This window comes from Aulostomus chinensis, chromosome 7 (assembly GCF_037954235.1).
Source record: "Aulostomus chinensis isolate RoL2024-O1b breed Wild chromosome 7, RoL_Achi_v1.0, whole genome shotgun sequence".
In the NCBI taxonomy this organism is placed as follows: Eukaryota; Metazoa; Chordata; class Actinopteri; order Syngnathiformes; family Aulostomidae; genus Aulostomus; species Aulostomus chinensis.
Genome location: NC_141326.1, coordinates 28387504 through 28513785, shown reverse-complemented (window position 1 = coordinate 28513785; position 126282 = coordinate 28387504). Strand labels below are relative to the sequence as shown.

General features: G+C 45.2%; 1 protein-coding gene across 3 annotated transcripts; it reads right to left on the bottom strand.

The window, feature by feature from the left end:
- Window positions 1–6124: 6124 nt before the first annotated feature.
- On the bottom strand, window positions 6125–115726 carry mgat4c (mgat4 family member C). 3 transcript variants are annotated; one of them, XM_086209708.1, is made up of 8 exons: window positions 106270–106951; window positions 101331–101436; window positions 99080–99146; window positions 71300–71369; window positions 60162–60248; window positions 14841–14992; window positions 13316–13463; window positions 6125–12756 (listed from the first exon to the last, which is right to left on the bottom strand). In XM_086209708.1, the coding sequence occupies exons 6-8, from the start codon at window positions 14967–14969 to the stop codon at window positions 11600–11602; spliced, it is 1434 nt and encodes a 477-aa protein (XP_086065834.1). In that variant the 5' UTR covers window positions 14970–14992; window positions 60162–60248; window positions 71300–71369; window positions 99080–99146; window positions 101331–101436; window positions 106270–106951; the 3' UTR covers window positions 6125–11599. The 3 variants fall into 3 exon arrangements, with proteins under 3 accessions (XP_086065834.1, XP_086065833.1, XP_086065835.1); XM_086209707.1 differs by lacking the exons at window positions 101331–101436; window positions 106270–106951 and adding an exon at window positions 115194–115726; XM_086209709.1 differs by lacking the exon at window positions 101331–101436.
- Between the last annotated feature and the right edge of the window lie 10556 nt (window positions 115727–126282).

The following is a 126282-nucleotide window of genomic DNA, read 5'->3' as shown; positions in this document are numbered from 1 at the left end:
ATCTACACCTTAGTTGTCTGGAGAGGAGTGAGATGAGTTTGATTCCCACCGACAGATGCTCCACTCTGTGGCATGCCCTGACATTATAAACAGGATGACGAGCATCGGTAATTGTCGCGAGGGGTGGAGGGGACAAGCAGCCGTGCGGTGGGCCTTCGACTGGCTGATTGTGTGTCTTTGCCTGCCTGTGATAATTAAAATGACTCCCCCCGCACCCCCCCACCCCACCCTGCCTGCTCCAGTCACAGTGGTGGCATCGTAAAGGCAGCAGCAGAGCTGTTATTGCTTGTCCTTCAGCTGAAAGGATGCCGTTGGCCAGAGAGTTGAGGGCTTTTGTTCTGAGAGGCTGAAAAATCTGGTGTCCAGCCTGGGCGGTTTTTAGCCATGCGCCCTGGGAAATGAGCTATCTAAGCAGTGCATGCAAGAAAACCCTGACATTAATCTTTAATTAAGGCCATTACAATATCAGGCAACATGCCCGGGAGTTACTGTGGAGGATAGATATAAACAGTGGGCAGTGGGGACTGGAGGGACAGACAACATATTATATCTTGTGGTGAGCTCATTTTGTCTTATAAAAGTCAAGACTCTGCTGATCTGCTTCGACGTCGCCTGGCTTTGCAGCCGTGTGGCGGATCATGGGACACACGGTGTAAGGTAAGCTTGGCCCAGTCTTTTTTTTGAGACATCCCTGAGGATGTGAAGGTAGTGGAACGTGCACTGCAGTTGCTTTGTTTTCCACGCCATCTTCCAGGTTGTTACTCTTGATGAGAGAACGTCCTCTGACAACTGAACACATCACGACTGCATTTGCGTCACACATGGGTTTTTTTTTTCCTCCCTTTTTTTGGGGGGGGGGGGGGGTGTAATTGGTTGAGGATGATTTTGTGGAAGGAGCCAAGTGAAAACCTGCTGGAATAACCAGCATGCCACTGATGCTTTTGTTGTGACAGCTGCTGTCTGTGTGATGTTCCACAAAAAGCCCCCAAGACACAACCTGTTTCATACTGGCTGAGGATTCACTTGGAAAAAAGAAAAAAAGAAAAAGAAAAGAAGACAAGTCTCCTTTGGAGCAAAATGGGACTTAGGTAATTGTTTTGATCACCGCTTTCCCTGTTCCCACTTGGACAACGGCATTACAAAGCTGGAAATGGAGGATTTGGGAAGACTGGGCTGTGGAAAAGCAGCGACACTTCTCCCTGGTTCACTGGCAACAATAAGACACAGGTGGGGAGGGCGTTGGAGAGGGTGCGGGTAGGTCACACCTTTGTGAGGGGAAGCATTTGGGAACGATTAAACCCTCATTGGCCGTAGGGACCATCCACTCTGAGGCAGGAGCTATCTCCAACAGCGCCCGCGGCACCATTCCTTTTATCTCCACTCCTCATGAAGACCCGGTAAATGGGAGTAGTTAAAGTGAAGCACATTCTGTGGGGCTGGCTCACTGTTAATGCTCAGCAGCATGACGGCATGAAAAGAAGGCTGTCACACAAGAGCAGTGCATCATCTGTGTAACAAGAGAGCGGCTTAATTAAACTTCTGACCTACATACTTCTACCTCGCCTCCTTTACCACGTGGGGAACCTCAAACGACTACAGGGGCGTCACCCACGAGGAATTTACTTACTCCAGGGTTCATACACACTTTTACTAATAATTTCTCCCCCAGGCCTCTGAGGAAAATATCCATGAACATTAATACCATGAAATTAAATGAGAATATAAACCAGCATGTATTCAGCTAAAATGAGTGGTAAGTGATATGTTTTGAAACAACACACACATGTATTTAAAGCCAATCCGTCTTAAGCAAAAGAGATTTTTCTGGGTCTTAACTGAGCCTCGTCGTGAATATTAGCAAATACAGGTATTTGTGAAGCATGTTACTGTGACACAACTCTTTGGCTCGGATTGTGAGATTGGCAGTGGAATCAGGCTCCTTCCAATAAATCGTCAAACTTGGGCAACTCAGGGTCACCCCAACTCCCAACCTGCATTTCCTGCACATGTGTGCAGACTCACCATGCAGAAACAAACCATGATTGAATGCTCAGTGTGCTTTCATCCACACCCGCCGCCATTTTCATCCCAAATTTGGCAGATGAGAATTCTTCCTTTCCCATCATAAAACTGGTTCAATACCCAGCGGCTCAGGCTGGCTCGGGCCTCTTGGTATCCACTGCTCATCAGCCCAAGAGCCTCAGAGGGCTGAAGAGCCCCTCCATCACCAGTAGACACACAATCACAGGTTCGTAACCAGGTTATTAAGAGTCATTCATCACCTGCACCTGTTTCGGGTTTTCCTGCCTTCAGCTTTGCTCCAACTTCAATACTTTAAATCCCCGTTCTTACCCATTTGTCTGTTTATTGCACTTTTCTGTTCCTAGTTTCTCAGCACCCCCCCATGCACACACACACACACACACACACACACACACACACACACACACACACACACACACACACACACACACACACACACACCCTTCCCCCTTTCTCCAGCTCACGTGTGCTGCCAACATCCCAAATCAAAATGTTCTAACCAAAAGCTGTGGCCAGGCTTTGATGCTGCGCTGGTGTGCGCTTGGAAACATACGTGCCAGCACCTTGAAAAACGACTCAAACGGACCGTGTCCATTGTTCCTTTGATTTCCTTCACACCGCTGCTGCTCCTTAATAAGCAGATAATGAATGGGAGGCCGGATTAAAATCCCGCCGCAGAGGCAGACTCCCCAAGGCTCACACTCAGGACAGATCAAAAGGCAAAATGAAGAAATCAACACAATCCATATCAGGCTCGTATCATGTGGGGTTTGCCCTCCTGTGTAGGTACATGCTGGCAGCACCATGGCAACCGCAGCAATTGATAGGCTGATGTCTCCCACTGTGCACAGTGCAGGTCTTGTTATGTTGGATATTGGATTTTTACTTGCTACCCTGGCCTCCTCACAGCATGCATTAGCTAAGGTCTCGCAGGTAGCCAGCCTTCATGTACGCTTACCTTCCATTTGGTTCTGGATGACTTTGAAGGACAGGAGATGAGGACGGGTGGCGACGGCTGTGACAAAAGGCTCCTGGAATGGTGTTGACACTGTGAGTGCCTGAAGGTGATCATATGAGTCCATTATCAGGAGAGAAAAAAAAGCCTGTATTCAACATGATATGGAGTCCTCAAAAGCTGTGACTTTGCTTATTATTCTAACACCGAATGTGTTTAATTTCCATTTTTATGTGAATATTTTAAGAATAAAAAAAAATTGTTCCCCTCACACAATAGCTTCCATGTCATGTGACCCCGGAATGCAAAATGGTGGAAGTCTCCATTCAAACTTCCTCTTCAGTACAAGAAAAGATGTATTCAGTAAGTAAGTAAGTATTAAACTTGCACATTGGACATGACATCTGCTTATTCCGGTGCGCGGGAGCCTTCAGTCCATGAAACACTGACCTTTAAAGGTCAAGTGGTGTGTGTTCTTGCTGTAGATCCCAGAGCTTCGCCAGGCTGTGAGTGTGACAGAACTTCATCTTCATCGGCTTTTTCACCGCGTTTCTGATGTTTAATCTTTTCCTTTAAAGTAACCGATGAGTTCAAATAAATGAATGTAAAAATACAGAGAAATAAAACGTACATTTTCTTTGAAATATGGCCAAGGAAAAGTACAAAGTCCTCTGAAGTGCAGATAAAGTACAGGTACTTTGGCAATGTATTTAGTAGTACTTAAATGCAAATACCATCCACCGCTGCATACAGTACAACGCAGGTGTGCGGCTGCTGCAGGAGAGTCTGTGGAACGTGACAGACACTGAGTGTTCAACCGTTAACGGCATCTAAGGAGCATAAATGATTGTTGATCAGAGAAAGAAGTGATCATTTCCTTCCCACCCAAATTAAATCAGTGTGACACGACTGCACTGCTCTCCCACTCCACAATGAATACTAGATACTAGAAAACATTGCTCAAAACTTACATTTATTTACTCAAAAACACAACCAGAATATACACTGCAAGAAAATGTATTAATCAACAATAAGACCAAGACGCGCATCAACATCGAAATCTGTGTAAACTACGCACCCTGTTGTTTGCCATTATTTTTTAACTCTAAATTTTCCAGCCCAATTTGGAAATTCTGCAGCCTGCAGATTTCAAAAAGGCACCGATAAAATAAGATGCAACAAAATGAAATGTTGATCAGCAAATCCCGGAGTCGCCACTCCTCGGCCTATTACGTTCGACAGTGTGGACCCTGGCTTGATTTTTACTGACACACATGTTTTTTGAGATACTACAGACAATACTGCATCGAGGGGGGGGGGGGGAACAAAATCTGAAATTTCGAGGATAAAACTGTAATATTATGAGAATCAAGTTTCTAGTGTAGAAGAAGTCACAATATTCCAAGAATAAAATACAAGCAGTGAGACAGGTGCGCAAATGGAAATATTCAATACATTCAGACTTACAGTATAAATTACAGTGTAATGTCTGCAAAACAAAGACTTTGGCATCGTTCTTGGAATTTTTTATTTTTATTTTTTTTAATCAGTTAAAAAAAAAAAAAAAAAAAAAGTCTGGTAAGTTTACTCTTGTAAGCCGGCTCATGACAACGGGATTTTCTTCTCGGAATCTCTATTTTCCGTTGTCCTCACCGTGGCCATAACACCCTGCCGGAGGTATCACCTCCCTGATTGCAGCATCATTTCCATCCGTAGATTCATTAATTTTTGACACTGAAAGGTGGCGTGATGTCTCACTCTCAAAGTGTGGGGCAGTGGAGGTTAAACACATACTTGTAGTCGTGGTAGCAGGGGGTGTCGTGCACCCCAGGACACAGGAAATGAAATACACAGTAACTTGCACTGATTAGACGGCATTATTGACAGCAGCGTTTCCTCCAGAATGCTGTTTATTCTGCTGTGTACGTCCCCAGGTGTCTGACAGTGGCCTTCGTACGGAGGAAAGCATGACCCTGCTTGACAAATACACACAGAATGCATGAAGCTTCAAACAGTACAGAAACCCCCCTCGAGCGTCATCCCAACACCTTCATTAAGTATGCTCTTAAAAAAGCAGAAAGCATATGAATATTGAAATGAATAATGTATGTTTTTTGCTTCTGGCTACCGCAAGATGTGAGTCAAACAGCCTTGCTCTTGCTGCAAGTTTCAGGGAACTGCAAATGTCAGTTATCTCGTTTCTTCATATCAGACGACGCCATGATTGTACCGTCTACTTTTATGCAGAAACCTTTTTTTTTCTCTTTCCCCTCCACACTGAAATAAAACATGTTCAGACAAAGACACAGAAACAACTGCTTGATTCAGGGCCGTGTAAATAGTGTTTTGTTTTCCTCAAGGCATTTAAAACCAATAATTCAAGCCCCGACACTGCAGACACATATTCAATATCGCGTGCTCTCTTGAGCTCTCTTGTACGCGGCTTTGTCGCCACAGTCAATGCACCACACCGTTTGCATTCATTCATTTAATCTAAGTTCATTTTAAATACAATATATGCAATACAACATTTGAAATGGTACGAGTAAAAAAATATATGTCATCTTACAATACAGTACCATTAAAGAGAACAATGGAAAGAAAAAAACGAACACAGAAACATCTTAACACACTCGCTCAACTTAACAATATACAGCTGCGACTGTAGTTTCTGTAGGCTTCTACATATAAAGTACAATTTCATTAGCAGAAGCTTTAACAATTTATAGATCCTGACGTATAAAGGAGTTGTTTATCCACTGAAAATGCTTCTGTTCATGCACTTTGTACATGCTCCACTGGGACACATTTCAAAGAACTCAGACCCAGGCGTCATATTCACAATCGTCACGTGCTCTGATCTCACCGACCCTTGAGCCGGTATAATTAAGACAGATGCCTGTTTGCACGCAATTTACAAATCCCTCCCTCTTTTCTTCAGATATTTGCTGACGAAGCCCTGGAGAAACAGACAGGTCAGATGGCTATTTATAATGACGACTGAAATATTTCAGCCACGGAAGGAGAGAACAGTTTTTCTTGAAGCGATACTTCACCGATAAAGTGAATTTTTAATTTCAAGTTTGTTGATCGCACAAAGATGCCCCCCCCCCCCCCCACCTCCCCACCGGCAATACTTCTATTTGACTTCAGAGTACAAGCTAGCTAGCTATATTTAGCTTGAAGCTAATGGAGACAGCTAGCTAACAGCTAGCAGCAGCAAAACTGCCCAAAATCGTTCATTCAGAAACTCGCAAGAGCGTCCGGTGTGATCCACTTCCTGTTATTCAGCTGTCTGCTCAGTAATTAACAAAATAAAACATCCAGTTTCATTACAGTGAACCAGTAGGTCCAACTTAAATGTGCTAGCTTGCCAAGCGCAGAGCCCCATAGCAGCACTGAAGCAGAGTTTTTAGAGTTTGTTTGTTTCAGCTCAAACCAAAGTGTTTGTGAACTGTTAATGATATGGCTGGATGAGGAAAAGATGTGAATCATACCAGACTGTGCATTTGAGAGACTGTAAAGGGACACTTTTGCTGTTGTTAGCCTTCAGTCTCAATTAGCTTCAAGCTAAAACTACGTGGCTGGCCCTCTCTGCATTCCGGAGTCACAAAGAAGTAATGTGGGAGAGGGAAAAACATCGTTTTGAGCTCAAGAAATGTAAATGTCAGTATTTGAAAGCCCAAATACACATTTTGTGTGAAATATTGCTCCATGTGGTGGCTGTAAAACTGATCATTGGCACACTGTTCACTCAACAACCCAGTACAGATTGTGGCTGCCAATTGCAAAGAATGCTGCGCACAGCAGTCTGCTGACATCTACTTGAGGAATTTATGCAGCTTTTGTTGTTATGCCCAATATGTAAATCTGTCTATAAATCTGCAGTGAGCAGCTAGTTTTGGCTTGCATCTTATTTCAAGCAGACAGCAATTTCTCCTCCAGAGATATCATCCCACAACGCCGTTACTCTACTTGGGCACAAGGCGTAACAATCCATTACACTTGTAAAACGGCTGTGGTGACATCATGTGGCAGTAGCTCGTAAGCAGGTAATACCAGGTTGAATCGGCACCATGGTGTGTCTCACAAAGAATAATACGCATTCAGCCCAGCGTCAATTGTGTTTCCAAGCATCATCCATTGAAGCAAGATCCCGTCCAAAGAGCTGATCCATGCAGGTCATGGAATCATTCTCAAAAATGAACAGTGACATTCCGAAAGGGAACGCTGAGGGGCAAAAAAAAAACAAAACCAAAACAAAACAGTGTGCCATAATGTGAGTGGTGTGTTCTCTCGTTCTCATTTCAGAAAGCACACGGGGGATTCGCTGAGGTGGTGAGTACAAGCTAATATAAGAAAGGCCTCGATCTGTGACACTGAACAAGACCTGGAGGGAAAACACGGAACAGGTGGCAACAGTGGAAACAAAGCAGAGCACAGAGCCGTCGCCGCATGCTTAATGACCATCAGCCTCCTGTTCTTAAAGAACCTCAGGTTTATGTAAACATTTACCTATTTATTGCATTGTTGAGGGATTTTTTTTTTTTTTTGGGACGCCAAACACGGCTGCTCGCAGACAGTTGACACACCAGAGTCTGAGTTACTTGGTGAATGATTATGAATTCTAATTCTTGCACGTGTTAGCAGCGGAACAACATGAAACAGGGAGAGGAGTTTGAAAATTATCTTCAAAAGGAAAGCAAGTATCCCTGTAGCGGCAGACTGCGGGAACCGAGAGCAAAGATCTCAGACAGGCAACCACGCAGGAGCAGAAACACTGGAGTTGTGAAAGTGCAACGTTGGGGGAAGAACGAATTGAGATCCTATAGCTCCAGGGGAGATGTTGTTTTGCTGGTGTAGAGAGTGAGGCAAACACAGACCAATTTACTAGGGGAAAATTGTGCTGTGGTAGAAAAAAAAGAAAAGAAAAAAGAGAGAGCTAAGAGCAGACCTGGCTCATTCTTCACTGTGCAATCTAATCTCAGCTATTGAAGGAAGATGGGTGAAAACAAACATTGTTCTCTTGTCAGCAGCCCTGACAGAACATACAGTGCCAGTAAAAGAGCTCAGCCGCCTCGCACACCTGCCTCATCTGCAGCCCAGATGACGATTTTAGAGGGAAAAGTTAGGTGTGGCGTGATGAATATTCAAGGCAACAGTGACCTCTGGTACCTTCCTGGTGGGCTTTCAAGGAGGAAAATAATTAAGGGCCAAATGGGGACAGGGAGAAATCCCAGAGCTACACTTTTGCAGGCTTATTATCAGTCATGAGAAATAGCTGAAGACACAATAGCTTAATTAGCTGACATTTTCAAGGAGAGCCTGTTTCAAACACATATGCTACCCCTGCTAACAACTTAGCCCCCACCCAGCTGTAAATAATTTGTGGTTAATAACATATCTTAGTGCTGCATGAAGGCAATTCTTGACATTCTGGAAGACAATTCTCCTCTCTTCTGAGAGAGTTTCTCCAATTGTGACTGGTGCACAACTGAGCTGTTTAAAGCCATACGTCACCAGGGGCGTATTTTATCTTCCAAGTTATTTTCCATCCTGCATTACTTTGTGACTCCAGAATGCAGCAAGAGCCAGCCACGCAGATTTCGCTTCTACCTCTAACAGGGTTAACAAGAAGGGACGAAAAGAGGAAATGTCTTCCAGGCCGTCCAGTTGTCCTCAAATAGCCCCAAGATACACAATCAACTGGAGAACTCAGAATTTTCAGACACGGTTCATCACAAAAAAAATAAGTGAATGACAGCAAAATGAAAGGAACACAACGCTGAAGAGCTTTTTTACTCGCTCCTCTTTAAGACCCTTCAACGTCCTTGCAGAGCTAAATCTTGAGTTGAAAGTCAAGAAGTGGCTGCGAACTTAAATAACACAACATAAACATCAATATGAAACTGTTCCAGACATGAATACGCTAGTATATCAAGATGTGGTAACTGAATGCAAATTTAATGTAAAACTAGACAGGGTCAGTTGCCCGCAACCGCCAGGCTGAATGTGGCGTGTTCATCCTACCGCCTTTATTCAACCGCCTCTCCCGGCTCCTTGATCCAACAAGGAAATGGCAACAAAAAAAGCGGCATTCAGAGTCACATTTCTGAAATGAAGCGCCAGATCTCGTTCACAATTAACCAAAAATATGAAGCAAATCCCTCAAGGGACGCAGTTATGGTTGCGTAGAAGTCACTCATCAGATATGGATGCCACAGAGAAGTTTGTAACGCCACTAAAAAGAAGAAAGAAAAAAAAAAGACGGGGATCCAGCATTTTGAAAATGTGCAGTTTCTCAGAATTCCGTGAAGTGTTGATGAAACCTTCCATACTTCACCTCACCAGGCCAACATTTTATTCAGGGAATCATTAACGGACCAGTGATTTAAGATCTAGTGGCACCTAGTGGCGAGGTTTCAGATTGCAGCCAAACACTCTCATCTGCCCCTCTACTTTCCAAGTATGACAAAATGCACAAATTCAGATTCTGTTTGTAGGGTTTTCCTGCCCCCCCCCCCTTTTTTTGTGAAACTTTTCTTGTCACAAATGTAAAAATAAAGTGCTCCGGGTGACTGGACAGAGCTCCAATAAATAAAACTCCCAATTTTATCGAACATGGAGGCAAGGAAAAGAATCATTGAACTGAGGACTGAGATGCAGGAGTGGCGTTACTGAAAGATTACATAAATACGACAGAGCAGTGTCATGTGGCAATACTTCCACACCCACGGTACTGTTTTAGACATGCTGGGGAGATGACGGACAGCCAAGAGGACTGCGGAATTCGGTTTGTCTGCTCTGGCTAACAGCAGACACACTGTGGAGCAACAGTGCTGCTGCCAGGATCACGGACGCACATTCATTCATTTGAAAGATTCTCAGATGGCACATGAAGCCAAAAAAAACCAAGTTTGGCTTCTGGGTTTAAAGGAAACTTCTGCTGCCTGAACCTGCTAACTTTCACTTTTTCCTCTTCGTTAACTTGAATGGGGATGAAATGATTTAGTCTTCACTTCCTGTATCCAGGTCACCCACGCTGAGGAGGAGGAGTCACTCCCTATGTAGATGCAACATGCTCATTCCGAGCAACAGGGAAACAAAAAAAAGGGCAATTCAGTTCCAACCAATAGATGTCCTAAATCCTCCACACTGGTCCTTTGAGGCTGGTGTCATATTGATTTTTCTTCTTTTAAATTTTAGTCAGTAAATCTCATGGAAAGAACAAAACCAACAGCTTGCACCTCCCTGTGCTGTCGAGCTGCTCAAACCGCAAGAAATTTTCTGCCGTGTGTCAATAAATATTCGGATTTCCAGTCAGTATTAATGGCTGAGGGACAGTGTTTCCAGACACGAGCAACTTTGGGCCTGATTTTCATGCAAATGAAAGCACAAATCACCGAGTTCAACAGTGTGGCTCATTCATGCGTTACGAGATTTAGACAACGGCGCACAAAGAATAAGCAGACACTGAATAGTGGATTCAGTTCATTGTTGGTTTGGCTCTTTCTACGTGATTTGTTGGCAAAAAACAACAACAAAAAAAACCAAAACAAGGCAATACGTCACCATCATACTTTCATCGGGAACCTCGAATCGTGTTTAACACAAATCATGACATACAGTACCGCTTCAAGTCAGTTCATGGTCGCACAGGTTCGTTATTCAGGTTATAGTCGCTAACTACAGTTAAAACCAAGGCTTATGAGACACTTAAAGTGACACTTCTCTCAAAAAGCACGTCTCAAGTCCTCACAAACGGCCGCAGAAAGAGCCGGCCACATTTGCTTAGCTTGACGCTCACGGCAACCGGTGGCTAATAATAGCCAAACTGTCAGATAAACGCATTTTACAAGTGCATCCTCTGATATAACCTGCACGTTCTTTTTTCCAGCCATATGCTCAGTAATACACACACGCACGCACGCGCACGCACGCACGCACGCACGCACGCACGCACGCACGCACACAAATTGCCCCAGAACTATAACGGTTCTGGCTTCTTCATGGAGGTGCCAGACGCAGTTGAACCCACTCACTTGTGCTCGTTCATTGTGGCGCTGAATCAAGAGGGTTGTAATTTGCAGTTGAGCGAGCAGATGATGAAGGACGACGGCTTGAGAGTTCGTATACTGATTTTTTTGGGGGGGGGGGGGGGGCGATTTCACTGTTGTTAGCTATCGGTGTCTGTTAGCTCCAAGCTAAATATACATGGCTGGTTCTTTCTGCATTCTGTAGTCACAAAGAAGTAATACAGGAGGGAAAAAAAAACCTCTTTATGAGCTCAAGACACCGATTTTGTGAATACTTGAAGAGTAAAATACACTTTTTGGTTCAAGGATCACTTTAAGATTGAACCCTTTCATGAATATTCTGAGGTCAGTTGAACAGTCCTGGAAAATGACTGGGAAGATGCTCCACGAAGGTGACAACTTGCAGGTATATAAAACTATAGATTGATTTAGCAATCAAAATGTCAATCAATAAATACATACAAAATGAATAAATAAACCTGGAAATACATACATTTGTAAATAATAATAATAATAATAAAAACTGTTGCCTCTGTGTATTACTAAGAGTCTTTGTGTGTAGTCCTCATTGGCTGGGGGGTGGCGTAGTCCATAGACTTATACTTCTTATAATGAGCCATTCTTTCTGACTGGCCGTCACCACGATGCGCACGCACTCAATGTCAAATGCGATTTTGTGGTCTACATCTTGGACCTCGATGTTGCCATTTTTAAACTCCCCCAATGTGATGTAGGAGGAGCACTGCTTCCCCTTCTTAGTTCCAACAAGTTTCTCCCCAACCTCCAGAGCTCCGTGATGAAGAATGTCATTCTGTCGGTCGTCAGAGCCGGTTGCAATCCTGATTTTACTAATTTTGGTAGATTTATTAAAGACTATGACAAAGAAGTCCCCAGTCGAAGGAGGCTTCCCCCAGAAGTACTCGTCCACAGTGCTGTAAGCCTTGGTGGCGTCATAGTTCTCAAAGACGTTGATGTTTGTGTAAAGGCTGGCAGGAGGGTTGTCAGGAATGTCTATGGAGTCCTCCTCAAAGTCGTCGTCTTTCAGTTTGTTCTCCGCTCCTTTGTAGGAGGAGTAGTAGCCCATGTGCTGGAACAGCGAGGGCTTGAAGCGGATCACATCCTTCTGGGCCAGCAGACCCCTGAAGTGGATGAGGAGCCAGTCGCAGGGCATTTCCTGGTAGAACATGAGGAGGAAGTGAGCCAGACGCGGCAGGTCTCTGGAGTGGTACAGCTTACCGATGTAGCCCAGCTTGGAGAACTCCAGCATCACCCAGTAGGAACCTTCTCGGGAGGTGATCACCTTCTTCAGCGCCGTCAGAAAGTTCCTGGAGCATCGCACGTCGTCTTCTAACATCATGTAGAAGTGAGAGAGGTTTGTGCAGAAGTTGAGGAGGAAAGCGTAGTCTACGTTCTGCTTGGAGCGGAAACGGACTCGGTCCTCGGGGTCATTGTAGTTCCTTTTCAACCCGTCCAGAGATGGATAGTACTCCTCTGGAGCCTGGATCACCAGGAGGCGCCCAGCTATGATGTGGTGGGAAAACTTCCTGGTGATTTCTTGTACCAGGTTCTCACACCAGACCAGGTCGAAGTCTGCCAGGTGGACCACAACCACAATCTCTTTCAGTTCCTCGTAACTGGACTGATCGAAGATGGATTTGATCGTCTCCATGAGGTAGTTCCCTCTTTTTCTCTTGACTGAAGACAGTCCAATGGTGAGATACTCTGTCGACAAAAATGAAGACATCATGAGTACAAGACCTTCATCTTAGGAATATGTTAAGGAGATGAAACGACAGGTTAGCAAGGACAAGGCCTTGTGTCCACCACAGCATCTTCCCACCAGGCTTCAAACGACAGCCGGTGGAGTGGTGAGCACTGTCGCCTCACGTTAGGAAAGTTCTGAGTTTGAATTTGGAGAATTTTGTGTGGACTTTTGGAAAACTACAAAAAAGACATGTAAAAACATAGCGATCCCACTGTCATGGCCTAAAGGACGTAATATGGCTTCAATTGGTGCATGGTTGCTCTTATTGATGGGATATTACTGACGGTGAAGGCCAGAAAACCAACCAACCACCACACCAGGAAACAGTTGTGTTGATTTGTACGGAGAAAAAGGCCTCTGTGGACTTGTTGCATTTCATGGCTATGCTATGAATCCTAACGTCACAGATTTTAAGTTTTAGTCTCAGCGCCTGTTTAAAATCAAGACTTAATGTTCCCACACTCGTGAAAAAAAAAGTGGGCGTAAATTCCTTTTCAAAGAAAAGCCTAAACTTACTCTTGCGATTCAGCGGGGTTCCAGCAAGATAACGATACGTGACATTAATGGTTCCGGAGAAATTACTGAGGTCTCTGAAGGTGTGAACGTATCGCTCGGAGCTCGGGGGGTGGGCCGACGTTTCCCTGAGCTGCCTTTTATCCTCTTCCTGCAATACATCACAAAAAACAGAGCATAAGTTCACACTGAGAGCATGTACAAGGTGTCATGTCTGTTGAAGAAAGGAGAGAGAAACCTGAGAATAATTAGAGTCGAGCGGGGGAAAAAAAACAGACATTTGCGCTTTCTAAATTGTCACGTGCAATATTTACACCACGGGCGTAGATGCAGCTGAGCGAACCTTCAGCGTTTGAAGACAAAAGGAATCTTAAAACTCTTCTCAGCAGTTTGCTTAGTCGAGCAAATGGACTCGAGGAGAGGACAGATAATGTACTCTGGAAACAAACTTTTGATGGCATCATGAATAAGAGATAAATCATCTGGATGATTTCAACTTGGGTCCATGTCATGAAAATTTGAGCGTGTTTAGTTTGAAAAAAGAGGCAATTAAGAACGAGATGACTTGGGCGGAGTGAACAAATATAAAAGTACGTTTGGTTTCATTCATTTTTTAGACATTGTGAAAGAACGCAGAGTGAGTACTGAGTACTGAGGCCTCACTTTGAGTACTGAGTGCTCACTTTGAGTACTGAGTGCTCACTTTGAGTACTGAGGCCTCACTTTGAGTACTGAGGCCTCACTTTGAGTACTGAGTGCTCACTTTGAGTACTGAGGCCTCACTTTGAGTACTGAGTGCTCACTTTGAGTACTGAGGCCTCACTTTGAGTACTGAGTGCTCACTTTGAGTACTGAGTGCTCACTTTGCGTTGAATCTGACTGGTCAAGTCTTGCCTGTCTTTGACTGATCGTCCATTCACACAGTTCATGTCCTGGACATTCCATATTCTCAAATGCCACACTGGCTTTCTTTTTCTTTTTTTTCCCACACCAGACATGAGCGCTGATGTTGGGATACGGGCGCCACCATGTTTGTTTACACCGCGCGCCATCGGGTGACGTGCCAGCACAGCAGCCTCTGGCCTCATGCAAATCACCCAAGAACTCCTCGGTCCTGGACTCCTTCCTCTCCACCGTCTCCGTCACTGTCGGACGGTGGACCTGTGTGGCCTCTAGCTAACTCACTAATGCTCAAGCTAATTTAGCTCCTGGCTGTTTTGCGTTTGTCTTTTGCTAAAGTAACTTTACCTTTGATACGAGTGTGGTGTTTCACGGATGAGGCGGAAACATTGCAGCAGACTTGGTTGCAGCTTATTGATGCAATAATGAGCAGTGGTGGTACGGTCAGAGGAAGCCCAGCTACACGCAGACCGGGCGTCTCACGCCCCTTAGCCCCGCCCATAACACTGTTCAAATCAGGCTGATTCCAACAAATCCTTGAATCTTTGACTCTTCAAGGTCACTGGGAAATGCTTGATATATCTGAGACAAAAACGTGGAATGCGGATACACATCAGGATTTACTCACCAGCACATAGCCATCTTCAATGTAGAGGTTGAGGAAGAGGAGGAAGGTGATGAGGAAGCCAAGGAAGGGAATCGTGGAGCGTTTCCTCAGACACCTCATCTTGTCCAGGTATTTCCACGCCAGTCTCATGCTGCACGCACTCTGGCTGAGATCTGCATCGGAACACGAGAGAGAAAACACCTTAAAATTAAGGCGGCTTTGTCTCTAACGTGACAGGTAAATAACCTGCCCAAGCAGGGGGAGGGGTCCTTGGACCGTGCAGCCGTGTATGACATGGCGTTTCCCTCTAGCATCATCATTAGCCTCATAAATATACTCCAGCACACTCTTGTGTTATTAGTGTCTTCATTCCCTTGACGCATTGGACCCACACACACAAAGACAGGTGGAAAATATGCACTGCATGTAATTGACCTGCAAAGTGTTCCTTACCAATGTGACTAAAATGGGTCACTGCTAATAAAAATGGCTTCATAAGTACCCACCATGTGGTAGGTTGTTCACTGCGCCCCCACCCCCACCCAACTAGTGTCATTAGCTGTTCAGTGCTAATGGACGCCTCGTGGTTGAGGGCCGGAATTTTGAATGCCGCCTTGTTCTATGAATGATGAACACAAACAACAAAATCGATGGGCTCTTTTCAGCTGGCTCACGCGTCTCTGGTCTGGAGGCTGGGCTTGTTTTAGAGAGCTGATCATCACGTGCATACTAAGAATGCTATTCCTCCATCTTTATGAATGGGGAGCCCATACGATCCATCTGTGAGTGCAGGTTCTGCGCTTGGGATTGAGCTCGACCACAAGGTTACGTGACCCTGGACCGACGGGTTGAGCAACGAGGCTCCAGGAGGAGAAAAAAAACAGTTCTCTTTCAATGTCAATTACAAAATGCTGCAAATACGTTATTGTGCTTTTATTGAAAAGGCTCTGACACTCTGCTTTGCAAACATTTATGAAGAAGTCAAATATCAGTCAGTGCAGCAAGCAAGAAACACCCTTCTCCTCCCCTCTCCTCTCTCCTCCCCTCTCCTCTCCTCCGATGTCCGTTTCTTGTTGATATCTCGGACAAATTCATCCAGACGACCTATTTTGAGGGTGGGAATAAAACGTGTGAATGGGTTTCGATGTAATGTTGGTCTTCTGCCTCAGTTATGCGCTCCCTGAATGCCTTCGAGTTATTGCAGGTATTTACTACAATCTGAAGCCCCACTTGGCCAATAAAAAAACAAGCCCTTCCGTCTACCAGATAAATACGACGTGAAGCTTTCAGCAACGGCACACACCAGTCAGTGTCACACCTGTGATGACTTGGCGAGGGAGGAAGGGAGGAAGCTCACGGACAGCAGCAGAAGTAACAAAGCTGGCAATCAGACATCAACATAGGCTTTTGTTCTGCTGCCCCAGAGGTAGTACAAACTACCTCTAAGCTCAGTTCAATGACCACACACGCATCGATCAGCAGCAGCTGGAGTTGCCTCGCCTCGCCTGAGATTCAGCTTGTCAATATCTCTTTGTGCACACTGGAAAACTGAATTTAACATATCCAAGCACTGAGCTCTGCTCTCTGGAAGCTTCAACCAACTACGTTCAGGGTTCTCCTCTGAACACAACACACCCAGAGGGGTTCACAATAGCGGATAATACTCTTTCTGCTGGGCAATTGTGGAATCGGAGAAGTCACAAGTTATTTAGCGGACGATGTCGGGTGACACTCTTCTCAAATAGAGCCACAAGAGCCCTCTGAAGCGATCACACTTGCTATCGCCCGCCCCCTGGAAATCAATGACCACCTGAGGTCAGGAAACCCCCGAGTGGACTGAGATTCTCTGAGTCAAGCAGTCAAGAAGTTTCCTCAGTTCAGTTTGGGCGCAGGATCATTTGAGTTTCTTCACCGCTCGAGGACAGAAGTCCACAAATGTTCACCTCAAGAAAAGAGCGCTGCTGCTGCTGTCGTGCTACCACTGTTTATGCGCATCCCTGTCTCCCTCTCGGCGTTCATATCAGTGTTCAAACCTTGGATTTGTGCTGATTTCATCTAGAGAAAGCCTTCAACCTGTGGACCCACTGTTGTGGACGGCGAGCGTGTGCTAAGTTAACCTTTGAACATGTCATGCCCGTGAGCGGTGAGGCCCAGCTAGCATGGTGAGAGGCCAGGTAAGCTCAGTGAGGGCTCATGGTTCATGGTCAGCAACAGCCCACATCACCGCATCCTCCCTGAATCCCCACTCGGCTTCCTTAGCTGGAATGTGACGAATGGGACACGCTCAGCTCGGGAGTGGCGCCATTCCCAGTTCCGACCTCAGAGTTCCGAGGAAAACGGAACGCGGCGTTACAGTCGACATGTCTGCTTTAAAGGTTTTCAATCATATTTTACAGTACCGAGAATCCCCTTTTATGCATTATTTGTACATTTTATGCGGACAAATGCTTCCACATCACAGAGGGGAGAGCTCTCCACCATCTTTGCGGCACTCCAATTGTCAGAACACATCTGGCATGGTCTCTGTTGTACGTGTGGCAGGTCTTCTGCAAATTACAGAGTTTTGATGAGCAAAACCTGCAGGCTTTTCTTCAGGAATCTGGCTTCTTTCCCCTCCGAGCTGGCGGCTGGTACCAGAGTTCTCCTGACACCAGGACTCAGGTATTTAATGCATCTCAGCACCAGCTTCCTCTCCTGGAACGGGGACTCGCAGCGCTTCTTTCTTTTTGCAAAAAAAAAATCTACAGAGCATTCAGAGCATCTCCTCCCACTCTGAGCCCGCACTGAATTATTGAAATTAGAGAGGCGCCTTGCTTTGTCTGGTATCACTGGAACACACACACACACACACACACACACACACACACACAGGTCTCCAATCTGAAAACTCTCACCTCCTCCAGAATGAAGCAGAAAAGTACACAAAGAGGCCATCCAGTCCAGTCACAGGTCCAGCGTCTCACATTGTACTGCATTTAGGAGGTATTTCTACCTGTGACATCGTCGTTTACTCTGATTACTATTGCTTATCCTATTCCTCAGTCTATTTTAAACTCATCACCGAGCAAGCGCTGTGAGAACAGACGGGTAGAATGAGTGGCTGTGACGACAAAAAGTGGGTAAGTTACCAGCACCAAACACACTGTCACACCCATGTCCAATGTACTCTATATTTTTGGAATATAGAATAGATGAAGGTGTATACGTATGGTGTGATGGCATAGTACTTCCAGACAGCATCCATTAGCTAAAGGGAGGTATGTGTGTGTTGCTGTGCTCGTTCTTGTGGCGTGCATCCAGAGTGGAACTGTGCAAAGTGAAATGGACTAAGTGTGTTTTAATGGACGTGTCATCCTGGCAGTCACACACTCTCTCAGATGTCCAGGACACAGCACACTTTCAGCAGGCTGGGGCTGTTAAATATCCATTATGCACTCTGTGTGTGTGTGTGTGTGTGTGTGTGTGTGTGTGTGTGTGTGTGTGTGTGTGTGTGTGTGTGTGAGTGAACTGGACCAAATAAACCACAGCACTGCCTCTCTGCTCACCCAGAACTGCACTTAACTCATATCAACTATCTGGTCCCAACTCTCTCGGAAGGCTGTGTTCTCGGTGCGAGGTTAAATCCTGTTAGACTGACACACAGGCAGTTTGGTGGTAGCACAACTGCCAAGTGTTCACGCTGTAAGAACCTCACAAATCCAATTACATTTTCATTCTCGTGGCTAAATGTTAAACGTGATCACAAATTTTTGAGCCTTGCAATTTTTAAATTCAATATACCGCATTAAAATATTTCACTGTTTTGGCTGTAGCATCCAGTCGCAGCTGGCTAGGAGACAGAACTCCTGGAGATTGTTGCTCCCAGAAGAGATGAGATAGAAAATACACCAGGAACTCTGCAAAAATCCTCAGGGGAAAGGATCACCTGGGTGTATCTCTCTGTGATTGGGGCCTTGGGGTTTGGAAATGGCTCTCAGCTGGAAATCTTCTGCCCATCAATCCTTGACGTCAGAACCTGCTGAGAGTTTTAACACTGCTTGTTTCATGGAGTGAAACAAGAGTGTCAGAGTTACACAACGGATTCTAATGCAACTGGCCAAAAGATGGAAAACCTCTGAGTGTAAATGTGTCCCATACATGAATCGATCCATCTTAATCGATGCCACAGATTATTGGTTTGATCTTATGCTGATTCGGCATGTTGTAGTCCCACAATGCTGTTTTTGTAGTAAAATGAAGTCAGGATTTACAGAAATATGCCCATCCCAATTCCTCAGAGCTCAGGAAGCAGCTCTTAAACCAATCCAGACTAAATATATATCTAATTTACGGGATGACAACACTGAAATGTCGTGTAACTGTTTGTTTGTTTGTGCCAGACAAAGAACGCTTTGCTGGCTTGGTTAATGTGAATGCTTTTGGTTGTCATGTCTCCCAGCCAGAAGCAGGAAAACCAACAGGCAGTTGAACAGGGTAAGATTTAAAATCCACACAGGACCGATCAATAAGCAGAAACCACCGAGGACACGTTGGGACACTTTTAACATCCAACATAATGGAAAACCATCCAAAACGGAAAAATACGCAGTGACAGGACGGTGACATTGATGATGCGTTGAAGTCTCTCAGCTCACTCACTCACACACACACACACACACACACACACCCTCATCTGGCCTCCTGCCTGTCCATGTGGCCAACAACACTGCAGAAATTGGGATTGTAAATGAGCACAGCCTTCCTTGCTTCATGTAAATGTTGACGCCGCTGTTTCGCCTTTTACCCCGTAAAGACGTCATCCGTGCTTCTCTCGCGATCCACACGCGCTCCTGGAACCGTCTCCATTTCTCCTTGCTGGAACCCAGACCCACTGAATGGTGACAGAGGCAGGCTAGAAAAACAAGGAGCTCCACAGTGATGAGAAGGTAATTACGTCTGCCCTGATGTGCAACCCAGTGCCAGGAATTCTATATCACCCATGAAAACAAAGCCCAAACAAAACAAAAGTCCTTTCATTCCCTTATTTGTAATAGCTTGATTACTGGCGAGTGAACGGAGGCCTCCTGCATGCCAATGAGGCCTCCTGCTCTCAAACGCTAGCGGGGAAAATCTCAAAGATTGAGGAGACCTGCACTGACACGCCACCGACATGAGTTGATTTCCACAGTACTTTCACATCCCTCCTTCCCAAGGTTGTTCCTTTCAAGTCATTCCTACAACAGTAAAACCACAATGTCAAGACGCCTCGGAGAATTCACACTTGCTAACCGTAACCCAGAGTCTCTAAAATCTGAATAGAGGGCTTTTCAAAAAACGTGTTTATCCACATATTGAATTAATTCATTTGAAAGCTGGCAGGGAACTGAGGGAGGCAAATGAATGAAGATGAGATTTGAAAATAAAATGCTGTCCTGTGGGAGTTTCAGGTGCACGCAGCGTCGAGCCCCACCATATGTTACTGGGAAATCAAAATAAGCTCGAATACTTTTCTTGCTGGATTGAATCAACTCTCGACTTTCCATTCAGCCGTTTTTAAAATGTGAGGCTGCATTTCTGTAATGGGAAAACCAAGATGGGAAACTCATTGTGAATAAGAAAAAGGGGAAAAGATTAATAAAATGGGCAGCAGAAAGCAATTCTCCCACATTTCATCTTGTTATCTGTTTTACATTATTTCCCCTGGGTATCCTGCACCTTGCAGATATACAGCGCCGCACAAATAATCAATTAAGCCTGCAGATTTGCAGGGATTCAGCAGCTGCTTTGTGTTAGGCCTTCAGCCACTTTCAATGGATTTTCTCTCTTGATAAAAAGCGGAGTAACTAAGGCTTTTGTTGATAACACAATTGTGGTGCAGAGAGGAATAATAAATCCCTTTATTATGAAATCGCTGTTTTGTTAATAATTCAAATTGGTCAAACAGTTTACCAATTGCTCCATTCTTACCGCCCGGCACACAAAGGAATCTGTCATCTACAAAGATTTAGCTAACCTTGTCAGACGTCCACGCCCCGCGCAGAAGCACAGGAATGATCCTAATTATCAGGATGCGACGGGGAATTGTCTGTGAGTGTGTTATCGACGTGCGGTGTAGTAAATTGGAGTCTGAACGCTGTTGCTGTGAGATTCACCATGTAATTCCTGTAAACCCTGTGTGGCACGACAGTCATTTCTGAGGTTGACGGCCTGTCATCTGCACAAAGGCAATCTTCCAAAGGGAGTCATTTTCTTATTTGAGGCAACAAACAACAACTTGCATTTCTCCTCTTTTTTTTCCAAGCCTGTAAAAGATGCCAAGAAGTTTCCAGATCATAAAATGGTCCTGAACCGTGGCGTGTTCCAATGATCCGGCAGTATAAAAGTCTGCAGGCCAGACGGCTGCACCAAGAGCCCCAACAGATGTAGACCCCCCCCCATCCCCATCCCCATCCCCCCTTCTCCACGCGGGGCCTGTCACCGCTGTCAGCAGCTTGAGCTCACTCACTCTAATCGGAGGAGGAGGTGTTGTGGAGGTGGCGGAAGAGGGAAGAGTGTGTGTGCTGAATGTGATGTGTTCCCAATGGACACACTGTCCAAGCCCAGCAACCCCCCTCCCTCCCTCCCCCCACCGCCACCACCAACTGCTCCCACCGCTGGGGCCCTCGAGGGAGAAACAAGCAGTCCAGTGACAGTGCCACTTCCAGCTGTTCTCCCATAAGAAAACGGTGAGGACGACATGCCGCCGAGCATAAAAACCTGAAATTGTCTCAGCTGGTCAGGCTCACGGATACGAGAATATTTCTAAAGCGCCGCCGCGGCTCCAGTGTCCTTGTCTTGTTGTCATAAGCTCTCATACAGGGACAGGACTGGCCTTTGTTCTCAGTCCAAAATGTGTTGGAGACATCAACAAGGCTTTTCAATTCATCACCATTAAGGCTTTTGGCACAGGAGGTGCAAGCTACTGGAGAAGGTTCTCAAGAAATATTGAGCTCGTGCCACCCGTTGATGCTCGCTTCAGAGTGATCAAGCATCAAACCGGTGCAAACGGATGCACTGTATGTGCTTAGGTGCTGCATCTCGGTCCGTACTTGAAACGTGATTGTAAAGAGATGTTTCAGACCCGCCTACAGGCCCCCCCCCCCCCTCCCCTGTTTGACTTGGCTGGAGAAAAGATGTCCTCATATCTTTTATAGCTGCGGGTGGACCGGTGCCACCTCCGCACAGTCGATTCTCACCTTCATCACTCAGGGAAGGAAGTGTCTGCCGTGAAAAACAAACTGAGACGCAATTAAAGAGCGTACTGTGCTGATGATGTGGCGATACGTTTGTTCATCTCCGAGAGCTGCTGAGAGGCCGTAGGACTCGGCGGTTAAGCGCTTCAATGAAACTGAGAGTCGAAATGTGAAAGAGATGGAAAGATGCGATTAGTCAGGCTGGGCTCATTCACGCTTCCTACTTCTACCTACAAAAAGCAATGCGTCATCATTTGAGCAACGAGTGAGATGTCAGGACGTTTGAATTTGTGTTTCTGGCAGCAAAGCGAGGTTTCGAGGGAGATGTTGGGATATTTGCAGCCACTCCTATTTATATGGCTTTTTTGTATTTTATGCCAAACCGTCATCTTTGCCTAACCAAGTGGCTCTCGTGTCTAAATCTGGGCATACGCTTTACAATTTTAGCCCCATTTCTGACCCAGTTTTTGAGCTACGTGACTCACTTCAAGTTGGCCAGCATTTCAGCCTCGTCAGGCATCGTCTGCTGTGCAGCGTGCAGGAGACCACGAGGAGCGACAGCAGCCCCCCCAGTCGGCGTGGGACTGACTTCCTGACGCCGGAGTTTCTTCACGCCCTCGCACAGCAGAAGCAGAGACTTGAGTGCATTTAGCTCGTCGAGCCACGTGGCAAAAGCGTCTGGAAACGCTGCAAAGACACGCCTTGACATCGAATGCAAGTTTCCTATTCTGTGCGTCTTCCATCTGAGATCAGGACAGATATTCAACAACTCCTACTTTCCTTACTTCCTTCCAAGGTGAAAACAACTTCCTTGGAGCTTTCAAATGAAGCCAGGATGATCCGCAGGCGACCGCGGCGCAGTGTCACCACAGGAATCCCGAGCTTTGGTCTTACATCCAAACAATCTACACACACAGCGAGTGAGTTCAAGAACGCTTCTGAAACGTAGTGTTCATATACACTTCATCATAACCACAATGTCGTTGCAACTATCTTAAAATATTTCCACTGATAATAAAATTAATATCTGCCACTTCATTTTCCACGGACGCTCAGTCAGCTGATCTGCTTTCAGAGTTTTGTCTGCATGTTTATGTTTAAGGTCAGAGGGAAAACAAAAAATTTCCTCTGTTCCAGCTTAATGAGGACAAGAGGCACAAGAAACTCTTCATCTGCACGTGACCTTCTAAGTGGTTGGCACTTTGACCCGGATTAGCGCTCCACCAGAGGTGCACTTGGAGGGAAGAGCAACAGCCGTCCTGCCTGCCACGACCAGCCCACATACACGCACACGCTCTCACCTGCTCGTCACGCGTGTGAGATACCAGGACGCAGAAAATATTACCTCCATCTGAGAGACTGGACAATTAGTATTTGAAAGCTGCGAAGAATTCCCCGAGGCAGAGAGATTCAGTTAGTCTTCAGTTGTAGCACCTTGGACTAATGGACTGAGGTGTCCCTGACTTCAGACCGGCCCTGTCCCTGACGTCATGCGTCTTAAACATATGCTGCTGCTCCTCGGAGGCCATTTTCTACACTGAAAGAGCAAACACACGAGAATTAGCAGACAACAGCCGCTGTCTTCATGTCAACTCAGTTAAAAAAAAAAAAGCATGGACAGTGGGTGCAGGCATGGGCGAGCATGAATAAAAAAAAACAAAACACACACACACACACACAAAAGAAAGAAGACCATGAAAGAAAAGACCGGAAAGAAGTCCTCTCTTCTTCTCTGTCTCCATTTGTGAGACAGGAACAAGGAAGGGAAGACTTGGCTCTGCCTTAAAAGCACTTTAAAAAGCCAAGGTCACCTCCTGGTCAAATCTGTGAAATGAGAAAATGTCTGAAGGGGCAAGAGGCCGGTGGCAGATAACATGAGAATGCACTATCTCCTCACTACACATGAGGTGCAGGGGAGGACAGGACACTGGCAGGCTTTTCAAAAGGCTCGGTGCTGAAATGAGGGCTGGAAACACAATAAGGTGGCCCAGTTTCACCCAGTATAGCGCGTACATTGAAGTGCTCTTACGGAATGAGCTTTTTGGTCGAGCACACAGCCGGAGAAATGAACCGCGCTTTGCATTTAACCATCAGCGTACGAAGCAGGTGAATCTAGCTGCAGTCTCCTGCCTCACTCTACTCACCAATCTCAAGCATCAGTAGGAAAAATTAATCTTCAAATGGAGGCGATCCAATACCATGAAGTCAACACATGCACAGAACGGTCGGCTCTCTCCCGCCGGTGAGGTGCCAACACTTGACGTTGTCTCTCGAATCTTCTTAAAAACTGGGTCAAAGCTGAGATAAACCGTGTTGCACGAAGGACTAAAAAATTCTCTTCTGGGTGGAGAATAATGGATGTGGTATTCAAATTATTAATAAGGGCTTTGTTAGAATATTTGGTGCATATTTATGAGTTTCATCTCGGTAAACCCGACCTTCTCTGCACCACAGCTGCTGCTGAACTGCAAACTTGTTATCCAGAGTCTTGCTCTGGAGTTCCTCCACTATCTAGAGGTCGTTGCTGCTTTAACTTGCTGCGCATTCGTAGCGATGCTGTCCCTCGGTGGTGGACCAGAGCTGAAGCGAGGAGCAACAGCAGCGTGGAAGAATCCGAGCTGGAGCGTACAGCACGTTTCAGGAGCGGATGCAGCAGAAGGAGGATGAACTCAGCGCTGCGATGAGAAGGACAAGGGGAACAAGCTAGCGAGACAGCGCACCGAACACATCCCACACCAAGTTGCGCTTTGTTGGACACACGACTACAAACTTCCATCCTTTGTGTTGGGATTACACTCGATTGTAGAGGAAGGAGACACAAATTATACATAAAACCTTCCCCAGTTAATTATTAAAGTTAACTTGTGGGGGGGGGGTGCGGATAAATCAAGATAAAGATACTTTGAAACTGATGCTTAAATGAGCAAACAGCTCAGTACAGAGAAGGAAATGCTTTCATGATTTCATTCAATCTTACAGGTCGTGAGCTGCATCCCGCTTTGGTTCTGAAGGCGAACATTCACCAGAGATGCAAACATGTCGATGGATCGCGCCAAGAAATCCATCATTTTTTAATAATTACACCTCCAAAGGAATCCTCACAATCATTCAGATCACACATTCTTTCCTTGAAGGCAAGAGGGTGAGCGGGAAGCCCAGATTGAGATGAAGAGCACGATACCTGAGTGGAGGAGCCCACGTTTCCTGCAGCAGCCTTGAACAGTGCAGCTCTTCTGGAGGCGTCTCTCTGCTGAGACATTGACTACCTATCCCACCGCTAGACTGATGGGAGAATATCCTATATCCCCGCATACTCAGGATTCTCCCAAGTCTCCGGCATGAATATTTGATGAGAGACATGTGGGACGGCCAATCACTAAAAGACATTTATCTCCAATACCCCTGACTGGGCAGCCCTCGCTGAGCCTCTCCTTCGGTAATCAAAAACAAACAGTTCATGGATGAAAAGGCCCTTTCAAGAAAATCCTTTATACCTCGGTATTGTATGTATTAGGGATTAGCTCGGCTGCTTGCTCAGCAGGCATCGGGATTCGAAATCTGATACAATCATGAGACAAATCTTATATTTTCCACCACCAAGGACAGTGTGGAATAAAAATCATTTGTTGTGTTTTATTTTGGCCTCTGAGCCGTGCCTCCCACGAGTCTCCAAGAGCACGTTAATTAGCTATTCTGTGCCTTAAATCTTAAGTCTGTTTATTCAACCCTAATGACCCTGTTGGTGCCACAGCCGCATCCCAGAGTGCTGTGCAGATTCCTGCAGTCGCGGCTCAGACCTTGAAATCGCCATCATCAGCCCATTACTTCATAACCTTGGTTATGCAAAAACGCGGTGGCATTTGTGACGATACAAATGAGCTCTGGGGTCCTAATAACAAACCCATTCAGGTTCCATAACCCCCTAACGATGATGGAGCCGCTCAATCTCTCCCCTGCACTTAAAGACCCTTCTATCCACCATCATGACATCACAAGCATCTACGGTTTGGATAATAAATCTTTGAATCAAAACTTAATCACAGCCGAAGGCCACGAGAGCCAGCACCTGTTAGATCGGGGTCATGCTCATTTTACAGGACGATTAAATAAAAATTAAGGGGCCAGTTTTACAATACTTGGCGGAGGGTTGAAGTATCCACCAAGGAAGAAGCCATTTCATTCAGATTAGTGACAGTGCCACCTAGTGGTGACAGGAGATAACACTTTGACTTTCTCAGCGAATTTAAAATTGGGTCAGAAATGCCTCAAGATCTCAGCGATGGGTTGTTTTGAAGACTGGCGTTTCGGCACAGCGAGGGTGACAATTTTGACGTTTTGCCTTACAACAGAAGACTTTTAGCACAGTGCACCGCACTGACAGACTGTCCAGACTTTTGCTGAAGAGTCCCAGCCAACGACGCCACCTGGTGGCCACAGGAAGGAACAACCCTAAATTGATTTACATCAAAATTACACCGAGCTGTCTGGACATGATGGACAGCAACATAATGTACATTGACTGTGTGCTTCATGCCACCACCTAGTGGCCACAAAGGGTACTAGCACCACAGTTCAGCCATACAAGCGCCAAATTAGCATCCGAGCATGAAAGTGCCCGAAAGTTCCTTGGAGGAGTTGGGAACTTGAGTTCTTTCTCTGCGACTCACATCCGGGCCGTTGTGTGATTTGTCACTTTCTGGTACGCAGCGGGAGAAATCCTTTTAATTTCACGTTTAACCTCCAAAAGGCCTGCGGTTGAACACTGACTGTAGGTGATGTATAATTACGATTATTTGAGTATGATGATAAGTTCATATCACACGTATCTGAGTTAAGTGTCTATCAATTTATTGCTTTGATCAAGTCGAACAAAATGAAGCAGCGAACCCACAGTAACACAATTACACTTTAATTAATGAGTATTTTAATGTTCAGTGACATTTATGCTCAGAGCTCAAGACTTACAAGTTGCCACATAGATGACATTGGCTAATGTCCCAGATCAGATTCCACCTTTTTAATCCTGCAGAAAATCAATTAGAATCAGGGTGAGGGCAAACGTACTCACCACCGTATCTGGAGGATTCAAGCACATCAAAACGACTCGTATTTCACGTGCTGCCTCGTAGTGGCTGTAGTTACTATGACCGGAACAAGGGAGGGAATGAGATAACGTCTGTATAAAGCCACAAAGTCTGCACCAGTCCAGAGTACAGGGCCTTCCCCCTGTATTTACTGCTGGCTCCTGCCCCAGACACATCTGACCACTTAGCCCAGTTAACGGTCCCCCCCCCCCCCCCCTTTTTTCTCCCTTCACTTGGATTTTTCTCTGTGTGATAACCAACTGAACTAAAAGAAAACACTTATGATCTCAACAGAATCAGACCACAGCAATCGATGCCCTTTTCTAACATGAACCACAAAGTTGATCTGACCATAAATAATAAAACACACACCAATGAGAGCGTCGAAACATCACGAAACACAAATTTCACTGTTACGGCGGGGAAGGGCGCAGAGAAATCCTACTGATGAGTGTAATTGGGCGTGTAAGATCAGAGTCGGCGGCTGCCGTAAAGCGCACAGACCAACAACTTAGACGGTACTCCCCAGAAAAACAAGTAAATAGGTTGTACATTCTCAAGGAAAAACAACCTACATTCTTCAGTAAGTGACAGATGCCGTCTAGGACCGTAGTAAGGAAAGTAGCAGATAAACGAATGGCGGGAAACATCCGTATCCGGAGGTGGAGGGAGCGGGGATGTAGAAGGTTAGCCTGTGCAGTGAGCGCACATTCAAGGCTCCCAAAGACATGAAAGCAGTTCTACGCTCGCCGGTGCTTTGAATGGATATTTGAATACTTTGCTGACGGGGAGCTCGAGTTTCAGGTCACCAAAATGTCCGCACTTGACTCGTATGAACCCAAACGACGAACAAACGTTAATCAAACCTGAATTCTCGTGTATCGAAGCGTCCACACGCGACGCTAAAAACGTGTCGTATCAGACGTGTGGCTTATTAGCTGCTTTTCTCTGCATGACTCGTTTGAGCTGCTGCATGTTCCGGTGCACATAAACACTGCGTGATAAATACCTGTACAGAAACACCTGCGAGCTTCTAACACCGGCCGCCTTTATAAGAGAGAGTGAAAATGATTCTCCAGTTTTTGAATGTGGAGCGGACAGGATTGTCTCTCTCTTCTTTTTTCATACAGTCACAATTACTCTCAAGGTGGATCTCCTGCTGCCAGTTTTGTGATGCTGACAAAGGATGCCCTTTGCCTTTGAAGTACTTCATCTTGCCTCAGGTAAGAGTCCATTACTTGGCGAAAAAAAAAGAAAAGAAAAAGAAAACTTTTTGTTTGCTTCCCAGCCTAAGGCAAGCTCTCAACCAAGTGGACTTCTTTGATGCTGAAATGTACACATTGCCCACACAAAACAGTACGTCGTCAAAGAGGGGGGGGTGGGGGGGGGGGGGTCATCCCTGCTCATTTCCTTGAAAAAGTAACTTGGGAGAAGCTGCGCATTTCCTTCAATCTTTTGAAAAAGCAAATCAAAATCTGGTAAAAGCTTGTCTCTGTGCATTATTAATGCCACTCGTGAAAGAGGTAGCCATGAATACACCTTGCAGGCAAATCCTCTGGTGGCATGAAAGGCAGTAACACCTAGCGCCGACTCACCGTTTCTGTTCTGAGCAATGTTCTGTGGAAATGTGGACTATTTACATGTTTATTACCGTAGTTTCTATTTTAAAACATGTACATTATGCTAATTTTTCAGGGCCTAGTCACATGAAATAGAAAGTTAAGCAGGTGAGTGTCTTGTTTTCAGTGCTTCTCCAAATCTATTCCACAGGCGCAGCTGTTCTCCCTCACCTCCAGAACGCAGCCTCTGTTGTTTGTTATTCAGCTGTAGTCGGCACACCAGCCTGGCTCCACCTTTGGCTCATTTCAGAGCAATTTTCAAGCTTCCTGTAAAATGAATATGCATTACGTTTGCAGCGAATCCATTTGCAAGACAGAATGATAATGAAGAGAAAGAGCTTAAAAAACAAAAACAATTAATCTAATGTAAAATGGCTGCTCAATGCTTCTAATGAGATTCCATTTTAATAAGTGGGTATGTTGTACACCGAAGCCATTTGGTAAACATTATTGCCTATTAGTTTGATGACAAGCAGGCAAAGGAACAGATTGGATTTGGAGGAGAAAAAAAAAACCCCGAATTCTTGTTTGATGTAAAGAAAACACTCCTTTTAACCGCTATTGACATCACACAACTGTATTTATGTGGACTTTGTTCTTCAAACAGCTTTTTATTAATTTGAGCTCTGAGCGATCTCCAGAGTACAGTAAAGTAGCTCCGTAAAATCAAGTTTGTTTTGCTATGAAATTGACATAAATCATTCGTTCCCAAACAACACTGCTTTCACGGACAGACAAATCTCAGCCCGCAGTGATGCAGGCTGCAGGCTGCATCACTGCCTGGTTGAGTGCATTGACTTATTCATCAGGGTGGCCAGGGCCAGCTACTCTCTCAAACTCGGGGCCCCAGCAGTTATCACTTTCCTGCTGCTGGACAAGAGAGGCAGACCCGATTAAAGATGCATGGTGGCCAGTGAGTTGATCTCAAATTTCTCCAAGCTTTGTGCTGCCCTTGTCAAATATTCATGGCCCCTGCTGTGTGGAGTCTTTGGTACATGGATTAATGTAAGTACTTCCACCCATGTGCATCTCTGTTTGGCAGAGTACACATCTGTGATATTCAGAGAAGAGGCAGGGAGGGAGGGCGGCAGGTTTAAGAGGCTGTGGAGGGTATCGTCACATTGTCTTTGTCTGAAAGAAGAGCTGCACGGTACAGGGCCTCTGCCACTCAAGGTTGACGATGGCTGTTGCCTCCAGAGGAGATTAATCACTGGCTTTTTCCATCCATTAATGAAAAAATCCATAAGAAAAACTACAAAAACCCTAAACAATTCCAGTTGCCCGGGCAACTGCTCTGCGAGGCGGATGTGAGCCTGGATGCAGGCTACTGCCCATGCAGGACGTCCCCCCTCTGCACACCACTGCTGGATCAAAAGGAACATCAGTGCTGTCACAGGAGCTGCCAGAACCAGGTGAGCTAGACGGGCCTCGGCCTGAGCCTCGCTAGCTGCTGCGGTGCGTCTAGTGCAGCACGCTAGGGATGGTGAGATTCACCGACTCCTATCGGTGGTCCGGTACAAATGTTTGAGATGCGACTGCACCGGTGACTTCCGGATGCATGGCCTCTAGCCTGCCTGCATCGGTAAATTCCACGGTTAAATCGATTATGTCGTGTTCTGTTCCCTGCCCTGTGGTGTTTCCCAGGCAACCTGAATCACAGACGTAGGAGAAGACCTGACTGTACCGTTGCTTCCTCGTGCACAAACGGAAGCCAGAACTACACAACAAATACGGGAAACGAGGACGTCAGCAGCGAGGAGATATTTAATGCCCCCCAAAAAAGGCACACAAATCAAACGTGTGGCAGTATTTTTTGTTTCTCAAGCAAGAAGGTAGTATTGACAAGACGCGCACAATCTCCAAACTCTGCCGTGTAATAAAATCGAATGCTCTGTCTGTAAATACTGAATTATGTCTTAAAAAAAAGATTTAATGGTTTGCTCCATAAAAACCAACCAAATATTAAATACATCCCTTATCGAATCATTTTTGAATCACATTCCATTCACCAACACAAGTTGATTGTATGGCATCGTCAGTGCATCGTATCGGTGGACGCGTATCGAATCGAGCTCAGTGGTGGAGATACGCATCCCGATGGCCGGAGGGACGGCTGCCAGACCGGCCAACCTGGAACTGCAAGGTTAAACATACGTATGTATGCACGTTAGCAGCGGGCTAACCTGCAGTAGCCACCTCTGGTGCTCACTCCCGGCAGAGCCGGAACGTCACCACAGATACAAACTCCCGAGAAATGCAGAGCGATTTACGTGATGGCAATGAAAATAAGGAGTGAACTCCTGAGGCGATGGCTTGATTTACAAGTTCTCCCTGGGCTGCAATTATCATTATTAGTACGACTCCTATCAGTCTCTCGATACGCATGTAAGAAATCAAATGCAATGTCATCTTGCTACTTATTTGGGGGCTTGAATGGAGACGATCCAGACACTAGAATAAACAGGATGCTGCATGAATCTTAAACGTGACCAATTAAAGCACTGAAGTGTCCAAAATATCACCCGAAACCAGCAAACAAGCAAAAATACAAAAACGACACATTCCATGAGACAAAAACAATAACACAAATGTGGAACATAAGCTCCATCAGATACAATGATATCTTTAACAATGCTCTAATATTTGAGCAGCACTTCCAAAGTTAGAGCCTTGACTCTGGACTGAAGAGTTTATATTAGAGATCTATTTAATCTGACAACCCCGAGAGCAGCCGGGCCTTTTAATAAATGTTCCTATAGCGTTTCTATAACGTACTTAAGAATTTTACGTGCTGTGTCTTGTGTGGAGATGAGAGACATTTTTCATAATGAGGGCATCCATTCCATTCATTTCCATTCTGTCAATGCTTGTCACCGAAAGTGCGATTCATTCTGGGGTCTTCGCCATTACGGTGGTATACTTATGCTTGCGTTGAAGAGAGTCACATTGTTCCAGTCCAGCTAATAAGCCATCAAAGAGAATTTAAAAATATCCAGTAAGCCTCTTCTCTCTGCTCCATTCATGACTCAAAAGGAAATATGACAAATGGCAGTCAAATCTCACTGCAACAGCTTTAAGTAGCTTCGACACTGCCACTGTGCTTTAAACCCGTATTTGACGCTCTGGGCTTGATCTCCCGTCTCTGTGAACGCTCCACTCTCTATATGGCCATCAGGAGGAAGCTGGGCTGTTGTCTTTAGTGGCATTACCTCAATTGACTTGACTGTCCATAAAATTATATATTATATCTATATTTTTATATCTTCTTTTTTCTTTTCGGAGGTGCGGTGACACTGAGTGTGTTCGGCGTGTCATTGAGCGTCCTTTCACATTTCCTCCCCCCGCAGTGCTGCTGCGATGCTCATTTTCTCACCTTGCTTCACTCTCCGCTCAGATTGGAGATGCATGACCGATTATTGCCTTGTGTTCAGGAAGAGTGACAATGGGCTTTGTGTCTCACCGGCTGTGAAATGCACCCCCGTATGAGCAATATGAGCGACGGCACAGTTCAACCCATGATGGATGCTCGAACTGTTCCAGAAAGGCTCCATCACATAGAGATCAGATTTACAACACAGCATAAAGATGCCGTTTTCACACTGGAGGAAGAGTATAAAGATGAGAGCAAATGGAAAACAGTGATTAGGACTGTGTACTGGAAGCCATCTTTTGCAGTTTCAACTGACCAGCCAGAGCTGAAATGAGGCTTTACCTTCATTTTCAAAAAGCCATTTTCATTATTATGCCCCACTTATCAAACTGGGACAGAGTATCTCTCCTATGCGGTACGGTCACCACTCTTGTGGAATCATAAAGCAGAAAATCACCATCCATCTGACATTTTTCGCTAGGGAAATTGTGGCGATAACTCCTGACTGGGTTGGCATTTAAGAGTTCGACGCCTGCACCCCAGGGACAGGAGAAGAGTTGTGGTTTGAGAGTTGAGAGGGAACTCTGGTGAAGATGATCTGACTTTAAGTCACAGCTACTTTGGGGTTGGCCCCTTGTCGTATTGTGCACCCCTGACAAGGAGGCTTGCAGGAATTCACCTCATTTTTATTCCTTTTCCCCCTTTTTTTTCCCCCTCCCAGTTGTACACTGCCGGTTCAGCTGTTCTGCTCCAAGTAGTTTCACCAGGAGGAGGTTACACGCGGGAGGATCGGCTCTACAAGGCCTCCTCATTTTTGACACTCAAGCTCTCTGGTCCTTTATCTCTTCATCTGTACAAGTGTCATTATTTACTGAAGTAACACTATTTTTGTAAACTCCAAGAGCCGAGTGCAGCTGACAAGGATTTATCTGACAACATCATTTCTGGGTAAAGAGACGGAGCTTTGTGAAGGCTGGACTTAGATGACGGATCCTTCTGTTATTCAAAAAACACCACAATGTACACTAAATATACACTCAGTTGCGTTAAGCTCATTTGTTGTTTGAATAGCTTGTTCAGTCTGTCCCATGCTCACTCTGTTGCAGTAGGTAAGAGTGAAAATGTGCAGACGCCAGAAGCAGGACAATGACACCGGACGCCAAACTCTTAAGAGGAACCACTGTGTTTCAAAATATAAGTAAATGTCCTTGTGTGGTAATTTGACTTGTAATCAATGGTGATGTAATGGAAATACAGCATGTCGCAGTAACCCTTTTACCATCGTCTGATAAACGAAATGCTCGGTAATGAAAGGAATCGGGTGAACGCCTCGACTGTGAACAAGGGTTGTACGTGCAGGATTGCTGGAACTCGTATCAGATACTGCAACAGGGTGTTCCTACACAGCTGACCTTAACCAGGCTGGGAGATGCTTTGGTACTGGATACTTCAAGTCTGCAGTTAATACAAAATACCAGGTTTTTCCCCCATCCTGCAGTCCAAACTTTCTGATACACGCCACAAATACATGTATGTCACTCGATGTGCCTGAATACTGTAGCGTTGTTCCCTTTGACAGCCGATGCAGTAAATACTGTTTTTCGCAGCCTCCCCCTCAGCCGTTAAATTACATTAACATCTGAGGTTTGGGTCAGCTGAAGAAATGGACATTGATCCACTTAACCCTGCCCATGACTCTCCTTTCATTACACAACACCCTTCCCCCCCTCCTGTAAATTATCACGAACCAAACCCTGTCGTTGACCTGACTGAGGCTCGTTTCCACAAGAGAAATTAGCCCACATTCGTCAGAATCGCAGCACACAAATAGTCGAGGACAAGATGAGTGTTGTTCTCTGTCAAATGCGGAAAATTACAGTCTTGTCAACAGAACTGTTCAATGAGAAGCCGGGCTCTCTGTCCTTCAGCCTAGCAGCAAAGCAGTGATCCAATCAGGGGGACAGCGGGCTGCTTAACACGGCTCGTCACGTGTGAGCTCCCTTATCTCTGGGCCACCATTCCAATTGATTTAAAGAATTAAGAACTGGCCCCCTAACAACCTCGCGCCTGCAAATCCAAACAACCCAGCACCTGGAAAAGTACCCCAAACTAGAAAATTACCAGTCTGTTAAACTCTTTTTTTTTTTTTTTTTGAGGCATCCGTCTTTACTCTGATTCTGTCAAATGTTACTAGCCTCTCACATGAGTTAACTTCAGGCTTTTAGTCCAGTCTAAATGCAGACAGCGCCCCCTGCTGGGTCCAAGTTCAACACAGACTATTCGCAAAGAGACACACAAAAGTGTGCATTTTATACTCAAATAGGTTTCTTGAGCTCACAACACGTTGCCCTCACTGCACCGCTTCTCTCCGCCTCAAGAACTCAGAAACACCTATTTAGCTTAGCTAGCGGCACCACAGGGAAACCAACGACTACCAACAGTAAAAATGTCCGCCACAAACCCTCAAGTGCATCGTTCGGTGTCATCCAAGTCGTCTTTATCCAGCCGGACGCTCGATATTCATTTGAGTTAAATACAGTACAAACAAACCTTGACATTTCTGTTTGTCTCAATGCAGAGTACAGACGAAGTGGTACTACTGGACGGGCTGGAATGGTGCGAGCTGGTTCAGATTTCTATCAAATGTACCAGAGGAAACACCAAGCTGATTCAGGTACTTGGTGGTGGAGACGGGGCTTTGAGCCCACAAGCTCTAAGCTGCCAGCATCGCTTTGAGACACCAACTGTTGACATTTAACAAATACAAAGATGTGACCTCCGGGGCCCCGCTCCCAAATAAAGGTCCAAAGTTGGGCCTGGGCTTCCACAAGCTGGGAGGGACCAGCACAAACCGAAAGCGTTTTGATAAATGACGATGCTGGTTATGCAATTAAAGGCTTTTTTTGACTCACACTGCTGTAAAAACAGGCAAAGCCAGACGTAAAGCGGTAATCCTCTGATTGAAGTGGAAAATGTTAAACGGTCTTCAAATCAAAGCGTTCGCTCACATGCTTCCTCTGTTCTCTTTCATCATATTACAATTATTAGGCTTTTACACTGATCTGATGACATTTCCATTTCCGTCTTTCTAGCAGCGTGTTTATGAGTAGGCCGGTGAGAAAGGACAGCTCCTTCAACTCCACCTGTGGCTCACACGGCAGCCCTATCATGATGAAGGAGTCGGCATCTCCGCTCACCGCCTCACAGGGTCTGATGTTCTGCCTGTTGAGCCAGTGTCCCAGCATTGACTGTCGGTCGTAATTCCCTCAAGAAATTGGAGCTGACAATCTTGGGCTTGCCAGACACAAAATCCTGTTTATCTGTCAAGAAGAGCCGCTGTAGCACACCATTCTCTCCCAGCTCTGCGGGTAAGCTCTCTGGGCAGACGAAGTCGTTGACAACACGAAGACAGAGACACAGACCTGATAATAAAAACGGTCTGTGCCATCAACACTTGTGACACCAACACCTTTGGTCAATTGTGGCGGATGCCTGGTGCACACTGGAGGATTTTCAAATCGATTCAAAAATAAGGCGCGAGACCACTGACAACAGATTTAAACCATGTTTTGTTTTTTTGTTTTTTTAAATGTAATCGTAAGAAATCACACACCAGAAAACGCAGGACCCAATGATTTGCTGGAGCTCACAATGTCACTGAAACCTGCACGGTGCGAGCAGACGTTCACTGGTCGTACAGTACTTGAATAAAAATATTCTGTAGAGAAAATCAGAAAAAGACCGAAAATAAATATCTTATTGTCAGTGAGAAGACCAAGAATCTAGCGTACGTATTTTGCAGTGTGAACTGGAGGTGAGTAGGAAATAATGCTTTTGCCAGCCGGGCATTTTGAAGTATCACATGAGAGAAGTTTGACTTTGCAGAAGCATTTATATAAAGATTGAAGGGTCGTCGTTGCCTTCCCAGATATCGCTGACCTCTGTCTTGGTGCAGCGGCCGCACGTCCAGCACCAGCTGGGAGCGGTACTGGTCCTTCCTGAATGGAGACTTGCTTCCTTTTCCTGCTACAAGCTGAAGCACACGACATCCGGTCGCTGACGCTTCCCAGCGAGCAGATTACCATAACATCTGTGAGGCCGTCACACTGCAGGAGCGTTCTGGGAGGTGATCTGCTCTGATCAGCATCTAATCACCAACACCACCGTGATTGGCAGGAGGGGCGAATGGGCCCGGTCATCCTCTGCAGCGGGTGGCCGTCTTTACCCGGGTTCCAGCTCAGAGGGCTTGATTTGGATTGGTTATCTCTAAAGAATCGGCGCGCTGACAAAATGTCTTGAAACTACTTCACACGGCATGTTCCTAGTGGCTTACACACAGCTTGTTTATGTGAGACGGACTCAAGACAAGGAGGATTACAGAGCATAAAACATGGCCAAAAGAGGGCAACTTGGAGAGAGATGGCAGCTGTGGAAGGCTTCTGAGCCAAGGTGTCATCTGAGACTGAGAGGGGAGTGCTGCTGGGCTAGCTGGGTGGAAAGGTGTGATGTGAGGCTAAAGTCGGGCAGATGGTGGTTGATAATGAGGGTGTAGAGGTGTATGGAGGAGGGAGGTTCGCTGTTCTGAGGCTACAGGGCTCAATGGCAGAGGCTCAGAACTGAGTTCAGCACCAAGGAGACAGCGAGTGTGTGGGTGGTGGAGGGAAGACTCTGATGAAGGTGAGTAGCTTTGTGCAACTTTTAACAAGCGCACCCATCATCCCATGTCACAAAATGTTAGAAATATTTCAGCATTCGCTCTCTTGAAATTCTATAGAGCTCCACAGTGAGGTTCTGGGTGTAGAAGTCCCAGACATATTTTCTATGCAGGGTCTGATTATTAAACACAATGCTGTAACCATCCAAGGTCGACTAACCACACGCCAGCTGATGGTGAAATGACGACGTCGACGCTCTTCACCTTGTATCTCATATTTATAATCTCATGGGGAGAAACTTGACGACTCACAATGGTGAAGTAGAATTTAAGAGCTGACTTTTAAAGAATGAATTTTGCTTCGGGTCAAATCTTTTATCTGGTCGTTGGTTTGCCAAGTTTGCAGCCTCAAAGAAAAACACAGTTTTGGGAATTATACCCATTATTTGCCGTCCTCCCCAGAGTCAAACAAGAAGATGGACACCCTTCTTTCATCTGAGCTTCAGAGCAGCTGGCGGCTAGTTAGCGTAGCACAATGAATGATAGTGGGAGGGAAGAGTTAGCTTACCCCTGTCAAAAGTCACCATATGGATAAAGGGATGAATTTAGGGTCGAAGGTAAACTCGGACAAGTTAGTAGCATCAGTTGCTTGTCTAGCAGTCCCGGTGACAGTAGTAGCCCCACCTCTGATTCTTAAATTGCCAGAGCTTGTAATTAAAACGTAGTTTCATAATGTTATGCAGAACCTACTGCACCTCTTATCCATTACTATTCAAGGCGCTAAGCTAACGAGAGTCTCTTTGTGAACTTTAGCGGCCTAACGAATGCACAGAGGAGAGAAGGGTGTCTATATGCTCGTCTGACACGGGAGGGACAACCACTGAAGAAATTTCCCTATAAGTTGCCGTGTTCTTTTAAAACTCGATACGAGGATTTCCAGTGGAGAATAAAAATGGGAAATTAGCCTCCTGAACGGGAGCGGTGCAGGAAGTGGGCGGTCACCGTGGAGCTCTGCAGCTCTTATGGGTGCATTCAATCTTTTCTCCAATGTCTTGACCTTGTCATCATTAGTGGTTTGACATTTATGCATAATTAACAGGAAACAAATGAGTGTATGCTAATAGAGCAGGTAGAAGTGTAACAAGGGGAGTGCAGGTTTTTGTGGTCTGACCAGGAGAACAACATCTCCTGCCCACATACACCATCAGATTATTTACAGCGGATGGCTACAGCTGAATTGTGCTCCGTGAGATAGCAGGACATGGAGTACAAAGAGCAGACAGAGATAACAATGATAGGAACATTAATAGGCCAGAGGAATGGGTCTGATTTTGTTGCAGGGTTTTCTCTATAAAAATAATCAATATCGAGCCCTCAGAAGCACTGGAGACAAATCACTGCACACTTAAACTCCCTTAGCCAGTCGAAAAATATGAGCTAGAAGGAAGGAAGACATAAAATCAAAGGAAATAATGAAAGCACACGTCTTAATCCGCTTTGGATGTCATAATTTGTGTTGGGAAGGAAAAAAAACAAAACAAGCTTTCGCAGTTTCACGTTCTGATTTCCTACTGGCGGTGACAGCAGCGCTGTGCTAATTCTTTTAAAATGCTCTTTTTCTACAGACGCTCTGATTAATCTTCATATTTGTTGAAGGAGAAACTTGTACTTTGTTAAGACCCCTCCTCCCACCGCTCTCCCTGCCTCATTTGGTCCTAATGACAGTTGACAAGCCCGGCTGATTTTTTCATTAACAGCTCGCACTGTCACCAAAGCAGTCACCGAACACAGGAAATGAGCACTCGTATCAATATTCCAGATGACGGCTTGTAGCGAATTCATCTCAAGCAGACACTTGCTCTGCCACATGCTCCCCAGGGTGATTATTGATCCCTCTGAATTATCGTTACAAGCCAAATTGGGAGGATCTAAACCGGCCACAGCTCACCTGTGTGTGTTCATAGCATAGCGCTGCATACCTGCAGGTGACGCTGGGCTCACCACGTAGCTGGGAGAATGGGACATGTAAGTATCAACGGGAGCGACATATTGTCATGATTCCCATCTTTTGAAAAGTCAGGTGGAATTTTTCATACAGCTCAAGTGACCAGAGTGTAAATCCCTGCAGTGAGAACCTCCAGTTCAGACAGTCTGCTGGAAAATAAAATATCTTAAAAGACGAGCACAAAAAAACACATGGGAAGGATCACGCAAAGCTCATCAAAACATGCAGAAGCACGCGCCGATGTTTTCTTGACAGTAACACAGCTGCAAAAGTCCCACTGTGACACTGAAACCTGGTTTTGTCACCAGAAAAGCGGCTGCACACGTCCATTGGTCCTCGTAAAAATACCTGGTTTTGAAAACGCGCAGTTTCCTCCTCAGGAGCTCTCACTAACAAAAAAAACAAAACATGTTTTTGCTGGCGGAACAACTGCTCCATGCACCCTGGCATCGCAGCTGTTCCAAAAAGCCTGATGGGCCAATGAGAGAAAGGAGGGATAAAATTGCTGCCCATTTACCTTTTACAGGAACAGCCAAAGACCATCAAAGGACTCAACATTTCCGTTATCATGTTACACCATCTCGTCTACGATCTCACAGGACAATAAACATATCATTGGAAAGGAAAGGAAACTATAATCTCAGGACTCACCAACGCCATGCTTTACGGTGCTTTCCTCTGGGTTAGCGTGAGGCGAGGCTAACAGGGTTGTTGTTGTTGATTTATGACAACATCTGATATACAGACACACTCCTGGGGCTTCCACAGCAGTATCAGTTTAAACCCTTTCATTAACGCAGGTATAACACTTCAGTGGCTACCTTATTTTTGTCCTTCATCTCGGAGGCTGGAGGAAGGAAATCAACACAAGAGAAAGCCTGAGCTCCACATGGGATAAAATCTATTCTCTGTTATTGCGCTGCCATTGCTTGAGGGCCGTCATGCTAAAGGTAATGGCATTGCCAGTGATAAATTTATGGCCGGCTTGCTCCAGGTTCCGTGAGGGATATAATGGGCAGGGAATTGTCCAGATTGTTTGAGTCACAGCTAAAATGACAAATGGCCCTCCAGTGACGAATCAACAACTTCATTTACAACGTCATTCAAATGACTGAGTGTGTTCCAATGACTGTCAAAGCGGCGTATGTCTACACAGCGCTGGGTTGGTAGACGGGCTGTACAGTGAGCTGTCAAACTCCAGAATGACTGTAAGGAGGAAATACAGGCCGAGCTGGTTTGATGTGGGCGCCTGAATGTAAGTTGCTCGGGGTTCAATCTGAGGCCTCAGTGGAGGCTGCATGGAGCCCATCGGAGAGCCTCCATCTGCACGCCTCTCTCTCAATGCACCGGACACAGATGCTTTTCCAAAAATCGGTATCCATCCATTTGTTCCCTCCTTTCACGCCAATCCAGACAGCCAGAGCTCCATGCCAATGAATCAATAATGGTGGTGGAAGACGGTTGGCAGTGTTTCAGCGGACTAAGCTAATAGGGCACTAAAATGGCTCCACATTTCCAATCTTTTATAGGGCATAAGACGTCTATTAAAACAGGATATGGCTCCTCTAGGACATAACTTTTGTCATCACGTAGCTACTAAATAATAATTGGTTTACCAAAGGTTAATTGCTCAATAGATACTATGCCATTGGAATTTAATTGCGCTGTTAAATGCCCTCAGTTGTAGCCCATGCTTTTGTACTAGCTCATTTGACTTGAATTGAAAAACTACTTGGATCCCAGACTAAATGTTATGAAGCATCTGGTCCAAGCGGATCTGGATGTTTGCAACTGTGAAAACATCTCTCTTTCATTAAGAAGCGGATCCCCCCCCCCCCCCAGTTGTTTTCAGCCCCCGCATCTTTTTGTCTCAGGTTAGCATTGGTAGAGTCAGCGAGATCAGCTACATGTGGGAGATGTTTCTCTCTCAGCAGACAATGGAAACACTGAAATGCCAATCTGGGATTATGTGAGCACATCAGTTCTGCATACTAATTCTTACATTCCTCAATAAGATGGATTGTGCGGTGGAAAATATGTTCTCAGCAAACACTTCACCGGAGTCATTTAAAGGTGACCTACATATTATAGCCCGCTCCCATTAGTTTATATAAGCATCCAAGGTCTCTGAAACACAACAAGATATAATTCTGACCATGACACCGTGGACACGCCCCTCTCCTGAACTGTTCATAGCAGTGGCGTCTCTGCTAACGACTCGTTTACTAGTTGAGAAACACGAGGATTCAAAAACCCGAAACCCAGATTTCTTTTACTCAGAAATTAATATACAGAAAGAGGTTTCTGAATACACAATTGTGCGTCCCTTTGTATTCCACAGTTAGTCAACCCATGTGTTTGCACAGAGGCTCAAATGCAGCGAGGTAGCCAGTTGTGTAGTCTCCGTTATGCCTTCCATGTCCTCAGGCTTGTGAGGGCCCTGTGATGCAAAATTCATCATCAGATGTGAGGGTCTTCTGCAAACGTGCCCGCACTGGAATCTGTGGGATCACGTCACCCTACCAAGCTTTGCTGGCCATTGCTCCACCTCCTCTGCCGCTCTGGGGAGCGCCACGTGCTCCACGTGCTCCCTCTTTCTTCCTCCATCACATGTGGAGTCTGTCAGATGGATCTCTTCAAGGCGACTAAGAGACATATCCTTAGCCAGCTTCCCACCAGCAGGCCCACCCAATTGGGTTTGCAACCAAGCCAAAAGCAATACAGGGAACCTCACCGACAGCCCGCGTTCACTTATAACCCAATAGACTGCAGCATTACCTGGGTGCTCATATATCACCATTATTATTATAATTTGGCTTGTAGGCATGCATTCATCTTCCTGTCCTCCACGTCCTCCAAGCAGACACCAGAACATAATAGAAGTTGAAACACGTCTGTTGATGCAGTTTGTTAACATCCATTTAGTGGAGAACGACAAAGGTTTAACAGCTTCGTCCTCCTCTCAGGATCAGGATCAAGTTCCATCAAAAAAGGGGCGCCATAATTTGCAGGATGTAGTTACAGCTACAAGAGTTAAGAGGTCATTATCTGGAGTTGAGGACTGCCTCGCACTGCTTCTAAATTTTAAGGTTAAGTTTTCATTTTTAGAGGAAAAATCAATCTTGTCTCTAAAATACCTCGACCTTCAGGTCTCCAAGACCAAGAAGCTCGTTATCGATCCGCAGTTCACCATCCCTACACCAGTGGTCAACGGCTATAGAAAGTGTCAGAGGCATACAAATACCTCGACGCTACAAATGACCACCGGGTCACCTCCAAATCTGACAATGAAATCATTTTCTCCAAATGTCAGAAGAGCATCTTCTGTCTGAGCAAACTCCAGGTCTACCCATCATTTAGCCTTCTAAAGTTGTTTCATCAAATCCATCGTTGCCTGCAACATCTATCAACTACCAATAGCCTCAGATACCGCGCGCGCACACTCTCTCACTCTCTCTCTCTCTCTCTCTCTCTCTCACACACACACACACACACACACACACACACACGGCTAGAGCCGTCAGGCAACAGATAAGTCACTCACATTCAGGACCAAGCGAGCACCACCAAGCTCTGAAATCTATCACATTGGTTAGCTAGCTTGAGGCTGGAGCTTATCCGCTTAGCATCATTTATTTATGAATATTATCCTGTGACTTGTTCTCCTAGTTTTGTCCAGCACGACTTGTCTTCCCTGTCGTCTTTTTGGCTACATGTCGAACCAACTTCTTTCATTTACCTAAAACGCACTCACACTTGGCTCGGCTGCTTTGTACCATACCGAAGCCTGATTGACTCCCCTGCTGGCCTCACGTTGCTCCAGGTCTGAACACGCCTTCGCCATCGCTGACCTGATGTTTGTTCTATTTGAATCCAGCAGATCTGATCTTCAGTATCACCCTGGGAGAGGAGAGTGACAGCCTTTCACCTTTCTACTGTAAGTCAACAATCACACGTTGTACCGAAAGTCGCTTGCACTCGAAACTGTTGGCTACCGATCAGCGAGAGACTGAGCTGCAGGCGGAGGACGAGGAGCACATAAAAAATGTTCTCATGCCGTGGTCGTGCTGTGATTTAGCTCGGTATTGATTTCTGCCTGGAATATTCACCGCTCCATCTACAGGAGTTGGCTAGTTTGCTGTATATACTGCCAAAACACACTGAGCCACTCAATTATACCGTGTTCCTGCATGTCCAAGTACACCGTGTAGACTCCACCTCTTCCGCCTGTGCCGGGGCCAGGGAACCATACCCGGGCGTGGTAGAAAGACACACGTGCCTGGGTACGGTGCCGCCTACCGAGCGTGGGTGATTCTGAATAGATAAATATATTTTGATTCAAACTGATAAATAATGGCTGACTGATTTATAGCCACTTGTCTTGAAAGTATCTGTTCCCATCTTTTATTCCATAAAGAATTTTCTTAACTAAATATTGCCTTAGTCATTCACGGGAACGTGGGCTTGATTCCCCACATCACCGTTCTCGTTCCCCTCACTTATGCTTCTATTTGGGTAAAGTATATTAGGTATTTTACACTGAAATGCACATGACAACGGAAATGAAAAGGTAAAATTTGACATTTGAAAAATAGGCTTTCGACGGCTGAATCAGCGCCGAGGGAACAATTTCAAGACACGTTCTGTCAAGAACAGAACCCAGTGGAAGTTTCTAAATGACGAGGATAACATCCGTTCGTGCTATCAGCTCATTTCAAAGTGGAGTTGGTGAGGCAGAGCTGCATCAAATGAACCTGGAGCAGACGTCTCATTGCTGTTTATCAAACATCCCCTGGCAGGTCTGCTGGAGTAGCAGACTATATCAACTCAACTAAAACATAATTACTATATTTGTGTACTTGCTCTGCCCTGCCTCCAAGGGCAGATATGACCCAATTACGACAACTGTTTGACAACTGACTTGCTGCCGTTTTATTGCTATACAACCGAGATGTATAGATTTTTCAAATAATTTTGTGACAACTGCAGGGGAGGAGAAGTGCAAGAACACCAGCACACAAGCATGTGGCTGCTTCTTGTTGCTGTGGTTGATATCAAGCTGGAGCACATAAACATTCTGACACTGTACCGGCTTTGTGTCCCTGCCCGCCTGTCGAATGCAATGTTTCGCCCCCACTGCACTGCGAGAACCAACCTGGACCTTAGCATCACTGTGGGCTCACTCAACCAAAAGCCAACAGGATTTTTACACTGGATTTGGGAGGATTGTTTCCAATCAATTTGCTTTATAAAGCATAAATGCGTCCGTTTCGTACAAATTTGTTGCGTTGGCTCGACAAATGTGGAACCTCTTCGTATCAGTAGGCAATGAGCAAACTGTATGACTGTATTGCTCCGCAGCGGCAGCCTCCGATTCAAACCGCGCAGCCGCAAAAAAGCAAAAGTTGTCGGATTTAAAAAAACAAAAAAAACAGAAATACTTTGTTTTTGCAAAATACCACATTATTGCAGTGCAATGCTGTGCGTCAAGAGCGCCGCTGGAGAAGGTACGACCCTTACGACCTCAGACAACCCATCATCAATAAATCTGAACCATCATTTGAAGGCGTATCAGAGCTGGTATCAACTGCTGTGTATCAAGTTTCAAGATAGCCAGTGAGACAAATCCTGCAGTCCTGCCTTCTCACTCACGTACCACTCCACATCCCGCCTCAAAACTGTTACCTTGTGGTCTCTGCTACCACCCCTAAAAAATATCCAACTGTAAATATGCAATATTCCTTTTTGTCCATTTTGCTTCTTGCTGTTTTGCTAGGCAGGAAGCATATAATTAGTTTATTATTCGTTTGTGAGAACAGCAGCCTGTGTCCACTAAATTATAGGGCTGTTCAGAGCTTTGAGGCTGAACCACAATGAGCTAAAAGAGGCTATAAAGCTCATTAGAGGTGACTGGGTGATCATTCTCAGAGGGTTTCTCACTGGAAGAGATTTCATTGAATTCAGCATGGATATTTAAATAAATGAACTCGCGCTTCTTTGAATATCTCAAACACTGTGGAGGAGTTCACTCCACAGATCATATAAACGCCCGACGTTATTTCACGTGTAATCATTCCTCTCCACTCTGCATTTAAACAGCAATTTCTCCCCCACTGAGGTTGCGGAACGATCACGCTGGAGTTGCATCCGCCTCACACTCCGACTGCAGGTAATTTTCTTTAAAGTATTCTGCTCTAAGTGACACATGTCATGTGTTTTGATCCCTGCATTGTATCGCTTGTGGTGTTTTAATGATAAAAGCCTTCTTCTTCTGTGGTACCAAAACAGTCTGGAATACCAGAGTGATATCGGGTGCATTTTTTATGTTACAAACTCCATCTTGCTATACCTCTGCTACCTCTTTGTTTTTCTCTGAGGGCTCCAAGAATCCCAAACAGAATTTCTACTTTGTCTTCTGTAGCATGTAGAGGCAGAACCACCCCCCCGAGGCCCTGCACGATTGGGGCCAGTGAAAATAGATTAACCGTAAACTTCCTGCTGTGTTTGTTGTGGGAGATTCCACAGCTGAATGTTTGACAGGAAAGTCATGCAGGAAACCGCCACCTCTCTTGCAAAGCTGTCAACCCCGGCCTCTGACCTCTCGCAGCACGTCGAGCGGCTACAAGTGCTTTCCATCTCGTCTGACTGCTCAACCTGTCAATCTGCCTATTCAAAGGTTTCTCTTTTCCTGAGGAAAAGCTCATTTCCCCCTCCCCTCGGCCCAGTCAGTAAGTGTCACTTCAGTTTAGATTTCACTGCCTCCCTGCAGCCGTGCTCTAAAGCTCCTGCAGAGGGACTTCTGTCTGCTGTTGTGGACCTGCTGTCCAATTAACACTGTGGGGGAGAAGGGATTAAAAAAATAAACTTTGGCAGTGGAGCCGTCTACATCAACACACAGAAACTGAACTTCCAATTGAGACGTTTCAAATGTGCGCTTAAGCTCAACACATTTGGAAAATAACATTTAAACAAAGCTGAACAAAACAGAGAGCTGATGGGGACAGATTTTCATGGGGTTCTGAGTGGATCAATCCCCCCCCACGGTTTAAATACTTAATACCCAGATGTCTTCTGGTGAGCTGCCTGTTTACAAGAATCCCATTAGGCCTGGGGTCTGCAACATCACGAAGGGTTTGAATCTTAATACAGCCTGATGCTTGTCTAGCTTCCAATCTGCTACAGATTGCAGGCCTGTCTGTGAGAGTAATGAGAGACCAGTTCTGCCACAGAGATTTCCTCAAAGACTGCTGGATTAGGAATTCATGGGAGCCACCGCTTGTGTGAGACACCCCCCCCACACACACACACACACACACACCACCACCACCAACCCTCTGCAAATCAATTCTAATTTTGCTTTCCCTGTCGATATCCCGCTCATGGCTCTCTTTCTTTCAGGATTACTAGCTGTTTCCCATCAACTGGTCCCTTTACTAAACTACTTTGGTTAACTTAACAATCTCTGTGTTTCTCAAGAGGTGGGATGGCACGTCATTACATTAAATAATAGCCGAGCTGTAGCGTCCACGACAAATAAAAAGGCCACCGAGAAAAAACCCAGCAAGAACTGTCTCAGCGAGGACGCCGTGCAGGGACGCTCCTCAGCTCAGGCTGAACGACTCGGCTCAGCTGTTCCCGAGTTACTTCTCTAAATCTGTGCTATCCATTATTGAGCAGTCCTCCTATAGATTTCTTGCATCATTCTGTTGCATCTTTTCCAGGCCTCATCATCAGTTGTCAGGTAATCAATGTCAGAACATGTTTTTGCTGCAGAGAAACTGCCAAAGGCAACATATTACAACGGGTCACGGGTTGGCGCTCCCCCAGGTTCCCTGTCAAGTCTCGGGTTTGATGTATGTATACATCCTTCCCGTGAGGGTGTCCAAAATAAAGGAGCGAAAGAATTAAATGAAAATTAAAGACATGAATAAATAAATCTCGCTATGCCTTTGTCCGTTTGCTGTGCGCTGCAGTCGGTCGTTTGGTGAGGTAACCTTCATCTACGGGTGTGGAGAGTTTCTGGACGCTGTTGAACTCAGCATCTATGGGTACCCTCATCATCCTCCTCACTGTCAGCCTGCTGAAACCTGACATTCAACCACCCTCACGACTGCACCTTGTCCTCCATCATTTACTTCCTAAATTATAGAACTGACTCACTGATGGGCCGCATTTACAGGATGAAAGGGTGTGCAGCACATTTAGGAGTGACACCGGTGGCTGAGAGTCGGCCAAAGTAACCCTGATGCGCCTGCTAGGATGTAGCTATCGTCTCCATAATCACAAAATTGCCCTCAGCCAAGGTAGCCACATGCTTTTTTGTAATTTCCTGTATGTTATGAGTGGCCAAGTAGAAAATTGCCTGGCACAGGCTCATAGTTACATACCTGCGTCCGTATCTCCTCTGCTCGATTATTTTGTTTGCTGAAGCCCAAACCCGAGCTTCCGACTCACCGCGTTTTATCACATTTTCTGGATGGAGGCTTTTATCAGAATAGTGCTAATCATGCCTGGCTCCTCGTGCTACGGTTTTGTTACATCGGAGGATCATAACGTGGCTGGCAGGAAATCTCCAAATGGATGGAAACAATACGAAATAGCCTCACCTTTACGCTCCACGGTCACAAGCTGGACGCTTACCAACGTCTCAGTGCGACTGAAAGGTTGAAACACTGGAAATGCTTTGCTAAAGATCTTTGAAAAGCGGTGAAAACCAGACCGTCTCCGTCGAGGAGCTAAACTAGCGACCTCTCTCAAAGGACCAGATTTCCTCGACAAGAAGAACAGCACAACGGACACACAATCTGTCCCAAAAGCTTTGTCTCAGGAATACCTAATGCAGCGCTCTGCTGGATAGAGGCCAGATAATAATACTCAGTCAGGATCAGTGAGGCTGGTCTCCACTGACTCAACCCTCATTGTTGGATGCTTCGTTCCCTGGGAGTCACTGCGCGTTATCAGTGATCATCAAAGGAACTGTCAGGAAAGTGCGGAACTGGGGCTTCCACGGGCCGTCCGAGACGCTAGACACATCTAAATGAGACAGGCTTATTAATTCTTCAGAAGCCACACAGCTTCCTTTTCCCCAAGACTCATTTTGGTACATTTAAGGATGATAAAAGCTCAGCCAGGGAGCTCCCCCGCCTCCTTCCGCTGCGCCCCCCCCTTCTTCTTTCTCACACATACATCATACATAATGCAGGCGCATGCATTCCGTTGATCTCAAGAAGATATGATTTCTTGCTCTGAAATAGCTGTCGCGTTTCAAAGTCTTTTGTGGGAATGGGAATACGTCCATTTCAGGGACAAAAAATTTCCGTGCTAAAAGCGCACTCAGGGAGAGCTGTGGTTAGCCGCCGCCGCCGCCGCCGCCGCCGACTGGTTCTCATGGCTTGTTTCTGCTGTCAGGGACCAAATAGTAGAGTCAGACAACTCAGTAATAAATGCTTTTAAACTGAAATGTCACTGCTGGCAATCCTGCACGTGTTAAAAAAAAACCTTTCACACACACACACACACACACACACACACACACACACACACACATTTAAAGTTAAAAGAATCTCACTGTTTGGTGGAGGGTGGCAAGGTGGACATGGTTCTTGGAAACGGGACAGAAGCATGGCAACTGGAATCCGTCCAGGGGAAGTTATGGGATTTAGGACATTCTGGGCTAATTTGACTGCATTTAACTGAGCACAGATAATTAGCTTCTCCGCCCTACAGGTAAAGTCTGATGAGTTTACTGGGCTCGATGTGTTTATTATTTAAGTTCAATAACGCTAATATAAAAGGCTTGAGAGGCCTGACTAAACACATTCCGTCTCATGGGATTTCCGGCAGTTTTTGGTAGGTGGTTTGATTCTATTCAACATGAGTGTTTTGTTTTTTTGTCGATTTACAAACGCATCATCCGGTACAATCCACCTCTGCTCAATAATCCATCACTCCCATTCAGGAACGACCGTGGACAAGCGTGAACGAGCTCACCTGAACGCACCAGCCGGTGGCTCCCTCATGCTTCGGAGAGTTCTCGTGCTGTTTGACCTCCGTTAGCTTCAAGCTGAATAGAAGTAGCTGCTATTTCCAGAATTCCGAAGTTACCCAGAAGTCACTCAAAAGGCTAAAAATGTCTTTGTGAAAGTAAAACTCCAAACAGTGAGAAGCTGAAAGGCAATTATGGCGTTTATTTATTTATTTTATTGGGGGGGGGGGGGGTGTGAAGTATCCCTTTAAGCTGAAATGACTGCTATTCTGCGGGAAAGTTAACAAAGTTGTTAATTCTCCAGAATGGAGCATCCAATTCCTCCCTAATTAATGAAAGAACCATTTTACCAGTCCCACAATGTGATCTGTTTTAATGGCAGGAACCAGTAGAGGACAAAGCCTTGAAATTCATTACAACTCCTTTGCTTTTTCCCTCTTCTGGAGAGCACTGGATTATATGTGGGACATCAAAAGCTTTAATTATCTTAATTACTGCTACATTTGCGAGTGGGGAATCTCCTTGAAACCAAAGGAAAACGCAACTATTTCTGTGGCCAAACTTGTCGTTAAAATGCACATAATTTGAACGTTGCATGTGAGGCTTAATTGGTGAATTCATGGTTATCAAGGGGCCTCCTTCATTATAATTCAAGAGACTTCTTCACGGCGGCGGTATCCTCACATAATGAATTTCACTCTGGGTTTTTTTTTTTTTTCCTTGCTGAGGTTTCCAGCTGCACAGAGTGACGGACACCCTCACATGACCCGAGCGCCCAAAGTGAACACGCCAAGTTTTCATAACTGACAACTTCCGTGCGTGGCAGTGTGTTGGGAAGTCTTGTTTGCAGTGCAGTGGTGGAAAATTTCCTCTTTCGGCGGAATTTATCACGCAGTGTTGACCAAGCGAAGCTGAGCAGCGAACGTCCAGCTCGTCCAGTCGTGTTCAATGTGACATATAAATTTGACATGAATGATAAAACACTCTCACGCCTTAATTATGCACAACAACATCAAACCTTAAAATCAACGGATCAAACAGATCTGTTGATCAGATCTGTTTGATCCGTTGCTACCATCTGCAGTTTCTCGCTACGTCAGCAGTGCTGCTGCTGCTAATCTGGACTGAGTTAAACTCTGCTCAACTTCAGCCCGTCCTTCTTGCTGCCGTCCCCCCGACGCTCACCACTGCCACAGCATCTGTCATTGAAAATGAATGGCAGCCGGCTGCTTTTGTCGCTCATGAATCTTTCAGCGTGAACACACTCTCAGAATCCAGGATCCTGTTAACTAAAAATCTAAATGGCCCGGTGGATTATCCACCACATCCTACCGCTGATTTAATTCTGCTGGTCAGAGCCCATAATTGGCAACGAGGGGTTAGTTCCACCTGTATGAAATAAACTTAATTAACTTTTCACAAAAGTTCAGGCGGCAAAATACGTGTCTCAGGTCGCTGCTCCTACAAGAATGCAAACCTGAAAACTGTAGGAGAATAAAGTAATTACATCTTAAAGGAATGATCTGCATATAAATGTCTGTACTGGAGAGCAAGCACTGCTAAATGGACCACGAGCAGCCGTTCTGTGCTGTGCCCCCATGTCTCCACAGTGTGTTGGGTCATTGGGGGGGGGGGGTGTCAACCAGAGGTGCAGGAGCTCACCAAAGGGCCAGACGATGCTCGTGCAGGTCGACTCTTTCGGGCACAAAGCCCAGTTGACTTGTTCGTCAGAGCTAAGCCAGCAGCAACTAGCTGGGGGGGTTGGGGGTCAGAGTGAGCGGCTCTGGGCCACCGCAGCCCACTGGCTCAGAGCAGCGGGTCAGCGGAGGGGCGGCCGGACACCGCTGCGAGGGAGAGAACAGACTGAACAGAAACACAAGCAAACATGACGCAAGAGGAAAAAAGGTAGGAGGGAAGCTCTTTGGGGCCTGCGATTGTTTGACTCCAGCGTAGAAAAGAGGAGAGACTCCTCAGAAGTCTCAGCGCCAACAGAAGTTTCACAAGCACCATTTTGCTAATGTGGTCAACGCTGTGGTTTGTGAATCTCTGTGTGATCCGGGTTTCAAAGCAGGCTTCAGTTATTCAGGAGGCATGACAGCCCGCTGCACAAAGGAAGGCTTTGTTCCAAGATATTCTAAACAAAAGCACAAACATCGCCGGCGAAAATAGATGTGAAGACCAAATATAATGGGAACTGGACTTTGATAATGAATCAAGAGTAAACACAGTTCACGTATGGGCCAGGTGAAGTTGCCTGCATCATTAGTATGTTAATGCCAATATTGCTGCATTAATAGAGCTAATATGAGACAAAAAACCAAAGCAAACAATTCTACCAACTACCTTTTTCAGATTTTGTCGACTAAAATTGGACTAAAGCCAACAGTGACTCACCACAAAGAGTCCAGAAAGCCTAAAACTCAAAATAACTTAAGTAGAGACCTCTGGTCAAGTTTTAGTTGACACAAACAGGGTGAGACGAACTAAATATGACGGAAAAACAAGAACCAAAGACATTTGACGCAGGATGGAGACAACATTTCAAACAAGCCGACCATTCACATATATATTCTGCTCATGCAGGTAATCAAACTGACACGACTGCTGCGGCAGAACCACCACCAACATGCATCTCATTTCCATATCTATGCAGCGACCGAAAGAATTCATAATAAAATGCAGCCCAAACACATGTTTGCAGACATGTCAATGGAGCTGTGGTTGCCAAGAGAGACGGCGCAGCTACACTGATACTCTTTAGCCTGGAGCATGCCAACAGCGGTGTCAATTTCTTGACTGAGTCCCTGAGGGCTGCTGGTACAAAAGGCACTTCAGCGTGGGGAGTGGAGGGGTTGGAGGATGGAGGGCTCCTCCCTCAACACCGCCTCTCTGCATGAAAAGATAATTGTCTCCTCCTTACCCAGAGAGATGGGTGTATTTCTCTGACCTTTACTAGGTACTCTTCCCCTCTCTTGCACAGCCAGAGATGTGACAGTGGTTTGCCATAATTACTTCTGCTGATAGAGGTGAGAGAGGACATTTGCATCAGATGAGACGCCCAGTAGTTGGGTCTCGCCACTCGCGTATGCAGCTTTTAATGTCATCGTAATCTGGAAAGGTTAGCGTTAGCAGCTTCACTGTATATCTCAGCTACTGGTGAAATCAGTGACTTGGAAGCAGCTTTGACAGTGAGTACGTGTGTGTGTTAGCGTCTTTACGCAGTCATAAAAACATCTGCACACACCCAAACGCAAAGAAAACATCTTTGAGGTGAAATGAGCACCTCGAAAACTGGCAAACTCCGATTCCTGAGCGCAGCCTCCATCTGTTTAGCGACTCGCGGTCTGAGGAGACACAGTTATGTCGTTATAGTTTTGTTGTCGGGGTTTGTCATCTTTAGTATCTGCTGCCTCATTCAGTGTTGGGCAGCAGCAGAACGACCAAATCTGTTTCTCAGTGGTGTGATTGCAGCGTCGCCAAACAGCTCCTCCACAGCAAACTCTTTTACTGATTAAGGAACAGGCAGACGCGCTACAAAATGAAACCGCTAAAGATCTGCACCTTTATGTTATGCTGAGACAATCCCTTGGGCACTATGACAGCAGTATTTCTGTCAGTATTTGTTGAGTTCTAGTCAAGACGCGACCGAATGGATTCAGTATTTGTGTTGATGGGATCGTATTTGGTGCAGTTAACTAGTTTTCCCATGTGTTGGAGCTTAGCTGTGTAGACGCTTGCCCAACACTACAGTGGATGAACTTTCCATATTTAAAGCTGCATATAGGCAGCAAAGAAACTCGAACAGCTGCCAATCTTAATGTGAAAGCCTGAGTAGATGATATTTGACAAAGTAACAAACTTAATCAGCGTGAACAGTCACCGCTGTCATCCACACATGCATCATCTGATTCAGCTGCTATCAGCTGCTGTTAGCGTTGCTGTCCACCCTGGGACAGAAGGGACATGCAGCAGCACTGACACAGATCAAGCTCCCTGTGGTCGAGGAGGAGGCAGCGTCAACCTGAGTGACACAAACGGTGGAGGCACCGCCGTCTCCGGGGGCTTTCTTAGCATGCTAAAGTCCCTCCATCCACCCGCCTGTCCAGCATCTGCATCACTTTATTTCCAGTGCACTGTAGATGGAGGAATGTATTTTGCATTCGCAACATTTCCAGAGGCGCTGCACTTCCTGATGTTGGCCCCAGTGGATGTTTACGGGAAAATGTGGATAAATTCCTTCAGGGCGTCATTGCTGTAGCAAGAACAGTTTGGTTGTTTATGGCACAGTAACACTTGATCTGGAGTCATGAAGCAGATGTTGAGTATATGGGCTTGTAATTTGCGACAGCTGGAAAAACTTGAAATACACCTTAGAAGTGCTTCAATATTAAGGTTGTAAAATGAGGGGGAACCCAGTGGGGGCGCGTGTGTGAATGAGGATGATCAATGTTGGGTGGCTGAAGAGAAAACTGAGGCTCACTTAGATTTACTGTGGTTTTCCTTTTTTTTTGTTTCTGGTCTGGAACATTAAAGACGGAACCTTCAAAGCAGTGACGGAGTGAGCGTGTCATCACTGATTTGTTCACTTGATGCGTCTTCATCATGTCGTGTTATGCATGTGTGTTGGATTCCAGGAAGAATACTGCAGCACGGGGGGGGGGGGGGGGGGGTCCTACTTAACAATAAACATTCCAGAGTTATTGTCATTATGTGAGGTGACAGTGACTTTGACCTCTAACCGCCAAAATCCTCCCCGTTGATGCTCGACTCCCTGTGGAGATTGGAGGTACTTCGAGATGACACATCAGCAAGAGCGGGGCAGATGGACGGATAAACAGCCTGAACTCATACTCACCACTCCGGAGGACGAACACAAATATTCTAGTAACGGGGTCAGAAGCATTACTGTGAAACTCAGCGTGACTACAACCGAGAGAGAAAGGACGAGTGAAGGCGCGGCATGCAGGGGTTCACAGGTTGAATTTCACCACCAGCCCCACAAAACTGACAGATCGTGCGGTGGTCATGTAACATAATCACAGCAGATAATTGTTCTAGACTGGTTACAAATGACTCAGGCGGTTTTGTTGACAATTTAACAACTGCACAGTGAACCAACATATTCTCCCACCATGCCAGTATCACAGGAAGAGACGCTGCAGCCTGCTGAAGGCTACAATTTAGTTGTGTCCTTGAACCCACTTAACAGTTGTACACGATGCTGCAGAGGTGTACAATCAAGCAAGCCAGCGTCTCTTTGTCTGTGTGCCATTGTTCCTATTCCTCCCGTCTCCCACTGTGAGAGAATGACTCTGCCTTCCATCGCCTCTAAATCCCACAACCCCCAAAGCATACGCGTCTGTTCATCACACTTTCTCCATTCTCTTGTTGTTTTGTTTCTGGGATTCTGGTGACATTTTCAAAGTGCCAGATCCTTGCCTTGAGACATTGTGCATGTGCCCACACCTCTCCACCCCCAAACACGCGCACGCGCACGCACACACACACGCACACACACACACACACACACACACACACACACACACACACCCTGCCTGGAGCCAGGCCCCTCTGCTCGTCTACCTCAGAGAAGCTGGAGCTTGGCATAGCGAGGAGGCTCTGGTGGGTTCTGTGCTCCGCCTGCCAATGCTGCTCTTTTGATCTGGAGCCAGATGATGACAGATCTACATTAAGCTCATAGTCTTCTCTCTTTCGCTCTGCTTCTCCCCTCCTCTTTCCTGACACCGAGGCAAAATGTTACTGTACGTCCACAAGCAACGCTGGGTATCTGCACCCTGTGGGGTCATCACTGTGATTCTCCTCCAACACCAAACTGAGAGATATACAGAATGCCGAGTGGGTTTCCAGCTTGCAGAAAAATACCATGTGGGTGTGAGCCAAAGATAGTGCCGTGTCAACAATCCACGGCTTTACCATCTCTGATGTGCACCTTCAGATTTTGAAGGCAAAAATCACTGTTTTCAAACAGCTAAAAGATTCACTTCTACTGCTTTTTTTTGGTGGGATTTAAAAAAGAAGCACATTTTTGGTGCGGCGGAGCCACTTGTCCTTGTTCCTTCTGCTTTGGTCTCTGTCTTCTTGAGGGTTCTGGAGGTTACAGACTAAAGCCTGATAAAGTGCAACAGGAATGACGTGTTTTTGTTGGCTGACCCAGAAATCCACGTTGCCACAGGTTCTCTGAACAAAAGCCAGTGCAGCCGTTACCTTGGTCCTAGGATTGGTACTGAAAATAAGCAAACTAAATTATGAAACTCGCACATTTTATGATTTTTGAAGCATAAATGCAAGAGTCAGTAATAAAAATGCTGTTAGGCCATGAGCAAACCACTCAACGCATGACATCAACATCACCACAACTCATTTAATGCTTTGACAGTTATCGCCATGATGACGTTTAATGTGCACGTCACCCTCTACAGCCTCCTTCAGCCTCTCCGAATAGCGACGTCATTTTAAACACAAAAAAAACTTCAAAATTCAAAGTTAAGGTCTTCACGATTTGACGCTGCAGAACAAAACACGACCATGCGCCACACTTGTGTTCCTCGGGTTTTAGGACTCATTCCTGCTCGACTACTCAGGAAACAAGGGACTTTCTGGTCTGCAGCACGTAACCGCAGCGTGAGCTGATCAGTGGCCCAGCAACAGAGTTTTCTAAGTTCAGCTAATTCTGGTGGAGCAGAGGAGTCTCAGGCTGCACAACTTCACGCTACGGCTTTTTCATTTCATAACTGAGTTTTATAACCCGCATGATCTCCATGCACACAGGAGTTAAGCGCCATGACCGAATCGTCTCAGTCTACTGTAACAAACCTGAAAATACACTGTACAATGAACCAGAGGTGAGCTAATGAAGTCGAGAAAAAAAGTCTGTGTTTGAATGACAAGTAGGAGAAAACCTATTACCTATTACAATGGTTCTATGCCAATTTTCTTAAAAAAAAAAAAAGGAGTAATTATTAGGGTTTGTAAGCAATTAGATCCACAGAAAAAGCTGCCCAAACACGGAGCGGATTGTATTCAACACCACGCACCCCCTCCGGTACGCTTGGAAATTAATTAGAAAATGAAAAGCTTTCGAATTTGAGATTCATAAAAAGCCAACACATCAATCAAGTTAACATCTTTTCTAATGATGTAAAACAGTGTACCTAATTACCATCGTTCAGACATCTCCTCGCATTCTTTTCAGGAGGCTCAAAGTTGTGCCTGTGACAGCTGCCAGCGTTCTCTAGCTGACCGAACGTCTCCGTGATCAGCCGACGGGTCTATCAAGTGCACAAAAAAATAAACAAATAAAAGGAAAGGAAAAAAGAAGATGTCGAGGAATTGTAGTCAATTACCTCCGTGCGTGCTTGCATGAAGCCTACTGGTGAAGAAGGGTGCACACGGCAGCAGAGTGAGAGCAATTAGGACAGGATGCATGGCTAACAGCTGCTGATGAACGAAGAGTGACATGCAGTGATGGAGCTTCAAAATTATAAAAACACCACCAGCTGTTATTTCTGAAGGGGATTATCTGCTTATTACTGTGATATCCAGCAGGAATAGCTCGGCAGTGCATTATCTAGCATGGCGGGAAGCTTTCTGAGAGGTGAGACTTTGTGCTGAGAGATAAAATACTCTCTTTTTTTGGTTGCATCCACTGCTATTTTCAATCATTCTTTTCTTAGGCGCCGTGATCGAGAGTGTAATTTGAAGAGGAAGGACAAACAGCAGAAACTGAACTTGCTGTAGCGTTTGTGTTCGTCATGTCGGAGCCGTCCTTTTATTGGTTGGGGCAGTGCTGTTGTGTGGGCTGTGAATTGGCAATCAGTCTGTCACATTACCATTCCAATGGTTACAGTACAGCTGCAGTGAGGAGGTCACGGCCTGGCTCACCGGAGGAGAGCACGCTATTACGTTACACTCTTTGAGGTAATTGACGTCATTTTTCTAGTGGCAATGAGATTCATAACACACACACACACACACACACACACACACACACACACACACACACACACACACACACACACCTCGCCTCACCTCAGTTAAATTCTATATGTTGAATCCATTTCAGTCTCATACTGATGTGGATTTAAAACAACATCTTCTGCCTTTGGAAAGTCCCCCCCCCCCCCCCCCCAAACAAACAAAAAAAAGGTGCAGAGACTGAACGTGGAGATGATGAAAACGAGACAGAGTGCAAACAGGAGACAGACGAGAGGAAGAGACGGCTCTTGGTCGCACCCTCACGGGGAAGACGCAGCTCACAGCTCACACATCTGAGTCAGGCGCCACCCTCAGAGGCTGGAGGAGGGCGGCGCAGGACTGCAGCACGATTGGAGCTTCTTCATCAACATAAATGACACACTATAATGTAGTTACTTGATGCTTATGGAAACATTTATTAAAAGCTAATCAATTTTAATTTCCTAATGGTGAAGTTGGGCTGAAATACTGAAGGATATTGGAGGCTCTGATGCTCTTTGTCTAAGTTTTTTTCATCACTTTATGCAAGTTGTTTCAAACATAATTGATGAGTACGCCTTCCTTCATTTACAATATGGCTTTAATACCTGTTGTACTGCCTTATATTAACATTTCTCTGCATAATGCGATGAAATAACTTTCATAACGTACACAAATTTCAGGATATTACATGATGAGTGGAATGGTGACAACCAAAAGATTCCAGCAAAAACAAGAAACTTGATGACTTGTGAAACCATGAGTTTGTATTCCAAAATAACAAAGCAAATATTTAATAACCTGACGCCACGCGCTGAGATGATAGCGACTCGTCTCCGTGCGGCTCCACACCTCTGCTACTTTTACTCGAGCCTGGATACAGCTGTCACGCTTGTTGATGGAAATGTCAAATCAAAGTGCTGAATGCTAACGGCTAATCTGACCTGTCGCAACTCCTCCAGCTTTGATAAGCTCTTGTTCTGGGTCTGGTGCGCTGCGAGGTTCATTAATGGCTCTGTTAAAAATGTGGGATCAGCTTCACCGGAACGGCTGATATTGATGTAAACGCGAGGACTCTCAGCCGGTTTATCACCTTTTCACACACCACCAGGAGCAATAATATTTATAGCATCTCCCAGACACTAGGATGTGTTTTTAGTTTCTTGCTGTCGTCTTTCTGACAAGCATGTGTTAATTATGTTCCCTCGTTTAGTCAGCCTGCAGAGTATGTGATGCTCTTCCAAGCCCAGCTCTGCGAGGCTTTGCTGATTTGAAATCTAAGCACAGTCTCAGTCGGTGCCATGCTGTCCTGTAGAAGAAACAGCTGTTTGCATGAATCTTTAATGCACGCCCACATTGGCATGCCACTGAAGCAGATGAGGATGTTGAAGATCACCTCCATCCCCGATTTAAGCGGTTTCAAGTCCCCGCCGTTCCAGAATGTCAAATATCTCATTCACTGGAGTGCGCCACTTAAGAATGTTACAGGTTAGAAAAACAGAAACAGTGACGGCAGTTTAACCGCAGTGAAGCGCCATCACCAGCGCGGCGGCGTCACGGCGTGAGGGGCTCTGCTTTAAAAGCAAGCCACGTTAGCCACGACGTGCGGCTTGGAATTCATCTCACCATTATGTTAATATCAGTGAATACAAACACTGATGCCCACGGTGTGTGGAGGTCCTTCTGTTGTACAACACTTGCACAAAACGTCTCTTTTGTCAGACAGCAGTTTAGAGGTTCTCTACATGAGATCAGGTGTAAATAAATGAAGGAGAACCTCAGTTGCGACCCTGAGAGTGACGGTCAGCTGGTGGGCAGCCCGTCTGGGGGGGTCGTGTACATCCACGGCTCTTTCTCTGGGCTGTGTCTGTGTTTTTAGTTGATAACTTTAGAAAAAAACTGATGATCGACGTCTGAGGGAACTTTGTGGACAGATAATCTGACTGGAAACACAAGCGATTAATATTCGCAGGCCCTGTGGGTCAAACGGTAGGTTGCGAAGACGGTTGACTGGTCCTGGTGCAACCATCAGACGTGCCTCCGGACACGCTGAGCTAATTCCTTGAACCGCATCTGGAGAACATCTGGAAGAAAATAACTTCCCTTTCTGGAGAACCTCGATCAGTGATCCAGAATAACTGTTCTTTCTCATGGCCGATATCTAAAACATGAGCATGATTTAATTAAATTCATTGAGCCGATGGTTTTTGTGGAGGGGGATGTCTTTATCCGTCTATCCACAAAAACTTTTAAGTATATTTAGAGCCATCAACATAGATATTAAGGACTGCATGCTGGACCGCTAATATGGAAATCTCAATTTTCCACAGATATGAATTCAGTTTATCAGCAGTATCGAGACATTTCACACTCACCTAAAGTTCCTCTGAGTACCTTGAAAAACACTGCAAATACAAATTCTTCTCCCGCCTGTCGTTATTTCTAATATGAACTAAGTTAGCTCAAAAGTAAAAACATCTCGAAAACAATTACATTTTGCAAAGTCAGATTAACTTGGACAAAATCATTTTGTCAGTGTTTACAGTAGAATATTAAAAATAAAATGATAAGATGCGGTTCCTGCCTCAGAAACAGGATATTTGTGTGTGCGTAATGAAAACGGCGGTGCCACACGCAGCTGCAGGAGCAAAGTCAGGGGTGATGAAGTGATTTCAGCTGTTAGCCAGCCAATATTTAGAGAAGCTATCACAGCAAATATTGTCGGACACACACATTCTGCCGCCGTATTCAAAGTGTGTTTTATGATCTTCGTTAAGAAGGAAATTTACAGGCTCCCCTTGATTTTGCATCCCAATAAATGTTTTCTTCTCCCCTCGTTCAAGTACTTTTTTTTTTTATTTGTCTACAAAAATCACTTTGTAAAACAAGCTTAAGAGTAAACACTGTAAGCTGGATATGCTGCCCTGCACACAACAACAATACAGGCTGTCAATATGGCTGCCGCTTTACAATTGTTGGGCTTGGCGACTGCTGTCTGTATCACACAAGTGTGAAAAGCAATAACGGCACCAAAGTGCAACTGTTGCCGGTCAATATTTTCCCTCCCTGATAAAGCCTCTGGGCAGGAGTACACCTCCGTGTAGCCAACACAAACACAGCTTTGCTGCTTCAATCTGTCACAGTGTGTGAATATGGAGCCTAAATAAAAAGCTCTCTGCACAGACCCTCGTCTTGCCTCTCTGCATCCTCAGTTTCACAGATAAATCATCCAAGTATCAATGGTGGGGATTGCCTGAGACTAAGTCATCGTCAGAGTCTGCGGGGCTAAAAACAAATCACTGCAAGGATCCAATTAGCCTTCCTGGATGTAGAGCAGCAACATGGTTTCCCTTTGCGAGCGTCCCTCCTCTGCATTTAATGAAAACTTTATCACGAGAATGCATTTCTCAAATCCAAAAAATAAGCAACAAAACGATTACCTTATAAAATGTCAGATGTGTTTGTGGGAGAGAGTCTTCAGGGTGACCTGGGAGGGGGGTACAGGAAGGAGTCTGCCTCAGCTGGATCTGTGAAGCAAAGAGAGATTCACACATAATCAAAGCCTTCAACAGAACGCACGCTTCTGTTTCAAACTGGGAGAGACCCACGTATATCGGTGCCGACGCAAGAGTGCGTGGGAAACATGTGATATATATGAAGTTTGCACACATGCTGACAAACTCTCACACACACACACACACACACACACACACACACACACACACACACACACACACACACACACACACACACAGTAATCAAGCCTTGAATTCCCAAAGCAGCTGGAGACTCACCAGACTTTGCTAACCAGTGGCTTACTTTTGAAGATGAATCTCCAAAGCCCCCTAAGGAAAACAAGCCACGTCCAGGAATGTTAACTGTCGCCGTCTCTCGCTCTCCACGCCTCGACACTGATGGGCGTGAGGGGAAGGAGCGGTGCGCCCGTACTGAGGCAGGGTAATTGGCTAGAGATGATGGGCCATAAACATACATCAGAGGGGCGGTGAAGCGCCACACAGATAGCAATCTAAGGCTCTCTTTCTACTGTGCGCTTCTCGTTTGTCACATGGGTGCAGCCACACACACAAACACACACCGCTCATCGTCGTCATGCCCTCCCAAGATATTCACGCTCTTTGAGCACATTTGCTGTCTCGCCATTATTACAGAGAAGAACCTTGTCAGGTTCCTCATCCAGTCGATCACTATGATAGGATGATGGCCCTCCGTGTATATCCAGCATGGACCTCTTTGCCGTTTCTGTGGCATCATGGCCACAACCCGGAGGTTGCTCTCTCCTGCCATTATCACCCGCTGATGTATAATAGTCAGCACCCATTCAAAATGCATCATCACCATAACAGATGGGCTGCCCTCTCTCTCGCCATTATTATCGCCACACAGTGGCGGATAACACCACGCAGCGGTGGATAATAGGCTCCCCTTTTCTGCAGTGCTATCGCTACAGTGCAGACTTTCCCTCCATTACCATAGCACTTCTGTCATAATAAGCAAGGAGAGCCTCCCAGTCATGACCACAGCTCACCGAGAGGAGGTCAGTCGTGTCAGACTGCTCACACGCTGGTAATTGGGAGAAATAAGGCTGGCCAAGGAGATAGCACAGGAGCTTCCCTTTCCACGCTCCGGTTTGCTGAGTGAAGTAGCATTCAGTGGTGTCACACGCCGGGATTAACCCTCGTGTACCTGTATAACAAGTGTCCCCTCCATTTACATGCCATAAAAAACATGAGGTATCAAATATAATTTTTGACTTTTTTGGGTCAAATCTTTTCACCAACTTCAGCTGTGATTACGACTCCCAAATTTATATAAAAAACCCAATCAAAAAGAAAAATGCAATTGACTTCCTTAAATTCCACATTAAACTTTCAATCCACTCAACAACTTTCACAGTCCAGCAGGTTTTTTTTTTTTATGGCAACTGAAAAAATGGGGGGACGCACGACGTGTTCCTCCCTGTTTGCAGAGAATTTTCGCAAACATGGAGCTGCGAAAGCGCATTTTTCATCTTTATTTCCATTTCACCACCATCTGCACTGATAATAGCAAGGAAAAGAAAAAAAATGGACCTTAAGGACAGAGTCAGAGAGGAATGAATCTACAACCTGAGCCGAGGCAAGGCCACGAAGGCTAACGCGAGCCTCTTCCTCTGTTTTCATTTGCTATTGATGGTTCCCAGTGAACACGACTCAGTGCGTCCAGATCAAAACATTCCTGATGCTCCGACCCACTTGGGGAGGCTCCAACTCTCACTTTGATTTTCATGTCAACTTCTTGCATCGACTGGATCAAACCAGTCGAGGGCAGGCTTGGTGTGATCGTGTATCCTAGAAAAACCCTGCATGGTGGGGCTCATCGCGGCCTGCAACGTTAATTTTGATGCATTTTTAATTTTGTGGACGTCAGGTTGTTAAAAAGTGTCGCATCCTTAGCGCCGAGGTAGAGGTGTGGGGTGCCGTCGCCACACGTCCCACTCTGCTACCTCTGATGCTGCAGCATGGAGGTGATTGTCAATCACGTCCACTTCTTTCATCCAATCTTCTTTTTGAGGGTTTTCTGGATTTATTTTGACAGGTCTCGCTTTACCACTTTTTTTCTTCAGGTACCAACACTAAGACCTCTTCACTCTACACCGCCTGGAACGTTACGGGGAAGAGTAAAATGAATGGCAGGGAACAAGGGGGACAATGGGGGGTCCAGGCGATGCTGCTCATTATTCAGGAAGACACTCGGGGCCACAGGAAATAGCACGCTTCATCTTTCTTGTCAAACTCCTGCCGGCTTAATGGCGTGTTCTCAGCAAGCGTTGAGACAAAGGGATAGTGCGGCCAGACACGGAAGGGTCGCCAATCAAGATGGAGGCCGTCATCATGGTGGCAGCTGCCCTACATTCTTCTCTAAGGTAGATCACTCGAGGTGTTAAAGCTGCTGAATGCGGCAAATAAATACGTCTCATCTTTCAGGAGAGCAGACAGCAAGTACAGCACGGCTTGCTTTCAAAGAGAAAAATGAAATATGGTCTCAATTACTCTGTAACTGTAGAGAGGCACAGATGTTCCTATTGTTCCACCTATTCAACATCCTCCTAAACCTTCCCTCGTTATTGCCTTCATTACTGAAGCCATCAATATGGCAGCCGGCTGCCAGAAAACCTGGATGTATCCACAACTCAACAACCAAACACCAATTAATCATCCATCCAGCAATTTTACAACCTGCTGTACTCCTTCCATTGATTTAGGAGACTTTTTCTATTTTATTAGACGGTATAGTGAGTCGCGGCGCATGCAAAGCAATCTCCTCTTGCTCCATATACTCACTGGACTGGAACTGGGCTTTGATCAGAGAGAGATGATGGGGCAGGTGTTTTGATACAGCTTCATGTCAGCGAGAAACCTCATTCCATTGCCTTCTAATCTCCAGGCATGGCAGTGGGCTGCGGTGTCAGACAGCCTCCTTTGTTCGACTCCTAATTGGGGTAATTTATTGTCCTAACAGGCGGAGCAGCTGTGGCTTTACAGCGTAGCACCAATTAAATCCAGATGCTGGAATGAAAAGATGAGGCTGAACGTGACTTGGGGACCAATCACTAATATTAACTCTGACTCGGAGACGTGGCGGTGACAAGCTGCACAGGGAGATTTCTCAAATGCATCACTTTCACACCGATGTTGAAAATGCGCTGTTTTGATGGGGGGCGGGGGAGGGGGGTTCGTGAAAACAGGCATGACCAGACGTGACGCTTCATTTCTGATGATGGATGCAATTATCCGCAAGATTAATCACTGAAACGAAAATCTGCGGGGACACCTGTCACAGTGTAATCCACAATGGAGTCCAAAAACTCTCGTTCTATTTTCAGTGTTCGAACTATGAAGTTCCTCCCCGACAAATGGCTCCGGCGGAGGATCAGGTGAGTGTGAGTGTAAGATCTGGGGAATATGGGGAGCAAGGGAAGGAAATCAGGTCGCAGGGAAGATTTCTCCAGGGCAGGGCTAACCCTGCCATACTGTGCCTGGCCCGGCTGCCTCTTCAGACAAAGAGCCCTCGGGACAAACACAAATGTGAGTAACACGGAGGACGGAAGCAGCATGAGGTCACCACCCCGGAGCTGCAGCTCACAGAGACACTGGAGATACACCGAGACTTCTTTGGCTTCAAATTGAAAAGGAAAAGTGTAGTGAGATAACCCCGGAGAGCTTCTGTTGTAGCCGCCTTAGTCTCAATGAAAGCTTTATCTGCTCTGCCACTATTTACTCCTCAAAGAAGGTTTGTTGTTGTGTACGCACCCTGATACCTGCTAAACATCATGACTCATAGGTTGTTTTAATCTGTCCCCGTATTTCAACATGCCGCCACGGATTTCTCTTCTTTTAATTCACCTTTTGTTCTCACTGTCTTTCTGCCTTTCGATGGCTGAAGTCAGGAGAACACGTGAGCCTGCGTTCAAAATCTGAACAGTGTCAAACTGAGGCACTTTAATTGCGTTCTCTATGGTGGAGACACATTTAAATGTTATTGATGTGAGGGCGCAGTAAGGAGAGAAGCTAGAGGGAGAGACAAAGAGAATATGACAAATAATCAAAGAAAATACTTAAACTCACCACACTGCAAAGGTATAGAACCTCACGCAAAATCCAGAATACTCACGTGTGCCTTTATGAAGCAATCAAACAGAATCACCTTGCGTTCCAGACTCAAAATCACCAAGACAAATGCAGCTGGCTTGGGTTTCCTGCAGTGTGGAAAGTTTGGCTCTCAAACCCGTTTTGTTTGACTGCACAATAAAGACCAAAATATCTCGTACCTCAGAAGAAGAACGTTGAACCGTACGCCAAGGTGCCTTTTCTTTTTGCAAGCAAAGAGAGCGGAGAGTTTTGTCGATCCATCTTGTGATTGTAATTTTGAAAGTCTCGAAATGATCTGGCTTGATTTCCTAATGAAGACACACCTGAACCTCCACAAGAGGTGAAGCGAGGTGGTGAGATGAGAGCGGGACAGCAGAGCGGCGTCGGCGAAGCTCGACGGGGTTCGCGAACATCTCCTCCTTCCTGCGTCTCTTTTAAACCCCGTGACTTGAATCACACCAGGACTAAACATGGAGGTTTCTTTTCTACTTGTGGAGCACGTCGGTCAGAAATCGACCAGCGAGTCCGCAGGACGACAACCTGATGATGCGAAGCTGGCAGAGCCGCGCTGGTGCCGCCTAGACGCTTCGCCATCTGTTGCGCCACATGTTCACACCAACAATAAAGACCACAGAAGCTATTGTGGTTTTTATTCTCCGTCGATCGTACCAGAAGAAGAAAGAACAGTTGACCCGAGGAGCAGCAGCCGGCGTAGAGAAGCTCGCTCAGCACGTCAGACAGACGGCGGAGCTCAGCCCAACATGAACTCTGAGAAGCAGGTTTGGGATATTCTGCTGCACAAAGAGGCAAAAATAAAACCGACCGTGGATGAAGGTTCGGCCTGCCGCGTCTCCTCGCACTCCCTCCCTCTTTATTTTGCTACGCTACATGTCGATGCTTCAGCGTTCGACAGATGGATTAAATGATTGAGGCTGTTTTTAAAGAGTTGGCGTTTGCGCCCTTCTTCTCAAGCTGTCAGGTGCTTCCTCACAGCGTCCCATGTCACACATTTCTGTCTACTCATTGAATTATAGTGTTCTCATTCTTTTTTTGTGTGTGTGAATAAACTGAACCCGACCTTTCTTCTTATCACTGCAAGCCCCTGTTACGAGTGAGTTGCCTGTATTTCCGGCGGGACATCATCACAGTCCAGCGTGGCATTTTTACTTTACAGCCAAACCCTGAATATCACAGTAACGCCGTACTTCCCAGCAGATCTTAAACCCTCTTGTCAGCATTAACTACCAGTTTACTGCAGATGTGACAAGTGAACCCCCCCCGCCACCCCCAGCTCACTGGTCCAATCCTCGGTTCCTCCGTCAACCGTGACCTCGTGTGTTAGCGGCGCTGTAAAGCATTCTGACACCAGCTACGGCGGACAAGGTGTCTCATCTACTCCCTCGGATGAGCGAGCGGCCTGACGGGATGAACTTACGCGCTTCGCGAGGAGGAAGAGCTCTGACCCAATTAACTGTCTCCGTTAAATAAAAAGCCAATGGCCCTCACATAGCCCCCCCCCCCTCCCCCCGTTGTGTTTTTACTGTACAAAGTGATTACAGATTTAATTAGCTGAGGACCTTGCTTTAGGGAGGCTCCTAAATCCATATTGATGTTTCTACAGAGTTTGGAGATGGAGGCCTGGGCCCTGGGATGATTACGAGGGAGGCAGCAAACTATAATGAAAAGATGATTTGCAACTTTTACCCCGTCCTGTTTACTTTTCCCCTGGAGGCTAATCGTTCTGTTGCAGGGGGATGCTGAGGCTCGCAGGCCGGCCGCTCTGTTGCAGGATGATGCTGAGAATTATGCAGTGAGCTGATCAATGCTGTCTCACAGCCCAGGATTTAGGCTGGCCTGCCATCCAGATAACACTTTTTCTGCTTTTGACACGAGAGGATCTTCTACTACTGAGAGGCTGAAATTAATTAAATGTACCACAGATTCACTCCTAGTCTTTCACAGACTGCTTGACAAGGATGGACCTGAGTGAAGCCGTTCGCCACAACCTTGGAGCAGGGAGATAATAACGTATTTATGAATTCCTACCGTTTCATTGGGCGCCAAAATGGGCTCAGTGTTACAGCCTGAAAATAAAATATATATTTCATTTCTATGAAACCACCTTGACTCTAATGCTTATTTTTCTTTCATAAACAAAATTCAAATGAACTCGTAGCAGCACGTACTGTCACGTGTGGGGCTCGACACCATCGTGTCTCACAGTTTTCTCGTCCATTTAGCTGCAAACAACATCAGATTCTGCAGAACACAACCGGTTTCACACGTTGCTCTTTCTGAAAACGAAGTCACTCGTGCAGCGACTCACAATTCCTGCCGTCGCCAATTAATCTGCCGATTATTTTCAATCAATTTAGTCAATTAAAAGTCCCTTTTTTGTGCAATCAACATCCAAAACACTTCATTTTTTTCTCATAAATGACTATAAAAGCAACAAATCCTCATATTTAAGAGTTTACAACCAAGGAATGCTGGAGATTTTTTGCTTAAATTACGACTGGAACAATTAACCGGTCATTAAAGAGATGCAATTTCTCTCTGCTGGATAAATGATTACTTTTAGCAGCTCCACTGCTCCCTAGCATGTGTTGGAATTGTTCTTTGAAGAGGACTCTCACTCCAGGGCTGGGAGGGAATCGTTCCTCACTGTTTCCTCAAATTTAACCCTCGAAAACAGCTTGTTATTTAAAAAAAAATCATTTGCAAACATAAATTCAATTAAATCAACAAAACTGACTCGCTGCCAAGCAGTAAAAGTACTGTAAATGAGGAAGTTTCCAGGAATGCCAATGTCAAACATCGATACTGGACACATACCAAGCTGCAATACTGTAGCAATCATCTTTTAGAGGGCATCAGAAATGTGAAAGCTTCCATCCAGGCTGAGCCCGACAATCAGTTTTTGGACTAGAAACTCTTTTTTCATTTTTCTTTGCTAATTCTTTAAAAGAAGAGATTCAGGCGGATGAATTAAATGCAGCTGAGTGTCTCTCAGGTACTTTGAACAAAATACTGGCAAATGAAGAAGTCACACAGCTGCAGAGAGTCAGAGAAATCAATTCCTTCCTATTTAGACAGAAAGTTCTCATTACGGCCTGAGAAGGACATGAGAGGAGCTTCGGTGTTGGCGCTCTGGTGAGAGAAGCCCACCACCACCAGAGATGGACTTGAGGCGCATCAAGCCAACGCGAGTCAACCTGCTGATGTTGAGCCCCACGAGGACTCGGCGCTCATTACCGCACTGCTCAATAAGTACTCATGGGTACGACAGTAGAACCACATTCACTCTTGGTTTTGATCTCAGCTACACGCCTGTCAGGTTCCCTGCTCCTGCACCAGCGTGATGCTGCCGGGACGATACCATCTTTCCGCAGACGCAGCCACAGAAAACTGCCAAAATACCCCCAAACTGCCTCTGTGGCACTTCCTGCTACCAAATTTTGCCATGATGACACACACACAGACTCACAAGACGACAACGACTCCAGCGCCACCCTGTCACAGCTGGTAAATTTGGTCTTGTACACTTAAAAGATTTTTTTTTTTTTTTTTTATAAAGAATCCTCATCTCTGATGAGAATACGGGCGCCGAGCTGGGCTTCTCTTCTCATCACGACGGTGTGGCGCACATTGTTTGCTGCTGAATGGCAGGCTGGGGGAGGTAACACGCCGGATCCAGAGAGGAAATGAAAATGAGGATGGAGAGTACGGAGGTGTCGGGCCGCTTGTCAAACTCGCTGCACGTACTATGAATATTTCACTGTATTTCTCAGACATGCAGCCCCTCGCCGCCTCCTACACTCCTGGATACAGATGAAGACAAAGAAATGGAGACAAATACATTCTATAGACAGACAGGCAGATAGACAAGAGCCACACAGGCAGGCGGACACAGGGAGGTCGCATGAGAAACCCTCTAAAAATAGGTCGTTCAAATTATCAATAATTATTGACATCAGCTTGATTAATGTCTCACCCAGATAGATAGATAGATAGATGATAGATAGATAGATAGATAGATGGATAGATAGATAGATAGATAGATAGATAGATAGATGATAGATAGATAGATAGATAGATAGATAGATGATAGATAGATAGATAGATGATAGATAGATGATAGATAGATGATAGATAGATGGATGGATAGATAGATAGGTGGGTGGGTAGGTGGGTGGGTAGGTAGATAGATAGATAGATAGATAGATAGATAGATAGATAGATAGATAGATAGATAGATGGATAGATAGATAGATAGTTGGATAGATAGATAGATAGATGGATAGATAGATAGATAGATGATAGATAGATAGATAGATGATAGATGATAGATAGATAGATGGATAGATAGATAGTTGGATAGATAGATAGATGGATAGATAGATAGATAGATAGATAGTTGGATAGATAGATAGATAGATGGATAGATAGATAGATAGTTGGATAGATAGATAGATGGATAGATAGATAGATAGTTGGATAGATAGATAGATGGATAGATAGATCGATGGATCGATGGATAGATAGATAGATGGATGGATAGATAGATAGATGGATGGATAGATGGATAGATAGATAGATGGATAGATAGATAGATGGATAGATGGACTCCTGTCTCGAGGGAGATCTCTCCACCCCAGACAGAGCTGACAGGAAGAGCTCTGCTCACCCGACAGCCCGGCCCTCCATGCTAGCCTGAGAGCTCACATCACCCCAGACAGCAGGCAGGTGGAGTAAGAAATATTTCACCAACTGGTGCCTGGGCTGTGGAGTTTGCGCTGGTGGTGTCGCTGGGATATCAGATTTTAATAGCAGGGCCCCAATCAAACACCGGGAGCCGTGGAAGGAGCCGATCTACGTTCTGTACTTCAGTCTTGAACACGGTGTTGCTTCAGCAGAGCAGCGTATCCTGTCCTAGAGACACGCTATTAGCATGACTAAAACTCATCACCTGCTCTCAGAAGCTTTGTGGATGTTTGCCAACACGCTTGGCGCGCTGCCAGAGCTGCTGCTGCTCGACAAAGTTGTTCATCCCCTCTACACAGGGACACCCGGGACTGGGAGCTGCTGCGGGGGCTTGGTTCAGAGCACACGGGCGTTCAGTAAGTAAAGCAAGCTACAACTATAAGAACTACACCATCACACCAGGTGCAGACTCCGCCCACTCCCGGTCCAAGTCTCAGTCCACCTGCTCTACTGTGTTCCCCCATCAAAACCGCTTAACAGGCTTCCAATCATCGGAAAAACAGCCGCCCGGATCACTGCCTGCACCAAACCGACATCCAAGTCCCTGTTCAATACCGGATCGACCATAAAACCCTTCAGCTCACCTTCAAAGCCCTCCATCTCCTGGCCCCCCAGCTATCTTTCTGACCTCCTCCAGGACTACACCCCCTCCCTCGGCCGACCATCCCCACCTTGGCGTGACCGGTGCCAGGGCTTTCAGCTGCTCTGCTCCCAGGCTTTGAAACCCCCTGCCCACGCACGTCCCACCATCTGACTCCACAGCCTCGTTCAAATCCCACCTTAAAGCCCACCTGCTCACACCTGCAGGCCGATACTCACTGGGCTGCGCTTCCCATTTAAGGTTTTAAAGCACTTATTGTTTCTGCCCATGCTGACTCATCTCTGCACTCATACTGTCTGATTTTAGTCGACCTTCAGCGTCTTCAAAGGTGCTCGCGAATAAAATATATTACTTACTTACCTCTCAGATAAAGAAATTATGAAGCACATAATGTACCTCTTTTTCCCTTTATTTTGGGTTGAGCCATATATTCTGCATTCTGGAGTAATGAAAAATTGATTTTAGAGTCTTTTTTTTCCCCTACAAGGTACAAGGAGAGCAATTCAATTTCAATCTTTCAAACCTTTCAAACTTCTTTAAGGCAGCGGTGTGAAGGTTCTAGAAGGATCTTTCCAACACTCGTCACACCTGGCGACGCGTGAATTAATGAGCGCAGTCAATTCACAGCAGATCTGAGGTGGAGGCAGAAGCCGTCACTTTAAACATTCAAACATTTTAAAAGTGCGTTTGTCCTCTGGAGTTCCGGACGGACGCGTCGAAAACCCAAGCCTTCAACGAACAACAAACCACCGTCCTGATGCCGCCACTTCTGCTTTCTCTCAAGCCGTTAGCTGCAATTACGGTAAACAACAACAAGCGCCACCTTGTGGTGACAGGAAGTAGCTTTTTATTTTTTATACTTTGCCTTGGCAGATGTGTTATCAAGTTTATCTTTGTATTTATTTGTGTTTTGATCCAAACAGTGATATTTCATTGACAGGTGTCCTTGAGCCTAAACCCAGCCACTCCCAAACCAGTGTCAACCGCACGGCGACGTATAAATAGATAAACACCTGTAAATACACCTTCACACAGGTGCTAAGAAGAATATTTTGTATTTTGCGTGAGGTTCTTACAGCAGGACTTTGCAGGCACACCGATGACTTACGTTTGCAGGACTATGCACAATCGTGCCACTGTTTAACACCACGTCTTTGCTCCTCTCTTGCTCCTTCTCTCCTTTTGAGCAGGTGTCAGTTAATACCTTGTGCCGATTCTAAGCACACGGTTGCTGCTGGCGCCGGCTCACAGCGTTATGCCGTGAGAGGTTTGAGAAAACCGGTTTCTGACAAGTATAAATGGAGAGTTTTGTTTTCTGGAGGTTCTGCGGGTCCTTTTTGCCTCCAACAGCAGCGATGAATAATTCAAGGTACACCATACAGTTGAGCGCTCTCAGGCAGGTGTTACAATAAATACATGGCTTCATTCTAGCGGCCCCATGTTAAGTGCTATGATATAAAGATGGCTACGTGGTGCTGATCAATACATCCACATCAGGTGACCTGAGGTTTACAGCGCAGGGAGGAGGAGCGCCACAGCGGTAAATCTGACCAGAAGCACTTACTTCCACTGCATATCCTATGGGCCATTATTGGTGGGTGCGCTCACACATCAAGAGGCAGGGGTCTTCCAGGCTAAAAAGGAATAAGAAACAAAGGGCCATTAAATCACACTGAGAGACCCGCTCGGAGCAACACACACGTGAACGCACAAACTTAAACACTGCAGTTTAAGGACTGTGAAGAGGAGTTTAGGCTTTAAAGAGAATGATGGAGAGAGGAGAGGAGAGAAAGGGAGAGCAACATTGATTTCCCCCCCCTCTGAAGTGCCAGTTCATCATTTTGTGAGACACACTCTATCGATCCCCCACCTTCAGTTTGTTTGTAATTTTGGGGGCTCAAAAGCGTTCACTAAGATAGATCCCCTTATATGACACTTGCCTCCGAGATGATGAATGGAGGGATCAAAGGATGTTTGAAGATGACCTCATTTTGCCAGCTGCTCCACACTGGTTTTTGTGGGCTTGTTTAAAAAAGGGGGTTTTGAGTCGGGTGGATGAGGGTGGATCCACACCGCCGAGTGTTTATTATAGGCCGATGCGGCAACCCGCTCGCTCAGGCGTCTGTTTTTTTTTTGTTTTTGTTTTTAAACGTTAAAACTTCATTTCATATTCAAAGGCCACATGTTTCACATCCTCTCAACATCAAACGCAGCTTTAATATAAAATAAAATCTCTCACGCAAAAAGCAGCAAAGCAGCACAGGTTCAACATGCGCTAATAAATAAAGAGAAGCTCCCTCAGAGGCTGCTTGGGGGGGGGGGCCTTATATGGTGCACCTCCCTCTGATGCTTCAGCTATTGGCTAAGACCACATGATACTGGTCAGCAGGGCAGACGTGGTCACCTGTCAGACACTCGCGTGGTCAGCAAGCACAGGAAGCAACCTCCCGGAGCGCGGAGCTGAAAGAGCCTCGAAAACCTGTCAGCACAGGCGCCTGGGAAACATCCAGCGATGATTCCGCTTTTATAAAACGAAGAACTCCAGCTGTGTTTGGAGAGACGGCGCAACGATCCAGGTCGTGAGAAATTTGTGAAATAAAGCCACTGGTTAGACTGGTATTTTGTGTTTGGGGCTGAAGTATTTGACCTTTTTTTTTTTTCAGCCTGGCAAATTTGTGTCTCTTTTTATTTTTTTTTAAGATTTCACAATAAAACTACAATACAGGTGATAAAGCTGACAAAAACTGACAGAGGAACAACAGCCACCTTACAGCCCCACCGTCATAACATCTTCTACTTAATTCACACAACAAACGTGTATTTTTTGTCGCGCCAACACATTTCTTATTGAAGAAAAAAGCGAAAGAAATACACGAAAATAAAACAGGCCACTATAATTTTGAATGTTTCCTTTATAAATGAATAAAACCCTTGCAGCCACAGTGTCGCTTCTCTGCGTCAAAGTCCTGTTCGCAGCCATCCTGCGGTGGAACGCTTCATTCAGGCGTCCGACCCTGTAAATGCTCCGCTTTGTGTGACAGGAACAGTTTTTCCTTGGCAGTCGGTGGACCACATGGAGCCTGCCCATAAAAGCCTCAGGCTAATGACTCAGTCAGGGTGCCAACATTTCATCAATTCTATACGTTTGTTATCACTCAAGAGTTATTAGCTGCAATATTTCGTTTGTTAACAAACGCCGGCCCGCTAACCTTTTTATGCTCCGTCGATGTAAATGATGAGATATTAGCATGCAGCTGATGTCATATTCACGGAGTCAACAGTTGTGCTGACGCCGTCTCACAGGTCGGCCTCTGATAAAGGCTGAGGACCGTCTTCAGGGCTCTGCTGCCACAAGACAAAATTAGAGAGAAAGTAGAGAAAACTGCAATGTTGCAGAGGAAAGAAGAAGAAATTCTTAACGTGCAGAAGTTGTGAAGCTGTAAACACCGGACGTGAGAACTGCAGGGCGGTGAAGCCACCGTCACTGAGGAGAAGTCGCCATTGTGGTGAAACACGTTCAAACCCTATCTCACATTCGGACGATTCATCCACGCCGCTACCCAGGTGCTATGCATCCCCTCTGACTCTGAATTTGGGGGCGGACATCAAGTCGGGGGCTCCTTGACAAACCGCTGTGGGTGTGGGCTCGTTGGCTACCTGCCGTTCAGGAATCTCTTGAGTCACAGATCCCCGAGGTCTGGTACCGCGAGACTGTGCTGATGACTGATGTGAAACCAGCGTGACCTCAAAGCCGCGCCGATGAATGTTACGGAACAAATCTGCAAATCTAGAAAAACAATTTCTACTTTTAGCATTTTCTCTAATTTTTCTACTCTTTTTGTGCAATTTACAAGAACCACACCCTTGAAACACCGATTATTTCATAGAGCCGCACCGTAATATTAGCATGTCATCAGTATGGGCAGATATTCCTCGTAATAGATGTCAAATAAATGTTCCCCATAAAAAAAAGGTTAGATCCCTATTATCAATAAACTATAAATGCAGTATCACGGTTGTATGCGTCTGTTAATTATGCCTGTCAGTGACCTTGAGCTTTGACCAAAAAAAATCTGTTCAATTCATCCTTGAGTCACGGTGGGAACGAGGAGAACGTCCTTCAAAGGGTTGCGCAGATCCTGTTAAAGAGGACAGGATGCACCAAAAGACGACCTGAAAACGCACTGCCTCCAGCCTCCGGCGTTCCCTCACAGATGCATAAAACTGAACGACACGCAAAACAAATTAAATTTTATACAAGCCCATAATCACAAATCCGTATTTGCCTCAAGGGGCATATCCTCTGCCCTTAGACTTCCTTCTAAATGAGAAAGAACTTCCTAAACCTTCCCTTTCATTGGAGGAAAAGAGGCGGAAACCTCAGGTAGAGCCGCTGGGAGGCTGGACAGACACCACCGATACGGAGCGCAACAGGGGAACCCAAGAATCCACAACAATTAAAGACAATCAGTTTTCTGAAGAGATTAGCTTCCACTCTATTAACGACAGCCAACCAAACACTCCAGCCGCTGGTATCATCCTGATCTGCGCACACACAACTGGAGCATCTGATTCCATCCTGATCTGCGCACGTACAACTGGAGCGTCTGATTCCATCCTGATCTGCACACGTACAACTAGAGCTGGGTGACTAATCAATCATGTTGTGTGAGATTGGTTGCAACATAAGCCTGCAGATTCCTGGGATTTAGTGGCAAATGCTTGAGAGCTACTGTTTAAACACGAGATAAAAAATCCATCTGGTGTTTCTCTCTGCTATACTTGAATTTTCTGTTTGGGGTTTTGTAATCGAGACTCACATCCCCGCAAACTCTTGAGCTGCAGTGTTGAATCTGACGTCTCTTTTATCACTTCAGTCTGTCGAAGGAAGCTTCCAAAATGAAAGAAAAAACTGCAAATAGCTTCATGAGGAAATTAAAATAATATAAAATGACTATCTGTCAGACATACGCCAATATTTTTAAAGCCTGAAGGCGGGTGGTTCTGACAGCTTCACAGTAATGAGGGTCCAGTCTCAGTTGCCAGTGAAATGAGTGACATCCACAGCACTCAGCGTGGAGGTCACCCATGTGAAGCCGGCGCTGCATCCTCTAGATGCTCTTGCCACACCGGCTCCCCACAGGCTGTCGGTCTAGGATATTCTTCTTGTCCTTCCTCCCCTGGTTTTTAAAACGTCATTTAAGTCTAATGGCCCTGCTCATTAGCTGCCTCTGAAAAACACACTCTGGTCATTACCATCTACACACGCATTCAGACTCAGCGCCACGTTCTCCAGTTTGAGTCATTCATCACAGCCCTGTTTCTTGGCAGCTGGCATCACAAATATTCTAATTATCTGAAACGATCTCTATCTGCTTATACTGACTTTGTTTTGACAAGGCGGCGTTATCAGCGTAGCCAGAAACCTGACCTGAAACAACATCCATCACGTCAAGGCTGCCAAGGCCGCGTGGGGATCCACGCAGGCAGCAGCGTGCTAAGAGTTGCGCTTTACCTTAGTGAGGTCCTCGAGTGAGAGATGAGAGCTTCCTGCATGACTGTGGAGGAGACAATAGCCTTCAGATCCCCTTCAGGGTTTACTTGCACCACTTGATACACACGTCACACCAAAGAATGTCCATCCAAACCTCCAAGATGATCAAAGCTTCATTTAGACACCAAGAGCTCCACTTTTGTCACTGTCAAATCGAATAAAGTGACAACTTTCTCCTCTAATTTTGCAAAATAAACCATCACAGGCACTTTTTTTTTTTTTTAGCGTGTGCATGTTTATTTAAAGGAGCATTGTGTGGGTGTGCAAACAGCCTGTCTAAGTATGAAATGAAGAGAGGGAGAGTGGGTGGAGGAGCATGCTGGCGATCCTTTGTCAACTGCTCAGTGCCATTTAATGGCCTGTAAACCCCTTTGCTGGAGAAAGAACAGGCAATTAGCATACTGAGTGGATTACAACATCGCTGCGACTCCTGGATGAATGTGTGCTCCTAATCTTCTTTTGCTGAGAAATTCTTAGATACGCAACTATCCGAGGGGAACCGATTTCTCCACCTTCCTAAAACACGGAAAGGAATTTTTTCCTGCCGATGGCAAAACCAAACATCTGATCAAAAACCTGAGTGACGTGCGACGCCGTGATCTGAGTTCTTCCCCCTCTAGACTCAAATACCTGCACTTAATTTTGACCTTGGTGAGATTTGCTGCATTCAATTATTCGAGGGGAACAAATTCAGCAGGAACTACTTTTCCCAAGGTCCAAAAACATGAAAGGGTCCTCGTTTCCTGGTGGCATCAAAACCAAAACCCTCGTGCCTGCACATGCCACTTGTGACCTCCTTTAATAAGAATTCCGTATTTCTGTTTGCCAAGTTTTGAATCAGTATTTTCATCTGTGAGTTTGTTTTGACGAGAAGCAACGCACACGAGCAGGTCGCTCAAATCCCGGAGAAATTCAACATGAGTGTCATTCCCACTGGCAGAAAAACCTGCTAACACCCATTTTCTTCTGTAATTGGAAAACCTTTAATTAGCATTCACTCCAGGGTCCGACGGCCCTGCAGTGGACACGGGTTTTTATGGGCTCAACCCTGGTCAGCACTGATGGGAACACAAACCCAGGTGCCAGTAATTTGTGAAGCTTCCCTCACCGCCACCCTCAGACACATAGAACATGAGTCAGAGCTCCGCTGCCAACATGGAGGAATGACTGCTTGCCGTCAACCGTAAACCGCGGTAACCTCTGCCACTCTTTGTCAGCTCAGCCACAAATTCAATCAGCAGCAGCATCGTTCAGTCTGTGTCGCGTTTAAAAACACAGGAGAACCCCCGTCACTGTCCTCCATGTCGCTATTAATACAGCCATAAAAAGTTTAAGCGCAAGTCCAAGATGCTACACTCCCGTGTTGCTTTTACTGTTTTCATCACTCAAGATGCAGGTGAACAGAACGGAGCCACAGGAAGTCCAACATGAAAACTTCAAGGGTTTCTTCATCGACTTCCTCCTGAACCTTAACACAAAGCAAGTCCATCAGATACGTCAACAGCAGTGTGCAAGACACCGGGGCTCCAAGAAGCAGCGTGATCTTTGGAAAGCAAACTTCTAGACGATGTTCACATTTGCCGTCGTGTTGCACCGTCTGGACTAATCTGTCCTCCAAGCACCTCTTCAGTTGGTCCAGCTTCCAGCGTCTCGTGGCAGGAAATATCCATCAGCCCAAGTACCATTGTGATATGACCTCCGGGCAAAACACTCTAAAGCTGGATTTACACTTACGGCACTGCTGCGGTAATTACCGTCAGCACGGGCTTTGCTTCACCTGTTAATAGCTGCACCAAATCACTGGCTGAATATTAGAGGGCTGCTGTGGCTGTTTGCAAGGTCTGTACAATAGCAATGGTGCTGCAGGGGGACTGAGAGCAGTAGACTTCCATCCAGGTAACTTTCAGTGTGCCTCGTGTGCTGCTGAATAGCTTTGCTCCTGTGGCAAACCCCACATGCACACCACTCGTCACACTCCCAAGCAACGGCGGAGGTGCAGTTCTGGGCTTTTGTTGTTTCAGACTTCAACTTTGTGACATTTCCGCTCGTTCTCTCAGACTGGACCTGCATGTCAATGGAGGCATGAGCAGCCCGCCGGGGTTCAACTCAGCTGAAGCGCCGCACGCTGCGACTTCTCCAAACACACGCTCGGAACCCAGCGGCGAATCCCGTTAGAGAGGGCAGTCTCGGCAGGCCTGACCGTCAAACAAGCAATCGCAGCAGAGCCAGCCGACGCCTCCGCTCTCAGGTAGATACAGAGACAGCGAGGAGGACATGAAGCAGGGAACGACCAGGAGAGACGACCAGGAGAGTGTGAAAGGAGTGCAAAGCAACACTTAACAAGAGGAGGGGAAGGTGTGAGGAAGAGAGGAGAGGGGATGTGGTGACAAGATGATGGAAGGGAAGTCTGGGTTTTAAGGGAGGGAAAATAAACTGGGAAAAAAACTGAAGGAGAAGAAAGGAGAGGTGGAGAAAGCAGGTGAAGAGGAATGTGTTGAAATAAAAGAGTGAAAAAAGGAGATTTGCCAAGATTTAAGAGAAGACTGTGCATTTTTATGTTTTTTTTTTGTATCTGGATTTTTGTTTTACATCTTCTTTCAGTTGAGGACATTTGTAGTTATAAATAAGCTGAACAGAGAGAAGTTCAAGAAGAGCAGCAGAACAGAGTGAGTAGGAAGTACGAGGAGCTCCTCATCTATTCCCTCACAAAGTCTAAAACAATTACATCTTTTTCTCTTCGCTAAATATTCAGAGCACTGAGCACCTTATCAAGTAGACATCGTTGAGGATTTCAGAGCTGGTCAATACATCGTAGGAAGGATTCGTTCATTCATTCGGTGAACTCTTCTGCAGCTTTGCAGAAAAACCAGGTTTCAAGATGAGCTGTTGTCAGTCGTTGTCTCTGTGTCTCACGCTGAGCGGCGTCGTGGGCAGCTGGAGTCGATCCCTGCTGACAGCAGCCGAGAGGCGGGTACACGTCAATCCACCCTGACAGCTGACATGCTAAACAGACGCGGCTTTATCCAACGCTTTCCTACCGTAGTGCTTCACATTTAACAGTGTTGCCTCATTCACAGACACACACAGATAGACACACACAGATACACACACACACACACACACACAGATGGTGGAGCTGCCATGCAGCGTAGCAACCAACTCATCAGGGCCAATTAAGGGTTCAGTGTCTTGTTCAAGGGCACTTCAGCACCGTCACCAGGGGAACCAGTGACCCTTCGGCTGCTTTACCTCTGATTCAGGCCCCATTTGCATGGAAAAAGCATGCAAGATTAATGATATTGTCACCCAAAATGTAGTTTAATTTGAGAGGATATCATTTTCAGCCTCTTGTGTTGTGTGATGGTGTGAGAATGATTACAAAACCTGGCAAGATTTGAGAGTTGAGAGATTTTAGGCATTAAAAATGAAAAACCCCATCCTGCCTGTGGACGTACGGGATGAAGGTTAGAGGTGCCGCAAAGGATCTTACACCTTCATCTCCATCCGTGCACCATCACCGCATTCCAACGGCTGATTGGCCAACAATCATCTGCTCTAGAACCTTCTGTGTCTTTCAACATAAAAGCCAAACAAGTCTGCGATGTGCACAGCAGCACCCCGCCGTCTCTGCCTGTTCTCCACGCGGTCACCTGAGACTCTGTACTTCTGCACTCTCGGGTTTCATCCACTCTCTCTCTCATCATTCCTAAATCACTGTAGCTTTTGGCTGGATTTGACAATGTCCCCCCTCACCCTGGAATCCTTCACGTCGAGTGTCACGCTCACAATGAGTGCCGTGACAACCTCGGCTCCGCCCGACCGTACAGACACAGGCGTGCAAACTGAGAGCACGGTCTCATGCATTCATGAATTGCAGGACCAGGGAAGGCCGGGAGAAGTTGCAACATCCGAGAGAAAATCTCCCCCAGTTTTGTAAAAATGATTTTTAAACTCATGTGAGGTTTTTTTTTTTTTTTGGTCTTTTGCCAAGAGGGTAAATGTGTACATGAGGAGATGGAACCGCTCTGGTGTGCTGAGTCTTTCACTGCTCCTTCACCTGCATCTCCAAGGACATCCCCAAACTTTGTCTTCATCTCCAGACATTACACACACACATCAGAACAACGGAAGGCTTCCCAACCTGACGAGCCCCCAGCCCTCCCTCCACACAGCTCCTCTTCCAGCCTTGTGTAGCCTGTTCTATAGGCTTCAGACCAGCTGTTCTCTTAAAACCTCGATGGAACTTGTGTGGGCCGCAATGAACGGTGGTCTCGGTCAGAGTGCATCCTTTCCTCCCTCTAAATATCAACAGTTTAACGTCTTTGCAGCAATTCCCTGCTTCAATCTCGCAGATAAAAGACTTCCAGGATGAACTCCTTTAAAAAAACTAAAGTGCTGATTCACTGCATTGTGTCAAACAGATGGCTGAGGCGAAGCTTTGCCGTCCGTTGAGATGAGCGCTCCCTGTTCCTACAGCTACAGTAAGCCAAGCTGGGAGTTCGCACCACATCAGCTGCTCATCTTTGGTTGCTGGAAGCTGCAGAAACACCAGGTGAGTTTAAGAAATGAAAGAGAGAGAGAGAGAGAGAGAGAAAGAAACCTGGATCCCCGGATAAATTAAGACTGCATTTTCTGCTTGGAAATCAATAATGTCTCAGTGCCTTGAAAATCACCAGGAATGCCATCACTTTCAATTTATTCATTCATTCTTCTCAATGAACCCACCATGGTGATCCGGAGGTTTTCACGCCATCAGCGCTCCCTCTCCCTCTTGGTCCGTCTCCAGAGAGATTCTTTTAACTTGTTAAGATCTCGTCTCTGCTGCTTAAACAATGGCATCTGTCTGAAAATAAGAGTGCAGGGAGACCCCGGTGGAACCTCGCTAAGTCTTACATTTATCATATAAATCAAGTAAAACGTCTATTTGTGAGTAATTTGCTGACAGAAATATTAATTTAATCTCTTAGATTCCACACTGGTGTACTCTCGCTCAGGGTTAATGTAGCAGGCTGCCTTGGACTGCCTCACGATGGCTTGGTGATGAATGATTCACTTCATTTCAGGCATCAAACACCACATACAGTCTGAATGTTTGGTGCTGTGGTGTGAAATACAGCAGCAGAAAACAGCACTTGTGGTTTTTGAGGCTGTTAGTGTGCCGGTTGCTAACACAAGTTAAACCAGACTACAGAGGTTATTGTGAATGTTTCACTGTCGTCAAGCCAGAAACAGAAGAAGTGCAAAGCTGCAGTGATTTAATAAGAACCTGCGTGTCTGTTTATCTGGTTAGGTTAGATGAAGGCACAGAGAGCGCTTGGTTAGGGTTGGTGAAAGGCTGTGGTTAAGGCCAAAGTAAAAAAAATAAAAAATAAAAATAAACGGATGAAAAAGGTTCAAAAACTTGCTCATAACATTCACCAGGAAGAGAGCAAAAAACAAGAAACGCGTTCCTCTGATTTCAGAGTGGCTCCAGAAGTCTATGAGCAAAAAAAATCTAAACTATTTTGTGATAACACATAAAATTGTTTAAAATTGCTGTGACTCATTTGCCTTTTCATAAGACCACGTCTGACAGTCCAGACGCTGGAATCGACCTTCCCAGGTTCCACTATTGCGTGTTGACACGTTAGCTTGTTTTTTCCCCCTAATAAGGCCGATGTTTGATGCATTGCACTGCGTGATCATTTTCACACCTTTGCTCATAATTCATGAAAGAAAACACACCCTCCGCGTTGCTTATGGAAGATGAGATGAAGAATCCCGTCACCCAACCCAAAGGCCTCAGACGTCCCTAACAACCAGCTTGTTTTCACCTCAGAGAGCCTCGCGAGTCGATCAAAGCAGAACCTATAGCACACCAGACACTTTACACGTCTGCTCAGTCCTCTTAATTATCGACATCAGTGAGTGGTAGCGGCACGGCGGCCCACCGACAGCTGCTACCCGTCGCTGGTCTCTCTGCCTCTCAGTGTGAGCCGAGGACATGAGAAGGCCTCACACATCACAAGCAGTAGCAGTGGGACGTGCAGATGAAAAATAATAATCAAATATATATATATATATATATTTATATAAATCACAGACTGCAGAAGTAACCGAAGGGAATGAATAGTTGCTGCCAGATGACGTTTCACCAGAAGTGGCTGAGAACGTTTCCATCTTGACGCGGCTGTCAAACACAGCTGGCCGCTTCTGAAGCCTGAGTCATCCAACCAGATTAGCGCCACTCATTTAGAGACTTTTTTTTTTTTTCCCATTTGGCTTCTACAGTTTTCTCTCGGCCAACATGAACGCGGATGACTCCCCAGCACTTGTCATAAAGCAGAATTTTAGTCCCGTGCATGTGATGGTGTGCAGTCTCAAGAAGCATGTAAGTGTGTGTGTGTGTGTGTGTGTGCGCGCGCACTCATTTCACTTCTGCTGAGTGTAACAATAAAACTTAGCTCAATGTGAATCCCTCACTCAGCAATTTTAATGCTGGCGCCGCGAACAAAGGGGTCAGAGCTTACAGTAATTTTTGTTATCCCTGCATCAATATATGATGCTTCACCGGGGGCAATAAGAACCTGTCCAGAGTTATAAAGGGGATCTTCTCGTATGAGGTGAGCGAACGCACTTTCCCTGCACATTAGACACCTTTCGACCCCCCTCAGGATGTGGAACGGCGAGGCCTTAACTATTCTTCTTTTTCTTTTTTTTTTTCCAACTCACAAAACACCGAAGTCAGCTCTGGTTTATTACAGCTAATGTACCATCTGCTTCCCAGGGTGACTCCTCATTAAATATGGAGGAGACAAATAACATATCCCGCTTCTACAGCACTGAGACAGAACATGACCAGAGCTGGAAAAGACGGGCGAAAGACAGGCCTTATTCATGTGAAACACTCGGAGTGTGTGGCGCTGGCCAATGGACCTGGTTTAGCGAGCGATGACCGCGGGAGACCATCTCGTCCCTCCACGGATGATTTGGTACAGTCCTGAGGGTTTGTCATTCCTCTTACAAATCTGATCACAAGCAATAAATTCAAATATTAATGAGCGGTTGAATTATTGAATAAAAAAAAAGGCTAAAATGATTAGATTTGTGCGGTCAAAAATCAAAATCTTGCGGACGGAATTCGGCGTCTTCTTTTCTAGATCCCAACAGGAGGCCGATATCTTTTTAAAAAAAAATAATCCAATTTTCCTTTTTTTTGCCCAAGTTTTTTTTCCTCCCGAACCGTACATCAACCTCCCGAGCTGTCCTGGTCCGTTGCTCCGCCCACTTCGGTCGTTCTGGTGGAGGTGCCGCAATCAACCAGAGGAGGCCACATTTTACGGACGCCCAACTAAGCTGGAAACAATATGGGGAATCGAACCGGCAGTTTCTGTGGTCAGGGGGCGTGCATCCACATTCCTGAACGCACGTAAATGTCAGTCATATCAGGGTTTGGGACCAGGTGGACAAAACATGAACATCCGAACATTTAGATGCTCATTTTTATGTCGATACACATCACATGTGCTGATAACTAGAACTCAGCTGATGTTCCGCGTCCTGCTCCTACGTGGTCATCACTAACGGGACACCAAAGTGACCCGGATAACTGAGACTGACAGGTCAACCCCATGATGAGAACATTTTTAGAACTCTTGGAACTGAAATAAATCCACGACATTTTGGATAAATAGTGAAATATTATTGCCTTTTGAAAATGAAATATTAAAATAAATTACCATATCCACTACGACTATGAGTCATACTACAATTACCATATCTGTCGAAATAATCGCAGCCTTAATCGCCACCTTCATAAACTCCCTCTCCGTTGATCTTCTTGCCCAGCCGGTTGAATTCTTCATTACTGTCATGTTGGATTACAAGGACATAACATGCACAAGGGTGTGTGGATGTGTGAGAACTACAGCAAAAACAAACACAACTCTCCTGATGCTGCCTATTTTTAGAAAGCCACTCATGATAGGATGCTTTACACAAGCACCTTGTATCATGATGCATTTGGCATCCAGCACAACAACAACATATGCCGGCTATTTTAAGATAATCACCGGTTTTGTCATCATTTAATTTTTTAAATACTGCAGGAAGAAAAGAAGCACAGTTCATCACAATTCTCTGTTCAGGCTTGTCTCTTTCAAAATGAGCGGATAAATAATTCAAGAACTGCCAGACAAAACAGTTGTTTTAAATATACTCTGGACGACAGTGTCCTGGTTGCTCTGCAAGATGACACAGAATCGTTTTTCTGAGTTAAACTCCTCAGCTCCGCCACTGTGGAACTGAGTAATGGGTCTTTGTTCAGCTAAACGGCTTCAGAGAGGGGTCAGTTCAAGCTACAGAGCAGAACATAAGAATATAGGCTGGTCCCTCGTTACTGTTGGGGCTGTAAAAACGGTGGATGAATTGTGTTGAGTGTCACATAACCTCCACATTTCAGTTCATATGAGAACTTCTGAATTATTTATCCACAGGCAAATATGCAGAGGGCCAACAGTAAGTAGTCGCTCCAGCCTTTGCCAAGTACTCTTGAAGCATTTGGTTTGCAAAATGGTGGATAAATTGTTCTGGATTTGTCTCACTTTTGGAATTTGATGCATTTGGTTCCATAACATTTAGGAAACCTTTACATGCTCCACAATTCCCTTATTTATCTACGTTCCAGTTGGCAGAGGGCTAACGGCTAACCGAGGCTCTGGGGTGGAGCCAAAAGGCCAAAGTGCCTTTAATTCGGAATCCTTACGTGCAAACCAGTTAAAACCACAAATGCTGCTAGAGTGGAGCCGTGACCGCTCCCTACTGCCCTGAGCCCTGCAGGAACCACAGATAGCGGCGCCAAACGACCTGCTGCAAAGCACAGGGAACCCGACGTGCCTCAGCGTCACGAGCCCCTATCACATTGGAAGTCCTGTCTATTACAGTACACTGAGTTTCTAACAGAATTCACGACATGTGCTCTGTTGTTGTACAGCAGGAATTCCAATTAATCAGTGAAGCCAATTACAGCCAAACATTTTCGACCAGAGTTTAAATTAATCAAAAGCCAAGAGGCAACAATAGCTCACAACTGCTCCCCTTGGAGAGAATTTACGGCAATTTTTGTTATCATAATGAAGATTGAGGCAATTATCACCTGAAACTTAGTCTGAATGAGAAATCTGAAGTCCATCTAGAAAAAAAGAGTCCTCACGGTCACACACACCCAAGACATCAGTCAATTCTGCTGACCAGCTGTCCAAATATATTCTTCTCCTCACTTTTCTTGGAGGCGTTTACACTGCGATGCCAAAGAAAGAACTGTGAGCTGAAAAGAGATGCCCGGAGGAGAGCTCTTTGGAGATGGACACATGCTGAGCAGTCTCCTCGTGAAAACACCACATGCAGCATTCAGGGAGGCGCGCTGTTCAGGCGGACGGCTGCTCTGAAGGCTCCAACAGCAAAGGCTGCTGAAGTCAGCTTCTGGCACCGCCAGACGAAGCTGACACCTCGTTATACATGGGGGGCTTTCACAGCTCGTGCCCTGTCACCAAATCTGCATTTCTTCCTTGTCTCTGTGCTTCCATTCCTGAGCCATGTGCTTTTTATTTCACTGCTTATTCCAGCAGAGGGATGGCTTACAAGTTTGTTTGTTTTTTTGATCTATTAAAAATGCTTTTTCCCTCGACAAAAAGGCCAAACAGTTTGATGATAAGTCACCTTGCTGATTTACGATAAAGAAACTATATTCTAGTTTCGCTGTAACTTTCAACCCCTCTCTCAGCCATTAGGACCCTTTGGCCCCACCGCGGCTCCAGAGCTGGGTGACCCTAATTACAGTGTTGGCTTTACTGCCAAACTATCTCATTGGAAACCAGCCACAGCTTTGGTGACCCTGGCATACAAGCTGTTCCCAATGGAAAGCAATTTAATGCTTGGCTGCTCAAAGAACTAAATATGCAACACAAGAAATCCCTCAGATAAATTGGAGCGGGCCAGCAGGCTCTGGGAGAGCCTTATCTGAAGCCTTATGAGCCACCTGTCACCTTAAAGGTGACATGGACCCACAATGTGACAGGAAGCGGTCGAATGCTGTCACCAAGCAACAGGTTTATAGTTTCCTGTGGTGGGAGACTGCTGGGAGAAGAGCAACTGCAGTCCACTGGGGAGTTTGAATAACAGCCTATTGAAAAAAGACCCAAGCACTCAAGTGCAGCAGCCCAGTGCAGCTCCAGCGTCGAGCACCTGGGGGTGGGTGACACGACCCCGGTTGCAGGAAATTTAGACAAAAACACCCCTAAATGTTCCTTTCGTTGTTCAGAATAGAACTGAATTCATTTAAATCCGCAATTTACTGCCGAGAGGAAACAAAATAATGAGTAAGCCTGTTCAGTTGTTAATTTGATCTCATTTTGAGTATTAATACGTGTACAATGAGTTATTTATCAAATCGACATTTTTTTAAATGGCTTCCTGTTCAAGACAATATCAACAATGCAGGACTGCTGGGGAAACGGCCACACTTGTTCATTTATGCACTGATTCAATCTCCTCCGGATTTATAGATTTCATAATAAGCCCCCCCCCCCCCCCAAATGGACCAACCTTCACTCTGGAAACAATTGCTTTACACCGAATATTCCAAATATGTCAGTATAAAAATGTTAACAGAATGTGGTATACTAGTAAGAGCAGTCGAGGAACAAATCAGCCTGGGTTGAGAGGCGCTAAGCTTGAGCTAAGACCGTGATGACCTTTAGATTGGAGCGATGTCCTGGGGAGTCGAACCCATTAAGCACAGTAACCGTAGTGGCTGAGCGCTGCACTGAGACTCCATCTCCTTAGATTAGCTGACAGCAAACAGGCCACCGCTGGAACCTGCAACAGCGGAGTGATGCCCGGGATGGGTTGTAGTACCCTGGACGATGTAATCCCATTTGCCCTTAAAAGAGTGGAGTTGTGCCTTCTTGGACCTCTTTCTAAACTCAAAAACAAACTTACCACACACACACACACACACACACACACACACACACACACACCTTCTAAACGACTGATGTCCGAGAGGAAAGCGGAGAAGACAAGCCTGAAACAAGAATTGCACAGTGAAAGCTTTTTTCTTTCATATCATGGACCCAATTCTGACATGTTCCTTTCATTTCTGATTTGCAGTAATGGGCTTGTATAAACAGAAGAAACATTTTGAGTCATGACCGAGATCAGTCCAATTACAAGGACATCTGTCAACGCCATCATTTTCTTTCATCCTGATTGTGATGAGAATTCTGTGCAGAAGCGTCTTGTGCTTTCATGCTTGTGCGTGTCAAGCAGAGGGAAATGGGAAAAAGGACGTTTGCGAAGTTTAGGAGTCCCATCCAAAACGATACCCTTTTTTCACTGACTTAACATCCTGCTAAAACCCAGCAAACATCAGGTTTAATCAGTGCCGTCTCCACACTCTGAATATGATTACAATTCAATCAGTGTCCAGAAAACTAAATCAATGTCCTGCCACTGGCCCACACCAGTCTTTAGGATTGTGGCAAAGGCACCAAACATTGTCACTGACCATAAAAGCCAGAGCGCCAGGGTCACTGGCATGGCAGCCAGAGGGTGACGGTGCTCCATCACGAGGATCTGGACTGCCTCCGAAAGTTAGTCTCCTGTTCCTTGCAGTTCTATCTATCTTTCCATTGCATTTAATCAAAATCTGTCCTGTAGTTCGGGGAGTGTACTCAGAGAAAACCACATGCCGCAGCTCACGATACGTGATTGGTTGTGGTAATAATGAAAACAACATTGTTTAGAGGAGAAAAAACATAAAATAAGGTGCGCCGCTTTTTCTTTTGCAAAGTTGCAACCTTGAAAACTGAATGGCAAACAAAACCCTGTGCCAGAGATGTTATATATTACAGGAAATTAGACACCTGCCAGGCAATCAGCTCCAGCTATTCCCAGTGGTCATGCTAGAACAAGGAACAATACAAGCTAAGCATTCTAAGTGATGACTGTGTTGTTGTAAACAGTTGCGCACATATGGCAGTAAAAGAACTCCTTCAGAAATCCACACGGACTCAGAGAAGCACAGCAGAAGGCCTCTGCCGTGCTCCAGTGTAATCACACAGACAGCAGCTCCAATATTTTACTTTGATGGTAGCATTGTGTCCGTAAATGATACCCAGCTATTCTCTGTGCCTGTTTGTTGTTGAGGACCGGTGGCTCGGTGTGTCTCGAGGTACTGAGTATATTTACCCTCTATCCCGTGCTATGCTTTGTTGCACTCTGTGAAACAAGGTAGAATTCAATTACATGGTGGCCGAGGCCCCTGACAAGAACTCACTCTTGTTTCAATCACCCCACTGGTTTATATGGGGATGAGGAAAAGAGCTGCTCCCGTCACCACACTGTGGACCACCCAAGGGCGATGAGCCATGAGGAGGCACTAAGGAGGTGGTGGTCAGTGGCTCAGAAACCTCTGCTTGAGTGGAAGTCCTGCTCATCCTGTAAGAGCATCAGTCAGTTCAGAGATCTTTATTTTCAAACTCCAACGCTGCAGGAGACATCGGCATCACAGGTGGGACTAATACACAAAAATACTATTGCAGTACTTTGCCGACTGTAGTGTCAAGTATCAGGTGATGGTTGATATTAATGCAAGACAATTCAGCTAAGACAATATACGTGCCACTGAGGCAGAAAAGGGAGGCACTAAATATTCCCTCACTGAACTGCGTTGTAGTTTTCACAAACTTTGAATGGTGAGAAAAAGCACTTTTGTACAACAGAGTGAAGTCTTAGCTCAGCGTTAACGATCAGATGCGGTCCGTGGCCTCCAGAGAATCAGAGGAATGTCCGATCAGGACATCTCTGCATTCTGACGCTTTTCTGTATTCTAATGTAGAAAACTTGGATTTCTCAGATATGAGGTCATATTCAGAAACTCATACATTTCCACAGGATTTAGTCTGTATTTACTGGAAATGGAGAAACCGCAGATTTCCGACAGATATGGTCCGTATTCTCCAGAGACTCGTGGAAATATCCAATCAGGACATCTCTGCATTCCGACTCTTTATAATATGCATTCATACATATAAATTGGCAAAACGTTTAGCCACATGGCGACGAAGGAGTACTTTTATAACGGACATAAAAAATAATATTAAAAAACCCTGATATCTTGCAATCGATGTATCTGTATCAATATTTTGTTCCACCCGTCGTCGGCAGGTCACCCCAGGCTTTGCCTGTCGCTTTGTCTTTCTTAAGCTTGTGTTGCACTTTTGCTGGAGAACATTTCATCATCGCTGAGTGCACACGGAGGGTCTAAGTGGATGTAACCGACAATCTGTGGTACCGTGCGAAGGTGTCAGCGTGACTCAAGGCTACAGGAGCAGCAGCTCATGCTAATAAACCAAAATGGAAGCAGACTTTTAAGAGAGGTCGTGTCAAGAGGTTTGTCACAACTTGCATCTTTATAATTCTAAGTTTCAAGTAAAAGCAGCTGCTGTTGCTCTTACGTGGATGTTGCTGTTTGTGTTACTTCATCTGTGCCTGCGTGCACAGAATTTGTCGTGCAATAAACGCCTGTGGAACGACACCGGAGAGTAGCATAATTCAAACATTCCGTATGTGGGGAGGACGCAGCTGTTTGCACGCGCATCCCTTTAAGAGACGAACACAGACATAACCTGAGAAATGCTGGATGGCAATGGCAGAAATCGGATGGAGAAATGAGCATACATTGGTTTCTTTACAAATGAAATACAGAGAATATTTCATTTCAATGGTCCACTGCGCAAAGTGGAAGCAAAACAACATCTGTTTCTGGGCTTCTATTGCGAGCTTTTATGTCTTTTCATTACACCGCTCTTTCTTTACCTTTCAAATCTTCTAGAGTCAGTGAGCACATTGAGGATGTGTGAGTTAAGAGATGTGTTCGCTGCAGCCATCACACTGATGTCCCTCTCCAAGGACCCTCCCAGTGCAGATGAACAGACTCCAATATCACAAACACCATCAATCATCATGATTGTCACACTTTTCATTGACTTCATAATTTCCCTGTGAGAACAGCGGTGGACCCGTAGCTGTGCAGACAATTTAAGGCAGTAATCAACCATGTTATGAGACCACATTGATAATTAATGGGTGAGGATAAGAGTGGGAGGGCACCGCGGGAGTGATGTAAGCCTTGTTTGCAAAGCCGAGACTATTTCACCTTATTCCCTTCAATAATGTGATATTTGTCCACACTCCTCAGGGCTGGACTGTCTTTGGTGATTGAATGTCACCTTGTCCGGGAGGAGGCCACATCATTTTACTGTTACTCTTTTGAGTTCCCCACAGGACCTCTTTGTGTGTGTGTGTGTGTGTGTCCTGTCTGCCTAATTGTGTATACAGCCCGTAAATGTTATTTATGGGTAAAGCCTACAGAGGGATGTAGTAACGATAACACAAACATACCACGAGCTGCAGAGTGACAGTGTGAAATATGGCAGGGAATTAAGTCAAGATTGCGGTGGTAAGAGGGTCGTGTCCACGCGGCAGCTGACTGTCACCCAGGATTATCAACAGTTGTGCTCAAAAACTGGAGATCTGTCTCCTTAGCTTGACTCAGGGAAGGACAATTCTGATGTCAGACTATCATACTGTCGTATGACAAAAGGTCACACACATGCAAAGTATACTGTGCTGCCTGGGAGATGTGTGTGTGTGTGTGTGGGGGGTCAGGAGGTCCACAACAGGACTGATGAACACAAACACTACCTGTCACACTGTTTGCTAGGGTCAGGGCACACAGAGAAACCCACGTAGACATGGAAGAGCACGCAAACTCCACACAGAGAGACCCACACCAGCCCTGGCTGCCGGCTTCTACTCCAGAGTGCTAACGGTGCTAACGGTGCTCGTCTCTTCAGGATTCCCCGCTAGGATATGAATGAATGAATGGAATGAATTTGTGGATGTCGGTGCAGCCGATCTGCTAGATTAGCAGACGTGCATCATGAGAGAAACTTGCCACTGTCAAGTTGGCAGAAGATCAGAAACATTTCACACGGGAAGTGAGACTCTCTAGTATTCAAGTCATTTTCAGTGACTCATGAGACTTTTGAGGTGTAATATATTCAACTTTTGAGGTGTAATATATTCAACTTTTGAGGTGTAATATATTCAACTTTTGAGGTGTAATATATTCAACTTTTGAGGTGGCTGCACGGGAATCACATTTTACTTTGAGGTGACCAGATGGAGGAAAATTTCATTTGGACTGTGGAGGATTACTCTGGGCTGTATCATTTACATATTAATATTCACCTAGACATAAATAGAGGCGAGCGCTTCGGAGGTGATCAGGTCGAGACTTAGAGTAACAAATGATTTTCACCTTCACTCCTCTGTCAGTGCAGGCTGGACCCACGTTTGTCGTCTAAAACTGTGCAGCCCATCACTTTTTTCTTCTTACTTTTAAAACCGTTCAAACATCACTTCTCTCTTTTGCAAAGGAATTATGAACCAATGAAACGTACGCCGGCAATCGGTGGACTAAAACATTCATAACGTCACTAAATAAACTGATTATTTGGAGACATCAAATTTGGTTCTTTCCATCTGCCAATTCCATTATTTCCAAACTGGGGTAAGTGCTGCCCCAGGGGTACACAGTTGTGTCTGGGGGTACGCCCAAAAAAAAAAAAAAAAATCTGCAGTGTCCTCTCAAATACCTCCATCAAAAATAAACCATTTAAAAAAAACATGTTTTTCCTGCCCACGTTCTGCAGAGATCCACTCCTGCTCTTCCTTTGATTGCCTCTGACCCTGATAACATCTCACTCTGGAGACGGGGGGGGGGTGAGCCCCCAGTGCAGGGACTGTCAAAGGATGATGCAGTATAGCAGCTGAATGACTGAGTCCAGACTGGTGAAACCATCTGCTCCGAGGCTTCCAGTACTGTCTAACAGAGCTAACACTGCTGTAAGCGGCGCTAGCCTAGCAACTCCTAGTGCTAGCACCATCTGTGGAGGTGGAGGGGGTACGCAGCAGGGGGTCAAACCTTTCCGGGGATACAGAATCGATATTCTGTCTCTGCGACCAAAGCAGTTTTGGAGACGTCACCTTGCGTTTATGACAAAAATTTAAAAAGGAGATAAAATGAAGTAGTTCCAGCCTCCAAGACAACACGACTTTGCGGTGGAGAAGTTGTGCTCCTCGCTATAATAAAAGCGTGTTTATCGTATGTGATAAATTCCTCAAGGTCAAACTGAAAAATCTCTTGCTTTGCATCAAAATGCATGAGCACAAATACAATGGCAGCAGCTCATGGGTTTATCTTACAGGCTGTGTTGTGCTTCCATAACAGCTCTTCCACAGTGTGGCCCGTCCACCTCGGGTCAAATTGGAACTGCCAGTGATTTACCCAGCAATGCTCCACTTAGTTGTCCTGCTGTCCTGATTTTGTGTCTTTTTTGTTGGAGTGATTGCCACATATTCACCCCTTATTCTAACTGGAGCAACTCTCAAGGATCGGTAATCATTTGAAGAAACCACACTGTCATAATCATGCAATTGCAACTGTATTGTGCATAAAAAAACAACCTTCCATCTGTTACTTTTCTTGCACATTATATAAACTGTTCTTTGCCTCTCTTTTCCCACCTCCAAGCTCCCCACCTTCTATTCGTTTCTATTCATCGGGTTCATTCTGGTCGCTGCGGACGGGGTCCGGGCCCAGGCTAATTGTGCATCCCGCTGGCTCTGTGGGACTCCAGCAATCTGAGAGCAGCACATTACCCCAGACGTACTGGAGGGCTGAGCACAGCCTGAATGCCTTGTCCACAGGGAGAGCCAAACCACTGGCGAGCAGGTTTTTGGCTTACTTCAACAGCAGGAAAAAAACAAAAAAAAAGCCAAAATTTTTCTTTTGGAGCTTTGGAGAAGAATAAAACAAGAATCTTGCAGGTGAGGCTTTCAATTCACACGAATTTGCGCTATAAACACAAACGTGTGAAAGGAGGTTTGCATGAAAGTTTGATGAATGAAGTCATGAAATATGAAAGTGCAGATATAAAGTGGATGTTAATAGGTTGCTGATGGCTGGACCCAGCCTGTAGCGAGGTGAGCCTCACTACAAGCTCGACTATTGAAAGTGTGTGTGTACTGTGTGTTAAATGTTAACCCAGCTTGACAGAGAATAGAACACCCAACGGTTTGGCTGGATGTTTTTAATTTGTCCCGGGAATGTTCTCCCTACGCTCATCTGGGAAAACCTCGTCTAAAATTATTGGTTGATTGAATACCTGATTACTGATCACGTACTCAATCAATGCCGCCCAAACATCCTCACAATGCTGCAGTTTTATCTAAGTTAACATTTTACCTTTTTGAAACTTTTAAAAGGATTTCATATCTTTAAAACGTTCCCTAAAGGTTGGATTAAAACATTTCATTCCACATCAGCAGAACTGGAATTTTTAAACAATTTTGTCGGAACATTTCCTGCCAGCTGGGAAATCAGTTTGAAATGAAAATAAATGAATAAAATGTACAATTGCACAACAGATGGATTTGTAAATATTCATACAACACTTTACAATGGATCATTATCATCCCCACACCAGTGAATTTAAGTGGCTTTTTTTTATTGGAGATTTATTTTCAATAAAGGGCTCTAGATCTGGAACGAGGACACCAAAGCCACAGACACAAAAACACACAATTGCAGTTGCTTCTATAATTTCATCAAACCATAAAATTTGTTGGAGTCTTTATGTGAAGCGGGTCCCTCTGAGCATCTATCTTAGTGTTCACGGCCCTCTTGAGCACACTCACAGCTGTTATTCACACTGAATCTTGTATTTGAGTTCCTGACACAATGATGAAAGATTCATATTTTCAGCTCATCACAGCATTTCACCGAGTTCAGTCTGGGTATGTTTGAGTCTGAGCTACAAACTGCTGGAAAACAAGATAAAAATTATCATTAAAGTACATTTAAATACAAAATGAACCAACGTAATAATTGGGTGAACTGCTGAGTTTATTCTGAGTGCCATCTCCATGTTCTACTCCAGTTTTTGCAGATGAGTACTGCTGCTGTTGAGTTAATCTTGATATATTTTGTGACTGACGTCTCCATCTGTACGCCACTGACATGACCGATGCATTCACCTGCACTTGTGATGGGGGATCGATTGCTCACGTCTGTCTGCGACCCTCTGCGGACTGATTTTGTAGTCTCTATTGATTCGTTTCTGCAGGTCACGCTTTGTGTGCGTCTTTCAATCACGGCGCTATCGTTTTTAGCTTAGCTCCCTCAGTATAACTTTGTCACCGGACCACATGTTTGTAACGTAGTTGTGTTGAAACGGAGGCGTTTAAAACCGGCGCTGGGACGTATGTGGGACGTTGACCTGGCAGGGATGTGGAGAAAGTTCTGGGTGAGTGAGACAGCTGGAGGTTGCGGTCAGAGCAGTGGTTTCGGGACAACTACACCCCAAAAACCTCCGTCCTGTCATCGTGACGTATCCCTGTGAGCAGTGCCTTGTATCCCTTTGATAGACATCATCCAACCCCTCTCAGACCTCTGTATCGCTGGAGAAAACTTCATGGTTGTTACATGTAGCAGGAACCCTCAACGCCCCGATTCAGTCTCCCTCAGACTTTTGTCTCCTGAAACAAGGACGTGTCTGTGACATCAGACAAATCACCCTTGTACTGCATTAGTAATCAGAGGGACGGTGTGACATTAACATATCACGTATGTACTGTATATTAACAGAGCCAATCGTGTCTGACAGGCGGGGAGCAGTTTTTACAACTTAAGGAAAGAGAGAGAGATCTCATTTCTGGTAGAAGAGAAGACGATGTTTTTTCTTTAAAAACACAAACATTCTATTAAAGGTGAAACGTCAAGACGAGACATGACAGTTTGTCTGTGAAGCAATCAGGTTTGGTTTGAAGCCAAAGGAGGAAGTGAGCTGACAAACAGACAAGGTGACTGCGTTCCTGCTCACACGGTAGATTCTGGGTTTAAATACAGCCAAATTCCCCGAAACTCTATTGTTGTCATGTTAAATTCCATGAAAAGAGCTTTTGTTGTGAGACATGTTGCTGCTCTGCACAGCGAAAGCTTTTTTTTTTTAAACTACAACAGTCTGATAGAATCGCCACACAGGTAATTCAGAGACAACTGACTTAAGTTACATATTTAGGTTTAGCTGGAAGGAGCTCAGCGCGGGGAGATGGATAGAGGGGGAGGCCTGCATCAGCACAAACGCACAGCGGCACTTCTACAGTTCATACCCAACAATGCCACCTCGCTAATGGCGTTGTGGCACTCCCCCCACCCCACTTTTACATTCACCTATTTATTATTCATTTATTATTGTGCTCTGAGGTGCTGATAGACTCGGTGCTGCACACATGAACCCAAATGTATTGTAAAAACAAAATTGAAACATTTAATAGAGGAACCACTTCAAAAATGAGAGGGGATGTCTGCATTGGGACTGAGAGGGGAGCGTGTGGAGCGGTCGGCGCTGGAGCGGCGGGTTCAGGACCGATGAGGAAATGTAAATAGACGCAGGTTTATCGATCATATGATACACTGTTAATTTAACACAGAAGAATAAACCAGGCTGCTGAAGCTCACCGGAGAGGCGAACTGGTGATCATGAAAACGAGACACCTGTGACACAGCAGGTCTGATGTGTGTTTCACACCACATGCGTGTTGAATTAACCCCTAAATTCTAAGATATGACGCCTCCAACGCGACTGAAATCCGGTGTGAATTCCAAATACAGTTATTATTCAGTGTAATTCTCTAACCCACTTTCAGCGCAGAGGTTGTGAGTGATGAATAACAAGTTTGTGTGCTCTTTTGAGAGTGACAAGAGAAAGGCGGAACTTGAAAAGAGGCTGAGGGTGTTAATGAGCCTTATTTTAAGAACACAACACGTTCATGAATATTTAACAGCTTGTCTCCTTGATGAACCACCAAAATAAAAAGTGTGATGAATTCAAGATTGAGGGTGAAAAATTACCTCTGTAAAGCCGCTGCCGCAGCAGAGATGCCTCACCCCAGTATTTTTACACAGCCGCGCAGTGGTCGCTAGCAAACATTAGCTACGCAGGAGTTATTTTTAATTCCGCCTGTTTTAGAGACATGAAATATGACAGCAAATGCATCAACAACCAGGGGCAGAGCCGGTGTTCCAGTGCAACACATAACACTGAGGACCCAGGAAAGTTCAGGGGGTCCAGTTCAGGAGCAAGTTGCTCCATTAAAAGGCCGAGTTCTGATGAGTTTTGGGGGAAACTGATGAAGCGAGACTTCAAGAGTCAAGTGGATCACTCCAGAGCTGGTGGAGCCCAGCTGTGTGGCGGCAGCTGGGTTGCAGCTCCGTCCAGCATTCAAATCTCCGAGATGAGACGCTGATTCTCAGGAGGTCAATATCACATCGTGAAACATTGTAGGCAATTTGCAGAGGACCAGGAGGCTGCAGCGCCGGTATCTGATCTTTAATGAGGCGACTGGTGGATTCTGCTGCCCTCTTTTTCACAAGCTTCATGTCAGGAAATGTTTTTTTTTTTTTGTTAACCAAGTTTTTAACTACAACAGTTTCCACAAGAAAGTCAATAAAAAGAGAAAATGAAGCCTTTAATGCATTTCATCGTCAACCATCACGGTGGTTCATTATTCATGCACAATGACGGACGCCCAAATAAAGTTTTCACACACACACACACATCTAAAAAAGGACAAGTTTCAAGGTAGTCAGAAAAGAGATCCTTCAAGTCCCATGAACTCATTTTGTTGCTAGGCAACAGCCGGGGTGCTCGTTCTATTTCTGGAAAATAACTTCACTGTCCAATATAAATAAAAATCGAAGGAATGCACCATGAACCTCTTAACCGGGGTTAAGTTGATGGGGAAAAAAAAAAACACGCTGCAAACAAACAAGTTGCATCAATAAAAAGACAAGAAATCCTTCTGATTCGTAAACTCTCACAACCGGGCGGAGCCATTTATGCAATCACAAAAAAATGTAATTGTCAAAATTCCAAAGTTGAAATGTCTTTCAGTTTTTCATTCTAGGAAGAAACTTCACATTTTTCGGGGTTGACAGAACCTAAAAAGTGTATGTCAACGCTTCATGCAAACTTTGTCCTTCACTTCATAAAAAAAATAAATTGGAGGAAACAGCCTTGGAACAGATCAAAACAACAGTAAGTAGGACTCCATATCAAAGAAAGCAGGCTTTATCTCATTAACGCAGGCACGAAGAGGGGGGTGGGTGCTCCAGTTCCAAAGGGAAATGAAACAGTTTTGCCCGTATTTACTTTGTTATTTAGCTAGAACAGCTCAAATTAATTACTCTCATCTTGCTCACTCTATTCATTATTCTAGCTGTAAACACATTAGTCAAATGAAATGTCTCTGAGCACACCTGGCTTCCTTATCTTTGGCGCGGTAGACAACAGGGTGGTTCAGCTTTCCAAAGTGCCGCGAGCAGAGTATTAAAGAAACCCAGTGCCATTTACGGGATATGGTACCTGCTGCCTCTTCCACCGATAGCTGCCTCCCAGGAAGCCTTAATGTATGAGATTTGTCAGTGTCAATTTCCCAGCTAATCTCTCTGGTCCACCTCACTGCTGCCGCCCATTCATTCTGCAGCTCTGTCTCTACCTGCTCTCACTATCCCCTGTAAGATAAAAAAAAGAAGGCAACAGGATGCTGAGGAAGAGGAAATACATCCGTGCTAGTCGATGCTGCAGCATGAAACAGCACGGGCAACCAGCAGAGCTAATACACGGGCACAGAGGGGCAGGCTTGGTAGGAACCGGTTCTGCAGCTCCAGTAACCAGATTCTTACAGGGTTTTTACATTTCATCCATGCGAGAACACTGTCACGACCCAGTGTTTAGTCTGTTCGAATCAAAGGTTGCTATGGCTGCGCTGAGCGCTTCCAAAAGCAGTAATTGTTGTCTGGTGCAGGCAGAACTGATCTGAGACCACCTCACCTGAGCAGGTGAACCCCGGTGCTGTCGGAAGGAGCAAAAACCAAATACGCATGACGAAAATGGAGGAAACGTTCAAATGTAAAACAAAACTGGGACAAAAACACATCACTTATCAGAATTTAATGGCTGATTTCAATAAATCTACGAGGAAAATGGGACAATTTAACCACTCATCAGACAGTTTCTCACATCGACCGTTTACTTGTACTGATTATTTTTGTTTTTTCGCCTTTTCGGCTCCTCTTGAATTTGTGCAGCAAGGAACCAAACTTGACTAAATAGACGACAAATTTAAAAAAAAAGTGTCCGTTCCTGTTCGGACTCGTCAAACAGAACGCCGTTTAGATTTGAGGACGCATGATTTGAGGAAACGTTGTGAAGCGAGTGGGAAATGTAATAATGGCTTGGATGGCACTCATGCACTGCTGTTTTAAAATATTTTATGTTAATCCTCCTTTCCTTTTCCAGAAACAAAAATATCCTACAGACTCTCAGGGAGTGTTTGGAGCAGGCTGCTGTTCACCAGGTTCAGACACAATGACAGTCAACGCTCTGAGAGGGAGAAACTCACTGCTCATAAATTAAAAAAGAAAAGCTTTTTGTTAATGTTTTATTGCTCCAGTCTCTGAATAGCAAACCTGTTATTTAAAAAAAAAAAAACAGCATTATTCAAGAACAGAGGAAGAATTTATTTCAGTACCAGACTACAATTTGGCAGGCAGAGGTGTAATTTTACTTCAGTGAGCAAAATGACCTGAAGACTGTCAGCGCTCATTACGGTGGAAAGCATCCTGGAAATTACTGCATCACTTGATTAAAATATTTCTGTAGGAAAATTAATGGAGACTTGTGTACGCAGGATTCAGCGGATATTCAAACTTTACCAAGAAATTAAATGTTGGAGGCTGCGTCACAACTATGACCCTGATTATTTCCTAACTAGAGTTGAGAACTTCGCTCTTCTCTCATTTTCCCGGTAAGGAACTCAAATATTCTTGTCTGGATCGTGTCCTGCTGTGGTCTGCGCTCAGATTTGGCCAAAATCAGCTTGAGTAGCTTAGAATACAGGCATCATACGTAGGAACGCCCACGTCGTCAGAAACTCATGGGAAGAAAAAGGCACAACGATGGTGTGCAAAGCAGTGGTGCAACGTGAGATCATCTCAAATGTTGCAGCTCTCGACGTGAACGTGTGAGCAGCAGACGCGTCGCCATGCTCGGAGGTCCTGTTGAAGTAGTGCTTACATTTGTTTAGCCTGAACCCTGCAGGCTGGTGCTTGTGTGTGTGACTTAGTGTGCGACACGGATGTGTTTCATTTTTAAATAATCAAATAATTCATCCCAGATAAGCTTCGACTTTTTAGAAAGAGAGTTCTTGGACTGTGTCAGAGTTGAAAGTACTCGGTACAGTACTCCAGTGCAGTGTTCGGTCCTTCAAGTACTGACCTCTTGAGGTTGTGTTAAACTTGTCGTTGTACTGCTTTGGTTGTGTCACCTTGTAGGTCATCAGCCTTCACTTTTTACAGTGTATGACTTTGACAAGTATTGTATGAAAAAAGAAACCCTTCCTCTTCCAAGTAACATGAAAGCTGCAGTGCAGAGAAGAAAAAACGCGTGGTGACTGGACTTGATGCCTTTGTAAGTCCTCTGGAAACCTCAGGACGAAAACATTCGCTAAAACTCATCAGTTACAAGCAAACAGGCGAAAATACGCCTTTGACCAGCGTCAAGGCAGTGCTGAAACAAAGGTGTGTGTGTGTGTGTGTGTGTTGACTTCTATCATTCTTACCTTGACATGAATATTCTATCTGGCTGCATTCCATTAAGATCAGTACCGGCTCAGAGCAGCGTGTAGTCTATAAAACACAAAGAGGGAAGAGTCACACGACAGTAGAAAAGGAACTGCGACCTGAATAAAGTGCGCATCGCTGAAATAATGGGAGTTACTGGAATCAGACGAAGCGATTAATGCCATTTCTGATCACTGGAGGGCATCAGTCGATTCCATTATGCATTCGTTTGTCATTTTGGCTCATTTAAAAACACCAGACAAACACATCCACTGTCATAACACTGATGAAGTGACTGAAAGTCAGGCTGGCACCTGCAGGGGAAAAGCGTGGTGATGATGTGTTCACTCTCTCAACGGGGGATGTTTACAGAAACTCCCAAGAACATGGCCGATCATTCTTTAACACAGCAACCCAAGGCCGTCATAGCGGGGGTCACGTTGCCACACCGGGGACGTCCTTCAGATGAAATCCAGTTCATCAGGAACGTCCAATCGAGTCCTGATGGAAATTCACATCCACTCCCGAAACACCAAAACAGAAAAGGGACTTGAAGCGCTCGTGTTTTACGCAGTCATGTGTAAATCTCACTCTGTATGGCGCAGTGATTTATTTACCACCGAGCACAAGACCATCAATTCCCTGCATAAGACATTATGGCTCGTTCAAGGCTGTCTGGGGAGAAATTATCCTGCTCGATGATGTCGATGACTTAAAGCCAGAGAACAGACGCCTGATGGTGAAATCAAAGCAGGGTGAAATATTTTGCTTCAGAGCACGGCTGGTTCTCCAGAGAGAGAGAGAGAACAGGTCAAGAACCATGTTCCAAATAATTAAAACAGACGATTGTCCAGGCTGCAACCGTAACAGAAAACTGTTTAAAGAAAGAGAGAGAACTTCCAATATATTTGTTATCCTGGAAAGAGTTCTGGTTCAACATCTCTTCCTTTTTTGTTGATGGAATAAAATAAATTCTTCACTCTCAAAAAAACTGCCTTCCTTGGGCCTCTTCAAATTCAGATGAATAAACTCCCAAATGTATACCCTGCTCTCTCGTAGCTCCAGAGAAGTTTATTTTGTTCTGACATTATGATATTTCCACCCACCAGTTTGCAGAATGTTCTATGCCAGTCGAGCTTTTTGCCTTCCAAAAAAGAAGGAAAAAAAAGAAAAAGGAGAGGAATTAAGGCCTAAAAGTGTTTGACTGAGATGCACCAAATGTGCTGCTCAGTGTGTGCAGTAAAATGCTAAAATGGAAATGTGATATTATGGGATTACAGCAACAGCTCATTATTGATACGGTCATCAAGTCACTGCAGCTGCAACTGGCACTGGGATTACTGGGTATAATACTGCATTATAACCACTAAACTGTGTCAGGACTACAAAAATGGACAAGAAGAACTGATTGTCTCAAATCAAACTGGCATGAAAATGTAAAAAATATCATTATTGAAGTTTTTTACGAAATGAAATCAGGGCCGCACAACAGTGCAACTTTCATCCATGTCCATGACAACTTTTTACAATTCGGCCGATTGGAGATATTTAAACAATTATTTATATATATTATATATATTTACATTTTCTACACAGTGAAACATGGAATCATGGGGAATTTTTTTTTTAAAAAAAGTAAAGTTTTTCTCCCGTTCCAAACCACTTGGAAAAACCCATACATCATATTTTCATTGTTGTTTTCTCATCACTGCTACTGAACACTGAGGGAAGACCACACCGCGGTAGGACCAGACCAGTACCAGGGTAGAACCAGACCGGTACCATGGTAGAACCAGAACCAGTACAAACACCCGCACACAGATGACATCACAAATCCATAAATTAAACAGCAGTGTTACAAAAATAAAGCCACTTCTTTTACATCTGTTCCTGTTCTTGTAGAACGACTGATCTTGCGTCAAAACCGTGCAGCACGAGAGAAAAGAGTTTGCCAGCGAGCCCCGTGCAGCCTCCTAACGAAAGCAGCAATAAACAAAACCCGAGTCCAACCACAGCTGACCCCAGACGATTGATTAAGCCATTTGTGTCATTAATTATTGTACCACCGATCGTAAAAGTCATCACAACAGCAGAACTTCAGCATAATGACTGAACAGCATGTAAATGTGTGAGAAGCCATAAACATCTGACGAAAACGCCATTTTAACACCATGTTCAAATGAATATTCAGCTGAGAAAGGGTGCTTGTCAGTGGATCTCTCCTGACGGGAGCCAAACATCTGCACGTACTGAAATGGGATTAGAACTTGTGGAACTTGTCGTCTGCTTCTTGTGGATGTTCCTCTCCTCGGCGTACACGCACATGTGAATTCCACGCAAAGCCGAGACTGTAAACCTGCCAGGAATTAGCATAATAAAGAGAGAAACATTAACTCAGCGTGCTTCACACTCGTGCTTAATTCCTGTTCACCCTAAATGGGAGAAAATATTATCAGTGTTGTTGTAAACACAAGAACAAATCCCTGCTGTTATGGCAGTCATATCCAGAGACGTCTGATGATTCGCAGCCGTTTCCATTCCACCGCCAGCATTTGCATTTGTTTGATTTCCAGCAGCAGCTTGCAACGCCTCTTTGTGTAACAATACAGACACAAATAAATTAAGATCCGTCCTTCCTGGCAGAGATTATTTAGCTCCCCACTCGAGTTCTCTGAACTTTGAAAGCACGGCTTCAACTTCAGCTTCATTGCTATTCCCATCACCCACCACCTTTTGCTCCTCTGTAAAATATCAGCCTCAAACAATATTAATACATTGGTTATATTTGGCCTCTTTGGAGCGTAGATGTTGGATTAATCATTGTAATGTAATGCATGCCTATAGTTACATCCCAACTGCTAATCCTACAGCATAAAAATCCATTTTTCACGTCGGCTCTGGCGGCCCCTGGGACGACGAATGACAAAACTATTCACAGCAGCGATCAGAATCAAACCGACTGAAATCAGAAGAGGAGAGTGTCGCGCCTCTTCAGTCGCTGCCAAAGCGAGAGCACGCCATTTCATTCTCATCAGTCTCTTAAAGAGACAAATATTATATAATTAGGGTGATTAAGACGAGCAGAGACTAAAGGCCAACAGTGTTAACATAGCGGCAGATAATAAAAGGATTAGGGCTGATTCACTTCCAGAAGCTAATAGCATTTTGACACAGAAAATTCATTACAAATGTTGACTGACAGCTGCAAACTGCGCAGTTTCAGAGCTGGGAAGAGCAGCCAGTGATGGATAGATCCACCAGACAACAGGTTCACTTTTTTTTTTTTGGAGGAAAGAAAAAAAAAAGAGCAGAAATGTCACTTACAGTGGCACACAAAAAAAGGATAAAGCGCACCTTTACGAAAAGAGAGAGCAGATCTGCAGCGAGCAGATGAGCACTGACCCAATCTGACCCACTTCTCCTTGATTTATGGTTTATGGTCCCTCAGCAGACACAGCTTTGTTCTGGGGGGTCATAAATCTCCTGCACCTCAGAGCCCATCAGCTGACCCTCCAATCCTGGCAGCCACCCCCTTCGCTCAGTCCCATCCGCGAGCTAAAGCTGGGCTCTCAACACAAAGCAGAAATCACCTAAGCTACAGCGCAGGCAGTTAATCACCACGAGCAGACAATAGTATGAAATAGAGCCAAGCGGGCCGGGCAGGCGATTCATCGCCATCGCTAAAGCACTCAAATGGGACAGCAGAGGTTTACCAGTTTGGCAACCTGTGCTGTGAGGAGGGGGGATGGTTTTACTTCAGGTAAAGTGAAATGAAGTTCTCACTTTTTGATGGCAGGACTGAGCCGCGTGCACGGGAAGACATCTCACTAACGTGACACGCGGGCGTCTATTTACGCCTCCAGCCACGCTGAAAGGCTAAACGCTGCAATAATTACGCCAAGTTTATCGTCTGATGAGACTTCAGCAACTTGGCTCATCCATCAGGAGAAAACGCAGCCGCACTCCTGCAGGTTAACTGCTGCAGCTGTGCCAGCGCTGCATGTTGAAAGGAGTCCATTCTGTCTGAGTCAGACACGGTGACACGTCACAAAATAACACAAAAAGAAAAGGATGAAAAATGCGAGGGAGGAGAGAGAGGGAGGGGGGTTTAATTTGACAGGCACGGGAGAACCAGCGTGAGAGAGTCAGATATCCCTCCACTCAGACGTCACACAGGAAATAAACACGGGTGGAGTGTCATGTGGAGAGCACGAATCAAACCTCATTAAAGTGGAGGAGGAGAGCGTCGCCTCTCGCAGTGGAGCAGATGTGGAAAAAAGAAAAAGCAGACTCACCTGCCTAACGTGCGGAGCTGCATCTGAGCGCTCGGCCCGGCGCCGTGAGGGAGCTCTGCTGCTGCTGCTCCGCTCGGCGCTCGCCACCACTCTAAATGATGGTGTCGGAGCAGATAATTGGCTCTCCGAAAAGTGGGATAAAAACACATTGTAGCAGCATTGAGGAGCCAGGCGAGTCTTTTTTTGTCCCTTCCCACTTCCGGCATCAATGAGCCGCCCCCCCCCCCCCCCCCGATAGTTTTCATTAATTCGCCCACTCTCTCCCTCATGCCTGATTCCCCAAAGTCTCCTTGCCAAGGTGCCACTAACAGTTTCTGCAAACCTTCCTCCTCATTGGCTCTTTCCACCCTCCACTTTTTCCCGTCTTAAAGGAACAATGTATTCAACCTTTACCAATGTGACCCCCCTTCCACACACACACACACACACACACACACACACACACACACACACACACACACAGAGCCCACAAAGTGTATCATGATGAGAAGTGTTGGGCAAAACTAATTACAGTTTAGGGTGGAAGCAGCGGGACAGTCCTCAATAATTCATGAGCTCAATTTGGGGTGACGGCAGATGTGTACCTGAGGAAATGGAACTCACGGAAGGAGACGAATTAGATTTTCTCAGAGACCCTGCTGATGTTGTGTATGTGTGTATATCTGCCAATGGTGTTGGCAAAAATAACGGGATATTAAGTAATCTCTGACATTTATTGATCTTTCCTGTCGACAGAGGAAATCAAAAGAGCTCGGTTACAGCTCCAAGTACACGGCCTGTAAGTGGCGGGGCAGCGGAGTCAAGGTTTTACAACGGAGATGAGGAAGCTGCATAAATAGAACAGACATCCACCTAAATAAATATTCTTGTACTTTAACACAAGTAATGTTTGTGGTTTGGGCTGAAGAAGGAGCACAGCTATGAAATCTGGAGTCGGTGAATCATAAAAGCAAGCAACCATCCCTTCGATTATCCTCCTGTATGTGAGGAACAGAAATTCTACTAATAGCCTCTGGCGGTATTTTCATTGCTAGCTTTTTGCAGCAGAAACTCACGTTAACAACAATAAATATCTGATTAATGGGCATTTCAGGTACTTGCTGAAATCCTCCGTTATTCCCCAAGTGGCCAATCGAGGAACTGCAGTTTTGGGTATTCAGACATGGAAATTGTCTGCTATAGAAACATTTTCTGTCTTTATATTAACGCATTTACGTGACAGCTGAGTGGGAGTGGACTCACATTAATTCATAATTCATAATCGAGGGGCGTGGCCCAGCTCGACCAGGATGGCGACGCCCAAAACAGTCGTGGCATCCCACTTGCGCCGAGCACTTCGATACCGTCGACTGTTGTCACAAATACATTTGCAGCGATTTATGAAAGACCACCTTTCCAGCAGTGAATTAAGTCCTTAAATCAGAAACTGTGCTTCCAGCAGCGACGTGAATGTAACAGCTGTCAGCAGCTGGTCTGCTTCCTCCTTCCATGAACGACGCTCTGCCCTGACGTAAACGCCCGCCACACAGAACCCAACTGCTCGCACCTGCTTTCACGTTCTAACATTATAAAGACAAAGACAGGACCAGGGATTTCACAACATCAGTATTCCATCTTCGTTCCTCCATACGGGGAAACTTTTTAATTCTTTTTTTTTTTTTTTTAAATCGGGAAACAAAACTAGCTGGTGAGTTCCTAAGCTGACTCACTTTCAGGTGTTTTTGTGACGGCGCTCAAGAAAACCGGTGAGCTCCTCCAACAGTTCTCTCCAGACCTCTCGCAGCACCTGCGCTTCCTGAAATCCTGGTCATAAATTACTGATGACTGCGACCGGCGTCCGTCGCAGGTGCACCAACTGAACTATTTGAATTTCTGTCCCCCGAGACGCCTTGTAAAAATGCTGACTTTTGTCAATCTGAGTTTTTCAGCGAGCAGAATTTAACGGCTCACTGAGAACTGTAAACTGGGAGTGTGTAGAGGAACAAACATCAACCCCGACAGCCTCATCTTCCACCATTTATTGGTAATCCTGGCGAGTCCATCAGAGGGAACAACTGGGATCAATTATTCATGAAGGTTTCATCACTTTCTGCAGCCTGCTGGGGTTTGATGTGCTCGCACCTGCACATACCGAGGTTTGTCAATACGTGTGATCAGATTAATAATTAAGAGTATGATTCAATAATGAATCTTTCTGGACAACGCTGTTGTAAAACTTGCAGAGTTGTAACTTATCCTCTCTTTTTTTTTTCCTTTCTCAAAAATTAAAGCATCAGGAAATAGAGCTCCTTTGCACAATAAAAAAATAAAATAAATAAATAAAAGGACTCCAGCAAGCAGGCAGCCGAAGCGCCTTCAGGTCCACATCTGTAACGTCAACCTCGGTGCACTTCCCCCCGCTGATCAAAGCAGCTCCGCGCCGCCATCGACAGCTGGTATGAACGCAGGGAAAAAAAAAAAGGAATGGCAGTATGGCGTGGTTATGCAACGTATTTCAACCAGCTCCCCACCCAGCTCTCCAAACACTGCCTGCCTTTGGTTTTTATTATTTGACTGTCATTGATGCATATTTCATGGGGGAATTCGCCGCCTTCCTTTGATTCGTTGGCACATCCATGCAGCTGTCTAGCAATCCATTAGCTCAAATTATCATCTCTGCGTCCTAATTGCAGACAACAAGAGGACTCTTGCAGCTCCCGTGCACCGAAGCTTATTCTTCCTCTGTATGTATGTCAAATTTTCATTAAAAAAAAAAGAAACATCGCATTAGTGTCAGAGAATATATCGGTGTTTGATTGCTCCAAGTAGCTCGGTACCCGTACCGGGCCCTGGTGGGATCTAAGCTGAGTTTTATGAGGCTTTCCTCATTTTATACACCGGTGCACGTGACGTACCTCACTCTCCATCACCTGCCGACCATCAGCGTGAGGAGTAGCCCATCTCTCTGTCTCTCTTCCTGTCAGTGGCTGTGCCGCCCTGCATCATCACCATCCTTCTATTCTGTCCCGCCAGCTTCCACCTGCAGCCTCCAGCAGGGGATTGAAGCCATTTGTTAAATGACCGAAGGCGGGGCTTGAAGAAACTCAGAACACACATTTTACCAAAGCTACACTGAAGGAACGGGCAGGGGAGCAGGTAGAGAACCTAAACAGACGATGACTGACACAGAAAGTCAATCTAGCAACAAGACACAGGTAGGGAACGTGAGGGTAGCAAGGGAGCTGATTGGGTGAAAGACACCGGGAGGAGGGCTTTGACTGACGAGGACTAACGAACAAGACAAGACACAGGTGAGTTACTCGAAAAAAGGCGGGAAACAGACAAAGACAGGAAGTGTAAAGTGCACATAGACAAAGGAGGGAAGAGCTTCAAAATAAAACAGGAAATGAAAATACAAGAGAACAAGGAGCAAAAAAAAAACACACAAAAAAAGGCAAGGGTAATAATAAGGGGGAGGGGGGGGGGGTTGGATGGGTTGGACGGGTCACCAGTCCACGGCAGGGCCAACACATAGAGACAGACAACCATTGGCTCTCCCAGCCACGCCTACGGTCAATTTAGAGTCTGGATTAACCTGGTCCCTCTTGATGTCTTTGGACTGTGGAGGAAGCTGGAGTACCAGAGAGAACCCAGCAGGAACAGGGAGAACATGGAGACTCCACCCAGAAAGACCCCGTGCTCCATTTGGGGCTCCAGCCACAACCTTCTTGGTGGGGGGCCACAGTGAGGACCACTGCTCCACCGTGCTGCCCGTAAAATAAAATCTTAAAAATATCTTTAAAATCATGATGGCAGGAATTAGAATGACGAGTCAAGTGTCCTCCATCAACGTACCACCTCCAAATAATACATTTGATTGTTTAGCAGTGAATTTATGAAGCGGAGCTGCTCCGTTACCTCCAGCAGGGTTTGGACCGTTAAGGTCACAAGAGTTCACAGCAGTTCTAACCTATTTATTTCAGAATTCCACATAAAGAGAAAACTTAATTGTGTGTTAGCGGAAGTGAACTTGGGAATGAAGTGTCTGAGTGAAGCCCTTTTTGGCCGCTAATAGGCAGAAAGTCACATTATGCTAAATGAGCAGCTGAGGGGAAACGGCCATGGAGATGGAAGATGAAGCAGCCAAAGCACACTTCAGTGAGTGTTAAGATCATTCCACTTCAAAACACAAGGAGACTTCATGCTGCTGTCTAAGCAACTTTGGCTTTGTTATGTAGAGCAGTTTCACTAAGTGTGTGAGCGTTTCAACCTTTTCCCAGCCTGCTGCAGTAACAAGAACGCTCTCGCTGTCCCGTCCTGGGTCTCCGGTGTCAGCTGACATCTCGCTGGTCAGCGTCACTGTAACATGCACCAACACTGCAAATCTACTCAAGCTCCAGTTTATGTCCTGTACATGTACTCATATCTGTAGCATTAAGTTAAGTCGTGCAACAGAAATATTAATTCATTTAGAGGATATACATTTCCTGAGGAGTTTAATTTGGCAGATATTTTTTGAATGCAACATGATTTTAATGCCTCTTTCAGCATGAATTCACCCAGAAGCATGTTTGGATGTTGTGCACTGACGGCGTCCGGCCCTAATAAACAAGGCCCAGCGAGTCAGGGAGGCTCGCCACCCCTCAGCTCATTACTCACAAACCTCTGCTTTACAGTGCATATGTTGACAGCACTGACAGTTCACGCCGATGCTCTCGCTGATCTGTATGTTCTGAGTGCACAGCTTTTCAGGGAAAAACCATTTCCGAGAAGAAAAAAAACAATGTATTGTACAGCGATGGTGGTGGGAATGAAAAGGCATATAGGAGAGGAATCGTGATTAAGTACAATTGAGAGCCTGCTCGAAAACCTTTATGTCCTATGAGGTTGAATAACAGGGTTCCGTGAATTCGTTAAACCAATTCAGGACCTCCTGGTACGGCAACAATATCTTTAATGAGATATCTGCATTTGAATGCAGTGTCTGTAGGCAGGGGTCAAGATTTGAGGACTCCAGCTTAAAGGTCTTTAAGCTTCTTGTACGAAATATTTTACAGTTTTGTCTCCTCAGAAAATAAAACGGAAGATCCAGACGTGCGATAGACTGAAACACCGCTAACATTCACACTGCTATTAACTGTACTGTCACACAGGAGTTTTGTTTCAGGGCCAAAATGACTCTAAAATGTCAGTTACAAAATACAAAAACTACCAAGAGCTCAGTTTGTACCTCTAGATTCTACAGTTTTTCAGCAAAACATTAAATTCTACTCACAGACTGAATTCTGCTCATCAGAAATAAGTCAATCTGTATAATTTACTACGATGTACTGCACCTCAGTCATTATTACCGATTTAGAAATCGAGTTACATATCACAATACAAAGTTTTAAATTGGATCCGTTAGATTAATAGATTAACTTCTGGTATTTTATTTCATTCAGTCATTCTCAAACATTCATCTCAACATTACAAACCCCGCTATTCCAACTCTAAAGACTCGTGCGACATTAAAAGAACTTTTCCATCTGTGAGATTGTTTCTGTCCATTAGCTGAATATGAGTTTCTGCAGGACCGTCATTACAGGCCGGGGACAGTTAAATTCAGCGATGCACCTTAAGTACTAAATGGTTTAGTTCAGGGAAAATGTGGATTAAAATAGAAGGAAAGGGAACAGTCAGTGAGAATCTGGAGTCATTCTGAGCGATTCGCCTCAGCCACAATTACGATCACTTCAGTTACAGGAAGGAGTTGTAAGAGTATTCTTAAAAATGTCAACAGATGCAGACGTTGAAGGTTAGCTCGATGAAAACCCACTGAGGGCCTTTATTGATTTAGTCCTTGAAACAGAAGAAAACCCTTAAAGAAATAAAACAATATCCCACACTAACACACGCCGTTTGGCACACATGCATCATCCCACCGTAGATCATCTAAATTCATCCACATTGTTCTTGTGAGCAGGCAGAGACAAACGCCAGGGATCACATAACCTTCTCGGTGGAGCTAAAACTTAACGAGAGAAAAAAAAATAGAATTTCCACTGAGAATGAGTGAGTCCAAACAGAAAACTGGCGTAGCCAGGTGGAAAGCCTCCAAACAAAAATGGCCCAAAATAAAAGAAAATGTCCAAACAAGCAAGACAACTGTGACGTCTGGCTGGAAAGCAACTCCGCAAAAGAGGAAAGTGACAAACTGGCAACTAAAAATGGTCAAGACACGACGTAAACACACAGAGGAGTCATGACCAACAGGTGGGCAGACGGAAGGTCGGGAGACACCTGACACGAGAAGATATCAAAATAAAACAAAACTGGAACAAAAACCTTTCAGCTCTTTGTTGCAGGTATCGCTGAGAACAACCAGCCTGCTCGCGCTGCTCTGTGCTTGCTCACGGTGGCGCCGCACGATGCACTTCAGAGGTTTCAAATGTACGTCTTACTGTCGTTAACCGTCAGTCACAATTAGCTTCGAGCTAAATATACGTGGCCGGCTCTTTCTGCACTCTGCAGTCACAAAAGAAAGGATTTGGGAGGGAAAAAAAACGTGTGAGCGCAAGACACAATTTGGTGCAAAATACTTTCTTTGGGAGAAGTATCACAGTACAGCTCAAAAACTAAACACGGACATTGAGAGAGTCACATGTCTGTTCCTGTAAAGCTGATCATTTGTGGCTGAACATCATACCCAGAGCCTGAGAGCCAACCTCCCCTTTTTTAATAAAAATTACATTCAATCTTTGCATCACGGTGCTCGGTGATCCAGCCGAGCACTTAACGCCAACATCCCTGCGTCTCCCATGAACATACAATCTGGATTTACGCCTGGAGTGTTTCAACTCCTACCTCAGCTAATCCCGACATCGGCGCTCAGCGTGCCGTAAGTACAGTCCATTCGCATTTAGCCCAGAAAGTCGGTCAGGAACTCCAGTCATTCATTTGACTCTGGTATTCTCCTCACAGCAGCCCGCGATAGGCCAGGGCTCACATCCACTCGCAGTGAACCGGCTGCCTGTGTCTAACATCCTCTGGGCAGCCGAATCGCACGGCAGCTGGAATGTATTGCTGTGAAACTGACATTCATGACCTGCACCACCTCAGATAATCAACATGGTAAGAGACCGCAGGAGGAAGAGTCTGGTCAAGAGGCAGGCCCACAATTATTTGTGGCATTTGTCTAACCTTTCACAGAAGAATCAAGTGAGAGGCTGTCTAGACTGGCTGAGTGGATTTGGATGCAACTGTAAGTGTCTCTAGGCAGCTGAAAGTTCAACATGCTCGTACGGCGCGCAGCTGTGGTGGAGGAGAGCGGCGCGGCAACACGAGCAGGCCGACGTGGACGACGCTCAGCGCAGGCAGGACTGCATTCAAGGTTAAAAGGAAGGTTTTCGTCGCCGCTGTTGCAGGAAGTGCTTGCTCGTGGAGAAGTGTGGAGTGAGGAGTGAGGTGCTGGACCTGCTCTCCCTGTAGAGTGTCATGAGAGAACTTTTGCTGTGATTTGGCGCTCTAGAAATAAAACTGACTTGACTTGACATTCAGTTTATTTTAGCTGATAACAAAGCACTGAAACCTGCTGCTACACCATCAGAGCAGCTTCTCTCCATTGGTCCTTCCAGCATCTCACTGCGGTCAGAAATGCTGGAATTTGCAGGTTTTCACAGCCAATGTGACCCAATTTTTTTTTGTTGTTGTTGTTGTTTGGGATGTTTTTTTGGCTTGAAAAATGCAAGAATTTGCGAAACTTGCAAGTTAAAAAAGAAACGGAAGGAACTCCTACATGATAACTTCCATTGATCAGCACACTGGAGTTTTTCTACATTATGAATCCCTGTGATTTCATGGGATCTCAAGATATCCTGGAGGGACTATCTGGTGTGTTCAGTTCCTCATTTTGGAGTTCAGTTGTAATTATGACAACCCTGTCTGTCACTACCTCAGCACGGATTTCAGAGCCAGCGGACGGATTTTATAACAAATTACAGGCATTTATGTCAGCAAGATACAGACGTTCTTATCTTGTCTACATGAAATGTCAGTGTTAACTATGACAAGGCAACCGCATTAAGCCTGGATGTATTTCATTTAAAAAGTAGGAAGGATTAACGTAGGTTCAGGTTCTGCCTGAGCACACAGGTTCAATGGACGCCGCTTCTTCCTCCTGAGGAACAGGACTTCATAGGAACACACGGGGACAAAATGTGACTCATTTTATTTACCCTGTGAGTGGTTGGCTATTTTCAGAATAATTAATTTAATTATTTTCACCACCTTTATTTTTAAGCTCCTATGAGAGCTCCAAGCTGCATCTTACTTATTGTTGTTATTGGCTTGTTTTTTTAAGTGCAGTCTAGAGGATCCAGATGTTCCATCACAGTCGAACGTGCAGGTCATACCAAGAGGGAGGAGAACAATTCCGTCATGGTTGCTTCTTTTTTTAAAGTAGCTCAGGATGATTGCTGGCAGTAGAGAGAGATTATCTGAAATCAGGGGAACCATGATGTCGGGATACTGCCATGACACAGCAGTTTGCACTAAAAGTGCTTATTTGAAAGAGAAATAAATTTACTCAAAACAAAATAACTTAGGACCAGACAAGCATCGGATCAGGACCTGGCACTGGCAGGTATCCGCCATTAGCTGAATCGGAGCAGTACAGTTTTTGATTTGCAAAACAATCCTTTTAAAAGCACCTGGTTTATCATCTTGAGGAGAACCCCGACATGCTGCTGCTGCTCTCTGCATATCATGGACCGCTTCACTGCAATGAAGTCCCAGCCTGATGGTGTGGAGGAGCAGCCACTGGACCGCTGGGACGCTCACTCCGGTTTTCAACTTCATCTCAGACCGTTTCTGCCTTTGTTAATGAGGAGAAGCGGCGGCAGCAGACAGAAACGTGTCATCGGTGCGGAGGTCATGATGAGACTTTTCTGCTATTTCTTCTTCCCCAACTTTATTTTCAAGAACTGATGAACACAAATGTTGATATACTGTACAGCTATTATTCCTGCGTGAAGAATGTAGTTCTCACTGTAAACATGTTTATGGATGTATAGAGAACATCACCACCACTGTCAATTGCATATGCAGAGAAAACCAGATCACCAAGGGAAGCAAGGAGCAGCAAGGAGCAGCACCGCCAACAGGCTAAATATTTTATTCATGTAATTTATGTTTATTTATGTTTACCTGACTTATGCGCCCTCTGTGTGTTTGTGTGTCACCGTAGAATGTTTGCCAATGCTGGTGGGGAAAAAAGTACTTTTCCAACACTGAGATGTTTGGTTGTCCTCTGATTCTGTGGGTGAAAAAGCATCCTGAGCCTGCGTGAGTTCAATTCCTCGAGTGACAAATTGTCCCTTCCACTAATTAAAGACCTTTCAGCCATTATACGACAAAAAGAAAACCCTGACATGCAGCATCAGACAAACACAGAGCGACGCTTTATCTGACTCATGTACATCTTCTGAATCTGTCAGTAAAAGTCAAGCCATCCCAATTAACAGAGTGCTCTGGTAACAAGCTGCAGCTCGTCGTGGGGGGACTCGCCTTTGGTGACCCCTAATGAGCCGGCAGCCTGCTGCCAGAGGAAGGCCGAGCCGCTGCAGTTGTAATGAGCTGCTGTTTTGCTACAGGCCCTTCAGATGAGCCATGGAGCTGTCATTCGCACCACCGCAGGACATGAGCAGCTCTGGCAGATGATGCAATTCTTCAGCTACTTTAAGGACAATGCATGCCTTTGGTGGTGCGTTACTGTTACAGTTTCCAGTCAACGTTCATTTATTCTATCTTGTAATCATTTTTAATGTTGTTGTTATTGTCTCAAGCTGGGAAGAAGCAACTGTTCATGCACTACTGGGTTGGAAAAGCTTGCAAAACAGCAGTTTGTGTGCAGTTACATTTCAGATGCGCCGATCTGCTCGAACAGTGATGGCGCATTAGGTAGGTAGGACGCATTAGTTAGTAGGACGCATTCCACTTCAAGACTAGTCGTTCTTGAAAAACATCAAGAAATGAGAATATTTTCTAATAATTCTACAATTTCATTTGGCAGACGTTTTCGTCCAGAGCGACGTACGACACAAGCAAGATTTTAGACTGGAGGGGAAAACCTTCGTGAGCACGACAAAGTGCTTCAAGTTTGATTGGCCGCAGGTGCTGCCATCTAGTGGCTGAACAAGTGCGAGGTTTGTCTTTTTTTGTTTCGTTTTTTTCTTTCTTAAATATAATTTTATCACAGCCAATAATTCTACACCAACAATACCTTTCAACTTTCAACATTGTCAGTGCTAAGTGTTCACAAAGAGCCGGGTCTTAGACCTCCTGACTCGCTCTACCCCTGAGGACAAAGAGGAGGCGGCTCAGGTTCGAGTGCCTCAGTGTTCCCTGAACAGGTGAGTCTTCAAACGTCTCTCAAAAATAGGAAGGGGCTCTGTGGGCCGTATGGAGTTGGGAAGTTCATCCAACAGAGGAGAGGCTAGCCAGAGATTCAGAGCCCCGCTGGGCCAGTGGCACCAGCCGTCTCTCACAGGCGGAGGGCGTGTAGCCCTGGATGAGGGGTTCAGGTAGGCAGGAGCCGTTCTTGTCACTCATCACATTGTAATTCACAATAATGTCTGAACCAATTCAGATCCAGCCAGGGAGCGAAAAGCCCAAACACCTGGATGTGTTCTTCTGCTGACTGGCATACATACCAAGGTGATTCGTAGGCAAATATCCCAGAATGCATTGCAACCCATATCAGTGGAAGAGGAGAAAACAACTCCATTAAAGTTGCAATCTTAAAAAAAAAAATTTCCATAGTTAATGCGTCATTGAGGGCAAGAAATTACGTTGTTCAAAGTTCAAATCTGCAGCTCATTTATCAGGACACCTGAAAATGTGCGCCGACATTCTGGGCGGCGTCACCATTCATCAGGGTGACTGAGCGCGGCCGAGGACGGCGTTATCTCACCAAGTCCTTTCAAAATCGGCAGCAGCCTGTAATGTCTTTGACGTGGAAAAAACACGATATCATTTGTTTTTTTGGCAAAAGACAACCTTTGTTGTGAGAGCCTCCATCCATCACTTCCTGAGCAAGTCGCTCTGAAGGAGGGCCGAGTTCGCTGGAATCCCCAAGCTCCTCTACACCCTGTGCTACAGAAGTGTTGTCGTTGTTCTGATATACACGAGTAATTATTCTGCAAAAAAGGTACAAACCCTGCAGCTTGATTTCATTTCACATCATGAGGAAGCTTTTCTCAAGTACGGAAGATACTAGAAGGAAAGAAAATCTGTGTTTCATTCCTCTGCATTCATGGAGCTTAGCATGACACATTTTCTCAAAATACAATTCTATACTATTTGAAATATTTGCCATTTTTGCCATGCGCCCCAAAACACAACAGTGCAGTGCAACAGCCCGACCCCTTCAGGATGATAGTGATGGTTGGGCCGGCGTTGGAGACTGAACCCTGGGAGATAAGACTCACAATCTTACTGGGCTCCCCAAAATATGAGGAACATCTCTTCTTAAACCCAGTTTTTCTTCTGGATTCAGATTAATAATAAATATCATCCCTGTGTTGCTGTGTCTCTTATTTCCAGGGATACGTGGAAGTAAAGACAGATGGATGGATGAGCTGGAGTGAGATGTTTTATATCCACATGCTGGGACACCATCCAGGAGGCTGTGGTGTGCAGAAGAAAGTTATAACTTGGTGTTAATCTGTGTCACACCGAGCGGAGACAGAAAAAAAAATCAGCCTTGTGTTACCAGTCGGGAACCACGTGGCCCTACCTGTGACTCCTCCACCATGACCATCACCTCAACTCAACCGACCCACATCGCGCTGCCACTCACCTCCACATCAGCAGCTGTCAGCAGCAGATCACGGGAGGAATATTCGCTCTGTCTGCTTCTTCTCTGCCGGTGCTCGGATCGGGACACCGCCACCGAAGCGCCTCACGATCCCGACGACAAAGCGCCGGCAGCTGGGCAGATGGATGCACCGCTGGCTGGAAACGTCCGCGACGGCTGATCCGCTTCCCCTCGTTCCTTCTTAGCCTTCACTTCTCGTGGAGGACAAACTTAAAGCCACTTCACGCTGTCGACAATCGCTTTCCGATTCCTATGGGGCCACCGCGACTCTGGATGCTGCGCTCCGGTCCGCTCGCTCCGAAGCTCTGGTCCTCCTGGCGGCAGGCGGGCGAGAGGGCGGTGCAAGCAGATTAGTGCGCTCCTCCAGCGGTGCATGCGTGGCACGAACGGTCCGATCCCTGGATTCAGCTGTCAGCACAGGACGGGGCGAGAGCATCCTGTCTGAGGAGCAGCTGAAGAACCACACGGGACTCAAAGACTCTCAAATCCAGGGGCGCAGGAGAGATTTCCCGGGTTCCATTACTGCACCATCCATCCCTCACCTCTGCGCCCACGTCAGAGGCGTTGTGAAAGAAATAACACAATTTTTTTTATTTTTTTACTGAAAGCTCACGAGTGATCAAGGTCTCAATATCAATAAAAAAAATAATGCAAAAAAAAAAAGAGGAAGAAGCCTGATGGGAGGCGGATGTCCTATAAGAAAACAAATGCTAAATATCTGTGCAGGCCTTTAGCTGGACAGTAAATTCATATAAAAGAATGAAAGCCACATTTCACATTTTGACAAACACGAATTCTACAGTTACAGTGACTAAAATTCAAATGGAACCTAATTATTTTTCTACTTTTGGTGCATTTGAGAAAACAACACTGATTTATCATCCGCAGCAGTGCAGAGAAGCTGGTCCTCATGATGGTGGCAGTTTGTTAAGATTCGCGCTGATAACGTTTGCTGATGATGGTTGCAGACGCAGGTCCATCGATGCCTCCAGAGAAATTACACTGAAAAGGTACAACGATGAAAGGTGGAGCAGGTTTGTGTCTCAGCGCCAGGCGGGCAGATTACGTCCTCCGGTAGCTGACAGGAGGTGACGAACATGTTTAAACATGATAGTGGGGAGAAAAAAAGAAGTACTTTTACATGATGAATATACAGGACAATTCTGAGGAAGAATTATGGCCTGAGTATGTATATTTTCATGATGAACCTTCATTGTTACAGCGACGTGATGCAGCATTTTCAGCAGTGACCTGTGAATGAGGAGGGCGGTGCTGCCCCCCCCCCCCCCCCCCGAGCGCCGCACTGTGTCTCCAGCTTTTGTTGTTGCTTTTGGGTTCTTGAAGGTTCCCTTGAAGGAAAGTCAGCACCAACGGTCCCTACGAGTGACCGTCAGTCATTAGCAACTGAATGGTGACGTGTGTAAAACTGCTGCAGGTTCAGATTAAAGGTCACTGTCATGGGATCCATCAACGCGAAGTATCTCACAGCGAGAAAGTCAATTTAGCTCACGTCAAACGGAGTTTCCATTCGTCTCCGTTTGCTACTTACAGTGGAAAAAAAGCTGCATAAGAAACTACAGACTCAAATATAAAAAAATACCAGTCAGACATCTCTTGATGTGAATATAGATGGAACGCAGGTGCAGCTCATCAGTCATTCTATGGTCTAGTAGTTGTACAAATAGCATGGCCACCGTATTCATTTACACCAAGTAGAAAACAACACACGTTTAACTCGTTTGCATATCTCTTCCATTTAATGGGAGACGGTGTATCAAGATAATCAACAATAAGCTTAAACACATGAGCTCACGACACACACTCTTTCATCATTCATCCTCTCGGGAAGTTTTCAGGCAATGTAAACCTCGTTATGTATTTGGAAAGTGGAGGTGGAGGTGCAGGCAGGAGGACAATGAACAACAGGTGGTCCAACATGAGGCCAGGGAAGACCTCTGTTCCAGTCCTCTCCTCCTCCTCTCTCCACGCGTCTCTTTTTCTACTGCGACTCATGATACGACAGTCCTGTAAAGCACTCTGCTGACTCGCAGCATCCTGTATTTTACCACTTGTATCAGCAAAGGCTGCTGCTGCTCAGCAAAAATACATAATGTTGCTTTAAATTATTCATATTTATATATAAAACCAATTCTAAATCTCATATGATATATTGTTGTTGTTTACATTTCCCAAAAGCATATGAAGTAGATCAAATTACTACATTTAAATGCTGGATACATGCATAATTAATAATAATCCAATCAATATTCTGCAGAAGGTTCTCTCTGTCCATAATTACACACATATTTCTGCTGTGATGGCTGCATGACTCTCACTGATGACGGAGAGTTTTAACATTCGCAATTCCGATAGATCCTGAGTCTTTCCTTGACAATTGTTGACCAGCTCAAGGGAGGAATTTACCTTCCACAGCCTCCAACATGCATGTCCATACATGTCAACTGTAGAATTAAGCCCCCCATGTATTCTAATTTGATATGCGGGGAATAAAATGCAAGACATTCATCAGTGGAGAGAGATGAAATAGGAAAAGTACGAGAGTCTGTCTCTAATCAAGTGTCCATGGTGGGCTTATTAAGTCAAGCTGGTTGGAAAATTTCAGTGAAAATGACATTGCACCAATGAGCCCCCCCCCCCCCCCCCACACACACACACACACACACACCACACAGAATACCATAGACACCAGCTCATGCTCCAGTTGAGGTCATATTTGGGCTAAGCTGTTTATATACATATTCATATCCTGATCACAAGCATACATAATTAAGCTGAATACTTTGGATATTATTGTGGAGAGAGAGAGAGAATTTAATGTGACCGCACACACACACACACACACACACACACACACACACACACACACACACACACACACACACACACACACACACACACACACACACACACCCATTAAGTAGGATATCCTGGGTAATATGAGCCTATCCCAGCACACAATCATGATGTGGGCTTACAGCAGATGGGGAACTGTGTTTTCATGCCCTGACTGCTGATTCTCCACAATAATTGTGGCCCTTGAATGTGCGTTGGAATGCTTTAAATATGCCATGTTGCATTGTGTCATTGTTGACGTGAACATTTCACTTTCCATACTGATAAAGCAAAGAACGGCTCTATTGTCGGTAAGATTTAGTGTCATAATAATATTTTTTTTGTGCGAGGGGAGATAACTCAGGGATGCCAGCGGTGGAGCAGCTGTAGAAAGTTTATGACCGTACAGGCTTGGATGCTTTAGGAGGAAGTTCATTCACATCATCACCGCTTGTTCCCTGTAGACATCTGGTGCTACGGGTACATTTGCTCAAGCCCTGCGTGTCAGTGGAGGTACTCTGCCTATTTACATGCTAATAAAACACTCAATTTTGCACCACCTCCATATATCAAACCGAGATGATGAGACACATTCAGATGACTTCACTTTCCAGTCACGTTGCAGAGTAAGGATGCAGATAACTTTATTAATCCCGCGCTTCAAAATGAAAGTCATAGCAGCCAAGAAAATAAAGATGCATGAGAGAGGTAAACTAGATTACTGTAAACAATACGCCTGTCGAAAGTGGGAATGGAAATCATGAAGTAGAGATCGAGGCACATAAACGGTGAGCACGAAGGGGTCTGGTGAATGTGGAAAAGAGACATTACAGACACTTCAACACCACATTCAAACTTTTCTCTAAACATGAAACTTGATTCTGGTTGTGTTAGCACCTTCGTTCTCATTGCAAAGACCTTGTTCACACAGCCAGATCGCGTCCTGGTCGATTTTAAACGATCCTAACAAAAAACAAAACAAAAGTTTAAAATCGGATTCAGGCCTCAGGTTTACTTTGTGCATTTTTTCTCCATAAAGGACCTGGTCAAGTTTAAAAAACAAAACAAAAACAACAAAAAAACCTGCTGTTGAACAACACTTTCAGAGCCAGAGAAGCAGATAGAAACTGTCTCTCCTCTCAGTTTGCATCAGGAAGCTCCAGACTCCCTCTGGAAGGCAAACTGCTACTTAGCGCAGCTGCAGTTAAGCAAGCGGAGAGGCGCAGCAAATCGACAACATTTTTCTCCAAAATGGTGTCTGTCTGTAATCATAGAACTCTGGTTTTACTTAAAATTCAGAGAACAGTGAATCTGATGATCAAATATGTGGCTTTTCCTACAGACACACTGCTAGCGCTGACTGCAGGTCAAGCTAAGGTCTGGAGCGCCGTGATGCAGGCAAAGAGGAGAGAAGGGTCTCCATCTGCTGGCCTGGCTCAAAAATAATGAACCATAAGTGTATCACCCCAAAAGTTGGCATGTTCCTTTAAACCTTTTGTGACATTGACAAGGTTATTGTTGATGTTAGATGGCCAGCAGCCTTTCATTTTGAATTATACAGTTTAATTACTGTGTGCCGTTTGTCTTCTTCAACTATGAATGACCTTTTTTTTGTGATCTCTATGTAAATTTGGAAAATTTGCAGTGCATTAATTCAAGTGTATCAAGGAGAGCCTCTACCATAGGGACAAAGATAGAAAGATGGTTTCATTTTTGTAGGTTTGAAAGTTTTTGTCATCCAGCTGTACTGTAAGACAAGCCAACCAGAATCTGCCTCCCTGAGGTACGTGGATGCAGGCCTGGCTGCTTCGTTTTGTGCTGGAATTATCTCAGGTCAGAGGAGAGCTCAGGGGCTGGAGAGGGCTTAGGATAAGTCAGAGTGACAATTAGTGGAATGACACATTTTGACACGTCAGACCTCCACACAGCCCCTGTTGAATCATAGAAGCTTGTCCAGAAATAACCACCCCAGCCCCGGCAATAGAACAGCCAAACTCCCGTGTCAAGACCATTTTTGTACCTTCAGTAGGAAAAGTGCCCTCAGGTTGTGTGAGTGCTCTCAGCAGTTAACACGTATCACACTGAACAAATGCGTTTATGGTGCTACCTGTGCATAGCATCCTGCACCAAGCTGCCAACCTCTGCCTGTGTGTGTCACAGGTTTGATTGCAGCCGAGGAGATGGCTAGACGAGGGTTCAGAGCACCGTCTACTCCTCCACTCGCACTCTTGGTTACGTCTGGAAATGTGCCTCAAAATACAACAACACCCCAAAAGTTTATTTGTAAAGTTGAAAAAGGGCAAGGACCCCTATATCTGAGGCCACGGTCCACATCAGGAAACTGGAGGGTTCTTTGTCTCCAACTGGGATTTCTCACCCCAAGGGACTTCAAGTATTTCTGGGTTTTGTTGTCAGGAGGAGGAAAGATTGAGCTTGAATTTCACCAGACAATCGAAAGATATTTTACTTGTTTTATCGCTCCGTTGCAATGAAAAGAGAAGGCAAAGCTCTAGACGGATCTCTACCCTCACCTATCTATGGACATCAAACATGGCTCATAACACAAAGAACAATATCACAAGTCCAAGTGTCTGAAATGGGTTTCCTTAGGAACGTGGACTGGAAGGAACCCGGGATCATCTGGTCGGAGCTGGCTGATGTGGCTAGGGAGAGGGACTGGGTCTGGTCTGGGGTCCGCTGCTCCAGCTGCTACCTCCACCACCCGTTTCTGGAGAAGTAACTGAAGACGGATGGCGGTTGAAAACAAAGCTTAGAACAGTAGCTGTACACTAGTGTGCATTACAGTAACAGTAGTACAGTACGGTACAGTCGTGCTGGAGAGTAACTTTGTAGACGGGCTGTCAGAATCCACAGGGAAACTCGGCTTGTGAAAGCTGTCATTGTGGTTCGGTTTATAAAACTGATTTTAATCTTAAAATTTACAGTTGCTTACAAAAACACAAACAACCTGTTGGTTGTCTGTAATCACCACAAGATTTATTATCCTAAATCTGCACCAACATTTTAAATTAATGGCTGGTTTATTATAATCTCCTCGTGGCACTTTGCTATAGAATAAACAGAATTGTTAGTGTTGATAATGAGTTTGCTGCTGTTAGGATTAGCGGTATTCCCTCTGCTGCGTTCCACATCCATCCGTGGCAGCTCCCCTGAGCCTCACTGAGCGTGTCCACATTGTTCCGACAGGAAGTAAACAAGGACGGAGTCAAACTCCTTGTGCATACGAAGCCAGCGGCATCCTACTGCAACAACTCAGCTTGTCCAGGTTCTCCAGTTGTTTCGTATTACAGAGATAAAGTACTGATGATGACCAAGCAGAAAACCTTGTGCAGATTTATTAAATTTTGCAACGTCCCTGTTCAATTAAATTTATCTTCATATTTAAAGTTGCATTTTGTAGTTTTGACTGCAATCGTATGCTGGTCATGCCATCGCGTATCTTTGTTCTTCCCCTGACTGTTCTTTTCTGTCTTTTCTTTTTTTGTTTTAACTTGCAGGGTTTTTAAAAATGTCCATTGGTCTTTAAAACAGACTTTTTTGGGATCATGAGATGAACCGAGTGGAACAAAGGGAAAAGCAAAGACTCGATTTCTTTAATAAAAAAAAACCAAACAAAAACATTTTCTTCTTCCATTACAACGTGACAATCAGTCAAACTTTCAATCAAACTTTATTTATATAGCACTTTTCACACAATAAAATTGTAACACAAAGTGCTTCACAAAATAAAAACAAGCAACAGCAAATACAATATAAAACAATAGAATAAACGTTAAGAACCCACCCCTCCCAACCCACATGACCACATACATGCATGCACGCACCCCCCCCCCACACACACACACACACACATGCATGCACACAACCACACACTGACTGTCAGTAGAAACATGGCAGGGCACTGAAAATCCTAGAGAGGAAAGACCACCTATGGGAGCCATCCTCACCGGGAGGTGCCACAGCTCACAACCACAGGGAGCGCCGCCACCGAGACCCCCCGACCCGGACAGACCAGGTACACTCCACATATCATGCAGAGCCCCCCAGCTCTCCGGGCCTGGACGGTCCCAAGGACGACGCCCCCGCGGGCGGACCAGACACACCTCCCAGTGTGGAGGGCCCCCACGAGGAAACACAGGAGCTAAAAACTAAAAGACTAAAAACTAAAAAATAGTAGAATATGAAAGAACAGGAATTAAAACAGCATTGAAAGATCAGAATGACATAATAAAAAAATGAAAGCACACGCACACAAAACAAGACGAATAAAAATCTCTCTTTTGAACACAACACTTGGAAGTGAGATTGTGTAACATTACTGACAGTTTTGTTGCTGGTATTTTGATAGTTTTTTCACCCAGTTTTTTCCCACCTAATTTTACTTCCACCCTGTTTCCAAGGTGTCCTAGTCATTGCGCGAGCAGTGATATACTGCCCCCTGTTGGTCTGGAGTTTGAAGCACGAGGCTCTAGCTGGTTTTCAGTCTCACCAACTGCACCTTTAAGCTTACAATGATGAACTTTTTTTTTTTGGTATGATACATCTATGATCAATGCATTTATAATATCTACAAATATATTAACAAATGACTGCACTGAAAAATGAATGCATTTAAAATGTAAACACGACTCATAGAGACACGCCCATTTCCTTCATTTCCTTTCAAATCTATGCTTCATCATTTGTTTCCTGTACGGCCGAGTTGTCTCTTGTGTTGGATTGGGATGTGATTGGTTTTCTGAAGTGTCATTTCCGATGTGCTGTCTTTACCTTCCAGGTGCTGCAACAAACTATTTTCATTAAAGAGAACATTTGTTCCAGACATACGGAAGGTCAGACGCATGCATGCATGCATACAGACATGCACTGAATCTCATGCACACACACGCACGGTCAATAGATGGCTCGCTCTGCTGTGGATGCATCAGACACAAACTGGCCTAATCCTGTATCATTTCCTGTCAGCTTCATGCCTCCTTAGAGACACATGCGTGATATTGATCACAGCTTTTCTGATGGAAGCCTGAAAGATAAGCTGCCGGGATTTCTGCCGACCTTTGAACGTTTAAAAAGACGAGAATTTGGTCACTTTTTCTCCTCACGGCTGAGCAATCTATTGATGCACGCTTAGACAGATGTGCTCCATCTTAAAGCGTGCCGCTGTGCTACGTGCCAGGTGGAAGCATCAGGATTTGGTCTCGCTATTTTTAGTTTTGCCCAATCTGCATCTTATTCACACCTGGCGAGGAGGGAAGTGACAGATTTCCAATTGCGAATTAACCTCATTGCCCAAAGGAGTATGGAGAACTGGTGCAGCTCGTTGCCTGAAGGCTGTTGGAGGGTCAGCGATTACACTTCATTTATACTTTGACAAATCCTATTGACATTGCCGTTGAATATTGCTGGGGAAAAAATTGCTGTGTAATGCACAACTCTGAGAAAAACCTAGCAATTTTTTTTCAAATTTTGTGTTTATTGACCATACAAATCAATAATTGCCTTTTTTTCTCTCCTCTCTGTCCTTATATTTTGACAACAGTTCAATTAATGTCCGTCACCAGAACATAAAACTGCTGGGTTTTCGTGATCTTTGCATCAGCAGATCCTCCCGTGAGGTCCAGGAAGGACAAAATAAAGTAGCTTTTTTTGGTGCGACAGTGGTTTTTCCAGCTTTTCTCGTCATTTATTCTGTAGTAACTCATTTAATGAAAACACTAAACAAGTCAGCAGGAAAGGGAGGGAGTGTTCAGCCACTACTTTTTCATTTCTGAATGTTGTTGCACTTGATGAAATCTCTCAAGGTTTTAAAATATTTGTATATATATATATTTTTTTTTGTGTGTGTGTTTGCGTGTAGTTATTAAACAGTCGGCACGCGTGTGAGGTGAAACCTGGGGTATCTGGATTTTCATGCAGCTGAGGTCAGTGTCAGTTTCATCTACACACTCGCTCAAATAAATTTGGGCAAACTCCCATGTCACACTTTATGAATGAGTTTATTACATTCGTCTTTGGGCAAAATAGGCAGCGTTTCTGGTCATTTTTCAGTCCAGGGAATAATGTGGCTACTCCCACTTGTAGTACAGCACTAAATTGATTTCCTGGACTGGGTCATTATTGGACTACAGAAGAGGAAATGGGCCCTTACGGTAATTGAAAAGGGATTTTTTTCTTCTTCCTCTTTTTTTTTTTTTAACAAGAAATCCTCTGCCTCATTAAAATCTCACAGGGCAAGTAAAAGGAGGGCATTATCTTCTGAAAGGACAGCCAGGTAGTTCACACCATCCCAGTGAAACGCTGAACACAAATGCAAAGCTTTCATAATAGAGGAAGGAAGTCCCATTTCTCTCGATATCATTTATGCGCTGAATGATATCTAATAATTGGTGTGAACATCTTGGTTGGCATTGTTTTCTACAGGAAGTGAGAGCAGCAGAGCTCCCTATTGAATTTCCCCAAGCTTCCTGAGGCCACGATGCAAAGAAACGTTGTGAAGAGGTTAAGCCATTGTTAATTCCACAATGCTTAATCATTCTCCTAAAATAACAGGGAAACAGGCATCCTGGAACAGTCGCCCAATGGAAAGATTAGCTGGATTAGCACCAGATGATGCGGTCGAGCGGTGATTGCTGTGAATGTGTCTGAATGCGGAAACTCTGAGTTGTTAAAAATGCAAATCTCTCCTTGTGTTAGAACACGAAACAATGTCATTCACAGCACGGCAAGGACGTTTTTAGGCCCATAAAAAAAGACATTCTGATTATCTTTGAGCAGGTGTCATGCACAAAGCGGATACTTGAAAGTGTTACATTCCTTTAAAAGGCCTCATCTTTTTACTTTATTATTTCAGCTCAGTTCCCAACCTTGATAAAGCAGACTGAGTCAAAATAATCGATTCTGCTGGGACACGGCTGGGTTTTTTGAAGCACGTTGTAAATCTTTGGTTAGGAAAGCCACTGTGGGCTTGTTATGGGTGTTCCTCGTGAATAACCGTGGAGGTCCTGCAGCCTTAATAACCTCACCGACTCAGTGTCCTCTCTTCCAGTCCGTCAGTCTGGTCATCGCTGTACAGAAGGACAAAGAGCAACTGTACCCTAGGGTGTCCATGAATAGGGATGTTTATAACGACATGGTACAATTTGTCACACCATAGTGCAACCTGTGTCTTGCAGGAAGCCAAATAATGATTTTAACTGCCCGTCCAAAAGATTGATCTCCCTAATCCTCCCCACCTTTCTTCCCAGTGAAAGGTGCAGACTAATTTACGAGCACAGGCATGCTACGCCTGTGAATGAATGATCTGGCCTCTAGCAAAAAGAGGTAATTTCCTCTTAATGTAGTGCCGTAAACATTTATCATCACACTGAGCTGACAGCACATCCACATCGCGAGGATGCTGCAACTGCTTGCTTTAATCTGTGGAGATTTCTAGCTCTGATTAGCGGTGTGGTCTATAATCACCAGACCCTCCATGCTTGGTTAATTTTACCTCCACCTGCAGCAGGAACTGTTGGGAGGTGCTATAAATACATGTAATTCCTTGGGCAGTGCAAAGGGACAATCTCAGATAAGTATCAGTAACAGCCACTGAGGTACTCAGGTGATATTAAAGTTTGATATTCGATATAATGACATAATGAAAGACAAGCTGGAACCTGAGAACTGAACGACGCTTGAGGCGAGGATATCACATTACATAATTATGCTCACAACCCCGCTTGTCTTGACACTTTAGGACGTGTATTATTCTAGTGGAGGGATAAAACGCACATCGCTGGCAACAAGGCTGTTAGGTCACGTTAAAAGCAAAAAGCTACCTGCACACTTCCTCCATGCTAACTACGTTCATCCGGACAACTTTTCCATCCTCTGAGATCTTCATCAGGTCAAAAAGTTGACCTGCAATCTTGTACTGCCACAATTTCCAAAGGACAGGTGGTATTAAAAATGATAACTTTTACTTTTATTCTCACCTGCATTCTGTGAAGACAAAACGCTACTCTTCCTCCGACTGGATCTGTAGGATCTATAGGCACCAAGTGCTGGCCAATCAGCAGCGGTGCAGAGCTTCCCGCCGGTCTTCCGGGGGATGCATCCTCTGTACGTCCAGCTCCTGCTGGGTCAGAAACGCTAAGACCCTTTAGCACCCAGTATGTTGCCTGACTTCCTCAAATACGGATAAATAGTTGATAAACCT

What these genes read in the sequence shown, in the direction of transcription:
- mgat4c (XM_086209707.1), bottom strand. Translation starts at nt 14,969, where the DNA reads ATGAGACTGGCGTGGAAATACCTGGACAAGATGAGGTGTCTGAGGAAA. An exon ending in TTGAAGATGGCTATGTGCTG is followed by an intron (nt 13,464 to 14,840) that starts GTGAGTAAATCC and finishes GATGTATTGCAG; the next exon opens with GAAGAGGATAAAAGGCAGCT. An exon ending in AACCCCGCTGAATCGCAAGA is followed by an intron (nt 12,757 to 13,315) that starts GTAAGTTTAGGC and finishes TTTTGTCGACAG; the next exon opens with AGTATCTCACCATTGGACTG.